Source organism: Mobula birostris, chromosome 8 (genome assembly GCF_030028105.1).
Source record: "Mobula birostris isolate sMobBir1 chromosome 8, sMobBir1.hap1, whole genome shotgun sequence".
NCBI lineage: Eukaryota > Metazoa > Chordata > Chondrichthyes > Myliobatiformes > Myliobatidae > Mobula > Mobula birostris.
Genome location: NC_092377.1, coordinates 82,413,075 through 82,534,970, shown reverse-complemented (window position 1 = coordinate 82,534,970; position 121,896 = coordinate 82,413,075). Strand labels below are relative to the sequence as shown.

The 121,896-nt window shown below is 39.5% G+C and overlaps 1 protein-coding gene and 2 long non-coding RNA genes across 6 annotated transcripts; 2 read left to right on the top strand and 1 right to left on the bottom strand.

The window, feature by feature from the left end:
- Positions 1-6,956: 6,956 nt before the first annotated feature.
- On the top strand, positions 6,957-38,223 carry LOC140201437 (uncharacterized). The gene is made up of 3 exons (XR_011886857.1): positions 6,957-7,220; positions 26,806-26,923; positions 37,350-38,223. It is a non-coding gene; the product is annotated as an uncharacterized lncRNA (long non-coding RNA).
- On the bottom strand, positions 17,067-89,855 carry gpcpd1 (glycerophosphocholine phosphodiesterase 1). Of its 3 annotated transcripts, none has more exons than XM_072265544.1 (22): positions 89,756-89,855; positions 84,993-85,062; positions 79,872-79,982; positions 78,325-78,412; positions 73,000-73,090; positions 71,641-71,725; positions 69,385-69,460; positions 64,329-64,370; positions 55,140-55,263; positions 46,696-46,933; positions 43,196-43,352; positions 42,720-42,849; positions 41,274-41,328; positions 37,328-37,420; positions 33,922-33,999; positions 32,278-32,317; positions 29,878-29,936; positions 29,470-29,535; positions 28,251-28,387; positions 22,381-22,516; positions 22,128-22,288; positions 17,067-18,938 (listed from the first exon to the last, which is right to left on the bottom strand). In XM_072265544.1, exons 4-22 carry the CDS (start codon positions 78,371-78,373, stop codon positions 18,695-18,697), a joined length of 2,061 nt encoding a protein of 686 aa, XP_072121645.1. In that variant the 5' UTR covers positions 78,374-78,412; positions 79,872-79,982; positions 84,993-85,062; positions 89,756-89,855; the 3' UTR covers positions 17,067-18,694. The 3 variants fall into 3 exon arrangements, with proteins under 3 accessions (XP_072121645.1, XP_072121646.1, XP_072121647.1); XM_072265545.1 differs by lacking the exon at positions 89,756-89,855 and adding an exon at positions 88,018-88,089; XM_072265546.1 differs by lacking the exon at positions 79,872-79,982.
- Positions 89,856-107,621: 17,766 nt separating this feature from the next.
- LOC140201438 (uncharacterized) lies at positions 107,622-119,836 on the top strand. Of its 2 annotated transcripts, none has more exons than XR_011886859.1 (3): positions 107,622-107,711; positions 117,594-117,754; positions 119,640-119,836. It is a non-coding gene; the product is annotated as an uncharacterized lncRNA (long non-coding RNA). The 2 variants fall into 2 exon arrangements; XR_011886858.1 differs by having other exon boundaries at positions 107,634-107,711; positions 117,589-117,754.
- The last annotated feature ends 2,060 nt before the right edge of the window (positions 119,837-121,896 follow it).

The following is a 121,896-nucleotide window of genomic DNA, read 5'->3' as shown; positions in this document are numbered from 1 at the left end:
TCTTACTTTGTTTGTTTTCACAGAGCACATCTATGTAAAACTCTTGGAGTTCATTTTCAAGCACTGCATTTATGTGTTTTATTTCCTTTCTACTTCTGCAACAGCGTGAAAAATGATAACTCTTACCGCAGGTGTTGCACATTTTCCGATACGCTGGACACTTTTTTAGATGATGGTTTTTTAGAACGAAGTTTTTTTCTTTCAGATGGATTGTTATGGTAAGGTTGTATAAGGCATTGGTGAGGCCGAATCTGGAGTATTGTGTTCAGTTTTGGTCACCAAATTACAGGAAGGATATTAATAAGGTTGAAAGAGTACAGAGAAGGTTTACAAGGATGTTGCCGGGACTTGAGAAACTGAGTTACAGAGAAAGGTTGAATAGATTAGGACTTTATTCCCTGGAGCGTAGAAGAAGGAGGGGAGATTTGATAGAGGTATATAAAAATATGATGGGTATAGATAGAGTGAATACAAGCAGGCTTTTTCCACTGCGGCTAGGGGAGAAAAAAACCGGAGGACATGGGTTAAGGGTGAGGGGGGAAAAGTTTAAAGGGAACATTGGGGGGGGCTTCTTCACACAGAGAGTGGTGGGAGTGTGGATGAGCTGCCAGATGAAGTGGTAAATGCGGGCTCACTTTTAACACTTAAGAAAAGCTTGGACAGGTACATGGATGAGAGGTGTATGGAGGGATATGGTCTGTGTGCAGGTCAGTGGGACTAGGCAGAAAATTGGTTTGGCACAGCCAAGAAGGGCCAAAAGGTCTGTTTCTGTGCTGTAATGTTCTATGGTTCTATGGTTCTATGACGTCTTGCTCTCTGTCAGTTTCGTTGTCGCTGCATTATCTTTTCTAATATGTTCACGCTTTATAGCGTCTACGCAGCCGTTCTCGATAAAAAGTTCTTTAGCCTGCGACATCATGGCCTCAGGAGCTTTGCAGAGTGCCACAGGTTTTTCCAAATTCAAATCTTGTTCTAACAGTCTTTCTCTCAGACCGTTATCCAGCATGCCGCAAACAATTCTGTCTTTAATGAGAGAGTCTGTAAGCTCTGCAAATTCACATCCTTTACTGTGGTTTCTCAGGTGGTATCTCAACTCCGTAACAAATTGATCAATTGTTTGACCAGGTCTTTGCCGACACTTGAAAAAATTGTACCGTTCATACGTCACATTGCACTTCAGTATACAAAATGCGTCAAATTTGTCCATTATCACTTTTAGATTCAAATTATCTCCATTTTCAAAAGTAAAATGGTTATATACCTCAATTGCATCGTCCCCTATCATGTGGAGTAGAATTTCAGCTTTCATTTTCTCTGTTTCATTATCTGCTCCGATCGCCGATAAATATATTTCAAAATGCTGTTTAAATCTTTTCCAGTTTTCAGCTACGTTTCCAGTCAACTGAAGCGTCGACGGGGGTTGTAAAACTTCCATTTTTAAAGCTGTTAGCAAATAACAAAAAAGTTTGCACTCTTTTTTCGATTATCTTCGCTTCTCTCATGTTAGCAAAATGTATTATTCTTCCAGGCTGACTTCTGACACCATGTTGTGTTCTTTATACGTGCCTTGGGTTACTAAGAACAAACCATATTCTGGAAAAATTAAAACTAGAACTTTTATTTACAACAGCAAACATCAACCACATTTTCACCATACAGTTTCTAGATCATTCTGTCATTTCTGCGCATGCTCCAAACTCTGGCCAATCACGTTCTTACACGTGACACGCGATATCACCACACTCACCATGACCGCATGGGTTTCCAGCAGGTGCTCTGGTTTCCTCCTACATTCCAAAGACTTACATCTATGGACAGACATAAGAGTATAAGATACAGGAGCAGAATTAGGCCATTTGACCCATTGAGTTTGCTCCGCCATTTCATCATAGCTGATCCAATTTTCCTCTCAGCCCTAATCTCCTGTTTTCTCCCCAAACCCTTCATGCCCTGACCAGTGAAGAATCTATCAACCTCTGCCTTATAAAGACTTGGCTTCCACAGCTGCCTGTGGCAAAGAATTCCACAGATTCACTACTCTCTGGTTAAAGAACTTGCTCCTCATCTCGTTCTAAAAGGATGCCCCTCCATTCTGAGGTTGTGTCCTCTGGTCTTAGACTGTCCCACTGTAGGATACATCCTCTCCACATTCATTCTATCAAGGCCTTTCACCATTGTATAGGTTTCAAACAGGTCACCCTCATTCTTCTGAATTCCAGTGAATACAGGCCCAGAGCCATCAAATGCTCTTCATATGACAACCTATTCAATCCAGGAATCATTTTGTGAACCTCCTTGGAACCCCCTCCAGTTTCAGCACATCCTTTCTAAAATGAGGGGCCCAAAACTGCTCACAATACTCCAAGTGAGGCCTCACCAGTGCTGTATAAAGTTTCAACATACATCCTTGTTTTTATATTCTAGTCCTCTGGAGATGAATACTAATATTGCATTTGCCTTCCTCACCACAGACTCAACTTGCAAATTAACCTTTAGGGAATCCTGCACAAGGTCTCCCAAGTCCCTTTACACCTCAATTTTTTTGTATCTTCTCTCCATTTAGAAAATGGTCAACCCTTTTATTTCTTGTACCAAAGTGCATGACTATACTGTATTCCCAATGCTGTATTCCATCTGCCATTTCTTTGCCCATTCTCCTAATCTGTTTAAGTCTTTCTGTAGCCTCTCTACTTCATCAAAACTACTTGACCTTCCATCTATCTTCATATAGCCTGCAAACTTTGCAACAAAGCCATGAAGTCCATTATCCAAATCATTGACATATAACACAAAAAGAATTGGTCCCAAAACAGACCCCTGTTGAACACCGTTAGTCACCGGCAACCAGTCAGGAAAGGTTCCCTTTATTCCTACTCTTTGCCTCCTGCCAATCAGCCACTGCTAGAGTCTTTCCTGTAATACCATGGGCTCATGTGCGGCACCTTGCCAAAGGCATTCTGAAAATCCAAATACACAACAACTACAGATTCTCCTTCATCTATCTTGTTTGTTACTTCTTCAAAGAATTACAACAGATTTGTCAGGCAAGATTTTCCCTTGAGGAAACCATGTTGACTATGGCCTATTTTATCATGTAAGTTAGTGAGCTGTGGGCATGCGATGTTGCTGCCAGAAGTGTGCTATACGTGGGCTGTCCAGCACAGTCCTATCTGATTGGATCTAATGCAAGCAATACAGTTCACTGTACATTTTGATGTACATGAGACAAATAAAACTAATCTTTATCTTTAAGTGCTCTTCAAGTTAGCCAGCATAAAACCTGCCAGCCAAATGGTCTCTTCCTTTACTATGTAACACTATGAAAGTGAACTTATTAAAGTTAACCTTTTTGCCTAAAAGTTCGACAAAATGCCATATAAATTTCTACCAAGGCATGCTTCCAGTAGATGCAATGCTTTATTCCTACATAGCGGCAGTCAGATTAACTTGCGCCATAAGTACACTGTTGAATTGACTCATACTGCAATATCTACATTCACCACAGGAGGGAAACAGACATCATACAATTTCAAGAGCCGTTGGGTTTACGATGTAATGGATGCCAGGGAAGCAATGTAAATATTTTTTGAGAGAAGTTTCCGTTGCTCTTGAGGTCTTGTTATGTGATTGTTTCATGTTCCTGTTTTTCATCAGTGAGGCCTGAGCCATGGTGTCAATGCACTGCTTGACCACTAAGAACATTATTGTTGTCATTATGCATCAAACAGGCTATTGTTTCACATGTTGTTTTTCAGAACGTAAATGCTAACCAGGCAGTATTAATATCTGTTGTCACGGTGGAGATGGCGGAGAATTTTGGCACAACTGAGGCAGAAGTAGGCAATCTGCTATCACATTGGTTCAGTTCAAGCAACTTTGCAGAAGTCATCAGCTCTAGAGTTTTCCTAATTCCAGTGGGTTAGTTCTGCCAGAGGTAAGTACTTAGGCCGTTGTAAACAAGCATCACAGGAATTACAGTACAGACCAATATTCCTTTAATCTGTAATGACCAGCATGCACAAAAATCTTGTGCTGTGCAATTTGTTGCTCAGTGAAAATAACATGTGCGCAATGAATAATTTCTTCAATAAAAACAGTATAAATAAGCCATTTCTAAAATCTGCAGACAAATCATTGCAAACTCCACAATGTCAATGCCGTCCGCATCAGAAACTGAAAAAGAAAATGTGATCGTGTACTTAACAGCCAAGGAGATAGAGGGTGAAAATCTTTTGAGCGCAGTTTAAATTCCCTTGTGAACTAGTAGTAAAAGGTGAGTGCACGTGCATACATGTGCCCCTTGGTGCAGACACAGGCTTTGTAGCCCTTTGAGCCATGACAAGTGTTTATCCTTCATTCATCCTCCTTTATCAAGTCCATCCTGCTCCATCAAGTGAGACCTGATGTAGACTGGGGTACCGGTTCACCGAGCAACCACTGGCCACCCTTTTTAATTCTACTCCCCATTCCCATTATGACAGTTCCATGGCCTCCTCTATTGCCATGATGAGGCAACTCTCAGGTTGCAGGAACAACACCTCGTGTTCCAACCTGACGGCATGAACATTGGTTTCTTTAACTTTTGTTAATTTTTCCACCCTCTCCAATCTCTCCTTTTCCATTCCCCATTCTGACTCCCCTTTTACCCAGTTTCTTATCCTCACCTGCCCAACATCTCCCTCTGGTGCCCCTCCTCCTTCCCTTTCTCCAATGGCCCACTCTCCTCTCCTATCAAATTCCTTTCTCTTCTGCCGTTACCACTTCCACCTATATTCCCCCAGTTTCTCACTTCACTCCTCCTCACCAGACTTCACCTGCCAGCTTGTATGCCTCCCCCTCCCACCTTAATCTAGAGTGTAGCAGCACGCACAAAATGCTGAAGAAACTCAGCAGGCTCAGCAGCATTTATGGAGGGAATAAGCAGTCGACATTTCAGGCTGAATCCCTTTGTCATGACTGGAAAGGAAGGGGATAGAAGCCAGAATGTTTTCTCAGTTAGCCATTAATTATCTCTAATTATTCACTTCACCAGCCAATTCCACATTCCAATCATCATGAAGTAAATATGGTTTTTCTCAATAGCCTGGTGATTCGTGTATAATTCAAGTTGGTGGTTCTGGGCACTACTGCAAGTGAAAACATTTTGGCTTTGCCTACCATATCAAGCATTTTCACAGAGGTTTTCATTGCATCAGCCCTCAGCTCTGTTTTTTCTACCCTGCAGAGAATTCCAGATCCATTTGATCCATTATGTTGGGTGTATCTTTTCAATCTGTTTATGTGTTCATTCAAAGTTCAAAGTAAATTAATTATCAAAGTTCATGTATGTCACCATATACAACCCTAGGATTTATTTTATTGAGGGCAGACTCCATTAGTCAATAATAGAACTCATGAAAGACTGCACCAACATGTGGGCATTCAATCACTGTACAAAATACACAAATTTACAAATACAAAAGGAAAGAAATAATAAGAATAAATATCGAGAATATGAAATGAAGAGTCCTTGAAAGTGACTTTGTAGTACTATGTTTTGTAACTTCAAACCATTAAACTAAGTAGAAGAAAAACAAGCTGCTGAGAAATATGAGTCTAACTTCATTTTTTTACTTTAAGTGAGGCTCACAGGTATCATGAGGTAGCATGATGCCATTTGCAATTCATCTATTATACATATATAATTGATTTATCAATGAACAAGAACATTTAATCAACCTATATATATATATATTAAATACTACTGAAATAGTAAATACACAACACATAGGCTGTGGGAACATTCCAATGAAGGGACAAGTGAAGTTGAGTAAAGTTAACCCCTGTGGTTCAGGATCCCAATGGTTGGTGGGTAGGGGTGATAACGGATCCTGAACTTGGTAGTGTGATACCTGACACTTCTGTACCTTCTTCCTGATGGCAGAGCGAGAAGAAAGCATGCCCTGATGACGGATGCTGCTTTCCTGCAACAGTGTTTTGTGTAGATGTGCTCAATGGTGGGAGGCTCAACCTGCAACGGACTGGGCCGTATCCACCACTCTTTGTAGGGTTTTACGTAGCCCGCAGAATGTTGCTTTGGTTCATCAGTACCATCTTGAAGAAGAAACATCATTGTTGAAAGCATCACAGTATTTTTAAAGTGAGTAATTTTGGGAGTATTAAAAGGTTATGACTTACATACTTCCAAACATGCACAGTAAATATTACCAGCAAGCTTCAAGCCGTTGAAGTTTACCTGCCACACCTTCCTGCTATATTAATTAAAAATTATAATTTTTGTGTGCTTAACCTTCGTCCCAGTGAAGATAACAGTTTATTGACATGATGAGTAATGAAAACAAAAGTCATTAAATGAAATTTCGACCAAAGTTCATCGCTACATGGCTGTTACAGATCTATGATTCTGGTAGGGAACAATAGTTTAATAGTCTAAACTAAAAGTCTACAGTTTTATTACAAGAATAAAATTAACATACATCGACTGTATATTAAAAGTGGAATTATAATGCATAAACAAGATAGATGTATAAATGGAAAGTGTATAACCAGAGCTTTGTAACTTCATTTTAGATTCAAGATTCAAGATTATTTTTAATGTCATTTCCAATACACAAGTGTGAAGGAGGATGAAGTAATTGTTACTCAGGGTTCCAATGCAGCACAAAATAAACAATAAGAAAAGGCACAAAATAATAAAAAAACACAATAAATATAAATACATTAGATAGTGTTGATTATATGCCCATAATGTGACCTTAGGCACACAAGGTGACTGACAGGAAATGATAAAGTAGTGGCGGTTGAGGGTGTGGTGGGTGGAGATGCTGATCGGCTTACTGCATGGGGAAAGGAACTGTTTTTGATACTGGTGCTCCTGGCATGGATTCAACATGGTCTCCTCGCTGATTGGTGTGGGACAGGAACAGGGTGGGTGGGATCCTTGATGATGTTACTGGGGCTAGTGTGGCACCTTTCTGTATCTATATCCTTACGGCGGATAGGCTGGTGTCGGTGATGAATTGGACGCGGTTTTGATTATCTTCTTGTCTGCTGCAGGGCAGTTTCCGTGCCATGCAGTGACGCAGCTTGTTGGGATGCTCTCTATTGTACATCTATTGAATGTTGTGAGTATAGATTTGTATACTCCAGTTCTCCTCAGCCTTCTCAGAAAGTTGGTGAGCTTTCCTGACTGTGGCGGATGTGTTCTGGGACCATGAGAGGTTAGTCATAGTCATAGTCATACTTTATTGATCTCGGGGGAAATTGGTTTTCATTACAGTTGCACCATAAATAATAAATAGTAATAAAACCATAAATAGTTAAATAGTAATATGTAAATTATGCCAGTAAATTATGAAATAAGTCCAGGACCAGCCTGGAAGGCAACAGGCAGGAATGACTTCCTATGACGCTCTGTGTTGCATCTCGGTGGAATGAGTCGCTGGCTGAATATACTCCTGTGCCCTGGTTGTGTGAGATGGGCACGCCCAAGAGTTTGAAACTGCTCACAGTTTCCACTGCTGTGTCGCCAATGTAAAGAGGAGCGTGAGTGGTGTGGGTCCTCCTGAAGTCAACAACCATCTCCTGTGTCTTGTTGACATTAAGGAAGAGGTTATTTGCCTGGCAACAGGCCTCAAGCTCTTCCACTGTAGGCTGTCTCATCACCATTGTTGGTGATGAGCCCCACCACTGTCATGTCATCGGCGAATTTGACAGTGTGATTACTCGGGTGTTTGGCTGGACGGTCACGTGTGAGCAGAGTGTACAGCAATGGGCTCAGTACACAGCCCTGGCAGGCACCCATGTTGAGGGTGATGGAGAAGGAGGAGCGGTCGTGCATCCTGACTGTCTGAGGTCTGAGTCCAACACCCAGTTGCACAGTGGCATACTTAGGCTGAGGAGTAGGGGTTTGCTCACCAAGGTCTTCAGGGAAATAGTATTGAATGCCGAACTGAAATCCAGAAACAGCATTCTCACTTGTGTCCTTGTTTTCCAGGTTTGTCATGGACAGCTGCATGAAAAATACAATGACATATGTAATAGAGTGGTTTTGTTGGTAAACATATTGGTGTGTCAGGAAAGGAGTTTTTGATTAGTGTTATGACCAACTATTCAAAGTACTTCATGGTGATTGGCATCAGTGCTGTGATAACACTCAGGAATAGGGATTTGTACAAAGGCAGACATAGACAGTAATAAAAAATTATTTTCAAGCAGCTCGTGAAACATGGGGAAAAACATTGGTGGCATCAACAAAATCCACAGTGAATCATATTAAAGGAAAGGATTTAAGCAGAAAATTTGAAGGAGCTTCTTAAATGAGAAAAGATGTAGAGGAGCAGGAAATATTTACAGAAGTTGGGATCTGAGCAACGGAACATACGATTGCCAGTGGTGGACTGATTATCAATCCAAGAATTGAAAATGTGTCAGGGAACTGTGGGGTTGGAGGAGATTAAAGAGAGGGAGTGTAGATGCTGTTATGGAGCAATTTGAAAACAACAAATTTGGTTGTGCTTAAACAGGAACCACCAGAGATCAGGGGAGCAGGGACAGTGTGAAGGCTGGAAGCTGGCATGAGTTTTGGATGACCTTAAGTTTACAGAGACTTAAGAAATACAGCATGGGTGTATACTGAACTAGGCCACTGTGGAGGTAAAGTGAATCATAGGTAAGGTTTACAGCAGCATTTGAGCAGAGGAGAGGCAGGAACTTGGCAATATTATGGAGGTGAAAATTGACAGTCTTACTGTTGCCACAGTCACGCATTAGAAACCATTTTACAGTCCTCTATTAATCATTTATTAGGATGTATTATTTATATATAAAGATCATCTTTGCTACCCTTAGATTCTGTGTCTGCCTCATCACTGAAGAACAGAGTTACAGCACAGAACCTCTAAACAAGCCGACAATGAAACCCTTGATTACTAAAAGTAGCAATCCCAAAAGCTTGAAGGATAGTAATCATTGTGGAAAGTGCAATCAAACCAAAACCTGACTGTGGCAGAGACAGAGACCTCCAGATGGATTGCATGGTACTCATAAATATAAAAATATTAACCATTGAGACTGGTATCTCTAATCTCAGTGTCGGTGGAGCAATTACAATAAGGTCATATCACAGTCATGTTTGCCTATTTGGGTCATGATATTGACAGATCTAGCAAAAGTCCAGTAGTTTGCCACCACCATGACAAAACCTTATATAAATTTGTATTCTACATAGTATATAGTTTGAACTGGCTTTGTACAAGCTACAGAAGAAGAAAAAAGTATAGATCTGTGTTTCTCTCATCTGTACTGTTTGAGCATTAGGCTGGATGTAGAAAAATCCTTTTTGTCTTCTTTCTGTCAAAACTGTTAACCTTGGGCTTCAGGCTTTTGATCTTCACACAGGTTCATACACAACAAACACCTATCTAACTGAAAAGGCAGCTTCTTTGAAGAGAAGAAAGGCCTTAGGCCAATTGCCTATGACTAGAATAAGAAAATAAGCAGTTCTAAATTGCAGAGTTGGAGAAGGAGGCGGAGAGAAAACAAAGGAAATACCTGCAATTCGCTGAAAATCAAATTTATGCAGGGTATGCAATGTTGTCAGAGTAACAAGTGATTCTGCAGATACTGGAAATCTCAAGCAAATCATACACAATGTGCCGGAGGAACTGAGCAAGTCAACCAGCATTTGTGGAGAAAAGTAAACAGTCAGCATTTCAGGTCTAGATCCTTCATCCCAGGAGTCCTGAATCTCCCTCTATCATAGTTCAATCCAGATCTGTGCAACTTTTGACATTAAAATAGTCTTATTCCCAACTATTCTCATCTTGATTATTTGCTAATTATCTGAAACCATCCACCCTTTTAGACCACTTCATAGTTCCAATCAATTCTATTCAATCCTCCATGCTTTATTTGTTTAAAGTTAATAATTATAATCTTTCTAGTTTCTCTATACTTCTGGAGTCTCTCAGCACGGTACTATTTCAGTAAACTTCTCCCCACGTCTTGTTAAAATCTTGACATTCTTTTAAAACATAGCGTCCATAAATTGACCAGAAGACCAACTTAACCCTAACAAGTTACTTGGGAAGTTTTTAGTATTGTGTTTTTTGCTTTTATATTCTATGACCTATTCATAAAGCCCATCTCCCAGCCTCCTGAACTTGCTCCACTGTCCCTAAAAGTTTGTGTATGTCCTGGGAGACAAGTCTCTTTGTGCAATTTGTTTCCACATCTGTCTCTCTTTCCTTTTGAGATTCATTGCTTCACACTGCTCTGCATTAAATTTCACCTGTCATGCATCTGCCTAATTCATCAAGATCATTAATAGCCTCGAAACATGCTCTAAATAATTTCAAAACCTGCAGATTATACTGTATAAAAGTTGGAAATGTACTAGAGCAGGGGTTCCGAACCGTTTTTTATGCCATGGACCAATACCATTAAACAAGGAATCTGTAGACCCCAGGTTGGGAATCCCTGAATTAGAGAATAATATCAGACTTCTCTTAGTAATTTACACCACTTTCGTTTACATTCTCATCTTGCTTCACACCTAAGTAAATGTTTTCACTTCCTGGAATACCTTGAGCCCACAACCCATTGAATCTGATTCTAATAAGGCGGGTCAGAGCATAATTGTAGTCATATATCCATGACGAAAGTACTCCAGCGCTTCTGCTTCATTACAAAGAGATTTGGCATGTCACCATAGAGAACATCCTGACTAGTTGCAATACGGCCTGGCATGGAGCCCCCAGTGCCTACATTCTCAAGCAGCTGTACAGTTGCAGACTCAGCCATTATAGGCTCGACCCTCGCCACCATGGAGGATATCTTCACAAGGTGGTGAAGGCAGCACCCATCATTAAAGACCCTCACCATCTGGGACATGCCCACTTCATCAGTGTGGAAATACAGGAGCCTCAAGACCCACACTCAACATTTTAAGAACAGTTCCTTCCCTTCTGCCATCAGGTATCTGACAGGTCCGTGAACATTACCTTGTTATTTGTCTTTTGCATTATCCATTTATTTTTGTAACATTCAAATCTTGCAGTGTATTTCTGTCACAGAAAACAACCTATGTTAGTAATAATAAACCTAATTCTGATTCATTAAATCAGATTATCATTATATTGCAGTTGGCTTACAAAGAATCATAGCAACTGAATTGATGGGTTTAGTGAGTAAATTGGATTTCCTGCCAAGAGCCTAATTCACCAAAATTCCAAATTTATTTTGAGGATTTATTAAATAAATCATGGAGTTATTTCATGTTGGCAGACATAAATTCATTCATTTAAAACAAAAGGCTGAATTAAATTTCTTGGTTCTAACTTTAAGGTAGAAGAATTTATCCAAAGGACATCAAACTCAGTCTAGGGTTCAGTTTTCACTGTGTTATGAAATGGTTCTTGCAATGACATTCACAGTAAGGGTATGGAAACATACCAGCACATGTTTGCAAGTTAGAAGTTATGCAAATGATTGCTGCTGCCCCAGGAGTAAAGGAATCGTTGATCTTGTCAGAGGCCCACTGGGTTTCCTAGAATCCTTTAGCACAACAACTTCTCAGAATACGGAGGATACATTTAACTCCAGCTTGACCAACTATTTAGTGTTTAATTATGTATTTGATGAGCAATGAAATTAGTTGAGCACTGTGATATGGTTCCCGGGCTGTACTACTCTATGAAATTCAAGTATACTAAACAACCTATGTCTGTGCTGTAGACCGTATGTGATTCTAAAAACAGAATCAATTCTGAGATAGTGAAAGGCACTATCATTAAATTGCAAAGGAATTAAGACTGGCTGAAGTACTGAGTAGGTAGTGTATTAGGTTCCCTGCAGAGAAACTAATACCACAGCCAACTTCATGATTTAATCTAATGTGATGGCAAAATGAACAGAAGTTCCATATTCTAACCATTTCTCTGGGCGAATAGGTTACTCCCACAGTCTCAACTGGAAAATGCTGTAGTTTATATTTGCTACACTTACTCCCATGTAGGAAGGTATAAAACAATCTGCAACTATCCGTCAAATCCCTTCATACATTTACAACTAGAATTCATATTAAAGATAGGCAATAGATGTGTTTTTCCATTCACAGAAGACAATTAGAAAATGATTATTAAGTTAGAAGATCCATTCATCAGACTGGAGAAAGACCATAAAACATAAGAGCAGAATTAGGCAATTCAGCCCATGGAGTCTGCTCCACTATTCCATCATGGCTGATTTATTATCCCTCTCAACCCCATTCTCCTGCCTTCTCCCTGTAACCTTTGACTAGTCAAGAATCTGTCAACTTTCCTTTTAAATATACCCAACGATTTGGCCTCCACAGCCAGCTGTGGCAATGAATTCCACAGATTCATCACCCCTTGGCTAAAGAAATTCCTCCTCATTAGTTTTAAATGGTCATCCAATGACACCAAGATTGGGGGTGTAGTGGAGAGTAAGGAAGGCTCTCATGGCTTGCAGAGGGATTTGCATCAGCTGCAAAAATGGCAAATGAAAATGCAGACAATTACGAGGCTTTGCACTTCAGTAGGACCAACCTCGGTAGGTCTTACACAGTGAACGGTAAGGTACTGAGGAGTGTGATAGAACAAAGGGATCTGAGAATACAGGTCCATAGTTTGTTAAAAGTGGCATCATAGGTAGATAGGGTCATAAAGAAAGCTTTTGGCACATTGGTCTTTATAAATCAAAATATTGAGTACAGAATATGGGATGTTAAGTTGAAGTTATGTACAAAGTAATATGTTGGTGAGGCCTAATTTGGAGTATTGTGTGCAGGTTTGGTCACCTACCTACGGGAAAGATGTGAACAAGGTCAAAAGAGTACAGAGAATATTTACAAGGATGTTGCCCGGTCTGGAGGACTTGAGTTATAAGGAAAGATTGAATAGGTTAAGACTGTATTCTTTAGAACATAGAAGATCAAGAGGAGGTTTGACAGAGGTATACAAAATTACAAGGGGTATAGATAGGGTAAATGCAAGCAGGCTTTTCCCTCTGAGGTTGGGTGGGACTACAACCAGAGATCATGGCTTAAGGATGAAAGGTGAGAAGTTTAAGGGGAATATGGGGGGAGGGGGACTTCTTCCCTCAGAAGGTCATGAAAGTGTGAAATGAGCTGCCGGCACAGGTAGTCCTTGTGAGCTCGATTTCAATGCTTGAGAGAAGTTTGGATAGGTACATGGATAGTAGGGATATGGAGGGTTATGGTACCAGTGCAGGCACTTTAAATGATTCGGCATGGACTAGCTGAGTCCAAGGGCCTGTTTCTGCTCTGTACCTCTATGACTATGACTCTATCCTTCTATTCTGAGGCTGTGCCCACTGGTCGTAGACTCCCCCACTACAGGAAACATCCTCTCCAAGTCCACTCTATCTAGGTCTTTCAATATTCAAAAGGCTTCAATAGATCCCCTCTCATTCTTCCAAACTCCGGCAGAGAGCCACCAAACACTCCTGATATGTTAACCCTTCCATTCCTAGAATCAATCTCATGAACCTCTTCTGGGCCCTCTCCACCAACCACAATACTCCAAATGCAGTCTGACCAATGCCTTATTGGTCAGCATTACATCCTTGTTGCTATATTCTAGTCCTCTCAAAATGAATGCTAATATTGCTTTTGCATTGCTTACCACCAACTGAACCTGCAAGTTAACCTTTAGGGAATTCTACACAGACTCCCAAGTCTCTTTGCACCTTTGATTTTTGTATATTGACCCCCTTTTAGAAAATAGCTTCCACCTTTATTCCTTCTACAAAAGTGCATGACCATACACTCCAATTGCCACTTCTTTGCCATTCTCCCAATCTGCTTAAGTCCTTCTGTAGTCTTCCTGTTTCCTCACACTACCACCCCTTCCACCTATCTTCATATTGTTCATAAAGCTGGCCATAAAGCCAGCAATTCCATCATCCAAATCATTCATATATAACATGCAATTAAGTGGTCTCAACACCAGCCCTTGCAGAACACCAAGTCACCAGCTGCAACCAGAAAAGGCTCTTTTGTTTCCAATCTTTGCCTCCTACCAGTCAGCCAATCTTCTGTCCCTGCTAGTGCCTCTCCTCTAATACCATGGGCTGTAATACATGAGCTGTCTCACATGCGGCACCTGGTCAAATCACTTCTGAAAATCCAAGTATACAACATCCACTGACTCCCCTTTGTCTATCCTACTTATTTCCCCAAAGAATTCCAATAAACTTGTCAGATCCAACAGTTCTGAAGTAATAGAAAGAAAGTACTGTTGCACTAATGGCTTTTGTTCCTTTCCTGCTGTATGAGATAATATGACTAGAATCTTAGCAAGTTATAGCTGGTGGAAGGAACACACTCCTTCAGATCAGAGGCCCACTAGTTTTCTAGAAATTCTAATAACTTCTCAGAATATGGGGGAAGAAAAAATACGGATTAGTCAAATTTATTTATTTTCTGAAGAGGTTGAAATCCTGTCCCATTTTTAGCCTACCCTTCAAAATTTATGTTTACAGTTGCTTTGCAGGGCAAGACGAGGAAGTGGTTTAGAAGAGCTGGACAAAGATCATGCAGAAGGAGGCATGTTATGTCTGAAAATAAATGGGCAGGGATGGGTATGGCTGTTGATGGCAGGTTATGCTATTGATTTCTTGAGCACTTGTCAGAAGTACAATTTAAAGAAAGCAAGAGATAAAGATTCTCCATTTTAATTTGTGTTCTAACCCCAAAAGCAACACAGATGGACATGGTAGGGGAGAAATGTATGTTTTCTGTGAACAGCAACTTGCTTATGGCCATCCTAAGCAGGTACAAGCACCCTGCCTTAGTTGACTATTGAAACATTTCCTTAGTATTTATTATTACTTCCTAAATGTGGACCTCAAATATAGAGATTCAACAATAAAACAATCTAGGACAAAGTGGAATAAAATGTACAAAGCAGCATCTATGGGAAAACCTGACATGAGGAATAGGGTCAAATGCAGGCAAATGGAACTAGCTCAGGACAGCATGGATGAGTTGCTGAAAGGCCCGTTTCTGTGCTGTAAACTCTAGACTTTAGGAGGAAAAGACTTACAAAATCCCTTGCACAACACCAATGAAGGTTTTTTTTTTGAAGAAAGCTGTCAGTTGCAATATAGAAAATGTCAATTACATACAGTGAGACCACAGATTTTATTCAAGAACCATTTGGAGTAAAGATGGGAAATGCTGTGAATACTCAGTAGGCCAAGCAGCTTCCACCAACACCCACTGAGCTGAAGACTCAGGGCAAAGATCTGCCCCTATAAAGTATCATATACCTGTGATGTCAACCCTATTACTCGCTTCATTAATGTTGCTTCAGCATTTTGCAGTTTGAAGCACTTGTGGAAACTGGACCATGGTGTTCCAGAACTGTAGTAGACTGCCTGAAGTACTCACAATGCTGTGTGGCATTATGCTCCCATAGGTTCCATCTAGCTTTGATACTTCAGCACGGTTCCAATTGGGGACAGGACCCACCCAGGCCACAGTTCCATTCTCAACCATATTGACTTTGACTCCAAATCGCTAAACTTGTGACCAGACCTTCCAAATGAGACAATGATGTAAGCCTTGTTCTCTCCCCTTCTTCCACAATTTTCCTTTCAGAATCCTCTTCTACTGCAAACCCATGTCACTGAAGTTATATACAGTGAATGGAGTAAATATGATATTCCCTGACCTGGCAAGTTTCCAATTTACCCATTTTCTCTAATTCTGGTGTTTAGTTACAGCTGAAATTTAATCTCTCCAACAAATTTTAAATTCATCCCTAAATCTCACCATCCCACTCTACCCATTATATAAAAAAAATGCTCAAGTACAACTTATTGACCAAGTCTTACTTCACTGGCTTCAAAATCTTTGTTCTACTTGGCATCAAATTTTGTTTGGTAGTGTTGCTGGTTATGTCTTGCAACCTGTATGTACATCATTAAAACAGGCTCTTCATAATCTTTCCAATGAAGATAGCCTTCAGAATTGTTTTGCTCCTGTACCTTTACCCAAGACATTAGTTCCTCTACTTCTGATGCAGCAAAAGTATTCATTTTACATGAAGTTCTGTTTCAGAGACATCTAAATTATCTTGTGATTTGTCATTCTGGTGCACTTCTTCATACTTAAATACATCTATAAGCTTCCATTTACCCAACACCTTAAACTTAAAGCATCAGGCATTTCTTAGAAGCATGAAGAAAATGGGTATAAGTTACAAAATTAAAGAACTGGCACTTAAATCTAATTGAGGTGGTAGGTTTTAAAAGGGATGTAAAATGGAAGAGAATAGTGTAGATATTTTGGAAGGGAACGTTAGCGCCATTAAGATTCACTGCATAATTAGATCCATTAAAATGGCAGCTCTCTTGGTCTCAGAGGCTTCTCTGGGTCACATGACCCTGGTTGATATTGGTAATACAAAATACTGCAAGTCTAGCTGATTGGAAAGATCAACAGTGGGGAAGCTGCATGGCCTGTTATTCCACGGACTCAACTCTCATGCTGTGGCAACACATACTGCAGCATCCCCCCCCCCCCACCGCCAGAGGAAAAGGCACCGGAGGTTGTGTAGGCGAGAACAGAGGCATGGTGGGACCATTATATCCATGCAGGGTTGGGAGCTGGGAGCTGGTGCTCCTGTCATTGCTGTTCTCTAATGTTCATACCCTGATATGCAAGCTGGATTGCCTTTGTCTGCAGATGAACTGCTGTATGCTAATTCTTGCAGAAACGTGGCTCTGGGAGAATATCCCATGTACCAGAAATCTTCAGGCCCTGCCACACAGGGACACGCCAATATTTTCTGACTATGTACAATTGCACCTCAGCCTTAGAGAAACCGTTTAGTTTAGCTGTATGCATGGGTACAGCTGAAAGACAATTGAACCTTAATTTTACTTGATCAGTCTGTGAAGCAAAATAAGAATGTTTCAATTATCAAGATCTCAAAAGTAATTTTCCAAGTAGTGTTAAAATAACTAAGAAAGGAGCAGCTCAGTCCCGAAAGAGTGAAGAGACCACAGACATATTCAGTGTAACAATCTTTTATCACTTTTAAGATCAAGTTAGCAGGTTAGCTATTCACTTATGCAATAAGTGCACATGCAAATTATGAATTTCAGCAATGCTAGCTTGAATTGACTTGCATATTCAGAGTTCATAATTCAGTTTACATTAACATTTCTATTAAACCAATATACAGCTTCTGAAGCAGTAAAGGAGCATTAACTAGCTGGAAACTTGGAGAGATGCAAAACCTGATAGAATCACAATACCAGATCAATTCAAAAATTTTAATAGTACAGTAAGTGTTAAGAGTGAACCATCTTGTTTAATGACCATTCATCAGGGATATAGCTGCCAAGTGTAAAGCATATGAAGAGGCATCCTCACTTGTATATAGACTCAATTATACTTAATATAATGTCAAAAGAAGTTAAAAGTACAAATTAAATTTTGGGATCAAATGAGGTGAACAAGTTGCTCAATCTCTGTTCTCAATTCATTGCCCTAACTCAGATAGCAACACCAAATTATAACTTTTATTTCCAAAAGTGAATTAAAATTCAACACTGCAAATATCAATTTAACACAATAGAAGAGCCTTATAGTAATTTCCCTGAGACCATAACAAGTATCAGACTACATATATACAGTATTGAATCTCAATGAGATATTAAATTCGAATTTAAAATTTTAAATGTGCACAAAAACCCCAATTCCATGTTATTACATTTCTAAATTAAGATGGACATATCCACACTATTTCGCAAAACATGATTTTTAAATAGCAAATTTACTAACTGTACGTCAAGTCAAATCCTTAATCGTGAACAGCAATCGTACACAGCTGCTAAAGTTTATGCAAAAGACTTCAAAATGCTGGGACTAAGAATCAGCTTTACAATTGCCATTTCCTTCACATGAAGCTATAACGACAAGAGTCCCTATAGTACTTCAGTAATACAGTTAGTATACCAAATTACATAACTTTGTTCTTTCATTGCATTCTCGTTTATACGAATGAAATATTGAGACAATACCTAATTTAATTCAGTGAGGTCAGTATTTGTCACTTGAAAGCAAATAAGTTAACATTACAAATTTTGTTACGGGTAATGGAAAGTTGTAATGTAATCTATATTTGTACACTATCTACATGCAAAGAAACATTTGATATCTAGATAGTAATGTATATATTTTGATCAGAATGTCAGAAAAATCAAATGCAATTACCATCCATTTTATAAAAATGTTTATGGCAAGTGTTTATTACATGAGGCAGATATTCTTGCTAAAATTGACTTAAATTATAAATCAGGCCACTCCCTTCTCAATTTGTTGAAAACTGAGTTTTCTTCTTCAAACAAATTGGCATGTGCATATACCCGAATGTGAAATCCTTGCCCAGATAAAAATTAACCAAATACCAACACAACCTTACAATATAAACACTAATGTAATGCAAACCCCCTCATCCATCCGAGTTTAAATGGCACAAAATATATACAAAATAAAAAGCATGAACTCTCCAAAAATACATTCACAGAAAATGTTTCTTTTAAACTAATTGACAATGTGAAAAGGAATGAAATTGTTCATGTTACTCCAAAGGAAGAAACCTAGTAACACTGCAACAGGAGCAAAATCAAGGACTGATCAAAATGAACTACAGCTTTGCCCAGAGTCTGATTCTGTACTGTACATTTCCTGCTCGCCACTTTTTATTTCACTTGAATATGTACTTCCATTGTCATCGTGCCCTGGAATTGATTGGCAAGTGAAGTGGTTGATATCAGGACAAGAACAATCAACAAAGGCTTCCTCTGGTAACTGTTGCTTCAGTTCATCTAATTTTTCAACTTGGAATATATTTGTCTGCCCCAGCATAAAGTCACAGATCCTGTTTAAAATAAAATTTGTAACATCAATTAACAGAAAATACATTAGTGAGGTAGAACTGGATAATTCAGTTAGTTACAAGAATGAACAGCACAAAATAAAAGTCAATCTCAAATGTATATTACTAGATGTCGGCCTGTCTAATGAACTGTACAAGAATCATTCAATCCCTTTCACAAGAGGACAGACTGCTTCAGCCAAATACTTCTACAATACAAGCTTTACAATAATGAAGTTGGTAGTCAATTTACATATACATTAGCTCTAATATGTATATTCCTTCTGATTTTGGGATAATCATTGGCCCCTGCTTTCAAATACCCAAATGATCCTATACATTCATCCAAAAGTAGAATGGGCCCCAATTTGAAAAGACAGATCACTCCATCAGTACTCGCCTTTTTAGGTAATTCAGGTATAGTCTGTCATATTTAAATATACAATTAAAACTTAATTTTCATTTTTAAAATCTATTATCTACCAAAAACATCTACCATTCTTCACAAATTCTACATTACAGCATGTAATATCTAAAATGTAGCAACACCTTTCCTTGGGAGCAAAATTTATTAACTTTGTGCACATAGTGGCTTGCTTTGACAAAAGTTCTGATGGTGTTTTCCTGAATGCTTTGGGGGTGGGGGGGGGGTGAGAGAGAGGAGGAAAGAAACTTGAATGGCTTATTAAGACAATCCACTGCTTAGCAAAGGGAACAAGAGCTAGACAACATAGGTTTAAAGTGAAAGGGGAAGAGATTTAAAAAGAGACCCTAGGGGCAATTTTGTCACACAGAGGGTGGTGTGTATATGGAGTGAGCTGCCAGAGTAATTAGTTGAGGAAGGTACAATAATGTATTTAAGAGACCTTTAAGTATACGGATAGGAAAGGGATATGGGCCATATGTTGATATAGGCAGTGCTGTTTTGGGAATTGCAAATTGCAGAAGATAAAGACAAGCTTTATTTGTCACATGTACTAACTTAGGTGGACACCTTAGTTGACATGGACAAGTGGACCTGAAGAGCTTGCTTCCATCCTGCATAGTTCCATGACTCCAGTGAACAAAGGACTTCGGATGTCAATAGAGATTCACCATCCGATTTGGAACAATCGACAAATGAGGCAAGGATATACAAGTTCTGTTCCAGTTCTTCTTATACATCAAGTTCAAAGCAGTCAAGCGTACAACAAATGGAAAACAACCGTGGCATTAAAAAGTGCAGACAAAGTTACAATTGGCAATAACTTGTAGATGATTACAAATGCAACTGAAGCTGGGAATAAATTTCAGGCTGAGCCATTGCTCAATCCAATAAAAGATATGGCTTGCTCTTTTTCAGAGATGTTCTCACATTTCTGCTTTAATGAAAGCAACAAATACAGGAGTTACAACCTCAAAGAAAGTTAGGAGTCAATAGGAAACCGGATGATGTGAAGAGCATGAACAACACTCAACTCTAGAAGACGTGACATTGATATTATGTCCAGGATTTATTGCACAATGATAATAGCTCAAAGCAGTTATGGACTGTCTTTTGAAAACACCAATTTACATGGCAAAAATACAGGTGTCACAAGGATTTTGGCCCAGCAGCAAATGAGTAATGATCTGCCCAGAACAGGATTCCAAGTTACCAAAAGATATTGTTCTATTGAACAAGCTTGAATTAAGGATTTAAGATGATGTGAAATAATGCTCAGCAAGTTGCTGTACTCTTATTTGGCTCATGATTACATTAAGGTACATTGCCCCAAGTCTTGACGGTGTTAACATTCAGAAATGGCAATAAAACAAACTACCTTGATCTTGGATGGCATCTTTTTGGTGCTGCTGTAACTTTCATATAGGCAAATGAAGAATATTCAAACACACAGACTTCCACTTTGTGGTTGACATAGAGCTTTGAGGATGTATCCAAGTGAATCTCTGACCAATATATGCTTACCTAATCCTATAGCTTTTAGTCAATTCCCACATTGTTGATAATGAAGGTTGCAGGCATGAAAAATATGGATGAATGCTCAGAGAAGTGGGACATTCACTAAAGATGCTCACTGAACAGTGCAAATGGCATTTGCTGATTATCAACCACGAGTTCGATGTTGCCCAAGACTTTACGTGGCAGATAAGGAACTCATTCACACAAATTGTAAACAGAAGGACATGTTTAAAGATGATAAAACATTGAAATAAATTAAATAGATTGGTCCCCAAACACTGGTTTAACCCTGAAGTGCTGCTTTGGGAATTGGAAATTGCAGAAGATAAAGATAAGCTTTAATTGTCACATATACATTGAAATATCAAGAGAGTGAAATGTGTAATTTGTTTCATATCAAATTAGCAAGGACTGCGCTTGGCAGTCCACAAGTGTTGCCATGCTTCCAGTGCCAACATAACTCACTAACCTAACTGTATGCCTTTGAAATGTGGGAGGAAACTGGAGCACCTAGAGGAAATCCAAAACCCATGCTAGCACGGGAGACAAATAAACTCCTTACAGAGAGTGATGAAAGTGAACCTGGGTTACTGGCGCTGTAAAACCAGTAAGCTAACCACTATGCTACTGTGCCGCCCCGTGTCCAATTATCATACCATAACTGGTCTCTAATAATCACTTGCTTGGGCTTCTTGTTGCAGACACCATCAAATGCTCCCATGTTACATATTATCTGCCTTTTAAATTATCTATCAATTCCCCGCATTTTACTTACGACCGAGTTACTTCTTTCAAATACACAACAGAAAATAATTATTCAAAACTCAAACCCGTTAACTGAAGTATACAGATTTGTTGCAGTTTCACAGTGTTAAGAACAAAGAAGGAAATTGGAAGTGAAGTGACCTTGAAGGCATTTATAATTGTACATCTTAGAAAATGCTATCAGTGACAATGCTGTGTATTTCTTTTCCAAATTTTCAGGTTTAAAAAAAGTGTACTCTTCCAATTTTGCCCTTAGTCCAATCCTTAACCTAGTGTAGTGACTGACATCTGCTATCTCACGAGGCACAGCAAACCACTGCATTAAACTGCTACCACTTTAAGTCCATAAAACAGAAAGTACATTTTAAGTCTTAATGAAATCTGCAAAGCTTTCAAAATAAAACTAAAACTGTTACCAGTTACGTACATCAGCTACTCTGCACAGTCTACTCTAGTATGATTAAATTTTGCTGTATTGACCATACCTGTCATAGATAAGGCCATCAATTCCTTTCTGCTTCAGCAACCTCCTATTTTCTGACTCATTGGTATCATCACCCCAGCAAAATATGACTAATTTTTTTGATTTAGCTTGTTGAATATACTCAGGATTTCGCAGCAAGTCCTCTGTGTGCACATTGACTCCCTATTAAAAAAAAGGAAATCAAATTAAAAACAAAGTACTAAAATTAATGCTCACATTAGATTGTGGAAATGTATAGAATTATTAGTACTTACTAGAAGGTTTTCTGACTGTGCAAAACTCATTGCAATTGGTGTAGTTCGGCATCGGAGATCCATAAGCTCTGGATAGGCATCAGTATTGCCTTGGGTCAAGAAAAGTACTGGATACTTGTTTTGCTTCTGCCTGATCCTAGAAAAACAAAGAATTTTCACTATGGAAGAAACATTAAAGTCTCTCCTTTTTGCAATTTCCTGTCAGAAAACATGTTTAAGTATAGGATGTCCTTTTATCTACATACTGTACTTTATTAGAACTCAAATATTTGGGCTCTATTCACATCAGGGGCACAAAATATATTCTTTTATTTTGTAATTTGCTATTGATGGCTGAAGTGGTTTTTACATTCAAGAGATGAAGGCACCACAAACTTCAGTATTCAGCATTTAATTGCCTATCCTTAAATGCCTTTGACAGCAAAGTGAACAACATCACACCTTGGATAGCTTCAAGAAGGTAGCTCACTATCACCTACTCAGAGAATGTTCTGGGATCTTGTGTCTAGCATTAATGATAATTGTTTATGTTTGTTGCACTTGTGTAATAAATCTACAATAATAGACACCAATTTATTCAAACTGCATGAGGAAATGCAATAACAAACTTGCGCTTTGAGTTGATTCAGTTTTCATCATTTGGAGGAAATAAAATTGATCAATGCCGAAAGACATTACTTTCTTGATGCCTAATGACCAGTTTGACAGTACTCAAAGTAATTTAAGAATTAGTACGTAAAACATTAACTGCACACGATAGCTTCAGAAGTATCAAGGCAAACCAAGGAAATGAACAGAGGGACACATAGGCAAATTCTTGAAGTGGACAAAACATTAAATACAGTGCCTTATAAAAGTATTCAGCTCACAACCCTTTATTCACATAAATAAGTACTACAACCAGGGATTTTGATCAATTGAACTGAGAATTTTTATTTCTGAATCACATGCTTCTTTTTTCACAGTTGAGCCCAATAAACAGGGAAAATTGTAAAGCATGAAAAACTAAAAAAAAAAATCAAAAACTGAAATGTGAGCTTAAGAGTATTCATGTCCCTTTGCTCTGTACCTAGTTAAACCACTTCTCACAGCTACTACAGCCAGCATCTTTTTAGATAAGCCTTTGTGCCAAGCTAATAATGTGACGAGGCAAGATTTGCCCTTCCTTGCAAAATTGCTCAAGCTGTGCCAGGTTAGTTGGGGAGCAGTAGTGAACAACAATCTTGAGGTCTTGCCAGATGTTCGATTGGATGACGGTCGGGATTCTGACTGGGTGTCACAAAGAAATCAATTACCTTCATTTGAAGCCACTCCATGCTTGCTCTGGCATTATGCTTTGGATCATTGTAATGTTGAAAGATGAACTTCCTCCCCAATTTAAGCTTTCTGGCTAGCGGGTTTTTATCCAGGATCTCTGTACTTAGCAGCATTTATTTTCCCATCAATTCTGACCAGATTTCCAGTCCATCCCACTGAAAAGCATGTCCATAGCATGATGCTACCTCCACTATACAGTAGGGAAGGCATTACCTGGCTGATGCTTAGCATTAGATTTATGCCACATATACTATGTCATGTTGAGGCCAAAAAGTTCCACTTTAGTCTCATCTGACCACAAGACCACTTTCCACATCTTTACAGTATCTTCTAAATGATGTTTTGCAATATCTTGATGGGCAAGGATGCTTTTATTTTAGCCAGGGCTTCTTCCAAGCCACTATTCCACAAATACCCTTTTTGCGCAAGGCCTTAGAGATTATGGAGCAATGAACTTCAGATTCTGGAGGCCCAATCAGTGTCAGGAGCAGAGCACTTCAAAGGAGTTACTTGTAGTCCGGCGAAGCTTGTATGAAAGGAGCGCCTCGCGGGCGTTTGGACATTCCAGAGGCCCAATCAGCGGTGGCAGCAGAGCACTGTGAATTAAATAAATAAAAGCACAGAAGGGCCATTGGTGGAAGTGGGCCAGCCATGAGAGTAGGAGCATCAGGCTTTGACTCAAGTGGCTTCGACAAGAAGAGGCAGAAGCCAAAGAAACAGGTCAGAAGAGTTAGTTTTCTTTCCTCCCCTTTCGTTATTGCTTATTTGGTCGGTTGCCCATTATACAGTGCAGGCAGGATGGCAGATATGGCAGTGGAATGCTCCTCCTTTAGGATGTGGGAATTCATGGAATCAGATAGTTTCCCTGATGACTACACCTGCAGGAAGTGCAAATAACTCCAGCTCATGAAGGAGCTGGAGCTGAAATTGAATGAACTTAGGATCATCCGGGAGGCAGAGCAATTGATAGGTGGCTTTTCAGCAGGTAGTTACACCCAGAGTGCAGAATTCAGGGAGTAAATGGGTGACACCGAGAGGGGTAAAGGAAGAAAGAAGTCAGTGCAAGGTCCCCTGTGGCCATTCCCCTCAGCAACAGGCTTTGGATACTGCTGAGGGGGATGACCTATCTGGACAAGGCAGCAGCAGTCAGACCAACAGCACAGTAGCTGGCTCTGAGCCTCAGAAGTGTAGGGTGAAGTCAGGCGGAGCAATAGGGGACTCAATAGTTAGAGGGACAGACAGGAGATTCTGCAGTAGCAATAGAGACGCCAGGATAATGTGTTGCCTCCCGGGTGCTAGGGCCCAGCACGTCTCTAGGCAGTATGGACATTAAGAGAATACGTTGGAGCTTCTGAAAGGTATTAAATTAGATAGTTTGCCGGGACTGGATGAGATGTACCCCAGGCTACTGTGGGAAGCGAAGAAGGAGATTGCTGAGCCTCTGGCGATGATCTTTGCATCATCAATAGGGACAGGAGAAGTAGCAGAGGATTGGAAAGTTGGAAACTTTCTTCCCTTGTTCAAGAAAGGGAGTAGAGATAACCCAGGAAATTATAGATAAATGAATCTTACTTCATGGTGGGCAAGTTGTTGAAGATCCTGACAGGCTTGATTTATGAGCATCTAGAGACATAATTTGATTAAGGATAGTCCGCATATCAAGGGCAGGTCATGCCTTACGAGGCTAGTTGAACTCTTTGCGGATGTAACAAAACACATTGTTGAACGTAGAGGCAGTGGATGTAGTGTATATGGATTTCAGTAAGGCACTTGATAAGGTTTCCCATTCAAGGCTCAGTCAGAAAGTATTGAGGCATGGGATCCAAGGAGACTTTGCTTTGTGGATTCAGAATTGGCTTGCCAAAAGAAGGCAGAGGGTGGTAAATGGTTCAAATTCTGCATGGAGGACAGTGACCAATGGTGTTTTGCAGGAATCTGCTCTGGGGCTCCTCTTTGTGATTTTTATAAATGACTTGGATGAGGAAGGTAGAAGGGTAGGTTGGTAAGTTTGCTGATGACACAAAAGTTGGGGGTGTTGTGAATAGTCTGGAGGGTTGATAGAAGTGACAGCGTGACATCGATAGGATGCAGAACTTGGCTGAGAAGTGTCAGATGAAGTTCAACCCAGATAAGCGTGAAGTGGTAGGTCAAATTTGAAGACAGAATATTAATGGTAAGACTCCTGCCAGTGTGGAGGATCAGCAAGATCTTAGGGTCCATGTCCATAGGACACTCAAAGCTGCTGCACAGGCTGACAGAGTTGTTAAGGTGGCGTATAGTGTGTTGGCCTTCATCAACCATGGGATTCAGTTCAAAAGCTGGGAGCTAATGTTACAGCTATACAAGACCTCAGTTAGACCTCACTTGGAGTATTGTGTTCAGCTCTGGTCACCTCACTACAGCAAGGATGTGGATACTATAGAGGGAGTGCGGAGGAGATTTACAAGGATGGTGCCTGGACTGGAGAACCTTTTCTCCTTGGTGCAAAGGAGGATGAGAGGTGACCTGATAGAGGTGTACAAGACAACAGACATTGATCGTGCGGATAGCCAAAGGCTTCCCCCGCCCAGAGCTGAAATGGCTAACATGAGGGAGCATAGTTTTAAGATGCTTGAAAGTTGGTACAAGGGGGATGTCAGAGGCGAGTTTTTCCCAGAGTGACGGACGTGTGTGGAATGCACCACCAGTGACAGTGGTAGAGGTGGATACAATAGCGTTTTTTCAGACTCTTAGATAGATACATGGAGTTTAGAAAAAGAGGGCTATGCAGTAGGGAAATTCTAGGCAGCTTCTAGAGTGTTACTTGGTCAGCACAAAATTGTGGCCGAAGGGCCTGTAACGTGCTGTTTATTTCTATGTTAACTCTAGTTACAGCCACTGATTTCTGCAGCTCAGAGTGACTGTTGGCCTTACAGTAGCCTCTCTTACAAATACCAATCTTTTCCAGCAACTAAGTTCAGCAGGCAGCCTGACCATGGTTTCATGATGGACTGCACTGATCTGAGTTATATTCAGTGTCTTCGAGATAGCCTTATACCTTTTACCTAGATTTCCTCTATTATCATTTCTTTGACTTGTCTTGAATGCTTTTTTTGGTCTTCATTTTAGTTTGGTCTGTTGAAAATCTACCATACTGCTGGACCTTACAGAGAGAGGGGGTATTTATTCTAACGAATTCATTGAAGACAGATGGATGATCTTCCAATTTTCTACATCACCAAAATGGGTGAGTTGGTAAGATAGTATACAGTACAGCACCTCAGGATAGCTTGTGTAGTAATTACAAAGGGAATGGATATATTTGTTCAGCTCACAATTTGGGTTTTTCAATTTTAGTAAATTGTTGGATAGGTTTTGAAATTTTTCCTCTGATTCGACATAATGCATGATGTTTTGAAGATTAACTCAAAAAATCCTACTTCAATATACTTTAAATTGAGAAAATTAGACAGTAAAATGTGAAAATTGTTGTGAGGGCTGAATCTAGTTTCAGTTAAACTATTTTAATTAAAACAGATCAGTCTGACAAATTGTTAAAACAATGTGGACAGAAACTTATCAGCAAGATTAATGCTAATTTACCTAAGTGGTAATGGTACAATGGTTTCCAGAATGAAACATTCAGGCTCTTGGAATTATCACATTTAAACTTCATGTCTTTCCAACATACATACCCTGTATTTCCTACTCAGCAACTCCAACCTCCACACACACCCCCACCACGATCAATGCAGGTATTTTTCCACATTCATACAAATTCTTCCTTTATGGAAGAATAAAGGGAATAATAAGTGAATTTCATTATAGACAACTGAACTGCAGTTTGTGGAAGCTGACTGATTAGCTACATCAGTGTAACATGGGCCTAGTTAAAATAATTTACTAGATCCTCTCTCAGTAACTATACCTTCTTTCACTAGTCAAAATCTCAGAGCAACTTTTATGTGTGTTGCTTGAATTTCCAGCATCTGCAGAATTCCTGTTGTTTGCAACATTATCACACCTGCTTTCCTTTAACAAATAGCAATACCGTATACTCATCCACCTTTCACATGGTAACATTGTCACTAAAAGTGCTAAAGCCAAGCAAAATCAAAATAAAGATACAACAAATAGAAGATAAAACAGAAAGTGCTATTAACTCTCAGGTCAGGCTACATTGCAAGTTAAAGATACATAACAAAGGAATTCTAAAGGAATTTGAGCTTATTCTCTGCTCAAATGCCTAACCTACCATCCCCAAAAGCAGTCTGGAAAACTTTGTTTAGTCCCTTCAGGGCAAACACTTTTTCTTGAGTCCAGAGATGAAGTCCAACATAAACAAATCAATACAGCAGGAAGAAAAATCTTTGTACAATTGCATGGAGTCTCTGGAACAAGATATCTAGATTTTAGGCAACCGCAATAAAGTGTTCCTTTTTGTTAGATATCTTGGATTTAAACTGCAGGTAGCACTACCAAAACATCACGGAGCAAAAATAATACTTACTAAAAATGCAAGAGATGAAGATCTACAGATACTTATTCTTTTCAAGTATTAATTTGAAACTTACATAGAACAGACATCAGCAACAAAGGAAGAAAACACTATTTGACGGTTAGATGCATTTTCCAAGGTACATTTTAGGATGACATCAATAGCTTTATTCATGTCCAAATATGTTGGCAAGTTACCCTCCCAAGTACCATCCTATAAATGGAAGAGAAAAAAAAACACCTTGAGTTTCTGTAGACAGCAGGCACAACAAATAAATTATATATAATAAGCAGTGGACAGAGTGGAATCTCAAATATACTGAGCAATATTTTTCTGCTACATTACAGATGACAGTGATCCAACACCTTCCACTTTTTCTTCTCCTGCAATAGTTGACTCCCACAGCAGTTATGCTTGTGGCCTATCAAGATTGCTTATGAACTCTTTCAAACTCCTTGCACTGTTTGGATATTTATATCAAAAAATCCTTTTGCAGGGTCAACAGCAGAACATTTTAAGCTCAAGATATTTGGCAGAAGACTGCCCTTTAAAAATTCCTACATGTTTATGGTTTACCATTTTCTTTGATAGAAGCAGCTTCAATAATGTAGTACATTTTTATTATCACTATGAAGTATCACTGAATAACCTGCACAACTTATGGATTAAGAACCTTGAGTCAGAGACAACTGTTCTACTAAGCTAAATTTTGCAAATTTACTGTATCAACTGCTTTCCCATTTTATTTGGATATTGAAATATCCCTTCATAATCTGATTCAAACATCCAAGTGCAAGTTCCCTCTCAGTGCTTAATGAAAACTAATGCATCACTTAAAGAAACCCAACACATTACACATCAGGACTACACCTTGACTGTAGTTCTAGAGGTGATATACAAAACCACTTCTATAACTATAGTGCCCCATCACAATGGTTTTAGTCTCATCAATCTGCAAAAGTAGATGGAATTAACAACTGGAATATAATAAGCCTTACAATTTTTGGACTGTACATTATATACTAATAAAACATTGAAAGCAAAAATTTGAGCAATTGTCATCGTGTTTTAGCATTTGCTCCCCTAAAAGTTAACAGTAACATTTAGTAATTTCAATTTACACCAGTAATGATCATCAAGAATACATAAACCTTGTCAAAGATAGTCTTTCATCTAGTTAGTCATGATGTTAATACTATAAACAAGGTTATCTGGTTGCTGCACTGACCATATTCCCAATAAATCCTACCAAAGATACCCAGCCAATGTACAACTATGGAGTGTAAGGCACTTACTTTTTGTTGATAGGGCCATTTAATTTCAATGTTGAACCCAATATTCTCAGGCACACATAATAAAACCTAAGAAGAAATTACACCATTTAATTTATGCGGAAAGCACCTGCTTCGCAAGTAATCCACAAAATTTCAAGTACAAATTTTAACTATATATTAATATCTTTTGTAATATAAGTAATACACAAACAACCACTTCTAATTGATTCAGAACTATTGTGCATAATTAAATTGCCAAAAAAAAACTATGGCAACTGTCACTGATCAAAGACAACAATGAATACTTATTTCTTCCTACTTATGAATATCTGGACACTAAGCAGTCTCACATTCAAGAGGATAGAAATGATATTCAATTACATTGTGAAAATTCTGTACAAGTTAGATTTTGTTCGTTAAATAACACACCTGTTGTAAGGAAGGAAATGGCTGGTTGTCTGAAGCATCATTTTCATCATCCAAATTTTCTAAGGAATTAAAAATTCAGGAAGCTCACATGAATTTTGAAATTAAAAATGATCTTCCTATAAAATCATGTATAAACACAGTAACATTTACACCAAAGGTTAAATTAACTTACCTCAGTTAATGCCTTCAGCTTAATGAATAACTGAAAAAGTAAGCTATTGCTTAGACAATTTTCAAGCAGACTTGCTTTCAAAAGGGACAAAAAGATCTATTCGTGAAATCGATGTTATCCAAGATGTTCCTTGTGTAAAAATCACAATTTAAGGAAAATAGCTTCATATGGAGGACTTTAATCCCTCTTTCCTAGAAGAGGATAGGATTTCTAATCCTGGCTAAAGTCGTCAGAAATGACCAGTTTTCCGGGACATTATTCTATTACCCTGTTTTTGGAGTTTATTATAGACAATGCGATATTTCAAATGGACATACACAAACCAACTGTATTTATATCAGGGGTAGTACAATAAAAAATGGAAAGCAACATTGCTACTTCAGAACATTAATGACAAGTACAAATTGGAAATAGTACTGATTTATGAATAACACATGGAAGTATTATCACCATGACTTAGTTTAAAAAGTTATGTGTGCATTTCACTGTTTTTACTGCATCTCCAAGAGAATTTGCATGTTATTTTCACGAGCAAAATAAAAGCTATTCACTCGAGCATACATTCAAATCATGGCATCTATAGATAATTATTTTAAATGAAAATACAGGAGGGAAAGGAAATTTTAGGTGAAGATTAATTCAAATATTTTCTAAGTAGATAAGACCAAATAATGAAGGAAACAAACCACCACTAGCCTAATTCAAACATTGTCAGTGTGATGGCCATTTACCATCACTTTCGCTGCTAATGAGGTTTTAATTGAGTAACCATATTAAATGAGGCCAGAATTAATGCAAGACTGCCACTAGTAACATCAACCTTCTTAAAAGATACATTATAAATTAGGTTAAGCCAATTTTACCCATCACAATTCTTAAACATATCCTATAGGACAAGGCACCGAAGTTAAAATGCAAAGGGTCGGAACAGCTTTTGTCCCCATTTTATTGCTTTACACGAATGGAATCAATTCTCAAGCAGATAATAGCCTAGCATTTGACTCAGACTCAAATTGTACATTTAAGGCTCCATGTTGAAATTTCATACATATAACACAGTAATTGAATGCTCCATTTCATTCTCTATGCTTCTGAACCCAATCTTATATACATTAAACTAATGAAACATAAAAATTATCAACATAGATTTAAATATAACAAGTTTATAATTGAACTCTTTGCAGCCTTCCTTGCTCAGTTCAATTTAGTTACCAGAAATAAAGATAACTTTCCAAACCAAAAGTCTCTTCTCCCTTTTCAGAAGTGAGCTCAGCTTAAACAACTACTGACGTGAAATAACTTTGCACTGATGTATTAATCTGTTTATAAAGGACTTTTCTGTTTCATCTATTTTAGACACAGCAAATATGGTCCAGCAACTTTTACTATGATTACAGTGAAACAGTTAAGCGCATACTATCAATTCAAAATAAAATAGGTCATTAAATAACTGCATTGTACAGGTTGTACAGGCCCAGCAATTTCCATGATTTGGTACAGATTGCTACTACTTAAGACCTAGAACTAAGATCTGTATTAAACTGTAGCTAATTTACCTACTGGTGGAACATTTTCAATCTTAGCCAACAAAATTTGCAACATAAAGAACCCAGGTTATGGACAGAACAGTGCCTGCTCAGAAGGTGGTGATCTAGGGAAATTCCTGTTGTCCGGTCCCAAAGGTTTTCTCAGACTGGAAAGTTTCAACCTGTACTTACCTTACCTATGATTAAGCCAGATACAAATTAAAGAAAAGGGTTTTGGTAGAACTATTGTACAGAAAGAATTAAAACATGTTTTAAAAACTGTGAAACTCCTTTTTAACAGGCATCTATAGAAGCACATAAGTTGGGTTGTTTCAACAGGTGACCCAGCCATACTCTTCAGAGATTGTCTGCCTAGTGTCAGTTGTCGCATAACCAGGACTTGGTCGGGGGGGTGCACAGGCAGGGGGCAAAGTGGGTGCCAACCTTGTCCAAGGGTGACCTGCAGGCTGGCAGAGGGAAGGAGCGTCTTACACCTCCTGTGGTAGAGAGGCATCGCCACTCAGCCACCCATGGTTCACTGTATAAACACATTTAAAAACCAACTGACTGAATAAACGATTTTCTAGTCTGTCATTTCGGAGACCAATTAGCATGACATTGTGCAAGGATTTCAAATTACAATACTAAAACTATAAAATCAATGTAATGGGGATTGTTGAAAAATTCTGATGCTATATTTACCTTTATCAGCATTCACCTTCAAAGCAGCCACATGAGCCAACTGAAAAATAAAATTGGCAAGTGACTGTACCACTTAATTATGTAAGATAGCAGTAGAACATTAGTTCACTGTTGTGCTTATGCTTCACTTTTCTGTAATACATAACCTTGTTCAGTTAAGAATTAACATGCCTCTTTGCTTACAGGAGTTTAACTACTTGAGTAAAATGGGGATACTGTAGTTCAAAATAAAAGAGCATTCTGAAAACTAATTATTTGATTTAAAACTTAATAACCTGCAATTTTGAGAAATGTCACTAATACAAGTGTAGATAACGTTAAAAAGTATTACTATATAATATCAAAACCCTCAAGTAATTTTAATAGACATTTATTGACTCCTCTTTCCCATATCATGCATTCACAGCTAAAACTTGTGTCTGATCTGCTCACAATTTATCACAGCAGCGTGTACCAAGAGCTTATACACAAACTTGCCAATATTTGGTGTCAAACATGGAAATATCCCTTTTAAATTCGAAGCAAAGTACACTAAACGTACAGGCCATGAGCAGGATTTTAATAGAATACCAAAAGCATAACTGAAACAAACTCTAACCATGGGACACTATAGTGAAAATCACTGAATCAAATTTCTGGGTAAGATACTTAACTTAAAGATATTGGATTATATCAGCAACAATGATCAGTGTTACTTAAAACAAAATGACAAGCACTCATTTCAGCAGAATTGAGAAATATGTGATTGAAGGAATAGTTAAGGAATGTACAACTCAGTGGCCACTTTATTAGGTATACCTGCTTGTTAATGCAAATATCTAATCAGCCAATCATGTAGCAGAAACTCAATACATAAAAGCATGCAGACATGGTCAAGTAATTCATTTGCTGTTCAGACCAAACAACAGAATGGAGAAGAAATGAGATCCAAGTGACTTTGAGCATGGAATGACTGTTGGTGCCAGACAGGATGGTTTGAATGTCTCTACCTAATAAAGTGGCCAGAGCGCAAGTGTAATCCTCAATTAAAGGAGCAAAAACAAACTTAATGCAGTAATAAAGAACAGAAAAATGTGCAATAGTCAAAAAGCAAAACAAAAAAATAAAGATACTGGAAATCTGAAAAAAAAAAGAATGCAAGTAGCTATAAACCTGCCAGGCAACATCTCTGGAGAGACACCACCAACTTGTGACATATCAATTTTCATCAGAAGAGACATTGGCTTGAAGTGACAATTGTGATTCTCTTTTAAGAAATGCTGATCGACTTGTTTCTCCAACATTGTTTCTAGCACAGAAGTCATTAATTGTCTCTGGTTGTGACCGTGCACTGATAAGTAAAGCTAACTGGATTCTTAACCACACCACTGTTTTATTCTTATTGTGCATTAAAGTCAGTGACTAATGAGGAATGAAAACAATTTGAGGATGGCTGTGGGTAGTTTATGGACAATAAAGCCATACAATTTCCCTCTTTTCATTGGCTTGTCGTTCACTCCATCTTAGCACGTCTTGTTTTCTTGGTTAGCTTTGCAATACATGTCAACTTAGGCCAAATTTGACTGGGGGGAAGAAAACAGCTTTCAATGAATTCACTTACACAATTGAGAATATCACTACATTTTCTTAATTATAGTTTCTTACCTTTAATAGTTGTAACTGTTCAAATGTAAGTTCTTTTACAGGAATTTCAAATAATTCTGAAGATTCTTTGTCCAATTTCTAGGAAAAAAAGTTTCATTGCTTAGTATACATTACACAGGTTTCCAAAAGCATTGCAACACAAGGTTATAAAAATACTAATTTTAGGATTTAACTAACTTTTAAAGGATGTGCAAAATATTCAACCATAGTTATCAAGGTTACAATACAAAAAAAATCTGTGCAGTAAATGAAGGAGGTTGTCAAAGGATACAGCAGGACAGTTGGAGGCATGGGTGGAAAAATTGCATAGTTTAACCTAGACAAGTGTTACATGTTGCACTTTGAGGGGTCAAATATAAAAGAAAGTATACAGTCAATGGCATGACCCTTAGGAGTATTGACATACAGAGGAATATTGCAGGTGAGAGTCTATAGGTCTCTGAAAGCGGCAACACAAATCAATAGGGTGGTAAAGGAGGCACCAGTGGTGGTGGAAGCAGATGCAACAGTGACATTTAAGCAGCATTTGGACAGGTATATGCACTTCAAGAGGACCAGAATATAAAAGCAAAAATATAATGCTGAAGCCAAGGAGATGGTCAGATCACATTTGGAGTATTGTGAACAGATTTGGACCCAATATCTAGAGGATATTGTTGGTAACTCCAGGAGATTTGCAAGAATGATTCCAGAAATGAAATGTTTAGTTTATGAGGAGCATTTGATGGCTATGAGTGAGTGAGTACATAGGCCTGTACTCACTGGAGATTAGAAGAACAATGGGGATCTCACTGAAACCCTCCAAATATTGGAAGCTGAATAGAGTGGATATGAAAAATATGTTTCCATTAGTGGGAGATATGAAAGTGGAGGGATATGGATACTGGGCAGGCAGTTGGGATTGGTTTAATTTGTATCACGATTGGCAGAGATATTGTGGGCTTAAGGACTTGTTCCTTCCTGTGCTGTCCAGTTCTGATATAATTAAACAGAAGTTAAGTGCATTTTAAAGCAGATTTTGCTTCCACTCCTCCTAAGAAAATTTTAGAAAAATCAAATCTATTTTATCCTGACTCTACACTGGTGCAAGAAAAGCAACACCTAGTCTGTGGAAAATTGACAGCGATTCTCTAAATGTTAGTACTACTAAACTAAATCAAATAAATGAGCTTTATGATGCAGACATGAAGGAAACCATGCCAATTTCAGCCTAGTATCATATGCTTCCAAGTTCCCCAGAACCTCATTCTTAAGAATCAACCACTGAAGTTAGACTTACCAGTCTATCATTTGCCTCCCTCCCTTAAATTGTGGAGCGACATTTGCTATTTTCTAGTCCTCTGTAACCATGCTGACTGACTTGAAAGACCACTGCTAATCTCTCCACAATCTCTTTCAGAACCCTGGAGTGTAGTCCATCTGGTCTAGGTGACTTATTCAGGCCTTTCAGTTTCCCAAGCGTCTTCTCCTTAGGAAGATCACTCACTTCTGTCTATGACATACTCTAATTTCTAGAATGTTGTTGGTATCTTCCACAGTGAAGACTGATGCAAAATACTTACCCAGTTCACCCGACAGTTCTTTGCCCCCCTTTGGTACTTCTCCAGGGTAATTTTCTAGCAGTCTACTGTCCACTCTTCGCTCTCTTTTGCTCTATCTGAAAAGACTTTGGTATCCTCTTATTCCATCTTCTCCCCTCGTTTTTTTTAAAGTTGCCTTCTGTTGGTTTTTAAAAGCTTCCCCATCCTCTTGTTTCTCACTAATTTTTGCTGTATTGTATACCTTCTCTTTGGCTTTTATGCTGTCTTTGCTTTTTGTTATACTTTTGACTGAAGAAAGCCAGCCTAACAAAGATGACTTCTTTTGTATCAGGTGCCATTAAAGAGAATTTCGGATATCTAGTTGGTGCGTGGCCAAGTGGTTAAGGCGTCGATCTAGTGATCTGACGGTCGCTAGTTCGAGCCTCAGCGGAGGCAGCGTGTTGTGTCCTTGAGCAAGGCACTTAACCATACATTGCTCTGCGATAACACCGGTGCCAAGCTGTATCGGCCCTAGTACCCTTCCCTGGGACAACATCGGTGGCGTGGAGAGGGGAGACTTGCAGCATGGGCAACCGCCAGTCTTCCATACAACCTTGCCCAGGCCTGCGCCCTGGAAACCTTCCAAGGCGCAAATCCATGGTCTCACAAGACTAATGAATGTCTATAAGTAACAGGAATGTCATCAAGCTAGCCAAGTAGTCAATCATATTAAATCTCTTGACCCGTAAATCAGGAACATGTTTTTAGGAGGGGAAAAAAACTATTAGCTACAGCACAGGGACAGGCCTTGTGGGCCACGAAAACTGTTTCAATCACCAACGACTGACTTACACAAAAAACTGGGATTACTATATTCTCCCCACATTCTACCACTCACCTACATGACAAAGACATTTTACAGTGGCAAATAATTTACCAACCTGTATGCCTTGGTGATGTGAGAGGAAATGGGAACACCCAGAGACCCACGCAGTGAGAGAGAATATGCAAACTCCATAGAGCTAACACTCAGGATTAAAATGCAGGTGACAGCTGCAGTCAGACAGTTCTACTTGTTGTACTGCAGTTTTAAAAAAATTTTTACAAAGCACTAAACATTAAGTCTGTAACATACATATGTATGTTTATCATAGCAAAATTATTTTTTAAAATAAATCTTAGAATATGTTATACTATAAAATGAGGAAATTATAATACACAAACACCAATGTGATTTTTTAAATATATAAAGCAGCAACGTTGGCTCAAAACTTGCACAAAGGATTTTCAATGCATTTAACAATGAAGCTAATTAAAAGTAGCTGAAATCCATTTAATGTTCACTTATTCAATTGGACAAAGCTGCAAAGAGAACTATGGAGAAAGTTACTGACAGTAAATTAAGGATTTTCCATGTGAACTGCAAACATGCTCAAATCCAAGTTACTAAATATTAATGGAGAAATGTGAGTAAATGTCACTCACCAGGCCTGCAGCACAAAATACAAAACTTTGATCTTCACACCAATGTATAAGAGCTGATTTCAACAACACTTGTAAAACACTAACATACCCATTTCCCCAAATCAGAAGTTACAACTTCTCATTAGCACTGAACCATGGACAACTTTACACTCTGGATAATATTATTGATATGATAAAATAATTCACTTTAATTTCTTTCAAAATCAAAAGCAAACCAAACTACAACTTCAAATTGCACTGGCAGATTACAAATGAAGTGGCCACTTTACAACCACATTTGATAGATGCCACAGAACTGATGCACATTAATCTTAATGGCTATTAACTACCTTAAATGTCTATTAATGTCTTTGCAATAGGTAAATTGTGTAAAATGGAAAAAGAGCAAGTAATTCACATACCTTTTTCATCGCTATACAACAGGTGAGATCGTGGTAAACAATGGGAATATGGTCCTTTGAAAGATGTACATCAAATTCTACAAAGGCAGCACCCTGAAAGAAATGAATCATTTCCTTATTGTCTGGGGATTGTACTGCAATAGTGAAGTAAACATCTCAATATAAACAAAAAGCCAATTTCATGCTTATTTTGTGTTTCAGTATTGCCTCTGCTTAAAGAGATTGCATTGCTCAAATGGATTTGTACTATGAAAGATGTATGGGTTTATGATAAGAAACATTTATATTTTAAAATATTTGTAACATTTATATTTTAAAATATTTGTAACATGTATTTTTTTCTTCCTGTACCTTGTTGCCTAATATTCCCTCCCATTACTGTAGATTCAGATTTTTGATTACCAACTATATTAATGACTCGATCAAAAAAAAAAATCACCCTGGAAGTGGGAGAAAGTGCCATGCAAGTGCAAACACCACAAGAATGTTTTAAAATTTTCAGTAAATTTCACATGAAATCATAGCTGCAGTTTGCAGACAATCATCTGTTAAAAATACACTGGCTAAATGTTAAGAAATGAAACTTAGACAGATAGTGCAATCTAATCAATGATGGTCTCTTTAACCATTAGGGTAAGCAATCAATTTAATAATTCAGTGGGACAACATCTTCAGCAATTCAGTACTCAACATGGAATATCCTTCTAGGTTTTGTGGCTCAAGTCCCAAAGAGGCCCAAAACCACAACCTTGAAGATTCCAGGCTTAACTCCAACCAGCTGAGGTTGAGAGATGACAGCAGTAGGTCCATAGGTACAAACCAATGACAATGTTGACACTTGATTGAAAATTTTATTCAAAGCAGAAAAATAAAGGACAAAAGCATATTATACCTCAGTAGTGCTCTTTCAGGTGATCACTATTAAGCAAGTTAACACATAACTAGCTCAATGGCATGACAACTATCTGCACTGAGGAACAGCTGTGATATGAGTAACCTAATCCAATTAAATGTTTCAAATAAAAAGTATCTTTCAATCAAAAAACATTAAATCAAGGGCCTGCTTATACACTTCTGGACATTAGAAAGCCCAACTACAATGCTTGAGAAAGTTCCGCACGCCAAGGACAAATAACATTTGGAGGGAAAAAAAACAGAATTATGGCAAAGTCACAAGGCATTGTCAAATACAAAGCAGTAAATGCTGAAGGAGCTCAGCATATCAAGCAGCTGAGCTCTGCCAGCATTGTTTTTTTACTTCAGATTATAGTACCTGCAGTTTCTTATGCTTCTAGATTCGCAAACTAACTGTCGTCTTTTTCTTATATTCTACTAGTTACCGATTCTCATATATACTTAATCATCAAGCACACTTTTGAAGTCTGTCAGAAGATGAAAGGTTATTAAAATCAGTATTTCAAAACATCAGCTGAACTTAGGTTAAAATTCAGTTATTTTGGGCCAAAATAGAAGCATTGCTTGAAGTCAAATAGAATTTTAGGTATGCAATTAGCATGGTTCTGCCAAGACAGTTGCAAAGAGATAGAATCAAATGATAAGCATACATACTTTGTAAAAACAGCCAAATCCAATTTACAATCTTCTTAAATGTTTAGATCTAAGTTACAAGTTTAACAAAAGTGCATGAACTTGCAGTTGACAGTAATGAAGAGATCTTGAAAGCAAGGTACAAAGTTGATTCTGGATGATGTTGGCAAGGCGACTTTTGCTTGTAGTAAAAGCAGGGGAGAAGTACGAGTCCTTGATGTTGGTTTTAAAATGGGAATGGGGAGCACTTGATTAGAACTGAGCTTCAGGCAATATCATAGATCAAGACAAGGAAGATGTTGGCAGAAAATCATGAAAGGCTACAGATGGAGAGCAAAAATATAAATTGCAAGTTATACAAGATCATTTACTAAGTTTCTTCACTGTGATGGAAAAAACTATAAATGATTAGGTACATATATAAGAGATGGGCACAAATCTAGGAACAAATGCACATTAAAGTTGAAGATGGAATGGTAATAACAAAAACAGATTTTGGATCTCCTTTTCCTCCCCACAAAGATGAAAAGGGGAAAGTGGCCAAGTGGAGGAAACTAAAAACTAAAGTAAAATGCAGCTCATACACACTTTTAGCCAGAAATCACTATTTATGCCATTCAGTCTGGCTTCAGCACTACCTTGTAATACATGTACTCCTCTTGCTCACACTGATCCGGTTTCCCAACTCAGGATATATATTTTTAACATCTTAATTAAGATGCTAGGCCCATTTCTCTCTCCTCCCTCCACTTCTGCAATATAGACTGCCTCTCATCTGATGTTCTTCCAGCAATTCTATTATCCCAAGCTGGAGAAAGAGGTGAACTAGATTGGAATGCAATCAAGAAAACAGAGGTTACGTTTCATAGCCAAGCTCAGGAATGATCCGAGGGTTAGTGGGAACAGAAGAGGTTTAGCATTACAGTGGATCTTCAAACATCCGAATTAATGGGTAGAGGGTAAAGCAGTAGAGCTGAACACACGGCTTCTAAAAAGGTGAAAAGAATTCAGTAAGTTTCTTGCCACTTCTCCTCGGGGTTGATGTTGAAGGGGAGCTGAGCGGAGGGTAGCAAAATGCATAATAAAATAATCTCAGGATACCTTTCTACAATAATCCTGGAATTGAATTCTATTTTGACAGAGAAGAACAAAAGTTATCGGGGCTTGATGTTACAAAACCCCAATCTCCATACACTTCTGTATCAACAAGGTTGCATCAAAATTCCAACATTTTCCCTATCTTCATCACCACTGTGCTGCACATCACCTCCAACAAGCATCCCACTGAAATGGAGCACGACACAAATCAAGAAACACTCACTTCCGCCATGGAACCTCAAAAGGTTTTGGCCATCTCAAAATCAGGTGGAAGTGAGACAGGCAGATGATGCTTGTATTAGCACACATTTGGAGATTGAGCTCCAAATCATTGTTGAGTTATTTCCTCAAATGTAATGTCTATTTTCTTGTACAGTTAAAATTCACAAAATGATAGGCTCTTCAAACTGACCCGATAGCACACCACACTCTCAACAATAAAGATCTATCACAAGAACATGGAAAATATGGATAATTTCCTACATCTTTGTTTCTACCTCCAAAAGCAAATTATATTCATTTTTAGTGGACCATCACAGCCTAACACTAAGTAACATCTCTCTGCACAAAATTCTTCCCATCTGACTGCATGCTTCTGAAACATTACTAACAAGAGAATTCCTTGTGAGATTTCTACAGAGTTCTTCAAATCCAAATGACAGCATGAGCAAACTAGCCTTCCAGGGCCACATAGCTAGCATCGAGGTCCTAATCAGTCAGTACAAAAGAGAAGGCCACATCCTTTATGTGTGTAACACCGGCATCCTGAAAATGACAATGGGTACAGTGACAACAGTACAAAGCACTGTGCAGTTTACCATGTTGTAGGTGGCGGTCGTCTTTCATTTGAAGACAGAACTACTGAAAGGCATTCTGAGATGCTCTTTACCGAGAAGCTAGACTATCTTGCATTTGCCCCTCAGCTTTGTGCCAACCCTAGCTGGTTAATCCAATGTGGACCCAAAGATACTAATAAATCTAAGTTTCTTATTTTTATTGTAATATACATGCTTCGAATTCTAATGTTTCCATATATTTTAAGTTTTTATTTTAAATGACGGACCATTAAATTGAAATGCGTTCTTTTTTCTTAATAATGAAAAAAAGTATTTTTTCCATAATGAAACAAAAATCTAAAAACAATACAGCAAATTATAGGCTGGCAATATTGGTTCTGCTCATATGAATCAATTTGTTCATTACATTAATACATTTAAACTCTTGGGATAAACTATGGCGTCATTGTAACCTTTTAAGGCAACATATACTTGGAAACATGCAGAGTTGTTTTATTACTTACGTGACTAGCGGCATTTTTAAAGGAAGCTATTGTGTTTTCTCTGACCTTTGCGAGGCTAAAACACAATTTTGTTTAAGAAAATCAGCTCTATGAAACCACAATATATGTTGTTTCAATATGTATAGCTCCTTACTGTTACAATAGTGGAATAACCAAATATTTAATTCCTAAAAATTTATGAGCCCAAACATTTGTAAACTACATTTTCTGTCATTTAAAAATATTTTTATTTATAACTTTATGGTTAGACAGAGTACAAAGAATATAGCATAGTAAATGCAAATAACATTTATAAATTTCTGTACAAGTGCTTTCGATTTCTTGAACAAGTGCAAGAAAAGTTGTCCAAGCTATTTATAGTGTATTTTTCAGATATCCCAAGGGAAAGAAAAAGAGCAAGCCAGTCTCCTCCCCATATACTGAACAAGCATAGCCTTTCAGGAAAGCAGGATTGCAAGATGGGGAAATGCTTGATAAAAGAGTGCCCTTATTAAAGTAATATCATTTTAATTATGGACATAATGGAAATAAAAATCTTTGCAAACATTACAATGTATACATACAAATAACTTCATTGTAGGATGAAAAGAGGCAGTATAGAAAATGGAAAAGTGATAATACAATGGACAAGGTAAAAAGGTGTACCATATTTATCAAGAATAAATTCACAAATGGAGAAAGGAATAGAGGGGCAAGTTAATGCAGGTTTGTTGAAGCAAGCTGGGAGTGGGGACAGTGAAGGTTCAGGAATATTTATAGGACACCTACATCAAGGCATCTGTGTTGGTGCTGTAAATACTATTACAATGATTTGCCACTGTGCAGCCATTTGGCACCAAATTGTATTTTGAAATTTTTAAAGAAGGGTAATTGACAACGTAAAATTCCAGCATACAAGTTTTAAAATTACGATAAAGGAAAATGTTCAAAAAATTGTAAATGTAGCCAGCATGTAATCAAACCACTATTAAAGCAAAACCATCTTAGATAGAAAAAGTTCTACGATAAATATGCCATGTGAATACAAAGAGAAAAACTGACTAAAGTACACATAGAAGTAACATTGCTAAAGACTATAAATCAACTATTATCCCACTACTGCACATACTATTTTAATAAAAGTAACTGGGAGTTTAAAAGTAGATCTAACCTTAATATACAGTATGCACTGAATGAGGCAAATGATAAATGCATAAACAAAATCTAGAAATTACAATTACATTAATATAATGAATATGCATGAGATCGAGATAAATAAGCTCTAAATGAATCAATATTTACTTACAAAATTAAAGACAGCAAAATCTAACAGGTGGTTTGCTGTTTTGATATTTGGTGCAAATTTACAGTCTGAGCACCTTAATGTTCTGCCATAACCCAGCAGATAGAAAAGACACCTTACTGCCTGGCAAAATAAATAAGAAAGACTTTCAATGTAGAACTTACGTTGCAGATGTTGAATTTCCAGCACCCCTGTGCCCAACATCTAAAGCCATTCTGGGTTTCCAGCACTTGGCCAATGAAGGAGACATGTCACAAACAAAGCCATCTAGAGGCTTAATAACGATGTAGTCAACTAAAGAGAGATAGAAATGATGATTGCATACATGCAAGCATTTTAAGTCTAATTCAGATTCAATATTTGTATGTAGGTAAAAGAAAGCATCACTCTCCCGAAATCATGTGGAAATACATTAAGGCTGTAGAATATCAATATAAATACAACTTTCACTTGAACTTGAATATTTAGGAGAGAAAAAAAGCCCTCATCTATTCTGTACAGGAGAATCCATTCATCATGCAGTACACCATTTCACCCCGAATTTCACAAGGAAGTCTTTGGTATAATGAGCCGATAACAATTTGCACACAAAAGGGGCAGTGATCAATACAATTTTAAAACTTATACATTTTGCTGGTACCTTTTACTTTTCCAATAGTTTGTCTTGAATTTCTGCTCATGATAGGAAGAGTGATAACTCCACTGGACTTGTCCACAATTGTTGAAGAGAGAAGACAGGCTGAGCCTACATGACCAGGAAGTGCATCACCTTGTACCACTGCTACTCCCAACTCTTCCTGTAAAAAGTAAATGGACCAGTGAATGAATTTAAACGATTGTTAAAAGCGCAAGCAGTCCAACTGGCTCAAGGGACAATAAAGTGCTTAGTTATCATTCACTATCTTTTTACAGCAGATCTTAAATAAGTCTTTGTTCTCATTATTTACCACCCAGTCTGTATCTACCTTTGCCAATGACGCAATGGCCAGCGGTGTCACTGTAGCTGCCTCAATGTCTCAGTGAGGGGTTCAATCCTGACCTTGAGTGGCTCATCTGTTTGCAGCTCAGAAGTGAAACAGGTCATTCTAATTTGAAGCCTAACCAAGACAACATTTTAGGTAGCAGAGAAATTTGACTCCTGTCAGCATTTTGGATAACTGGTCACTTGGTTGACTAATTTCACAAGCCCTAATCCTAGACTATTTGAGAACATTTCACTTGAGGTCCTATACCAGGAAAGAGGTTCTAGATTTTAATTTCAACTACACAGAAGTCATAAACAATGGAAAATAAGAGGGGCTTTTCATTCTTCATTATCATTCCTCATTAATTAACTGTCAGTATCTCTAGACTTATTTGAATCCCTGCCCAAAGGTTGCTCTAATTCACTGCATTAATCTCACTGTAATGATATCCAGATACTATAATACTAACTGTTTTGTGGGACACCTTTACCCCTGCTGTATCACTGCTTGACGTGGAAGTGAGCAGTCAAATGGCCTGTCTTCATGGTGTATGAATCCTTGTCGTATCAAAATAGCCTGCTTTATCTTGGGTTGCATGTCAGCAATAAACACACCCATCTTTTGATGGAGAGAAAATATTATTGGAGCAGCTGAAAGTGACCGTCAATATACTGGGAGTAAAATTAATCACAACCATCTTCTCTTACATAACTTAAACCATTCTCTAGCTTTCCCCAAGAGTCTTTAAAAAAAACAATTTAAATAGAGCTTTGATATTAAAAGCAGTTACTCCTACATTATCTTTAGAATCTAACACAGTGCATTGCTTTTAGCAACAAATTAAGTTCTAATTTAAAAAAGGCAGTATTAAGTATTTTTTCCTTCAGACTGAATTTTAATTGGATATTAAAAAATTGGCAGCAAACAAGAAAACTTCTCCAGGCATCGAAACAATAGAAATACTGTAACAAGCTGTATTAGATATAATGAACAAAAAAAATCAAACTGCAAAATAAATTCCAACATTCTTACATCAGAAAGAGATGAGGCTTAGCCCATTATTATGTGGGGCAGAAGCTGAAGAAACATTAGTCTGATAAGATGCTTGTACACTCAGACTCAGTCACCTCTCTGGGTTCAACCCCGGGTGTATTGACTTTTTAACAATTGTCTTTCACAATCTCAAGACACAGCTGGATATTAAAAACTTCAAGTACTGTTGATGGGGTAGACCTACAGAGGAGCTACAGAAAGGGTTTGGAATTGGTGCGCAAAGATGATATGCAATCTAATGTCAAGTGATCTTGTACATTTTACTTGTAATTTCAAAACCCTGTTGAACAGTGGTAATATAGAATACTGCAAGTCTCGTTCACTGGTGAGACCAAAGGCAGGTGAGCTGTGTGGCTCTGATTATAGCACAGACTAGCCTCATGCTGTGCAGAATCAATGCTGGGTTGGAAGCTGGTCCCTCCTATTGGTGCAGCCCTCCAATGTTCACTTGGTGGAAGACAAGCTGGAGATTGCAGATTGCTGTGGGCTTGTTCTTGCCAACAGCAGCCATGCACCATAACTCTGTAGGACATGACACTCAGGGACTTCGGTTATATTGTATTTTTTTTGTGTAACCATGTGTTTACTGCTATCTTATAGGTGTGATATGTGCCTTGTGCTGTATATGACTTGACACTGTGTTTTGCACCTTGATTCCAGAGGACTGATGTTTCATCTGGCTGTATTCATGCATGGTTGAAGAACAATTAAACTTGAACTTGATTAGTCAATTTCTATCCATTACTAGACAATGGGGTGACCCGTTGGGGCACCCTTTGAGAGAAGGGTAGTGAAGTCTGATGTGACCAGAATGAACATTAAATTTTCCTGAATGCTACTGGTATCGCTTTGCTTTGGGAACTGAAGTCGAAAACCTCTGTTTATTAAAGAAGAACGACGTGCAGCAAAGCAAATATAGCTGTTCCTCATTTAACGAAGGACACTTTTGATGGCATAATTTCTGGTTTATCTGCCACCCTTGTGCCTCTCACTGTCATTCTGGGGACGTGCAGTCCTTTCGTCCCCCGTCTCTTCATCTCTTCTGCTGTTTGTTCTTTGTCTCTGATCCTGGAGACGTGCATTTCTCAGCTCCTTTGTCTCTTCCTCTCTCCTCCTTCTGTGCCTGTTTTTGTCATTCTGGAGTCATGCAGCCCTTTCATCCCCCCTCTCTTCATCCCTTTTGCTGTTTGTTGTTTGTCTCTAATCCTGGAGACATGCATGCCTCTCCTCTGTCTCTTCTTCTCTCATCTTCTTTTGTCCTGACTCTTGGATCTTGGGAGTCATGTGGCCCTAGCCTCATCAGATTCTTGTTCTCTCCCTCTCCTTGCTGCTTTCAGACGACGTTTGGTGTCATCTCTTGACTATAATGTCCCCTTTTCCTTTCCACGCGGCATAATTAGGCTATTTTTTTTTTTACCCTAATGCTGGATAGAAGATACGAAGCACTAACATCAAAGGATGCTGATTATTCTTGATGATGTGGTTGGCGCTCTCCTAAATGAACATGATATAGTCACCACTGTCCTCTGACTGCAGCAAAGGGTTTTATGGGTGCCTCGAAGTATGTCATTACAGTAAGATTTAATTATCTCTTATTGATAGCTGGCAGTTAGATCTGTCCCAATCCTGCAGATGCTGATGGTGATTAGCAGAATGTGACCCCTTGAAATAGAGCAGCCCTGCCCTTTTGCTCCGGTAGGTGTCGCCGCTGAGGCTGGCCGTGTGCATGCGTCGGGCTGTTGCGTCCCAATTTCTATGATAGCCGATTGGCTCTCGGGTGAAAGTGAGCCTGTTGATTTTGGCGAATGAGCAATTTTATATGATTATATAACCCTGAACTTTGCCTGCATTCTGTAAGTTAGCGCATTTTATTTCGATTTAGCCAAAAAAAGTGCCGCTGTAATGCACCGTTTGCACTAATTGGAGGTCACAAACAGACAGAGCATGAGAGTTTTAGTAGAATATAGATACGGTTTCTAAAATGTCTTTCCACATAAAATAATATATTCCAAATTAGAGATGTTACAATGAAACCTTTGCTTCCACCCCAAGCACTACAAATCAAGCCAATAATCAGAAATTTAAAAAAATTATATTTAAAAAGGGAAAAAAAAAATCAAACCTCAAAGAAGTCAAAAATCAGCTCCAGGTTATCTGGCTCCATAGTTTGAATGCTATATTCAGTCCACTGGCCAGGTTCCAAAGCATATCCACATTCTGGCTGTGAGTGACGAGACTTGTATCCATTGTTACTGATTAAAGTAATTTCTAAAATAGGAGCAATTTTTTCAGCCAAGGGAGTCACCAGCTTGTCATCATCTTCATCCTCTTCTTCAAATCCCTCTAATGTCAACTTTACCCTTAGTACAAAATAGGCATTGTTAAAAAATGTCATGAGTCTTCAGTAAACAAACTTCATTTAGGAAACTCATCTTACATTTGATTTAAAGGATCCTTTAAAAAAGAAAAATTGACCTCCATATACCAGTATCCAATGTCAATAAATCAGGCAATTTAAGTAATCGGTTAGCATTTTAAAATTTCATAAATCATTACCTTTTCTACAGAAGGGAAAAGAGATTATGAGAGAAAACTGGCAGGGAACATAAAAACTGACTGTAAAAGCTTTTATAGATATGTGAAAAGAAAAAGATTGGTTAAGACAAATGTAGGTTCCTTACAGACAGAAACAGGTGAATTGATTATGGGGAACAAGGACATGGCAGACCAATTGAATAACTACTTTGGTTCTGTCTTCAATAAGGAGGACATAAATAATCTTCCGGAAATAGTAGGGTTCAGAGGGTCTAGTAAGATGGAGGAACTGAGGGAAATACATGTTAGTAGGGAAGTGGTGTTAGGTAAATTGATGGGATTAAAGGCAGATAAATCCCCAGGGCCAGATGGTCTGCATCCCAGAGTGCTTAAGGAAGTAGCTCAAGAAATAGTGGATGCATTAGTGATAATTTTTCAAAACTCTTTAGATTCTGGACTAGTTCCTGAGGATTGGAGGGTGGCTAATGCAACCCTACCTTTTTTAAAAAGGAGGGAGAGAGAAACCGGGGAATTATAGACCGATTAGCCTAACATCGGTGGTGGGGAAACTGCTAGAGTCAGTTATCAAGGATGTGATAACAGCACATTTGGAAAGCGGTGAAATCGGACAAAGTCAGCATGGATTTGTGAAAGGAAAATCATGTCTGACGAATCTCACAGAATTTTTTGAGGATGTAACTAGTGGAGTGGATAGGGGAGAACCAGTGGATGTGGTATATTTGGATTTCCAAAAGGCTTTTGACAAGGTCCCACACAGGAGATTAGTGTGCAAACTTAAAGCACACGGTATTGGGGGTAAGGTATTGATGTGGATAGAGAATTGGTCGGCAGACAGGAAGCAAAGAGTGGGAATAAACGGGACCTTTTCAGAATGGCAGGCAGTGACTAGTGGGGTACCGCAAGGCTCAATGCTGGGATCCCAGTTGTTTACAATATATATTGATGACTAAGACGAGGGAATTAAATGCAGCATCTCCAAGTTTGCAGATGACATGAAGCTGGGCGGCAGTGTTAGCTGTCAGGAGGATGCAGGGTGACTTGGATAGGTTAGGTAAGTAGGCAAATTCATGGCAGATGCAATTTAATGTGGATAAATGTGAGGTTATCCACTTTGGTGGCAAAAACAGGAAAACAGATTATTATCTGAATGGTGGCCGATTAGGAAAAGGGGAGGTGCAACGAGACCTGGGTGTCATTATACCCCAGTCATTGAAAGTGGGCATGCAGGTACAGCAGGCGGTAAAAAAGGCGAATGGTATGCTGGCATTCATAGCAAGAGGAATCGAGTACAGGAGCAGGGAAGTACTACTGCAGTTGTACAAGGCCTTGGTGAGACCACACCTGGAGTAGTGTGCGCAGTTCTGGTCCCCTAATCTGAGGAAAGACATCCTTGCCATAGAGGGAGTACAAAGAAGGTTCACCAGATTGATTCCTGGGATGGCAGGACTTTCATATGATGAAAGACTGGATCAACTAGGCTTATACTCATTGGAACTTAGAAGATTGAGGGGGGATCTTATTGAAACGTATAAAATCCTAAAGGGATTGGACAGGCTAGATGCAGGAAGATTGTTCCCGATGTTGGGGAAGTCCAGAACGAGGGATCACAGTTTGAGGATAAAGGGGAAGCCTTTTAGGACCGAGATTAGGAAAAACTTCTTCACACAGAGAGTGGTGAATCTGTGGAATTCTCTGCCACAGAAACAGTTGAGGCCAGTTCATTGGCTATATTAAAGAGGGGGTTAGATATGGCCCTTGTGGCTAAAGGGATCAGGGGGTATGGAGAAGGCAGGTACAGGGTTCTGAGTTGGATGATTAGCCATGATCATACTGAATGGCAGTGCAGGCTCGAAAGGCCGCATGGCCTACTCTTGCACCTATTTTCTATGTTTCTAACTTCCAACAGTGTCCTTATCAGCAGGTTGACTCAATTACATAAAATAATTGTTTGGGGAATAATAATGAAAAATGCTTCAGTAATAATTCAACTGCCTAATATTAACTCTTGTACAATGCTAGGCAACCACTGGGGAAAAAAAAGGAACCTGGTTTTGGAATACATCTCTGCTTGAAAATGGTTTTGGTAAATTAATACATTAGAATATAGAACAGTACAGGTTCTTCAGCCCATGTTAATATGCTGACCCTTTAATCTACTCCAGGATCAACCCAACTCTTCCTTCCCACGTAACCCTTCATTTTTATTTCATCCATCTGCTTAAGAGTCTCAAATGTCCCTAATCTGCCTCCACCAACATCCCTGGCAACATATTGTGCCCATCTATTAGTGCAAAAATCCTGGCTCTGCAATCCCCTTATTCTTTACTCCTAACAACTTAAAAAGTTATAACCCCTTGAATTGGCATTTCTGCCCTGGGGGAAAAGTTTCTGTCAACTCTATCTATGCCTTGAATTATCCTGTACACCCCTCATCATCCTCTTCTCCAAAGAGAAAAGCCCTAGCACACTGAACCTATCCTCATAAGACATGCTTTCTCATCCAGGCATCATCCCGGTAAACCTCCTCTGCACCCTCTCTAAAGCTTCCACTTGTTCCTTTAAGGAGGCGGCTAGAATTGAACACAATACTCCAAGTGTGGTCTAACTAGAATTTAAATATTTTGTACCAGGGAGGTACTAATCATTATTAGAGAAGTTGAAGTCATCCATGACTACAAACCTGTTATTTTTGGCCCTTTCCAAAATTTGCCTCCCAATCTGTTCCTCGGTGTCTGTTGCTATCGGAGGTTGGTGGGGGAGGGGGGTTAACAGAATAGCCCCAATAGAGTGAATGCTTCCTTCCTGTTTCTGACTTCCACCCACACAGTAAACAGTCCCTCTAAGATAACCCGCCCACCCCAATTTTTGAAGCTGGGATACTGAATCTGATTAGCAATGCCACTAACCCACCTCTTATCTTCCTCCATGTTCCTTTTGGAAAAATCTAAACCCTGAAATGGCCACAACGTCGTAATTCCATGCACTGACCCATCCATCCTGTTCCTGCTGACTGATACTTTACCCTATCACAGTCTCATTATAATCTGCACATACTTGCATAACAACTGCTCCACCCTTATCCCTATCATTAGTTTCCACCCTCCTGCCAACCCAATTTAAACCCTCCCCCACAACACCAGCAAACCAGCCTGCAAGGATATTGGTCCCCCTCAAGTTCAGGTGCAACCCACGCATTTTGTACAGGTCATACCTTCTGTACAAAAGATCTACAAATTGGAAACCAATTCTTCAGCCATACATTTATTTGCCCATCATTGCTTGAATCTGTTTAAAAATATTTAAATACTTTGTGGGTTAACTTGCACTATTTTTAGTTGAGTAATTGTTAATGAGTTTTTGAATGCCTGCCAAGCAATGAGAAATGTGCGTGTCATCTAGCTAAATTGACATTACCCAGTTTCTTAAGATAGCATTATTCCAGCAGTTCCGTGCGCGGGGGGGGGGGGCCTTCTTGCCCTTTGTCAACTCAACTCTCCTAACATCTATGCTCCAGTGCAGGATCTAGATATGGAGGTTAGACTGGCTTGGGATTGTAAGCTGATACACAACAATGGCAACACTTACAATATTGAACAGTGGAATACTGACTTTTTCCCTACATGTTCTAGCTCAAAACCTTTACGCTCATTTTTTTCCAGCAGATGATTAAGAGAATTTCAAATGGCCAGTCATTTTTCTTGAACTCCTTTATCAAACCATCAATTAATTCTGTTATCCTACAATTTGTTGTTCTCACTTAGGAAACTGTACCACACAAGTACAGTTGTCCCTCGGTATCCGTGGGGGATTGGTTCTAAGACCCCCCCCCCGCCCTCGAATACCAAAATCAGCGGATGCTTGCCCCTTACATAAAATGGAGTAGTATTTGCATATAACCTACGCAGATCCTCCCGTATACTTTAAATCATCTGTAGATTACTTATAATACCTAATACAATGTAAATGCTATGTAAATAGTTGTTATACTGTATTGTTTCGGGAATAATGACAAGAAAAAAAAGTTTGTACATGTTCAGTACAGATGCAACCACCGTAGCTCTTCTGGGAACGCTGATGCTGCCTCGGCATCAGCTGATGCTGATTCTCCCCTAATCTTTAAGTTCTGAGGCTGTAGCACCTTACATAGCTAGCCAGCCATCCCCTACTAGCCTTAAACTCCTTCCTCTCGCTCACAACACAAGTAGTGAACGAACGAGACGCGAGGCGAACAATGCTCAAACAACGATTGCTGGAGAGAGACTGAGGACCTGTCGGGAGGCTACAGCAGAGTATGCCTACACATCACTTCATTCGCGTGCATTTAGTGTAGTGCTCGGCATGCAGCAAATTCAAGTTTTGCTTTTTGGAACTTTCTGGAATCTTTTTTTTGAATACTTTCGACCTGCGGCTGGTTGAATCCACCGATGTGGAACACGCCAATACAGAGGGCCGACTGTACAGGAAAATTCCAATAATCCACTACCTGACTAGATGGAAACCTCACAAGTACAACTGGCTCACCAGGTGATGATCACTGAGCACTTTAAACTCACTCGAACTCCCATGTTATCTTTATACTGACTGACCCTGTTTACCAAGCACTCTTTATCAGATTAGGAAGTTTACAACACTGAAAGATCCAAAAAACAATTGTAATTGTGTTGATGTATTAATAGGAATAACTTGCAATAGTCTAGAAAGTCCACCAGTTCAACAAAGTCAAAAATGTGCTGGATATTGGAGTATAACAGTACTCATCTTCATGCTATTTCTATTCTGAAAACTTGTTAACATGAACAACCAAGTACAAAGATATTCTTTTGAAACAAACTCACATGCTCGAATTATACACAAATTATCTATGCAGCATTTTGTAATTTAACCTTCCATTTCTATTTGATGTGCATTAGAAAATTTGAAGAAGCAGGACCATTTCCTTATAAAATCCACTTCTCTTCATGAAGAAAGCTCATCCAAAATTATCCAGTCAGTGACATTTCACCAAACCCACCCAAATACATTGTGCAAACCACTTGCTACAAAGTACGCCGAGGGGGACTTCCAGTCCTAAAAATTGGCATAGTAGAAAGCAATGTTTAAAAAATTATTTCAAATAGTGTTTTACCCTTTAAATAACAAATGTGTTTTATGTTCAACAAATTCATTAACAGGAACATAAAAGTTGAAATGCACTCAGGCAATTAATTGTGCTAGCTTGATAGTCACAGCTTAATATTTTCACTGATTATAAAAAAATAAACTTCATAAATTAAATATTAATGCTACAGAAGGTCAATAAGCGAAAGCTTTAGAGATCAAAGCCCAGTCACCAACTTAATCCAAGTATGCTACATGTATCTTCCGTCAAGTGACAAATTACACAAAGATGTTTTCATAACATTTTTTGTTCACAAATTCGAATGAAAAGTTTTCTATCACCTTCTGGTACCATGCTTGGAAGAGTTAAATCAGATAGACTTAAATCACCCCATCATTCAAACCTGCTCCATAAATCAAGACAGATGATTCGTACTATCATTCTTGTTAGTCCCATAATCTTCAACAGGTTGACACCTATACCTCTATTCCCCTAAAAAAAATAAGCTGAAAATTTGGAAATCCAATTCAGTCTGGTCTAAAAGTGTTGAAGTCTCATCAGAATTTCATTCAATTTAGTTGACACTACCCATTTTCCAATAATCACAGGCAAACAACATAATTTTACCTTAATCAGGTATGTCAAACTGAATGGTACTCCAATTTTCATCTGTTAAAACGTTTCTTATGTTGACACTTCAATGAGTTTTATTTATGGTTGAGCAGGCAAACTATATTGTGATTTGTTTGTTCTGCCATTATCCAAGTGTTGTTGATTCAAGATGAAAATGCATTTAATGCATTTCACGTCAACCAATGAAAACTCCTAAAGTATAAACATTCACTTTCATATGACAACTTGCACTTATGTTGCTTCCGATACATCCTATTATAGGATTGTCACAAATTGTAGAAAAGCAAATATAGCTTCCATGATCAAAAAAACTGTAACAAGGAGGCCAGTCAGTTAAATCTCAAACAAGCTTTAAAACATTCAGATATGACAGGATTAATAGGTACCTGGACGGAAATAAGGAACTGAGGAAATCCACAACAGATTTGATAAGGGTGAATGATGTTCAATTCTATAGATTTTATTTAAAAAGATGAGGAACTGGATATAGTCAATGAGGGTAATACCAGTCTAGACAAAATAGATAGCAGCAGGCTGTCCTCATTGATGGAAAGTGTAATATAAAAAGTACATTAAGAGTAACACAAGATCTGATCTTGGTAGGCGTCAATGAAATCTGAAGGAATGTGCCGGTTAGAAGTTAGTTAATAATAAACTGTCTTATGGAAGTAGATCTGTCTTATGGAGTAGATACTACCATCTCCATAGAACTAGACCAACAACCCTCCTTCAGACAATGCCATACAAATCAACACACCATTTTATTGGATTGAGATCAAACACGGAGTGGGCCCTTCAAGCCGTACTGCCCAGTAACCCCCGATTTAATCCGAGCCTAATCATGGGACAATTCACAAAGAACAATTAACCTACCAGCATGTTTCTGGACTGTGGGAGGACATCCACATAGTCACTGAGAGAATGAATAAGCAATGGTGGGAACTGAACCTGGATTGTTTGTATTGTAAGGGACTACGCTATCACGCCACCCCAGAATAGCGGTCTTTCAAATAGTACTGACATCAACTTTGAAATAGCTCATTGGATAAAACCACAAGACACAGGAGCAGAATTAGGCCATTTGGCCCATCAAGTCTACTTTGCCATTCAATCATGGCTGATTTATTATCCCTCTCCATTCCATTCTCCTGCCTTCTCCCTGTAACCTTTGAATCCTTTAGTAATCAAGAACCTTCAATTTCCACTTTAAATACACCCAATGTCTTGGCTTCCACAACATAAATTCCACAAATTCACCATGCTCTGGCTAAAGAAATTTCACCTCAGCTCTGTTCTAAAAAGGATACTCTTTTATTCTTGGGCTGTGCCAGCTGGTCCTAGACTCCCTCACTATAGAAAACATCCTCTCCATGTCTGCCCTACCTTGGTCTTTCAATATTCATTACATTTTAATTAGATCTCCCCCCACCCCCATTCTGAGTACAGGCCAGAACCATCAAATGCACCTCATACACCAACTGTTTCATTCCCAGGATCATTCTCAAGAACTTCTATTGGACTCTCTCCAACGACAGCACATCCTTTCTTAGAACAAGGACCCAATACTCCAAGTGTGGTATGATTAATGCCTTATAAAGCCTCAACATTACATCTTTGTTTTTATATTCTAATCCTCTCAAAATGAATGCTAACATTGCATTTACCTTACTACCGAATCAACCTGCAAGTCAACTTTTAGGGAATCCTGCACGAGGACTCTGAAGCTCCTTTGCACCACTGATTTCTGAATTTGCTCCCCATTTAGAAAATAGTCTAGCACTTTTATTCCTTCTTCCAAAGTGCATAACCACAAATACAGAAGTGACTTGTCTGCAATAATAACAGGCACAGGGAAGTAACCATCAGTGGCAAGAATCTCCCTGAAAATGAAGGTGGTTTAATCCAACACTCAATCCTGACATTACATCTTTGCTGCTCTCCATGTGGTCAAAAGAAGGTTAGAAAAGCAAAGACATTAGGGGAAGTGCTTTCTTTTATAAAATATTTTTATCTTGTGAACCATTTTTAGATGATGTTACACAGTGACACAGAATCCACCAATTTCCATAAAGGGATATGAATTTATCCAATTGCGATGTGAAGGCAGGAACATTAACTATTTTTTTCCACTCTGGGCTCAACCAGTGGAACATTAATTTCATTGAGTACAGTAAAATTGGCTGCATAACATACAAGCTGTTAACAACTGTTTTCAGAAACAATCAAGTGCAGATTTAACAGTCTCATTTAAAAACATCAGTTAAATAGAAATGGTTTACCTAAACCTTGATTTTTTGAACTTCTTCTTGGATATAGAAACTGGAGGTTTTTCAGAATAGTGCAACCTCAAGCGAATTTCACTTTGACATGTCAGCCACCCAGATTCCAATTTTTCAATGCCACCTGAAATAAATCAAGTCACCATGTGTTTCTTTAAATAAAATTCTCAAACATTAAAAAATACTAACACTGCAAAATAAGCCACAACTGAGACTATCCATGCTTGTGGAATTTTAGTTAACATTTTGGTTGAGGCACGTAGTTAATAAGGCATGCGTCACCAGTGTGATTATTGAACAAATACTGTATGGGTAATTGTGCACTTCTGCATTCGAAATGCAGAATGGATTCAAGATAGATTGTGCATTCAAGATGGGACTAGTGAAATGGGAAGACAAAGGAATCAAACAAAATACACTTCCATTTCAAAGGGGTTTGTGTTCAGTCCAAAGTGGATGATTATATTTATGACCAAAATAACAATTGAAATTACCCATACTAGCTTAGGACAGTGAGGAAACTATTACACGGACATTATGCATTCGAACTTGTTAGGGAGAACATGAAATACATGAATCAATGTGGCCTATAATAGAAAGCAACATTTAACTCTCAGAAAGTGAGAGAAGGTAGTGGAGGGAAATGGGGGAGTTGGTGTCAAAAAATAAGTTCCTAATACCAATGGGGTCAGGGGACCATGAAACACATTTAGAATGTGCTTCAAAGGCTGTTAAGCAAGCTAAGTGCTTTTAGTAAAAAGAATCAAGATAATTTATTATATGTCAGAGGAAACTATCAAAAAGATCAATGTCATAAATTTCTCACATTTCTGCCTGAACATTTAAAATTAAATTTGAACTTTCGATTTATACTGTACATTTACAAAGTAAAAATGCAGCTTAACATTCTTCTAATGTTTTACTAGTGTTATCTGTCAGTGAGGAAAATGTTTGGACCAAAATATCATTCTCTGTAGAAGACAAGGACTTCATCCTGTCTGTGTCATGAACAGCTGAGGGCACTGAAGGCAAATTCCACAATACAAGATATAAAAATACACTGAATGACATGTGAAAATACCCCCACAGATCAGTAAGTTGTAAGCATACAGATATTCTGTAATCTAGTTTCAAAGTTATTAACTATTCTGTCAGTGACTGTACACAGCATTATACAAGATTCCAGCTTTAAAGCAAATTCCTCTATGCTATTACTTCTGGAGGCCCTGTCCTGGGCCTAGCACATGTACAATTAGGAAGAAAGCACAGAACTGCCTCTACTTCCTTAGGAATTTGTGAAGATTTGGCATGATATCTCAAACTTTAACAAACTTCAAAAGATGTGTAGTGGAGAGTATATTGACTGGCCTGGAATGGAAACACCAATGCCCTTGAACAGAATGTCCTACAAAAAGTAGTGGATATGTCCCAATCCGTCACAGGCAAAGCCCTCCCCTCCATTAAGCACATCTACACGAAGCACTTTTTCAGGAATGCAGCATCCATCACCAGACAGCTCCACCACCCAGGTCATACTCTCTTTTTGCTGCTGCCATCAGGAAGAAGGTACAAGAGGCTCAAGATTTACACCAGCAGCCTCAGTAATAGTTAATACCCCTCAATCATCATGCTCTTGAACTGAAGGGGCTAACTTCACATGCCCCATCTTTGAAGTGTTCCCACAACCTATGCACCAACTTTCACAAGGACTCTTCATCTCACATTCTCAGTATTTTCTTTTCTCTCTTTTTGCATTTGCACAATTTGTCGTCTTTTGCACAGTGGTTGAACACCCAAATTGGTGTGGTCTTTCATTGATTCTGTTACTGCTATTATACTATTTTGGACTTATTGAGTATGCCCACTTTATATGGTGACAGATATATACTTTGATACTAAATTTACTTTGAACTTGGCCAGAATCAGTGAAGATGACACCAGAAATGTAGAAGTTACTCAAACATAGCTAAGACAAATAGATGAGGAGAAATAAAAACTCCAACTTTAAAGACTCCATGAGGGCTGTTATTAACATGTGCACCCAGGCTTGCTTTATTGCTTCCAAGCCTTATACACACATTCAGAAACAAGAATAGCGCAACGGCAATTCTTTTTTGAAGAAATGATTCAGGAAACATTGGAAATATTATACGTTACAGAAATTACATCCAGTATATATATTAAACAGTTTAAATAATAGAAAAATACAGTCAGTAACCACTGGATGCTTATGATCCTAATCTGAGATTTGAAGATTTGTTAGTTACATTTCCAGTTTGTATATTATGCTAAAAAAAATAATCTGTCAGTAGTTTCTGGTGCCTTGATATACACAGTTATATGTGGAAAATTCAGTAACAAAAAATAGCTGGAAAGCAACAAATAAAGAGTAAATGAAGTTTTGAAAACTGGGATATTAATCTGAACATTCTAATCGGACAAAAACCTCAAGACTTAAAAATCCTCAATGTTTAAAGTAATTTATCAACACTTCATCCCTCCCTCCTTAATTTTCGATAGTTCTGAAGTCTCTAATAAGATACAATTCAAATATTACATGTAATATTAGATTTCTTGCTTTCAGGTTTCTTGATTTCTCCAATATGTCTGAGGATTTTTTTTGAAACTGACTCCATGAAGCTTCTCACTACCTGTTACCCTGATTATAATGACTGCATGTCATTATGTTAGCAGACGGTAGAATTAAAAGCATAAAAGCTCATTCTGCTCAATGAAGAGCAACAGCATTACATATTAAAATCATTCAATCAATGTGCAGTGCCTATAAAAGGTATTCACCCCCCCTACCACCCTTGGAGGTTTTCATATTTTATTGTTTTACAACATTGAATCATAGTGGATTTAATTTGAGACTGATCAACAGAAAATGACTCTTGTGTTAAAGTGAAAACAGATCTCTACAAAGTGACCTAAGTTAATTACAAATATAAAACACAAAATAGTTAATTGCATAAGTATTCACCCCCTTCAAGTCAGTATTTAGAAGATGCACCTTTGGCAACAATTACAGCTTTGAGCAGGTGGACAGGTCCCTATCAGCTTTGCACATCCGGACACTGCAATTTTCCCCATTCTTCTTTACAAACCTGCTCAAGCTCTGTCAGATTGCATGGGTATTGTGAATGAACAGCCCTTTTCAAGTTCAGCCACAAATTCTCAATTGGATTGAGGTCTGGAATCACTCCAGGACATTAACTTCGTTGTTAAACCATTCTTGTATAGCTTACATAGAACACAGAATAGTACAGCACAGTACAGGCCCTTCTGCCCACATTATTCTGCCGACCCTCAAACCCTGCCTCCCATATAACTCCCACCTTAAATTCCTCCATATACCTGTCTAGTAGTCTCTTAAATTTCACTAGTGTACCTGCCTCCACCACTGATTCAGGCAGTGCATTCCATACACCAACCACTCTGAGTAAAAAACCTTCCTCTAATATCTCCCTTGAACTTCCCACCCCTTACCTTAAAGCCATGTTCTCTTGTTTTGAGCAGTGGTGCCCCGGGGAAGAGGCGCTGGCTGTCCACTCTATCTATTCCTCTTAATATCTTGTATACCTCTACATGTCTCCTCTCATCCTCCTTCTCTCCAGAGAGTAAAGCCCTAGCTCCCTTAATCTCTGATCATAATGCATGCTCTCTAAACCAGGCAGCATCCTGGTAAATCTTGTCTGTACCCTTTCCGATGCTTCCATATCCTTCCTCTAGTGAGGCAACTAGAATTGGACACAGTACTCCAAGTGCGGCCGAGCCAGAGTTTTATAGAGCTGCATCATTACCTCGCAACTCTTAAACTCTATCCCTCGACTTATGAAAGCTAACATCCCATAAGCTTTCTTAACTACCCTATCTACCTGTGAGGCAACTTTCAGGAGTCTGTGGACATGTACCCCCAGATCCCTCTGCTCCTCCACACTACCAAGTATCCTACCACTTACTTTGTACTCTGCCTTGGAGATTGTCCTTCCAAAGTGTACCACCTCACACTTCTCTGGGTTGAACTCCATCTGCCACTTCTCAGCCCACTTCTGCATCCCATCAATCTTCGACAATCCTCCACACATTCCACAACACCACCAACCTTTGTGTCATCTGCAAACTTGCCAACCCACCCTTCTAACCCCACATCCAGGTCGTTAATAAAAATCACAAAAAGTAGAGGTCCCAGAACAGATCTTTGTGGGACACTACTAGTCACAACCTGCCAATCTAAATGTACTCCTTCCGCCATGATCCTTTGCTTTCTGCAGGCAAGCCAATTCTGAATCCACCTGGCCAAACTTCCCTGGATCCCATGCCTTCTAACTTTCTGAATAAGCCTACTGTGTGGAACCTTGTCAAATGCCTTACTAAAGTCCATATAGATCACATCCACTGCACTACCCTCATCTATATGCCTGGTCAGCTCCTCAAAGAACTCTATCAGGCTTGTTAGATACGACCTGCCCTTCACAAAGCCATGCTGACTGTTTTACTGATCAGACCATGTTTCTCTAAACGCCCATAGATCCTATTTCTAAGAATCTTTTCCAACAGCTTTCCCACCACAGGCTTAAGGCTCACTGGTCTATAATTACCTGGACTATCCCTACTACCTTTTTTGAACAAGGGGACAACATTCCCCTCCCTCCGATCCTCCAGTATCATTCCCATGGACAACGAGGACAAAAAGATCCTAGCCAGAGGCTCAGCAATCTCTTCCTTCGCCTCATGGAGCAGCATAGGGTATATTTTGTCAGGCCCCAGGGACTAATGTACATTTGTATTTTAACAACTCCAATACCTCCTCTTTCTTAATATCAACATGCTCCAGAACATCAACCTCACTTATATTGTCCTCACCGTCATCATGTTCCCTCTCATTGGTGAATACCGAAGAGAAGTATTCATTGAGGACCTTGCTCACTTCCACAGCCTCCAGGCACATCTTCCCACCTTTATCTCTAATTGGTCCTACCTTCACTCCTGTCATCCTTTTGTTCTTCACATAATTGAAAAATGCCTTGGGGTTTTCCTTTACCCTACTCGCCAAGCCTTCTCATGCCCCGTTCTTGCTCTCCTCAGCCCCATCTTAAGCTTTCTTGCTACCCTATATTCCTCAATAGACTCATCTGATCCTTGCTTCCTAACCCTCATGTATGCTGCCTTCTTCCACCTGACCAGATTTTCCACCTCACTTGTCACCCATGGTTCCTTCACCCTACCATTCTTTATCTTCTACACCGGGACAAATTTATCCCCAACATCCTGCAAGAGATCCCTAAACATTGACCACATGTCCATGGTACATTTTCCTGCAAAAACATCATCCCAATTCACACCCGCAAGTTCTAGTCTTATAGCCTCATAATTTGCCCTTCCCCAATTCAAAATTTTCCTGTCCTCTCTGATTCTATCCTTTTCCATGATAATGTTAAAGGCCAGGGAGCGGTGGTCACTGTCCCCCAGATGCTCAACCACTGAGAGATCTGTGACCTAACCCGGTTCATTACCTAATACTAGATCCAGTATGGCATTCCCCCGAGTCGGCCTGTCAACATACTGTGACAGGAATCCGTCCTGGACACACTGAACAAACTCTGCCCCATCTAAACCATTGGAACTAACCAGGTGCCAATCAATATTAGGGAAGTTGAAGTCATCCATGATAACAAGCCTGTTCTTTTTGCACCTTTCCAAAATCTGCCTCCCAATCTGCTCCTCGGTATCTCTGTTGCTACCAGAGGGCTATAGGATACTCCCAATAGAGTAACTGCTCCCTTCCTGTTCCTAACTTCCACCCATACTGACTCGGAGGATCCTGCAACATTACCCACCCTTTCTGTAGCTGTAATAGTATCCCTGACCAGTAATGCCACCCCTCCTCCCCTCCCCCCCCCCATCCCTTTTAAAGCACAGAAATCCAGGAATATTGAGAATCCATTCCTGCCCTGGTGCCAGCCAAGTCTCTGTAATGGCCACTACATCATAATTCCATGTATGTATCCAAGCTCTCAGTTCATCACCTTTGTTCCTGATGCTTCTTGTATTGAAGTACATGCACTTTAGCCCTTCTACCTTACTACCTTTACACCCTTTATTCTGCTTCTCTTTTCTCAAAGCCTCTTTATATGTTAGAACTGGCTTTACTCCATGCACTTCTTCCACTACTCTATCGCTCTGAGTCCCATCCCCCTTGCAAATTAGTTTAAACCCTCCCGAACCATGCTAGCAAACCTATCTGCAAGGATATTGCTCCCCCTCGAGTTCAGGTGCAACCCAACCAATCTGTACAGGCCCCACCTTCCCCAGAAGAGATCCTAATGATCCAAAAATCTAAAACCCTGCCCCGTGCACCAACTCCTCAGCCACGCATTCAACTGCCATCTCCTCCAGCTTTGGTTTTATGTTTCTCCCAAGTTGCAGTTCTCTTCCAGACTCCATCAGGTTCTCCTCCAGGACTTCCTTGCATTTTACAGCATTCATTTTACTCCCTACCTTCACAAGCCTTCCAAGGCCTGCTGCTGTGAAGCATCCCCACAGCATGATGCAGCCACCACTATGCTTCACAGTAGGGATAGTTTATTTTTGATGATGTGTGGTGTTTGGCTTACACCAAACATTGCATTTAGTCTGATGGATGTCATGCTCAAATTTGGATTCATCAGAGAATAGAACCTACTTCCAGCTGACTTCAGAGTCTCCCATATGCCTTCTGGCAAACTGTAGCCAAGATTTCTTTTAATTTTTTTTCAATAGCTTTCTCTTTGCCACTCTCCCATAAAGCTGCAACTGGAGAAGCACCTGGGCAACAGTTGCTGTATGTACAGTCTCTGCCATCTTAGCCACTGAAGCTTGCAACTCCTCCAGAGTTGTCATAGGGATCTTTGTGACCTCCCTCACTAGTCCCCTTCTTGCAAGCTCAGTTTTTGAGGACAGCCTGCTCCAGGCAAATTTATAGCTGTGCGATATTCTTTCCAGTTCTTGATGATTGACTTAACTGTACTCCAAGCGACAGTTAGTAACGTGAGATTTTCTTGTATCCATGTCCTAACTTATGCTTTTCAATAACCTTTCTGTGGAGTTGCTTGGAGTGCTCTTTTGACTTTACGGTGTAGTTTTTGCTAGGATACTGACTCAACAGCAGTTGGACCTTCCAGATACAGGTGTATTTTTACTACAATCGTAGAACAACAAGATAAAGGAGCAGAATTAGGCCATTCAGCCCATCCAGTCTGCACCACCAATCCATCATGGCTGACCCCAGATTCCACTCAACCCCAAACAACTGTCTTCTCACCATATTCTCTGATGCCCAGACCGATCAGGAAACGATCAATTTCCACCTTAAATATATCCATGGACTTGGCCTGCACAGACTTACTACTCTCTGGCTAAAAAAAATTCCTCCTTACCTATGTTCTAAAGGGTCACCCCTGAGTTTTGAGGCTGTGCCCCCCATTTCTCGATACCCCCACCGTAGGAAGCATCCCATCAACATCCACCCTACATAGTCCTTCCAACATTTGATAAGTTTCAATGAGAACCCCCCCCCCACCACATTCTTCTAAATTCCAGTAAGTACAGGCCAAACGCTCATGTGTTAACCACTTCATTCCCAGAATAATCCTGTGAACCTCCTCTGGACTCTCTCCAATGACAACACATCTGTTCGGAGATACGGAACCCAAAACTGTTGATAGTACTCCAAGTGCAGCCTGACTAGTGTCTCATAAAGGCTCAGCATTATCTCCTTGCTTTTATATTCTATTCCCCTTGAAATAAATGCCAACATTGCATGCGACTTCTTCACCAGACTCATCCTGTAAATTAACCTGGGAGTAATGTGGTAAATTGGATCAGCAAATTTGTTGATGATACAAAGATTGGAGGTGCAGTAGACAGTGAGGAAGGTTTTCAGAGCCTGCAGGAGGACTTGGACCAGCTGGAAAAATGGGCGGAAAAATGGGCTGGAAAATGGCAGATGGAGTTTAATACAGACAAGTGTGAGGTATTGCATGTTGGAAGGACAAACCAAGGTAGAACATACATGGTTAATGGTAAGGCACTGAGGATTGCAGTAGAACAGAGGGATCTGGGAATACAGATACAAAACTCCCTAAAAGTGGCGTCACAAGTAGATAGGGTCGTAAAGAAAGCTTTTGGTACATTGGCCTTTATTAATCAAAGTATTGAGTATAAGAGCTGGAATGTTACGATGAGGTTGTATAAGGCATTGGTGAGGCCGAATCTGGAGTATTGTGTTCAGTTTTGGTCACCAAATTACAGGAAGGATATAAATAAGGTTGAAAGAGTGCAGAGAAGGTTTACAAGGATGTTGCCAGGACTTGAGAAACTCAGTTACAGAGAAAGGTTGAATAGGTTAGAACTTTATTCCCTGGAACGTTGAAGAATGAGGGGAGACTTGATAGAGGCATATAAAATTATGATGGGTATAGATAGAGTGAATGCAAGCAGGCTTTTTCCACTGAGGCAAGGGGAGAAAAAAAACCAGAGGACTTGAGTTAAGGGTGAGGGGGGAAAAGTTTAAAGGGAACATTAGGGGGGGCTTCTTCACACAGAATGGTGGGAGTATGGAATGAGCTGCCAGATGAGGTGGTAAATGCGGGTTCTTTTTTAACATTTAAGAATAAATTGGACAGATACATGGATGGGAGGTATATGGAGGGATATAGTCCGTGTGCAGGTCAGTGGGACTAGGCAGAAAATGGTTCGGCACAGCCAAGAAGGGCCAAAAGGCCTGTTTCTGTGCTGTAGTTTCTATGGTTTCTACGGTAATCAATTGAAACACCTGACTGCACACAGGTCTCCATTTACAAATCCTTCATTTAATTATGTGACTTCTAAAACCAATTGGCTGCACTAGTGATGATTTGGCGTGTGCTATTAAAAGGGAAGGGCGGGGTAAAATACTAATGCAATCAATTATTTTGTGTTTTATATTCGGAGTTGATCTATACCACTTTTAACATAAAAAATATTTTGCTGTTGATCAGTGTCAAAAAAGCCAAATTAAATCCACTGTGATTCAGTGTTGTAAAACAACAAAACATGAAAACTTCTTGGGGGGGGGGGGGGGGAGATAACACTTTTTTTAATAGGCACTGTATACTTATTTTTAAACATCTTAAAAATACTGAATATAAAATGAATTCTTACACTTACCATGTATCCCAAAATATCCATCATCCAAAATGCATTCCTCTTCTAGAAAAAGAAAAAGTAAGCATTGGGAGAAGTCAATAATTGTTGCAGAAGGCATAAGTTCCAGTTCAAAACTGAACAATTTCAACTTCCTAGTTGCAATACTGGGGGGGCAACTAATTTAAACAGTTTTCCCAGACTAGAATACACTTGCCACTTTTTAAAAAAATACATAATACCGAAACATTTTAACCATATACTTATCACCAAAAAGCAAGTCATTCAAATACCTTTCCCCCGAATAGCATACTGAGCACTGAAGGTCACATCCAGGTCTTGAAAACGCTAACAAAATTAGTAAAAATTGAAAACTAAACATTTTTAGTAACTTTATTATCCAGAACCCAAACAGCCATGGTGAAAGTTTGAGACAATGACTTCAGCATCAATTAGTGATGTTTCAGAAAGGCAAGGATTGTAGAGCAACAGCAATTAACAATAACCATAAATTGAAACACAAGTTCCGACAGTATAAGAAGAATCTAGGACAAATAAGAGCACACACAAAGCACTGAGAACAGACCCGCCCTATTGATATGAAATTATATTTATTACAAGAATGGCAATACAAAGCAGAAATTTCTCAAACTAGTTAAAAATGAGTGGGCAAATCTCACCATGATGGGGAATATGAATTAATGCACAAATCAGGCAATACAGAATTTATGAAATTCTGAGCAGTTATAAATGAAAAGAATTTCACATAACTAACCAGGAAGTCAATAGCCAATTAGATGGAATGAACCCTGTCAAACCACTGAGTATACTCTCATTACTGCTTAGTTATATTATGTTCATGTGGCTTATAAGAAAATTTCACATTGCTTTAAGAATTAACACTGACCCCGGATCAAGAATGGAAGTCATTCCCAGCCAACAAGCCCAAAGCACACATTTGGCTCACTTATAATTCTATATAGCGTGCAATCTATTTGAGATTGCTTGCAAGCCTATTAAGCCAACAGGCTGGTCCTGGACTTATTTCATAATTTCCTGGCATGATTTACATATTACTATTTAACTATTTATGGTTCTATTACTATTATTTATGAAGCAACTATAACGAAAACCAATTTCCCCCAGGATTAATAAAGTATGACTATGACTAACTATTTACAATACTCTGCAGGATGCAAGTATTTGTTCTCCCTTTGAAATAAATATAAGTGCATAAAATGCACTTCTTTACCAAAATACTCTGATGCTAACAATCTCTGATGTCCATTCAAATGCTTATTAATATTGGTTAAGATGGCCAACAATTGAAACTGCAACTGTTAAATCACTCACTGTTAAATGGCAATGATTTATACAGAATCGTGTATTAGGGTTAGTCGGATTTAGGCTATCTGAACACTACTTTGCACATAAATTATTGTGCAAAGGTAGCATTTTTAAATAACACACTAGGGCAAAGTCTAAAACAAACTCAAATATATGAGGGGTGATTGATAAGTCTGTGGCCTAAGGTAGGCGGAGTCAATTTTAGAAAACCTAGCACATTTATTTTTCAATATAGTCCCCCTCCTACATTTACACACTTAGCCCAGTGGTCGTGGAGCATACAGATCCCTTCTTTGTAGAAGTCGGTGTCTTGGACCTCTAAAAAGTGGTCCACAGCAGGGGTGATTGATAAGTTCGTGGCCTAAGGCAGAAGGAGATGAGTTATTAACGTCAAACTTTCTGTATAATCACTCAATATGCATTAATGAGAGCTGTACAACACATCTCCTTCTGCCCTAGGCCACAAACTTATCAATCACTCCTGCTGTGGACCACTTTCTGGAGGTCCAAGATACCAACTTCTACAAAGAAGGGATCTGTATGCTCCACGACCGCTGGACTAAGTGTGTAAATGTAGGAGGGGGCTATGTTGAAAAATAAATGTGCTAGGTTCTCTAAAATTGACTCCTTCTATCTTAGGCCACGAACTTATCAATTATCCCTCGTACCATTGCGATGATAAAGCACACTTTAAACCAACTTAACCACAGGAAGCTCATGTTTCAATTCCTAGCACACTGCTTGGTAAGAGGCAAATATTGCACAAAGCAACAACAATTTCAGAGACTTTCTTAGGCATCAGAACTTGCCGCTATAGGAAGCAGCCAAGGTATGCAGGAAATTGTTATAAAGGCAAGCTAGATAAAAACCAAGAGGGAGAAAGGAATGGAAATATAGTTTAGAGGCCTGCTTAAAATGACTGTGAAGAGATTCGTGCAACACAAAACACAAACTTGAAGGAAACAAAACACACACAAAACAAAACAAAGTGCTGGAACCCTCAGCAAGTACAACAACACTAGGCGAGTAAAAAAGCAGAGATGCCATTTCAGATCAAGGACTCCTCTTAGATCTGCTGGTCTGTTAATGTGTGACGGAACATGATGGCCCAGTACTGGACTGAAAGGTATGTAAAGGTTGGTACTTTGCCAGACCGCATGTTTTTGTTTTGCGTTTTGAGGTGGTCAAGACCTGGATCCAAGACCTTCAGTGTTTTCACATTGTATCAGCAATATTTATAAATTTCCTTATGGGTTTATAGCAAAGACATGAACAGTTAGGAAACTTCAATATACAAATCAAAATTGTGATCTTTTAAGCTTTTTCAAGAAACAAATGCCTTATACAAACAAGTGTTAACAGTTCTCTACCTCTACGTTCCAAGTACTATTCTTATGGAAATGTTTCTACAGTAGAAGTTGTAGACTAAAAGTGACATTGAAGTACATCAACTATCTTCACAGATGCCTAATATATGATTTACTATATCCTCCGACATTTACTTTAACAAAAAAAAATCCGCATCTTTTTCAAAGAAAAGTATCTACAACTTTGAATTCTCCACTGACACAATTGTCCCTGGCTCACCTTAACTGTGGTCCAGTTGAAATCAAGCAATTAATAGATGTAGAACAAAAAAGATTGTGCTCAATTCTGTTTCTTCATTAGCACCAGCAACCTGGAATTCTAGACTTATGAACATTACAACAATGGGAAAGCTAGCATTCAAGGGGAAAGTCTCATCTTAAACTGTGTTTCAGCAATGACAATAGTATGTCACTTGAGTTGCAAATATTTAAATCAAAGGGCAAGTACTGAGCCACAAGAAAGCTGACAAAAAACATAAAATGTAGTCAGCTGGACTCACAAATTGAGTGGTCTCTGGCAAGGCTCAAAGATAGTTACCTTCATTAAAACAATTAAGGAAATCTAGAAAATAGGAACAACGGCAACAAATTCATGAAGCACCCAGAGATGGTATTGTCTGAAAAACAGCAGTAACATCTTAGGGGAACTGTGCATAATGTCAACGTGTCTTCATAAGATCTTTTCTTTAGCATTTGCTGTTCTGTTGTCTGTACAGATGGTCCATTTTGGGGTTAGACATCCTGCTAATTGTTGTACTCACCTGTGACATGCAATCTAATTCTTCTCAACCTTACAGCTCTTAGGTGTTTTAATTGCTTCCTTTGTCTGTATTTAAAAATCCAAACCTTAATAAAAACTTTATTATGAATTAAGTGCAAAATGGCACACTGAATCAGCAATATGCTGTTTTGTAGAATGCCTGCCAAAGTTATGCATGATGCATTTCTCAGCTTCCACACAACTTAACAAATCTATTCACTCAGCTGTGGGAAGATCAGGTGCTTCCTACAAGGTCATCCAACTGGATTTGGAGGTACAAGGGGAGGGGGAGGAAGGTTGGTTGAGGTGTGATCTTCTAATCACAGTGCACATCATAAGGTGTCAAGAGGGAGAAGCAGAAAATCCAAAGTACAAAATCAATGGAAATTAAATAACTGCGCCAGATTTTTTTGGGGAAAAAAATCAACATGAAATGAATTTTGCGAGGCTAATTGACAATAATTAACAATCAAAATCAGGTGCAAAAGGTGTTATTTGTCAAAATAAAAGTACTGAGTGGGTAAATTGGCAAAAGTAGAATTACGTATAATGCCAAATATAATTGCCATAAATACAGGATTAGTGCAAGTGGCACTGTTGTATTTAATTCAAGACACTGACATCGAGCAGCACCAATTTAAAACTAAAAAAAAGCCTTGAACTGTGATCAAAATTATAACATTGTTTAGAAGCACAAATTGCTGTGTAATATGTGTACTTTATATATATTTTCTTGTCAATAGTTAATAAGGTCTTCAGTTTTGACATTCTAATGGCACAGCACCAGAATGTCCCATCAGAGTAGTTCAATCCAATATTATAGAGTGGCACCATGACACAGCTTTTTAAATGCTTCAATGCAATTAGAAGCAGAGCTGCACCTCCAATTTCTCATATGGCCAGTTCCAGATTACAAATCAAACAATAGTAAACAGAATTTGGAAGATTTTCTTTAAGTTTTTAGTAGGAGGGGAAGAAAGAAAAAAAATAAAAAGTTTTTAAAAAGGTAGCGATTATACTGTCATGAAAAAGTTAAAATATATCAAGACAGACAGCATACATCTGGAGAAGGCTGCAGCTCAACCTCACTATCAAGCATGACGGTAAGAACAATGCAAAGAAAACTACGCAGAGGGAAGGTAGTGGGATACTGAAATCTTAAAATTCTGATTAATATAATGGGTTCTTTCACAAGAACTTTATTTTATACTCTGAAGTACCATACACAATGCAGAATTGACAAAGTATCTTTTGGCACAAAACAAATTTCTGCCTCTTACTTCGAGACAATTTGTTTGCAATACACGCTCAGATTGTCCTGGATGTGGATTTCAAGGGGAGTCACACAGGAGCATGAAAATGTAGGTTTGATGGGTAAAGGAGTAGGGTACTGGTCGCAGGTTCGTTTGAAGTGCTGTGGATCACATATTCTGTTCAACATGACAGATACACTTGCACAGTATTTAAAATATGGGACAAAGGCTTGCATTAAAAATATACTTTAAATTTGAAGAATTAAATTACATTTGTCCAATGCTTAATTTATCACAAGTACTCCTGCTATTGCCAATCCGGCAGATAACAGAAACTCACTGTAGTGACATACCCGACGGAATAAATGATCGTGGATGAGGATGAGTCTCCCACTTGTTGACTAGCACTTGCCGAAGATCAGCAGGGTTCTGAGTCAAGTGATAAAAAGATTAAAGCCCTTTATAATAATACAAAAGGACTAGAAGAAAATTCAAGTTTGGAGGTCAAGAGATACAAGTTTTTAAACCACGTCTGGTAGAATATTTACATTTTTTTTTCCATTCTGCACTATTCATGCAATGACGATTGCCCAAGTTAATAGATATTGAGATTAAAAAATAATCTAAAAACTGGAATGACCATAATACAAGCTATTAGAAAATTAACAAATGCAGATATGAATTAGTTATTCTAGACTTTCAATCTTAACATTTCTGCCACAGGTCCTCTAAGTTCTCCAGAGGGGAGAAACGTTGACAATGTTTTTGCCAGGTTATAGACACAAGCCTCCAACAGAGTGGCTGAAAGAACAGCAATACTGGTGCATGCACAGGAACAGACCATCAGGTCTACAGGAGTTGCTTAGTACAGCTATTGATGGAGAAAATTTTTTTCCCTTAAATCATGCATGTACATTAAACAGTACAAAATGCAGCTATTAGTTGTTGTAATTTGAAGAGTGGTATTTTAATAGAAGAAATGCCTCAAAGTACTGATAAAATACAAAAAAAAATTGCTAAAGACCCAAGACTATGAAGTCTTCAAATTACAAATAAAGAAACAAGGGCATATATGGATTAGAAAACTGTCCTGTCACTTCAGTGACATCAGTCTGAAACCAGACTTACAAAACCCATCCCCCCTCTCTTTTATAAATAGCTATATTAACAGAAGCTCAGGCTGTTGATAAGCATTTTCTTGGGTGCAAAAGCCCACAGTAAACAAACCCCACTTCTGAACTTACTTGCAACATACTTTGTAAGTAGATGCAAAAATGCATTATTGGGCAAGAAGGAGCAGTGCACTAAAGGTGATTGTATTGCACTGATCCTGGTTGTAGTCAATGCCAATGCTAGGTACTGACAATAATGATTAGTAATCACTCACCTGGAGAGCAAAAGAAAAGCAAAATAAGATAAAATCAAAAGTCTTAACATTCCGTGTGCCCTTCCTGAAGAACTGTTTCAAGTTTGCATTAGTAATGGAAACCGATCAGGCTGACTGCACAAAAAAACCATTAAAGACCTTTCTCTTTACAACAATAGTCCGACACCTTTCATTCAACTTAAAATGATTCCACCATTGCCAATATCAAGAAAAATGTAATCACCAGTGCCTTCACTTTGCATTCCTCAAATAACTTTCCAATTACAACCCAGGTTTGGAAGGACACAACCCTTCAAGTGACAGAAAAACTCCATGTTTAAATTTTAATTTTTTTTTGTGGATTTTTATATTTTGATTACCACACAACAGCTTTTTTTTTATTGTAGTGAATTGTGAAAGTCAATTTAAAAAAGCGTGGTCAGTTATAATTACTAAAATTGCTTATTTAATAAGTGAGCAGAAACAAAAATTGTAACAATTTTATCCAAATGGATTCATATGATAAGTAGTATGTAAAATAGCCAATCTACTGCAGAAAAGGACGAATAGGATGATGCTACACATTATTCACCAAAATGATTTGATAATAATCCTGCACTGAAAACCTCAATACAAAAGGTTGAGAAGCAACAGTGGACAAGAGCATACTGTACATTTGCCATAGAAAATCTGTGACAGAGTGAATTGCCAGTGGAACAAGACAGTAGAGTAGAATCAAAAACTTCAACCACCAAATCATTGCCCGACACAAGATTCACACAAAAGCACCAAGGTATAATCAAATAGCAAATAACACACAAAAAGGATCTAGTGCTTTCCTGTGGTATATGATGAATAAACACTTCTTGGGCTTCCTGTACCTGTACCCAGCTGGAAGGCCGAGAAGAGTTTATTCGAGATAACAAGCACTAATCAAATATCAGAAATTTTAGTAGGATACATTTACGTTAAAAAAAAATCAGTTTAAAAAAAAATCTATACCATTTTTCTCCTTTTCCTCTGAAAAATTATGGTTAGACTAGGACTGAAAAATATCAATGAGTCATTCAGCTACAGAAAGCCTTAACTATTTTACAGCAGTAGGGACAGAGAGCAAAATTCAAATACATGATTTAAGCCAGTTATTATAACTGCTTATGCAATAAAAAGCGGCTGAGTAATTAAATACGCAATGATTTGAAAACTGCATTCCAGTTTGGATTGCTTGGAAAATGGATCTTACCTTCAGTTCAGTGGCATAACATTTGAAATAGCGATACTGGAAAAGAGTGGCTCTTGGAAGTTCAACCGCTGCAGTCCATGTAATGCTGGGGTGGGGTGATGGGAAACAAAGTATTATGCTATAACTTTTATTTTCAAATAACAAGTTCAGAAATCAAATGGCTAGCCTAAAAAAAAAAATCACATGAATGATTGGCCTGAAGAACACCTTGAAACCCCCATTTTAGACCAGAACAACAACTGCAAATGCATTGAAAAATTGTTGATAGGGAAAATAGAACTGAAAGAAACTTTAAAATTGATTCCAAATGTAGCAAGTCTCAGCAAACAAAATTCTGTCATGACAACTGATCCTAGAATTATACCTAAAATAGGCATCTGTTAGTCTCATGAGACCATGGATTTGCATCTTGGAAGGTTTCCAGGGCACAGGCCTGGGCAAGGTTGTATGGAAGACTGGCAGTTGCCCATGCTGCAAGTCTCCCCTCTCCACGCCACCGATGATGTCCAAGGGAAGGGCATTAGGACCCATACAACTTGGCACCGGTGTCATCGCAGAGCAATGTGTGGTTAAGTGTCTTGCTCAAGGACACAACACGCTGCCTCAGCCAAGGCTTGAACTAGCGACCTTCAGATCACTAGACGAACACCTTAACCACTTGGCCATGCGCCAACACAAAAATGAAAAATGAATATTTAAAAAATACAAATACAAGGAGGAAATTCTGCTCCTTGCAGTTCCTAGTTTTTCACATTATAAAAAAACTAGACACGAAACAAAAACTTGGTGTCAGAATGAACAGCAAAGGAGGACGATGGTCTTTTAAGAGAAGTTCTATTGAAATTATAACTGTGCTGTCACTTAGGAGATGAGGGACAACAAAGTCACTTCATCAATAATTAAGATCAAGTTCCACATACAACTATACTCCCAAAGTCAACCACAAAGTACAATAATCAAGCAAAATAACCACATCAATAGCAGGTATAAAACATTCAGCAAAAAACAATGACTTAATTTTTTTTGCAGACATTTCACGGAGGGCAATTTTCAGACTCATCTGGGAGTATTCATTCTGATCCTCCCTGATAACCAAATGTAGGGATCGTTAGCGAAGTACATTAGCCACATCTTATTTAGTAATAATCTACTTTGGTCATCAAGAAACTGTGCCTTAGCAGACTGATTAAGAAAATATTTTTAAAATGCAACTGACAGGCAGCCAATGATAATGTTCAGAAAAAAATTATAAATAAGTGAAGGTATAAAATAAATAAAATATTTATTGAATTAGAACTAATGGGAAACTGAATGGCCTTGTACAAATCTGAGCATTTCATCCAATAACATTATACTTACTCATCATTTGCATCGGGTTCGAGAAACACAGCTTTCTGAAAAGACCAACTGCCAAGTGCAGTTGAATTCCCACATACTGCCAACAATTCTCCTACAATACCAAAAGAAAATTAACTTTAAGGCATGCACATGAAAAATCACCAGAACAAGAGTTATAAAATTTCAAATTTTGTCCAAGACCTCGGATTATTGTGCCAACACATTATCTGAATAATCATTTTAACTACACTTAATTGACATACAGTAACCTTCGCTATAGTACCCTAAAGCTGATCTACATTGAAAGCACATGATGCATAAATAAGCATTTATATAGAATGTCATGTTAAAAACCATCTTTTCATGTCCCTGTAAAGTTTTGCACTTAAAAGTCCTGTATTGTTAGAATACACAAGTGCAGCTCACCATATCAGCACCTACCATGATGCCAATTTAACAATTTTATCTACCATCAGTCCTTTGATGTTCCAGAAAAAACAATCCTGATCTGTTCAATGTCTATTAGCTAATACACACCAATCCAGGCAACATCATGGTGAACCTTTTCAGCATCTTCTCCAAAGCAATCACTTCTTTCCTGTAATATGGTATCCAGAAAAGTACATATTCTAAATGTAGCCAAACCAAAATTTTATATAGGCGTAAAGAAGCTGTTGACATTTACAGTCAATGTTCCTACCAAGGTATGTATGCCTTCTTTATCACATTATTCACTCGTTTTGCCACTTTCAAGAATCTATGCAGTCTTGGCTAAAGACACTTATGTACAAACCCCATTTCCAGAAAAGTTGGGATATTTTCCAAAATGCATTAAAAACAAAAATCTGTGATATGTTAATTCACGTGAACCTTTATTTAACTGACAAAAGTACAAAGAAAAGATTTTCAATAGTTTTACTGACCAACTTAGTTGTATTTTGTAAACGTACACAAATTTAGAATTTGATGGCTGCAACACATTCAACATAAGTTGGGACAGAGGCATGTTTACCATTGTGTTACATCACCTTTTCTTTTAATAACACTTTTTAATCATTTTGGAACTGAGGATACTAATTGTAATAGATTTGCAATTGGAAATTTTGTCCATTCTTGCTTGATATAAGACTTCAGCTGCTCAACAGCCCGTGGTCTCCATTGTCTGATTCTCCTCTTCATGATGCGCCATATATTTTCAACAGGAGATAGATCTGGACTGGCAGCAGGCCAGTCAAGCACACGCACTCTGTGTCTACAAAGCCACGCTGTTGTAGCCCGTGTAGAATGTGGTCTGGCATTGTCCTGCTGAAATAACCATGGACGTCCTGGGAAGAGACATCGCCTTGATGGCAACATATGTCTCTCTAAAATCCTAATATATGCCTCAGAGTCAATGGTACCTTCACATACATGCAACTCACCCATGCTGTGGGCACTGATGCACCCCCATACCATCATATATGCTGGCTTTTGCACCTTTCGCTGATAACAATCTGGCTGGTTGTTTTCATCTTTGGCACGGAGAACTCGACACCCGTTTTTTCCGAAAACTAGCTGAAATGTGGACTCATCTGACCACAGCACACGGTTCCAGTCTTTCAGTCCATCTGAGATGAGCTCATGCCCAGAGAACTCGCCGGCGTTTCTGCATAGAGTTGATGTATGGTTTCCTCCTTGCGTAATACAGTTTGAAGTTGCATTTCTGGATGCAGCAACGAACTGTGTTGAGTGACAATGGTTTTCCGAAGTACTCCCGAGCCCAGGTGACTATAATTGTCACAGTGGCATAACGGTTTCTTAGGCAGTGCCGCCTGAGGGCTCGAAGATCACGCGCATTCAATGGTGGTTTCCGACCTTGCCCTTTACGCGCTGAGATGTCTCTGAATTCTCTGAATCCTTTCACAATATTATGTACTGTAGATGTTGAAAGACCTAAATTCTCTGCAATCTTGCATTGAGAAATGTTCCTTTTGAACTGACTAACAATTCTCTCACGAATTTTGGCACGAAGGGGTGAGCCACGACCCATCCTTGCTTGCAAAGACTGAGCCTTTGATGGACGCTACTTTTACACCCAGTCATGATACCTCACCTGCTACCAATTAGCCTGCTTAATGTGGAGTCTTCCAAACCAGTGTTACTTGAATATTCTGTGCACTTTTCAATCATATTTTAACTCTGTCCCAACTTATTGTTGAGTGTGTTGCAGCCATCAAATTCTAAATTTGTGTATATTTACAAAATACAATTAAGTTAGTCAGTAAAACTATTGAAAATCTTTTCTTTGTAATTTTGTCAGTTAAATAAAGGTTCACGTGAATTAACATATCACAGATTTTTGTTTTTATTGCATTTTGGAAAATATCCCAACTTTTCTGGAAATGGGGTTTGTACATCAAATCTCAGAATGGTCACACCACTTTCCTCTCACATTTGACCATCCAAAATACTTCATCCTTTTACAGATTAAACTTCAGTTGTAATTTCTCTAAGCGATGTTTTCAACTAACTTATATCACTGCTATATCTTTTGGCAACCTCCCTTGTTATACAAAAATGCACTAACTTTTTTTTTCATCCAAAGATTTACACACATACTCAGTGGCCACTTTATTAGGTATAGCAGGTTGTTAATAGAAATATCTAATCAGCCATCAACTGGTAACATCACAATGCATAAAAGCATGTTCAAGAGTTTAAGTTGCTGCTCAGACCAAACAAATAAATGGGGAAGAAATGTGATCTAAGTGACGTTGATAATGGAATGATTGTTGGTGCCAGAATGGATGGGTTGAGCATCTCAGAAGCTGATGATCTCCTAGAATTTTCATACAGTCTCTAGAGCAAGGGTTTCCAACTTTTTATGCCATGGACCAATACTATTAAGGGGTCAGGTTGGGAATCTCTGTTCTCAAGTTAGCAGAATGGCACAATAAACAAAAAAAAAAATCCAGTGAGCAGCAGGTATCTGGATGGAAAACCCTCGTCAATGAGAGAAGTGAGAAGAGAGTGACCAGATAGATTCAATCTGACAGGAAGGCGACAGTAACTCAAATAAACACGCTTTATCAGCGATACGCAGAACAACATCTCTGAACACACAACACAAGAAACTTTGAAGTGGAAGAGATACAATAGCAGAATACTGTGAGTAAACACTTACTGGCCATTTTGTGCATACAGGAGGTACCTAATAAAGTGGTACTTGTGTATATTACATAATTGTCATAATACATAACAGGATAGCATAGTGACTACACATTTCTTATTCATTGACTCTACTCACATGGTCTCACTGGACAAATGTTACAAGATGTCCTTTATGTGCAGCAGTGACATCATCTCTAATCAGTAACAAAATCCACCCCACCTCATGTACACCTCTCCCTATCTCTACTTCAATACAGGTAGGGGTCCCAAAAGAGATTATTCAAATTTAACAAACAGCTGATACTCTGCTTTACTGAACCCATTTTAGAATGACAGTTCAGTACATTCTGGAAAATACTTGGAACAGACTCATTACTTTAAAGGATTTAACTTATTACATTCAACTTAAACTTTATATAAATAAAAAGATAGAAACTGTCATCTGACGCAATGGTGTACTGAAGTAATATTTTCCAAAAGATCATGTTCATAGTACTTGAGATCAAGTCTTTTGGATGAGCAGTACTTTTCTGTGCAACTCAATCAACATGTGCAAGAATCTAAACGCAAACAGGAATTCTGCAGATGCTGGAAATTCAAGCAACACACATCAAAGTTGCTCACTCTTCCTTCAGTTAGTCCTGACGAAGGGTCTCGGCCTGAAACGTCGACTGCACCTCTTCCTACAGATGCTGCCTGGCCTGCTGCGTTCACCAGCAACTTTGATGTGTGTTGCATGTGCAAGAATCCTTTGTTTGGTCACCTATCACAACCTTCTTTCACAGCTCCACATTCTACTTACACATCGACCCTTTCAAATAAAAAGATTTTACCCAAAGAGCCCAAATGGTTTCAAGCAAAGTCAGCCTTTCAGTTGCACATGCCCAATACTTTTGACTAATCACAAGTAGCGATGAGTCAGCATACTGGAGTGAGATAGGACACCTGGTTGAGTGGTGCTGCAACAACAACCTCACACAATGTCAGTACAACTAAAGGGCTGATTGTTGACTTCAGGGAAATGGAATGAGTGTGAACATGAGTTGTCTACACAGGGGGAAAAATAATGATGGAAAGAGTAAGCAGTTTTAAATGCCTCATGTTAACATACAGGACGACCAGTTTTCCCTTAGGAGATTAAGGAAATTTAATTTGTCACCAAACACACTAACAAACTTTTGCATATGTATGATGTGACTGACTGCATCAATGTGTGGCAATGCAAGAAGCTGAAGACAGCAGTGGACTTACCCAATACATCACACCACTATTTGTAGGATCTACCAGAGGCCTGCCTCAAAGCAATAACATTGATCAGACACAACCATCATCCCAGTCATGCCTTCCTCTCACAACTACCATTGTGCAGGAGGTATAGAAGCCCAAAGTTCCACAACACAAGGTTCAGAACATCCATTTTTGTTCAACCAATCAATTCCTATGCACCATTATTCCTAGATCCCTCTGTTCTACTGCATTCTTCAATGCCCTACCATTTACCATGTATGTCCTATTTTGATTAGTCCTATCAAAATGTAGCATCTCACATTTATCAGCATTAAACTCCATCTGCCATCTTTCAGCCCAATTTACTAGAACTTATTTACTAGAACTGACAAAGGACCTCGGCTCAAAACAGAGACCGTTTATTCCCCTCCACAGATGCTGCTAGATGTCTGATTTCCTCCATTTTGTCCATGTTGCTCAAGATTACCAGCTCTGCCAAATCATCTGTGTTTCTCAACATCCGAACTATTGGCTCTAAATGAATTATAACAATGCTAATATAGTCACCTACTTTATGCAATTATCAGTCAAGTATGATAGTTCACATCATAATTCAACATATTTTCAAAATATAAAAGGTTAAATATTTAAATCATATACTTAAGAGAATTATTTTAGTAATTCAAACATACAAGTATTAAACACCAAAATAGGTAAATGTAAAAATTCAAATTTCACATTAACAAGCACAGTGATAACAAATATAATTTGTGTCTACTAGGGAAAAAATTAATACAAGAAAGAAGTTAAAATGATGTTATCAGTCGCACAGACCAGGTCAAATGTGTAAATTTAAATACTGTGTGAAAAATTGTTGAATATAGCATTTTCCCCTTTAGTGTGAAATCTGCATTTTTGCTTGTAAGTCACATGGTTTTTTAAAATTTCTCCCAAGTCACCATACATTACCTGGAAGTGTAGTCCCCTTGAGTTTGAAAGTGACCCTTGAAGTGCCCATCCTTGTTGATGTTGAAACACTATCAACTGCTGATGTCACCTAGTGTTTTAAAGAAAGTTAAAAGAACTGCATGTTATATCGGTTACAGGTTAAAAGAATTTGTTACCAATCTATCCCTCAAGTGGCATATGCTAAAGATAAAGTCCTATTATTAATCAGATTCTAAGATGCTCAATGTATCCACATTCCTTGTGCCATATTGGGAATCTAGGGTTGAGATCAACCCATCAGATCTAGACTTCAATCTCAGCTGCACTGGTGCAGTAGGTGACAAAAATCTCCCAATTAGAGCTACTTTCAAATATCAAATAACATTAAGCAGCAAAACTAGGTTCAAAGGTAATTAAAAACCTATCTGAACCATTGGCCCATGGTCAACCAATGTAAATAATTATCCTATCATCTTTGAGACAAGCTAACATTACGGCAGAAAGTAACTTTAGACTATTTGTGCAGCAGCCAATTAGATAGCCAATTATCCTAAAACAAATGTAATACCCTGGTTTAAGACAATGCTTTAACTTATTAATAACAGTCATGCTATTTGCATTTGAGAAAATCTGCAGAAAATACCAATGTGGTCCTTTAATTACATTATACAATCCAGTATTTCTTTTTTTTTTGCTGTTTAAAATAATGATTCAGTTGATCAAGTTAGGCTTGTAATAGCCAATACGATGTTGTAACTCTTTGTCCAATAAGATGCCCCTGAACATTTTAGAGCGATTGGGAGTAGCCATTTTCTGGAGAGTGTGCAGGAGTTCTGGAGAAAGGAGATAGGAGGGAAAATAGAAATGGATGACAAACATAGCCAAATAACATGAACTAATTTGGAAACACAGATACTGCTGTTGGAAAACCCTCATGTAGAGTTTGGTCTCAGAGAGTGTGCAGATAATTTTTAATTAGCTAGTTATCACACGACCTTGAAGAAAGGTCAATACTTCAAACTGGATTGATTCTGCAACAATATGGTCATCCTACAGGCTAATTAATGTGTGTAATGAGTCCTTTTCTTTATTTTGTTTGTATAGTTTGAAACAATTTGTCAATACAATTTCAATTTAGGTTTATACTGGTGTGAGTTAAACTCTGCTTCCTAGCATACAGTAAACCTGCGTGGGAGGGTCAGTGTTCATGTAAGTGACAACCTCATTGTCCCTTAAAGGAACATCCAAACTTTTATGTGTTGCATTTACCCATGTTTATTTATTGGAAATGACCTTTTTATCATTATTCCCATTCTTGTTGAGATATTTTGCTGTTAGCTCATATTTACAGCAATAGCTAACTCATTAAGGGTGAGGGGGTCATACAAAAAAAATCTTTGCAAAGTTCCAATTTTTAAAGAATATCTTATAAAATGGCACATTTACTCCCAGGTAAACATTCTAAATAAAATTTCCATACCAGTTCTACTGTAATGTTTGTCACTTAGAAAAGAAAAATGTATTTTCTTAAACCCAGAGTCATGGCTCAAACCTTTGCAGATACTTACGCACGATCCAAGCTTTTTGCCTATTACTGCTGAGAAAATAAAACTTCAAAACTGCCACGCAACCACAGTCTGTCTGAAATTACGAGTCAAAATGCTGTAAAATACCACCACCTGTACAAAAGACAATGTATTGTAATACCATTGCCAAAACTAGTTGGCAAATATAAAAGTTTAAATTACTTGGATAGTATAAAGTAAACGGTGATATTACTTCTGCCTTTATTGTACACTGTGCCACCGCAGAACACTGCATAATTTACATTTTGTTAACAGTAATCCGATACCTGTTTCTGTAGAAGTTTAATTAAATTTCAGGTGGGACATCTTGTTTTATCTATTGCAATCCTCCACTGCAATAATTACTACTTGTTTTCACTCAAACATTAATGTTGGCTTACATGATTAAACTGCAAATATTGGAGGCATTCAAGCTGCAATCAAAAGCAGAGAATTTACTTTTTGCTAAGTTGTGAGCACATTATCAGACTGATACATAGTGAAAACATTATGAATTGCTTATAAAATACGAAACAAGTTGACCATTAATTATTTTAGCCAGGCAGGTGCAAGTAGCCAAACTCAGCAGGCCATGCAGTATTTACGGAAAAGAGTAAACAGTCAAAGATTTAGATCGAGGCCCTTCATCAGGACTGAAAAGGAAGGGGAGAAGTACTTCTCCAGTCCTGATGAAGGGTCTCAGCATGAAATGTCCGCTGTTTACTCTTTTCCATTGATGTGGCCTGGCCTGCTGAGTTCCTCGTGCATTTTGTGTGTTACTTTGGATTTCCAGCATCTGCAGATTTTTTTCGTGTTTGTGAAACATTCACCTCAGACTGGAAAACTGAAAACACACAATCACATAGGGTAATCAAGTAGGAAATGACAATATGCCTCACTGGAAAAGGATCCAGTGCTTTCCCAAATAAACTCTTCTTGGTCTTCCAGGCAGGTACAGGAAGATGGTAGAGTTTGTCATCAAAACACCGGTTAAAATCGATACCTGTTCCCCGCTGGAAGCCCAAGAATAGTTTATTCGTCATGGCTCATTCAGTTTGTAGTAGTTCTCTGAAACAGCAATGGACCCCTCTCCCCGCTGCAAGTTGTTTTTCCCTCTCAGCCCCCTTTTGAACTTTACAATTGAATCTGCCTCCACAGCTATCCCTGTACATTAACCTCTCTCCCCCAGACTTCAGTTTCATTGGCAAGAGAGTTAGGGAGATGCACTGTTGCTTTTTCTATTCACTTCAGCACCAGAATGAGTACTATGTGCATTCCAGAACACAACCACATGTCACACAAACTTTCCTTTGGTCACTTTTAATCCTTTTGCCAATTGATTTTATTCTATCTCCTTTCTGCCAATGTGAAGATTCATCAACTTTGTCTAAATGCACATGATTTCACAAAATCTATCAGATCCCTTTGTAATGTCCTCTGTTAAAAGCAAAACAATCCTAGCCTCTTTAGTCTATTCACATAAAGTTGTTCAACCTGAAAAGTTTATTAAATCTCTTTAGTGACTTTTCCAAAATGTGGTAACCCAGACTTATGCTGGTGAATAACAAACCTGATTCTGATATTATGTGCAGATCAGAATCAGGTTTGTTATTCACCAGCATGTGTCGTGAAATTTGTTAATTTCTATTGCACATTTAAAAACTTCCTTATACTTCAAGAAACTAAATCTAGAAGTCTGGGAGACATTTCAAATTACTTTCTCAAACTATTCTGTCACTAATAAACCATGCACTAAACCAGATTCTTCTGCGCTTGCATGCCTTTAAAAGATTCCCTCCTGGGTTTATGATTGTCTCTTCACATTCTCCCCACACTTGAGACATCAGTATTATATTTAATCTGCTACCTACCAACTTCTCAATATCTCGTTGACTATACTACCCTCTTCAGTACATCACACCTCTACATTATTGTCTGCAAATCTAGAAAACAGTGTCCTCCCTATCGAAGTTCAAATCAACAATATTAAGCACTGGATCCAGTGGAGAAATTCATTACACACTTTTTTTGCATTTGCCACAGCTTTCTCTACAGATCTCAGATATTGCCGGGGGGAGGAAGGGAGGGGATGACGCATCAGTGGCCACACTGTGGCTTAGCAGGGAATGGTAAAGTCAGGCAGTGGGGTAGTTATAGGGGACCCGATAGTTAGGTGCATATTGGCACCAATGACATAGTCAGAAAAAGGGAAGAGATCCTACACAGTGAGTAAATAGTTTGGAAAGAGGTTGAAGAGAAGGATCTCCAAGATAGTAATCTCTGAATTATTCCCTGTACCATAGGCTAGTGCAGGTAAGATTTGGGTGATGGCATGAACAAATGAGTGGTGAGGGGATGGTGGAAAGGACAGGGTTTCAAGTTCTTGGATCAATGGAACCTTTTCTGGGAAATGGGTGACCCTACAAGAGGGACAGGCTGTAACTGAACTGAAGGGGAATCAATATCCTGGTGGGGAGATTGCTAATGCTACTCAGGAGAGTTTAAACAAATTTTGCAAGGGGCTAGGAACCAGAGCCCCAGGTCTGTAAGAGAAGGATTGGACCAGAAGGTAGATGTCAAGGAAACTATTGAGGAGCAAAATTGAAATAAGAGGGATAATGTGTTGGATAGTTTGAAGTGTGTATATTTTACTGCTAGGAGTATTATGGAGGGGCCAGACACGGAGTCCATTTGGGTAGAAGTCAGGAATAGGAAGGGTGCAATCATACTGATGGGATGGTATGACAGAACCCGCACCCCCCCAAATATCCATCGGGACATTGATGAACAGACGTATAATCAGATTAAGGAAATGTGTAGAAATGATAGGGTTATTTTCATGATGGATTTCAACTTCCCCAATATAAACTGCCACCTTTATAGTCCAAGGTCCTTTGATAAGACAGAATTTGTAAAGTGTATCCATGATTAAATCAATGATTACGGTGTAATGAGAGGATTGGGCCATATAGGTCCTGATGTTGGGCAATGAGCCTGGCCAGATGGCAAAGGACAAGATTGCTGGGCCCTTGACCAGTATTTTCGTGTCCTCTCTAGCCACAGGATTGCTGAGTGATTAATGTTGTACCTCTATTTAAGACAGGAACAAGGGAAAATCCTGGAAATTATAGACCAGCAAGTCTCAGCGCCATTTGTAGGAAAATTGCTGGAGAAAATTCTTAGGGATAGGTTATATATGAGCCAGCATGGCTGGTCATGCCTTACCATCTTGATTAAGTTTTTTGACAAGGTGACGAGAAAGATTGATGAGAGTGGGGCAGTGGATGATGTCTACATGGATTTTAGTAAGGTGTTTGATGAAGTCCCTCATGGGGTGCTAATCCAAAAGATTAAGATGCATGGGGGTCTATGGCAAATTGGCCGTTTGGATTCAGAACCGAATTGCACATAGAAGACAGGCAGTAGTGGTTGAAGGGACTTATTTTAACTGAAGGTCTGTAATTTAGCGCAGGGATCCGTGCTGGGACCTCTACTGTCTGTGATGTATATAAAAGACCTAGATGAAAATATAGATGGGGGGGTTACTAAGTTTGCCAATGATACCAAGATTGGTAGAGTTGTGGATAGTATAGAAGACCAGCAAAGAATACAGTACAATACAAATCAGTTGCAGATGTGGGCAGAGAAATATTGGTTGGAGTTTAAGCCAGACAAATGTGAGGTGTTGCACCCTGGTTGGGCAAATGTAAGGAGATATTACACTGTTAAGGGAAAAATCCTTAACAGTGTTGCTGAGCAGAGAGATCTTAGGATCCAAGTTCATAGCTCCTTGAAAGTAGCTACACAGGTCGATAAGGTGGTTAAACAGGCCTATGGAATGCATGTTTTTAACCAATTTCCCCCGGGATCAATAAAGTATGACTATGACTATTTTTATCAGTTGAGGCATTGAGTTCAAAAATTTATAAAGTTGCAACTCTGGTTAGGTCACATCTAGAGTATTGCATACAGTTCTGGAAGGATGTTGAAGTTTTGGAGAGGGCGCAGAATAGGTTTACTAATTTGCTGCCGGGTTTACAATGCATATGGTATCACAAGAGACTGGATTAATTTGGGTTGTTTTCTCTGGAGCGCCAGTGGCTGAGAGGAGATCTGATAAAAGTCTACAAGATTTTGAGAGGCATAGACTGACTGGACAAAGAGTACCTGTTTCATATGGTTGAAATGTCTAATACCAGATGGGATGCATTGAAGGATACAGGGGGTAGGTTCAAGGGGGACGTGAGGGGCAAGTTTTTTTTAAGCTCATGGAATGTGCAGCCTGGTATGGTAGTGGAAGCAAATATATTAGAGGCATTTAAGAGATGTTTGGATAGGCAGATGGATATAAGATGGAGGGATACAGACATGGTGTAGGTAGGAGGGATTAGTGTTTGGATGTTTCTTATTTGCTTTTTAGCTGCTACAGCACAACATTGTGGGCTGAAAGGTGAATTCCGGTGTTGTACTGTTCCATATTCTCTGTACGTTAACCCATTACTACAAAGAAGTTACCCAAAACTTTGCTTTTTAACAAAAATCCATCAATTGATATGGTCAATATTTTTTTATATTTATTAGTAATCCTTAAAAATTCACAATGAAACTAAATGAACAAATGTAATTTTAATTTTGTAAGTCTTTAAAGTTAAAAAGCACACTGTAAATACAATGGACAAAATCTCACCATATCAATTCCATTTTAAAGGAACTGAGTTAAAGCTTTGCATGCAAGATAAATTTAAAGAATACAAAGGAAATTCTTCTTCTAATTACTATTCACTGGGTAATTGTTTAATGCTGGATGGAAAAGTAGGTATTTACTTGGTAAATCTTACATACTATTTATACAACTAAGCCCCAGATTATGAGGCATTAGAAATTAATATATTAAATACAAGTTTGTAAACAAATCCAACACTGTTTTGACAAGACAGTGGATGAAATTCAGGATCAAATCAGCAGCACAGTATCTTGAGCATCTTGTGCCTTTGGATACTTTAATAACCTAAATCAAATAATTAAAATGCAACTATCATGAATAGGCATATACAATAACACCCAGATGAACACCAGTCTCTGTGCATCTAATCAAAACATTTTACAAATGTACTGTATACATACCAAGTCAAGTTGGTTTCTGCAATGTCATGCCGGCTTGCTGTCACCACCAAAAGTATTTAAATCTTCAGTCCTGCTTACACACAAAAATAGCTTACATTTTAAACTTAAAAGTTTTCTTTAACAGAATATTTCAAGCTAGAAGCATTAAACTCTTAAATCCTGTCCTTACATAATTCAATATCAAAAATTAGGATACAATTCCAAGCTTAGAAAAACTTCCAAGAAATAACAATATGCACAGCAGTTAATTATTTGCAAAATAGAAATTGACTATCAGTACTCTCATTATCTCATAAACTGAAAATATCCAGGAAGTGCACCCTCCCCCCACCTTCTTTATAGGCTCCTTCCCACCCTCCCCCCACCTTCCTTATAGGGCCTCTGCCCCTTCCCTCTTCAATCCAGACAAAGGGTTCTGGTCCGAAACATTGACTGATTGTTTCCACAGATGCTGCCCGACCTGCTGAGTTCATCCAGTGTGTTGTGAGTGTTGCTTTGACCCCAGCATCTGCAGAGTATTTTGTATTTAGGTTGGTTGTTAGTCAATGTAGATAGGTCACATATTGAAAAATATAGCAGCATCCATTAAATTGCATTCAGAAGATGATCAAAACAGTAGGAGAACGAGAAAGTGAGATTAGAATCTTGAGTAAGGGAATCCAAACATTTTGAGGGAGAGAAACTAATGCTGGCTGCATTCTGTCTCTACTGGGCAAGAGTGAATAAGGCACAGATATTCCTACTGCATTCAACAAAACATGTCAAAGAATTATGTGATTAAAAATGCCAAACAACAGTGTTAAAGACTTTAAATGGGAAAAGCGTTGTTACCAAACCTTTTAAGAATAATAAATCTATTGCTTCACTTCTTTGTACTGTATATAGATTATACTGATCACTCTTCATGGGACAATGGCTTATTCAATAACTACAATTATACAAGTTGCATTTAAAAATCTCAGTGTTCTATTTACCTTCAGCTCTGGGCAGAAAACCACACACTGACGTTCCAATATCTCTGTTTTCTACAAGATTTACCTTGTTCTAACCTTACCAATCTGATTTCCAGAGCATTTTTAATAATGACTTCCCATTCACCCTGCATTTAAATACCCAGCTCCATACATCCTTTCTGCTGCCACTGCACAAACATCAAAACTCAATGAACCATAACTTCCTCCAGGTGATCAGTGGAAAGATCACAACTATATTTGGCCTACATCATTAAATTTTCAATCTTTACTTCCCATTTCACCTCACCCACAGCAAATGTGCCTGGACAAATCTGTATGTAACTAACTTGCATCATCCATGTTCTCTGCAACACAAAAATCTCTCCCACCCCTAACTCAGCGCATTTGTTGCTGAAATACTCAAGCACGCATCTATCACTTGGAAACTTGACTGTCTGACAAATATTCATCTGCCAACTTCTCTGAAAAGCTCCAGGACGTAGCAAATTACAAGGTGCTGCCCATTTCTGATCCCACACGAAGCAGTTGGTTCACCACCCAACAGAGGGCATACAATACAGCAAAAATTAGGGGGAAGTCAGAGGATTGAGAAAACCAACAGAAGGCAAAAGAAAAAGTGCAGGGAGTTGTGGGTGGGGGGGGGTGGGAATGATGAAATATGAAGCTAAGCAAGCCAATAATATCAAAAGTGATACCAAAAGCTTTTTTCAGACATACAAGTAACAAAAGAGAGGCCAGAGTAGATAATGGACTGCTGGAAAATGACACTGCAGAGATAGTAACGGGGGACAACGAAATGTTGGACGAACTGAATAAGTATTTTGTACCAGTTTTCACTGTGGAACACTCTAGTAGTATACCAGAAGTCTGAGTTCAAGGGGCAGAAGTAAGTGCAGTTGCTATTACTAGGGAGATGGTGCTTCAGAAATTGAAAGTAGGTAGATAAGTCACCTGGACAGGATGGTCTACACCCAAAGGTTCTAAAAGAGGTAGCTGAAGAGATTGCAAAATCATTAGTAATGATTAATAATGATTTTGGCATGATTCCAGAGGAATGGAAAATTACAAATAACACTCCTCAGGAAGGGAGAGAGGCATCAAACAAGGAAATTATAGGCCAGTCAGCCTAACCTCAGTGGTTGTGAAGATGTTGGGAGTTGATTGTTAAGGGGAAGTTGAAGGCCCATGACAAAAAAAGGTCAAAGTCAGCATGACTTAAGGGAAAATCTTGCCTGACAATCTGTTGGAATGTTTTGAAGAAAAAACAAGCAGGATAAACAAAGGATGGATGTTGTGTACTTGGATTTTCTGAAAGCCTTTGTGCCTCACCCAGACTGGAAAGGCAGGGGGCAGAAGTGAAATCAAGGCAGGGAAAGGAGAATAGGTAAGACCAGGTGTGGGGCTGGGTGGGTGAAGGGAGATGAAGTAAATAGCTGGGAAGGGTAAGGTGGAAGACGTAAACAGGTGAAGAGGGAATCTAATGGAAGAGGACAGTGGACCATGGAAGAAAGGGTAGGACTTCATTTTCAGTCCTAATGAAGGGTCTTGGTCCAAAACATTGACTGCTTTATTACCTCTGCAGTAAATATAACCTGACCGACTGAGTTCCTCGCAATCACCCACTTTGCTTTCATTTAATTTCACATCCAGTGCTCAAACTAGTTATTCTCCTTTGAATTCCACACAGAAAATTTCCTATCCTATGGAAGCACACGAAGTTATGGAGGAACTCATAACAGTCGACACTTCGGTCAGAAAGCCGTCATCAGAACCGGAAATGGAGGGAGAAGAAGCCAAAAGAAGGTGGTGGTGGTTGGGGGGTGGGAAGGAGGGAGAAGGGGGATGAAGTAAGAAGCAGAAAGGAATTAGGTGGAAGCGGTAAAGAAAGAATCTAATAGGAGAGGACAGTGCTCCATGGAAGGAAGGGAACCTGAGAGAGATGATGGGCAGGTGAGCACTGAAGGAGAGAGGGGAATCAGATAAGGGAATGGAAATAGAAGGGGAGGGGGATAGAAATTACCGGAATTTAGAAAAATCGACGTTCAGCCTACCTCGATTACCCTACGGTAAGCGGCTCATTTCCCATCTTTTTAAAATCCAATACGCGAATGCGCTTCTCTAAAACGCGGATGCAACGTGGCAGCCGGCAATAAATTCCTTTAAGCAACACACACAAAATGCTGGTGGAACGCAGCAGGCCAGACAGCATCCATAGCAAGAAGCACAGTCGACGTTTCGGGCCGAGACCCTTCGTCAGGAATTCCTTTCAACTGCATACCAAATCATGGGGATGCAGAGGCGTGAGCGACCGAATTGGGGGAAGGGAAGAGAAAGGAAAAGGGTGCCGAACCGGATGGTGGGATAGCGGCAGGCGTGTTGAGAGAACAAAGGCTGGGACAGCGTTTGTGCGGTTTTTTCCCCCGCAGGAAGCGACCGGGTCGAATTTTGGGGGAGGGGTGGTCTTCAGAAGACCGGTGGGAGGGGTGGGGGGAGCTAAGTAAGGACCGCGAAGCCAGGACGTTACCGGGTGGAGGTTGAATGAAGGAAGTAAAGAGAAGCTGGAACGATGTAGGTTGGGTTTGGGGAAGAGTGCAGCGGGAGAAGCCGGGACGGGGTTGGGGGTAGAGTGGAGGCAGAAGCCGGGACGGGGTTGGGGGTAGAGTGGAGGCAGAAGCCGGGACGGGGTTGGGGGTAGGGTGGAGGCAGAAGCCGGGACGGGGTTGGGGGTAGGGTGGAGGCAGAAGCCGGGACGGGGTTGGGGGTAGGGTGGAGGCAGAAGCCGGGACGGGGTTGGGGGTAGGGTGGAGGCAGAAGCCGGGACGGGGTTGGGGGTAGGGTGGAGGCAGAAGCCGGGACGGGGTTGGGGGTAGGGTGGAGGCAGAAGCCGGGACGGGGTTGGGGGTAGGGTGGAGGCAGAAGCCGGGACGGGGTTGGGGGTAGGGTGGAGGCAGAAGCCGGGACGGGGTTGGGGGTAGGGTGGAGGCAGAAGCCGGGACGGGGTTGGGGGTAGGGTGGAGGCAGAAGCCGGGACGGGGTTGGGGGTAGGGTGGAGGCAGAAGCCGGGACGGGGTTGGGGGTAGGGTGGAGGCAGAAGCCGGGACGGGGTTGGGGGTAGGGTGGAGGCAGAAGCCGGGACGGGGTTGGGGGTAGGGTGGAGGCAGAAGCCGGGACGGGGTTGGGGGTAGGGTGGAGGCAGAAGCCGGGACGGGGTTGGGGGTAGGGTGGAGGCAGAAGCCGGGACGGGGTTGGGGGTAGGGTGGAGGCAGAAGCCGGGACGGGGTTGGGGGTAGGGTGGAGGCAGAAGCCGGGACGGGGTTGGGGGTAGGGTGGAGGCAGAAGCCGGGACGGGGTTGGGGGTAGGGTGGAGGCAGAAGCCGGGACGGGGTTGGGGGTAGGGTGGAGGCAGAAGCCGGGACGGGGTTGGGGGTAGGGTGGAGGCAGAAGCCGGGACGGGGTTGGGGGTAGGGTGGAGGCAGAAGCCGGGACGGGGTTGGGGGTAGGGTGGAGGCAGAAGCCGGAAGAGAGCTAGCGGGGGGGAGTAAGCGTGGCGGGGAAGAAGCTGGTTCTGTGTTGATGGGAGGAGAAGAAGAAAAGCCGGGACCGTGCCGGTTGGGTCAAGAGAAAAGCCGAACGGGTCCGGGCAACGAAAACAACTCCTCCGACGGACACCCGTCACCGTTGAGTAGACGGCAAGAAAACGCGAACCTCGGTTATGAACCGATTTTTTTTAAAAAAAAGGGAAACTTTACCCTCCCCCTCTTAACTTGGGCTGGCTAATCTGCCACATACCTGAGAGAAGACATCAATCCGAACTGTCTGTCCGACGACGACTGACACCAGCGACTGCAAGAAAACCAACGGCGTCTGCCTGCTTCCCCCACAGTTACAGCATCAGTGCAAATCCCGCCCACCTGCCCTTCCCATTCGTCCACTGCTACTCTCTGATTGGTGGATCCCTCCTGTCGATCGCTGTCGACACCCCCCGCCCCCAAACCATCGTGTCACCATTGCAACCTGACGGACTGGAGGTAATATTTTTGCCATTTGCAACCCCGACTTGCTTTTTGGAATCTTAGTTTTCGTCTTCTATTTTTAAAAAATGTACATTTTTAATAGTCAAAGGTCGTGAACCCTGCGAGTCCGCACTCAACGTTTTACTTCCTTTTACGTCTACCATTGGAAGAAACTCTTTCAATTTGGCCATAGCTTATGATGCTTCAACCTACAGCTGTCTAGCCTCCAGTTTCTTTTGAATCTATTTCTGCCCGACTTCCTGCTAAGCAAGCTCCAAATATAATGCCCCACTCTCAATTAAAGTGTCTAATTTCCCCTGCATGACTCATTTTCATGCAAGTACAAAGGTTTAAATGCAAAATTTATATTTCCTCATTCACTTCCGATTTCACAAAAGGTGGTGTGTTCTCTTCTGCCTAGACACTGAAGAGGTGACTCGCCTTCTTTACTGCAAACTATATTCTTAAACCCCACTCCACTGTCATCTTGCTCGAACAGCAAGCAAGAATTTGAACAGTTTTGTCACTTCTGCTCCGTAGATCAAGGGGACAAACTTACTTTCAGATAACCTGCTCCAACAATGCATAATTTTCCTTATTTCCCTAATTTCATTCAGAGGGTAGTGAACGTTTAAAATTCTGGCATCCAGATGAGAGGTTGCGAAGACTCAGTCATTCAACTGAGGCCAATAGAATCAGAATCAGGTTTAATATCACCAGCATAAACGGCAGCAGAACAATGCACTGCATGATAAATAGAGAAATAAATAAATTACAGGAATTATATATAATACATATTAAATAATTAAATTACAAATAGTGCAAAAACAGAAATAGTAAAAAAGTGATGTAGTGAACATGGGTTCAATGTCCATTTAGAAATCAGATGGCAGAGGAGGAGAAGCTATTCCCGAATCACTGACCGTGTACCTTCAGGCTTCTGTACCTCCTTCCTGACGCTAACAATGAGAAGGGGGCATGACCTGAGTGATGGGGGTCCTTAATAATGGACGCCGCCTTTCTGAGTGGCACTAGTGGGTTTTGCAACAAAATTCACCAGTGCCAAAGGAAGTGAAAACAATATCCGATATGTACAGTAAATGGTTAAACTACATAACCTTTATTGGAATGAATGTGATTCCACAAGAACTTGTACTTAAGCTGTTTTATGGGAGAAGTTAAGACAAAGAACATGGATAATTCTTTTTTGCTTGGTTTGGCACTGGTGAAGTTTGCCGCAAATCTGATGTATGTCTTGTGGACTTGAACTGAGAGGACTATTACATAAGAATATATGAAATAAAAGGAATAGGCCAACTAATTTCCTCCCCCAAATATAACTTTCTTGACCTACCCCATATCCTTGATACCTCTAATACGAAAGATCATTTGACTGCAGTTGAATGCAGCTTGACCAAGCCTGCAGTCTGAGTGTGAGAATTTCAAACATTCACCAGTCTCTGAATGGGAGATGCAGGGCAGGAAGAGATACCCGGCCAGACAGTTTGGCATATCCCCTCCACTGCCAGAGGAGAAGAAAGACAAAAGAAGAAAAGAAAAATAAAGAGTAGTCATAGCTGAGCCAAAATCATTGATGGATACAAATTAGAAACCAAGATACCTGAAATTGTAGAGTTAGATATTATGTTGAGAATGCTGCAATGTTGCAGACAGAAGATGTGTTGCTGTTCCTCAGGTTTGCATTGGTCCTCATTGTAACAGAGCAGGACGTCACAAATCAATAGGTCAGAGTGGGAGCAGCATAGAGAAACAAAGTGGCAGGCAAAGAGAAGCTCATCGTCACCCTGTGGATTGAATGCAGGTGACCTACAGGAAGAGGTAGAGAGCTTTGGGTATGGAACTTCACAGTTTGTGGCTTTGGCAGCTGATGGGACCTCAGTTAAAGTTAAAGATACTCAGAGGCCAGATTGAAGTGCAGTTATCTGAGGGTTGTCAGGATAATGGGAATGACAAAACCTTTAAAGAAAGTAGAATGGAACAATAGGAATGTAAAATGGAGGCATGGCTGAGCTACGAGTCAATGTAGATCTGTGAGCACCCAGACAATGACCGAGTGGCGTTATGTTATTTCAATTACAGCATGTTCAAATCAGATTTGGACAATTTAAAGTTTTCAGAGAAGTTTAAACTGCCGAGTCCCGTCAGTACATGTGGACCATAGCCCTCCTTTCCCCTCCCATCCACGTACCTATCCAAACTTCTCTTAAACATTGAAATGAAAATCACATCCACCACTTGTTCTGGCAGCTCGTTCCACACTTTCACCACCCTCTGAGTGAAGAAGTTCCCTCTCATGTTTCTCTTTCAACTTTAACCGATGGCCTCTAGTTGTAGTCTCACCCAACCTCAGTGGAAAAAGACTGCTTGCATTGACCCTATCTATACCCCTCATAATACCGCTATCAAATTCCCCTCAATCTTCCATGTTCTGGAGAATAAAGTTCTAACCTATTCAATCTTTCCCTACAACTCAGGTCCTCCAGTCCCGGCAACAAACTTATAATTTTTTCTGTACTCTTTCAATCTTATTTACATCTTTTCTGTAGGTAGGTGAACAAAACTGGACACAATACTCCAAATTAGGCCTCACCATTGTCTTGTACAAAGTCCAATATGCGAAAAGCTTTTTTTTAACCACACTATCTACAACACTCTCAATACAGGAGCCCCTCAGGGTTGAGTACTAAGTCCCGTCCTTTACTGCCTGTATACCCATGACTGTATTGCCACCCACAGCTCCAATCTGCTAATTAAATTTGCTGATTGGCCTAATTGGCCTAATCTCAAACAATAACGAGCTGGCCTACAGGGAAGAAGTCATCTCTCTGACACATTTGTGTCAAGATAACAACCTCTCCCTCAATGATGCAAAAAGAAAGGAGCTGGTTGTGAATTACAGGAGGAATGGAGACGGGCTAACCCCTATTGACATCAATAGATCTGCCGTTGAGAGGGGAAACAGCTTCAAGTTCCTCGGCATCCACATCACGGAGGACCTCACGTGGTCTGTGCACACCAGCTGTGTGGTGAAAAAGGCACAACAGCACCTCTTTCACCTCAGACGGTTGAGGAAATTTGGTACGGGCCCCCAAATCCTAAGAACTTTCTACAGGGGCACAATTGAAAGCATCCTGACTGGCTGTATCAATGCCTGGTATGAGAACTGTACGTCCCTTAATCTGCAGAGAGCGGTGCAGACAGCCCAGGGTATCTGTAGTTGTGAACTTCCCATGATTCAGGACATTTACAAGGACAGGTGTGTAAAAAGGGCTCATAGGATCATTGGGGACCCAAGTTATCCCAATCACAATCTATTCCAGCTGCTGCCATCTGGGAAGCGGTACCACAGCATAAAAGCCAGGACCAACAGGCTCCGGGACACCTTCTTCCACCAGGCCATTTGATTGATGAATTCACGCTGTTTTGAGTGTATTCTATATTACATTGACTGTTCTATTTGTTATAAATTATTATAAATTACTATGTTTGTTAATTGCACATTTAGGTGGAGACGTAATGTAAAGATTTTTACTCCTCATGTATGTGAAAGAAGTAAGAAATAAAGTCAATTCAATACCTGTGATGCCACGTTCAATGAATTATGGACCTGCATTCCAGATCTCTTTGTTCAACCATATTCGTCAGTGCTTGACCGCTCACGGTGTAAGACCTACCCTGGTTGGTCCTCCCAAAATGCAACACTTCACACTTGTCTGCTTTAAATTTCATCTGCCATTTTTTACCCCATTTTTTTTTTTCAACAGGTCTAGGTCCTGCTGCAAACTTTGATAGTCTTCCTCCTTGTCCACTGCACCCCCCTTCCTACCCTGGTGTCATCTGCAAATTTGCTGATCCAATTAACCACGTTATCATCTGGATCATTAATATAGATGACAAGTAAGAACGGATTCTGGCTGGCTGATGGCGTAGTGGCATCCGCACTGGGCTCCAAGGTGAGTGGTCCTGGGTTTGAATCCTGCTGGCTGTTTGCACGCTTTCCATCTGTGCTGGGTTGAAAATCAAGCTAGCAACTCAGCCTCATAAAAAACAGACAAAATACTAAGGAAGTGGCAAGATTGCTGCCCCAGGTGCCACAGGGTGCTGAAAGGAACAGCAAGAACAGACTCAACACCAATCCCTGCAGCACTACACGAGTCATAGGCCTCCAGTCAGTGAGGCAACCATCTACTACCTCTCCCTGGCTTCCCCCGCAAAGCCATTGCCCCATCCAATTTACTACATCATTTTGAAAGCCAAGTGGCTGAACCTTCTTGACCAACCTCCCATGCGGGACCTTGTCAAGTGCTTTGCTGAAGTCCTCGTAGGCAACATCCACTGCCTTCCCTTCATCAACTTTTCTGGTAACTTCCTTGAAAAACACTATAAGATTGGGTAGGCATGATCTACCACACAGAAAACTGCTGACTATCTCTCATCAGTCCCTGTCTATCCAAATACTCAAATATCTGATCCCTTGGAATTCCTTCCAATTCATTGATAATACTATTCATTTTTAGAGGTGTAGTCTTTCAAGTAAGATATTAGGCTGAGGCTTTGTTTTCACTTCCAAATAGATAAAAATCTGTTGTATGATTGTATGGTACTATTTCGAGTAGGGGTTCCCAAACTTTTTTACGCCGTGGATAATTGCTACTAACCAAGGGTTCCGTGGGCCCCAAGTTGAGAACCCATGATTTAGAGTAATGCAGTTCTGACTAAGCTACATCAGGGTTTCTCTGTGGAGAAAGTTAGGAGCACCATGTTTCTGGGAGTGCACATAACAGACAATCTCACCTGGTCCCTCAACACAATCTCTTTTGTCAAGAAAACTCCACTTTCTGAAGAGATTGAAGTGAGTGAGGCTCACCCCCATTTCAACCAATACTTACAGGAGTACTGTTGAGAATGTCCTGACTAGCTGCGTCACCGTCTGGTATGGGAATTGAAAGGCATCAGACTGCATGTCCCTATAAAGGGTTGCAAGGACTGCTGAGAGGATCATCAGGGTCTCTTTTCCACCCATCAGAGATATTTTTCAGAAGCGCATTGTACGTAGGGCCTTTAGCATTGTCAATGATCCCTCTCATCTGTCCACCAATCTCTTTGAACCCCTACCATCAAACAGGAGGTACTGTAGTACTAGGACAAGAACTGTTAGGATGAGAAACAGCTTCTCCCATCAGGCCATAAGATTACTGAACTCAGTCATCACCTAGGTCTCATCACGTATGAAGCACCAGTAGTAATACTGTTTACTTTTTAACCTGTATCATATATGCAGCTTATTATTTGTTGATTTATTTGTGGTAATATTTCTTTATGTGTTATGTGTATGGGTTATATATAATGTGTTTTACACTTTGGTCCGGGGGAACGCTGTATCATTTGGCAGTATGCATGTGTATGGTTGAATGATACTAAACTTGAACTTGAACTATTTGTCAGACTCTGCTGGGTGCAGACATTTCCAGGTAATTGTGCCTCATGTCAGTAGGAGGGAAGCTATTTGAGATGACACTCAGGGATAGTGTCTATAAGTGCTTGGAAACGGACAGTCAGCATGGTTTCTGTGGGGCAGGTCATGCCTTTCAAACTTAATCTAATTCTTTTTGAGGAGATGGCAAAGGAGCTTGATGAGGTTAAGGCAGTGAATGTTATCTACATGGACTTAATTAAGGCATTTGATAAGGTCCCTCATGGTAGGTTGATTCAGAAGATAAAGATACATGGGATCCTGGGTCAAATGCATACTTAGATTTGTAACAGGCTGGCATATTGAGGACAGAGGGTAGAGATCGAAAATGCTTATTCTGGCTGGAAGTCCACGACACTTGATGTTCCGCCAGGATTTGAGCTGGGACCTCTGTTGTTTATGATATATTATCAATAATTTGGAAGAATATGTAGATTGCTGGATTCGCAAGTTTGTGATGACTAATTGGGAGAGGTATGAATGGTATAAAGGGCTATCAAAGAACATGTTGGGATATACATTCAGTGGCTAATTTATTGGGTGCAGGAGTGTACCTAATAAAGTGGTCACAGCAGAGGAACCTGGTGTAGTCTTTTGCTGCTATAGCCCAAAAAAAGGTCAAGGTCAGATGCGTTGTGCATTCAGAGATGCTCTAATTCACACCACTTTAATATGTGGTCAGTTGTGTTACTGTTGCCTTCCTGTCAGCTTGAACCAGATTGGCCACTCTCCTCCAACCTCTCTCATTAATAAGGTATTTTTGCTCACAGAGTAACTGCTCATTGTATGTTTTTTTTGTGTTTTGCACTGTTCTCTGTGAATTCTTGAGACTTGTGTGTGAAAGTCCCATGTGATCAGTAATTTCTGAGGTACTCAAACCACCCTGTCTGGATCCAACAATCATTCCACAGTCCAAGTCATTTTGATCACATATCTTCCCCATTCTGATGTTTGGCCTTAACAACAACTGAATCTCTTGACCATGACTGCGTGCTTTTATGCATGGCGTTGCTTCCACATGATTGGCTGATTTAATATTTGCTTTAATGAGCAGCTGTGCCTAATAAAGAGGCCACTTGAGTGCAGTTACAAGTATTGGCACATGGAGTTACTGCGGGTGTTCCATTTTGTAAGGTCAAATGAAAGGAGAAAGGATACATTTAGTGGTAGACCTCCCAATAACATTGATGTACAGAGGGATCTTGGGGTCTGTGTGTGTAGTTCACTGAAAGTGGCTGTGCAAGTGGATAAGGTGGTAAAGAATATGCAAGGCGTGTTTGCCTTCATTAGTAGGGGCGTTGAGTAGAAGAGTAAGGAAGTCATGTTGTAGCTGTACAGTATAAAACTTTAGTCTAAGTACACTTGGAGTTTCTGCATGCAGTTTTGGTCACTCCATTATAGGAATCATGTAGAGTCTGTGGAGAGGGTGCTGAGGAGGTTTATCAGGATGCTGCCTGGATTAAAGAGTATTAGTTTGAAGAAGAGGTTGGACATACTTGGATTATTCCCCCTAGTGCATCGAAGGCTGATGAGAGAACTGATAGTATTTTTAAAATTATAAGATAGTAGTCAAAATCATTTCCCCAGGGTAGAAATGTTAAACACCTGCTTTTAAAGTTACAGAGGAGAAGTTTAATGGCAACATGAGGTGTATTTTTTTTTTGTGCAGAGAGTTTGGGTGCTTGGAATAGGTTTCTGGGGGTAGTAGTGAAGTAGGCAGTCTGGTGGAGTTTTTCAGACAGACACATCAATATGAAAGGAATGGAAGGATATGGGTGATTCACAGTAGGAAATCAATTTATTATAAATTGGCATCAAGATTAACACCACATCATGGGCAGGTGGTATACTGTTTCATGCTTTACATCCCATATAACAATAATAACCATACCATAAACATGCTTAATTTAAAAATAAATTGCTTTGTTCCAGTCATATAACTCTAGCAATACACCTGGCAACTTTTATCTAAGAATATATTAGAGTTTTAAATACACTCAGTGGACACTTTAATGCAAACATCTAATCAGCCAATCATGTGGCAGCAACAGTGCTTAAAAGCATGCTCAAGATTTTCAGCTGCTGTTCAGACCAAACATCTGAATGGGGAAGAAATGTTATCTAAGTGACTTTGGTTGTGGAATGATTGTTGGTGCCATACGGGTTGGTTTGAGTGTCACAGAAGCTGCTGATCTTCTGGGATTTTCATGCACAACAGCCTTTAAAATTTATAGAGAATTGTGCAAAGAACAAAATACATTCAGTTGGCAGCAGTTCTGTAGCAAAAACGCCTTGTTAATGAGAAACAACACACTTCAAAGTTGCTGGTGAACGCAGCAGGCCAGGCAGCATCTCTGGGAAGAGGTACAGTCGACGTTTCAGGCCGAGACCTAAACGCCCTAAACGTCCTAAACGTTTTCCTAAACGTCGACTGTACCTTTTCCTAGAGATGCTGCCTGGCCTGCTGCATTCACCAGCAACATTTATGTGTGTTTCTTGAATTTCCAGCATCTGCAGAATTCCTGTTGTTTTTGTTAATGAGAGAGGTCAGGGGAGAATGGCCAGACTGGTTCGAGATCACAGGTGACAGAAATTCAAATAACTACGCATTACAACAGTGATGTTGTAATGATGTTTTGTGCATCTCTGAATGCACAAAACATTGAACCTTGAAGTGGATGGACTACAGCTGCAGAAGACTACAAACCTAATAAATGTGAGCACTGAATATACATAGACACTTTAACTGGCTACAGAAAGTAAATGGTGAAAATAGAAGTTGACTGAAACATCTCAGAAATGAATTAGTGGACAGTCCCTAACCAGTCACCCATTTCATTAGTTTAGCAGCAATAAATTGGGTCAGGGACAATTCCCATTCTGTCTGTGATCACTGATTTTAAGGTAAGAACCAAGACATGATAAAACTGAGAGACTGTGGATGAAATGTATTAGATATGCTTTTCTAAAACTCAGCAAGTAGATTAACTAAATTAAACAGTTTAGTCCTCTTACGCATTTGCATAAGGTTAGCAAAGGTTAGTGTTTGTCATGTGGCAGTGATGTTATGTAAGTCAGCAATATCAATAAGTTCTTTAATTAGCTTGTGTAAAGCTTGGCCAAAGCTGTAAGTATTTTGCTGAATATGGGAATTCTGTTTGCTGATGTAAATTATCAATTAAAAGGACATTAGAAATAGTAGCAGAAGAAAGCAATTTGCCTCCAATGTCTGCCACATTACTTGATTGCCTTGATATATAAAAATGTATTTGTCATCTTGAATTTAATTTGACTTTAAATCTTCACAGCCCTCTTGGCTGGAGAATTTCAAAGGTTCACTATTCTATGTGTGAAGAAATTTTGAAATCTTTACTTCAAAAGACTGGGTCTCTGACACTGAGTCATGATACTAATGCTCTAATTAGGGGAAGTATCATTTCTGAATCTATCCTGTTAAATCCTGTAACAATTATGTACATTTCTGTGAGATTGCCTCATTTTTCTAAAATCAAGAGAATATAGACCCATTTTGTTTGACTGCTCCTTGTACTGTGCAACCAAATCACCATTGCAAGAACTTTTGCCACACCCTATATCCTTCCTTATTATGGAATCAGACCTGTGCATAATGTTCCATGTATGATCTCACCGGGGCAAGTTCATGTACTTAAATTATACTGCAATGAATATATACATACTCATTTACTTCCAAATTGCATGGTGTAGTTGCATGTTAATTCATGTAATTGACACATTGGTCTCTCAAAAACACCAGCAATTTTCAACTTTCCATCAATTAAGATCAATATCTTTCCAAACGAGAAAATCTGCAGATGCTGGAAATCCAAGCAACACACACAAAATGCTAGCAGAACCCAGCAGGCCAGGCAGTATCTATGGAAAAAAGTACAGTCAACGTTTCAAGCCGAGACCCTTTGGCAGGACGGGAGAAAAAAGCTGAGGAGTAGATTTAAAAGATTGGGGGGAGGGGAGAGTGAAACACAAAGTAAAACTGGGAGGGGGATGGATGAAATGAAGAGCTGGGAAGTTGATTGGTGAAAGAGACACAGGGCTGGAGAAGGGGAAGTCTGATAGAAGAGGACAGAAGGCCATGGAAGAAAGAAAAGGAGGGGGGAGGAGCACCAGAGGGAGGCAATAGGCACACATAGAGATAAGGTGAGAGAGAGAAAAGAGGGATGGGGATTTGTGAGGGTGCGGGCATTACCATAAGTTCAAGAAATCGATGTTCATGCCGTGAGGTTGGAGGCTACCCAGAAGAAATTGGAGGTGTTGTTCCTCCAACCTAAGTGTGACCTCATCACAACAGTGGAGGAGGCCATGGACGGACATATCAGAATGGGAATGGGAAGTGGAATTAAAATGGGTGGCCACTGGTGGCAGGTGTAGCTCTTGTTCTGCTTGCAAGGGTAAGTGCCAGGACAGAGATCAATGGGGGAGGGGGGGGTTGAATGGACAAGGGAATTGCATAGGGAGCGATCCCTGTGGAAAGCAGAAAATTGGGGAGGGAAGGATGTGCCTGGTGGTGGGATCCTGTTGGAGATGGCGGAAGTTGCAGAGAATTATGATCTGGATGTGGAGGCTGGTTGGGTGGGTAGGTGTGGACAAAAGGAACAGTATCCCTGGTAGAGTGGTGGGAGAATGGGTTAAGAGCAGACGTTTGTGAAATGGAAGAGATGTGGTTGAGGGCAACATTGATGGTGGAAGAAGGGAAGCCCCTTTCTTTGAAGGAGGATATCTCCTTTGTTCTGGAATGAAAGATCAGTGAGTCTTACTTCAGTGGTGGGCAAGTTGTGGAGAAGATCCTGAGAGGCAGGATTTATGAGCATTTGGAGAAACATAATCTGATTAAGGATAGTCCGCATGTCAAGGGCAGGTTACGCCTTACGAGACTAGTTGAATTCTTTGAGGATGTAACAAAACACATTGATGAAGGTAGAGTAGTGGATGTAGTGTATATAGATTTCAGTAGGGCATTTGATAAGGTTCCCCATGCCAGGCTCATTCAGAAAGTAAGGAGGCATGGGATCCAAGGAGATCTTGCTTTGTGGATCCAGAATGGGCTTGCCCACAGAAGGGAAAGGGTGGTTGTAGATGGTTCGTATTCTGTATGGAGGTCAGTGACCAGTGTTGTTCCACAGGGATCTGTTCTGGAACCTCTCCGCTTTGTGATTTTTATAAATGACCTAGATGAAGAAGTAGAAGAGTGGGATAGTAAGTTTGCTGATGACACAAAAGTTGGGGGTGTTATGGATCATCTGAAAGGTTGTCAGAGGTTACAGCGGGACATCAATAGGATGCAGAACTGGGCTGAGAAGTGGCAAATGGATCAACTCAGATAAGTGTGAAGTGGTTCATTTTGGTAGGTCCAGTTTGAAGACAAAATATAATATAAACGGTAAGACTCTTGGCAGTGTGGAGGATCTGAGAGATCTTGGAGTCCGTGTCGATAGAACACTCAAAGCTGCTGCACAGGTTGACAGTGTTGTTAAGAAAGTGTATGGTGTGTTGGCCTTCATCAGCTGTGGGACTGAATTCAAGAACCGTGAGGTAATGAGTTCAAGACCTTAGTCAAGCTCCACTTGGAGTACTGTGATCATTTCTGGTCACCTCACTACAGGAAGGATGTGGATACTATAGAGAGAGTGCAGAGGAGACGTACAAAGATGTTGCCTGGATTGGAGGGCGTAACTTATGAGAATAGGTTGAGTGTACTTGGCCTTTTCTCCTTGGAGTGACAGAGGATGAGAGGTGACTAAGATGATGGAGGTGTATAAGATGATGAGGGGCATTGATTATGTGGATAGCCAGAGGCCTTTTTCTGGGGCTAAAATGGCTCACACGAAGGGTCATAGTTGTAATGTGCTTGGAAATAGGTACCAAGAGCATGTCAGGGGTAAGTTATTAACACAGAGAGTGGTGGGTGTGTGGAATGCACTGCCAGTGGCGGTGATGAAAGCAGATACAATAGGGTCTTTTAAGAGCCTCTTAGATAAGTACATGGAGCTTAGAAAAATAGAGGGCTATGCGCTAGGGAAATTCTAGGCAGTCTCTAGAGTAGGTTACATGGTCGACACAACATTGTGGACTGAAGGGCCTGTAATGTGCTGTAAACTTCTATGTTGTATGTTCTATGAAAAGCCTCACCCTGAGAGCAGATGCAGCGGAGACAGCGGAGGCGATGGCATTTTTACAAGTAACAGGGTGGGAGGAGGTATAGTCCAGGTAGCTGTCAAAGTGCAAGTGGGTTCTCTGCATCCTTTTCATTGTCACATATCTTAGTGTCATCAGCAAACCTGAATATATTGTACTTGATCTCCTCATCCAAATATTGATGTAAATTCTGTGCAGTGATCTCTAGTGTGCAGATCAAAACTTTTCGCGGTATATTTTAATGTGAGACTGTTGCAGAGGAAAGAATAGTGAGGACTAATAACTAGTAAATAGGAATGTGGATTGTGCTAATTTGGTATTTGGTACCAGAGACATAACAGAGAGATAAGACAGGTACCTAGAAGTAGAGATATGGAGCGCAGCAATAATGTCACTCAAGTTTCAGGAACTTCACTCATTATGTTATAGTGTGCACCCATTGTTGTTATAGGAAATTTGGATTAAGTAGAGGCATGTTTTGCAACAGTGACAAAAACCAAATTTCAAGAACTTTACTAATTATAGTATCCACTGGATTCACTGTTAGACCTGTAGATGATTATTTTATTCAGTAATTAAGACCTAGTCTGTTACTTAATTCTTACTGTAGCCACCATTCTGTTATCAAAGTGTAGTTTTACTGGTAGACTTGCCATCTGAGAATGTAAAGACTGATGTATGAGACCAGTTCTTGGGAATTTATTACCATTCAGCTGTTTTTATTTCTCCAATGCAAATGTTTTACTGATACAAATGTCTTTGAACTCATCCTTCACTCTAGACTAATAGGTCTAGGAAAGTTTCTGTTTCTTTTTTGCACGATGTTACTTACATAATACTTGCTTAACTTTTGTCATTCCCTTTCCCCAGTTTAATTTCTCTTCTCTCAGTTGATAGGGACTGAAAATAGAGCTAATATTCCCATTATTGTTGCTTTGCAGTCTACTTTTATGCTTCTTGTCAGACAGCTTTCATGTTCTCCTTCCTCTTTCCAAAACAATGCCTTGGCATCTTTTACTGAATTCTGAAATTATTGCAGTCTTTGGGTTTCCTCCTCTCATTTTCACTATTATAAGCCTTTTCCTTTGATATAATAATACCTCTAAATTCTCTTCATAACCATTTATCCTATTGTTTTTTAATGCCGTAAAGGGATACAATGAAGTGTGTATATGTATTAATACTTAAAACATCAGCCATTGCTTGATGACTGTCATATGTTTTTGGCATATGTTTTATTTTTAATTCTCTGGAAGGCGCAGAAGTAGAATTTGAAGCAGCGTCTGTGTTGAGAGAAACAGGGTTAACATTCCAGTTTGATGATCATTCATTGGAACACAAAGGGAAGTCAAAAGTTAAACATATTTTAAGTTCCGGGGTGAGGTGGGTGGAGAAAACACAGGGAACGTTGTTGACAAGTTAGCTATCAGAAGATCTCGTTCAGTAAGGATACTGAGCAGCAGTGTTGTCTGCAATTTTTTAAAACTTTATTGAGAAAGGGGGTAATTATGTGTACCTTGTTTTAATAAGTTTAAGAATTTTAAATTTAACTACTAGCTAGAAAATATGTTGGCAATTTCATCGCCCTGTACAAATAGGTTACATTTATATTATAAAAGTAAGTGCTTTGAGATTTACTGCAGTTAGTTTTCATAAGCAAGTACTAGTATAATCATTGGAATTATTTCAAAACCTTTTCCAGTGGAGAAGACTCAGATAAATAAGTAAACAGAAAGAAGGTGGTGTAAAGCCCGATGTGTGTGTCACATCTGCCAAAAAGAAAGCTTAACTGTTCGTCTTAAATTCTCCCTTACAAATGCTTGATCATTAACTTGTCTCCTTTGTACCCAAACACTGACTAAAATATTTTTTTTTCTCCAGTACTTTTATTTTTATTTCTTATGTGCAACATTGCAGTTTATGATTGGTATTTATTTCTATTATTTTCTCACTCAATAAGCTATGTCAAGGAATCCAGATCCTGTACAGCATACCAGGACACAGGATTAACTCTATTTCTTTCATTTTCTCGCTGGAGGGTAAATTTGACAATTGTGTCATTGACCTGTTTTTATCCTACTGAGATTTTGTATTTGTAAAGAAATAATTATTGGTTCTAAAGAATGATGCTGGCTTTTTAGTCATAGGCCATTTTTTGAATGTTATAGCTTTACAAGTGGTTATTCAAATGTGACTTTAGCAACAATCAAAACAACATTCCAGTATATGTTTGTGTCCATAGCTTAGATCTTTTTTTGTAAAATAAGTACTCATGGCCCCATTTGAAGAAAACGAGTGGTAGAGTGTAGATTTTGACTTTGAGGACACTGGAAGTACAAGTTGAAGTAATGTGGGCTGTAACTTCCTCAGGAGGCTGAAGAACTTTGGCATGTCCCTGTTGACTCTGACCAATTTTTATAATTTTTATATTTTTGTGCTTTATATTTTATATTTTTATATTTTGATACACCATAGACAGCATCCTATCTGGATACATTAGTATGGCAACTGCTCTGCCCAGGACTGCAAAAAACTACAGGGAGGTGTGGGCACAGCTCAGCACATCACAAATACAAGCTTCCCCTCCAATGACTTTCACTGCCTCAGTAAAGCAACCAACATAATCAAAGACCCCTCCCATCCTGGACATTCACTCTTTTCTCCCCTCCTATAGGATCAAAGGTAAAAAAAAAAAAGCCTGAAAGCACATACCAGCAGGCTCAAAGACAACTTCTGTCTCATTGTTATAAGACAACTGCATAGACCCCTTGTATGATAAGACAGGTTCTTTACCTCAAGTCTATCTTGTCATGGCCTTGCACTTTATTGCTTACCTGCACTGCACTTTCTCTGTAACTGTAACACTATATTCTTTATCTTATTATTTTTCCTTTGTACAGTACTTCCTTGATGTACTGGCATGATGAAATGATCTGAATGGATATTATACAAAACACAGTTTTCGTTCTTCCTCAGTACATATGACAACAATTAACTAATTTGCAATGATTCACAATCCTCCATTCACATTGTACAAAAGCACAATACCTACCCAGGAAGGTCTCCTCGTGTGCTAGCCAATATTTAGCTCAACACCGTCTCCACTTAAATAGATTAAGTGGCACTTATCTTGTGTGTTATGTCTTTGACCATCCTGGGAGCTCAATGGGGTGATATTAGTTTTGATCAAAGGTTTATGGCAGGACCTTAATGTCTGGGTGTTGTACTCAGCTGATATGCTTACAAAAGAGAAGGTAAGTTCCACCAGTAGTCAATAGAGTTGCAAAAAAGATGTTTTCAAGCTTTCCATTGACCTTACAGATAAATAATTTTTATTTATTGACAATACACAAGTTTTAGTCTTGGTGATAAACTAGCAAAGAAAACTACTGCTAGATCAATAAAAGTTATACAGAGCAGGATACACAGGGAGATTGCTGGTGTGGGGTTTGGGGAAGCAAGTAGTTAAGCAAGTTTTATTTCCTCCAGACACCACTTTGCTGCTCATTTCAATTTCTAGTCAAATCCCGTGCATAGATTTTGCTGACAAAGTTATTTTTAATAGTGCTCATTTAGTAGGTGATGCTGAAGGAAGAAGTTAGGGGATTGTTCGCATATTTTTATGATTTTACTTCTTTCTGAAACAAAGTCAAAGTTAATAGATGCCATAAATCTGAAGTAAAACCAGAAAATACTGGAAAACATTGCTAGACAACAAGTGGGGAAATAGAAGAACCCCATTACACCTACTGCTGAAAATGAAAACACATTGAATAGAATACATCTCCAGTCTCTTCATTGTAAATCCTATCAACTCCAAAAGCTTGCAATGGATATTATTGTTGTCAGAAGATAAACAATGAGAGACCTGTGTGAAAGATATCATTGATATCTTAATGCATCAGAATCTTTGCAGGGGAAAGATAGTACTGATCCAAGATTCGCAACAGAAAGAATTTTGAGTTGTTCAATGAAAAGATTAGAGCAATATTGTCACTCACTGCATCAAGCATTTTATTGTTGGATACAGTTTTTAACTGGAATTATAGCTTTTGAATTTTCTTTCACCCAGATTTTTATGTCTCATCAAATAATAATGGGAGTTGTATAAAGCAATTAATGAAGCACAAATGAGCCTTTGGCTGTCAGGTGTGTACCTGTGTGGTGTAGAAGCACTCTAAAATACACTGATAGGTATAGGTGAGGCAGAGCGAATTCAGAGGTTGAGGGAAATAAGGAAAGAGGGCATGGATCTGATAGGCTGTTGGTCTTCTGTGTCATTCTAAGTTTTAGACAGACCTGTGTGATAAGGTAAAACTTTTAATGCACATTATCAGAAAGGAAAATGCCACAGTAACAAGTCACCAAATAAAGCAGGAACTTTTAATTTATACCCAAGTAAAAAAAACTGATCAGATTTGACGTATGAGGTGCACATCTTTGGTGTTGTAGCTGTGACAGGGTCCTGAATTACCCTGTGAACTGTGCTTTTTGAAAAGAGAGAGAGAGAGGTGTCCAACACAGACACCTTGTTATTAAGAGAGAGAGAGGCAAAGATTGCTTGGAGCTGGTGTTATGGTTTCTCCGCAGCATGTTTACACTTCTGCAAGGACACTGTCAGCTTCTAAGTTCTTACAGAGAGAGAAGGGAGGAGCTACTTGATGGATAGCTGGTGTTCAGCACAACAGTATTTAAACCAGTGTAATTGCTTGTTCCACAGAAGGACACGCAGACGCACAGGGGTGTGGTGAAGTTAACACTATCTTGTTCAGGTACCCATGAGTGTGGGGCTGTGGATCGATTACGAGGTATCGATCTGTGATTATTAGTGCATGAAAGAGTGACCCTGTGGAGTCTACTAGTGTGTCTAACCCTCGCCTGGATTGGTAAACTATCACTTGAAGACGGTGCTCTTAAGTTGGTCAAGTTTGGCTAACTTGGAAGTTTCGGAGGACAATGGGAAGATCGACGGCATCAGCTCACCTGAAGAACCAAACACCTCTCTCTCTCCATCACTACTCAACTCAATACCACGAACTGAACTGAACTTTACTCATCATCGTAAGACTGTATCTATTTACCCCTAGACTTGAAGAAGCTTGGTTTCTATATTTCCACACTTGTATATATAATCATTACTAACCTGTTTGATATATCTGAATTTTATATTACTGTATTGTGTAGTTTCTAATAAACGAGTATTAGTTAATAGCAATACCAGACTCCAAAGTGTTTTCCATTTCTGCTGGTTCTTTAACCCGTCACGGGGCACATGACATAGTTGTTTTAGAAGATAAAGCAGCCAGCTAGAAAACCATTGGAGTACCTGAGGCATGGTGAAGTCTTTACCACTTGTTTGGCCCTGAGGTGACATCATGTTTGCACCATGACTGTGGTGTGTTTTGTGATTAATAAAACAGAAAATGATGTAAACACTCAGAAGATCTGGCAGCATCTGCGAAAATAGAAACAATTAACTTTTCCTAATAGACTGCCTAACATGAAGACATAGCATTTCTTTGTAAATATAGCAGCTCTTCTTTGTTAAATTAATACACAATGCAGTTGAAATTTAGTTGGATTTGATCCTGTTCAAAAGATGCTTTATCAGTTTCAGAATACAATATCAGTATATAAATCATGGATTTAGAAAAGCAGAAGTTTTATAACATAGACCATATGTTCTCTAGTATTTGACATTTCTACCCATGCTAAACAGAAATTATGTCTGTCTCGTCACTGCTGGATAGAAATCTGTGCATGTGTGCAGTATGTGTGCATATGTATGTGTGTGCATGTGCATATGTTTGTTTTCAACAGCAAATTATCACAGACCTAGAAATAGATCTTGCAGTTTACTGTATATACCATGTATTTAGTTCCTGAAGTAATTGCTCATTTCTCTCCCACAGCATCATGTCTGTAAATGAATTTTTACCACGTGACCTGTCAGAATGCAATAGTGTACTGGATTTACCAGCTACATTCAGCTTACCGGTTGGAGATGGATGTACTTCAGAGTCAACTGTTAGCACTTTATTCTCAGCAGAACATACAATAAATACAGGTATGCAACAGGAATTTTAATAAATATCTTCATCAGTATTGCATATTTGTACAAAAGGCACAAATAAGTATGATCCTCTAGTTTAGGGGTGTGTGTGTATGCGCGCACGAATATAGTTGTTTGTCACTGCAAAGTTACATAGATCTAGAAGTTGATCTTTTTAGGGTGATTTCATACTTCTGGCTGTTACAAGAAAGCCTGAGGCTCCAGAAAGTCCTAATGAAAGCTAAAAGTTTTGTTTGCTTTGAAAAACGAAAACTCAACAGTGTCAGAATTAAACATGACAATGTCTACCCTTGGTTTCATTTCTGGCTTGGATGTCATGACATTATTGCATCTGACAGACACAAACCACAAACTAACAAGAAAAATTATGATGAGGAAGTCTCTACAGCCCCTCTTAACTCATCTATCCAGAAATATCCAAAGCACTCCCACTGCGACATCTCATTGTACATACAGTATGTGGTTCCAGGACTTTTTGCCTCTGTTTGTTTACCCAGAGAGCTCTTTCATGTTCAAGTTACCAATTGTGTGAAGACTTAAATTGATGTCGGAATTTGTTGTCCCTATTTATTTAAACAGGAGATTTTTCCATATTCAAATCACTTGATTGCTCATGGTTATTCCTAGCTTGTACCTGTGGTGTTATGTTTGTTTGCTAATTTTCAATGTTTAATTTTTCACAATTTAGTACCTCTGAGTTCTGTGGCTTTTCTTCTTCTTCCTGGCCAGGGGAGAATTAGTTTCAGAATTTCCTCATGGCTAAGGATTTCAGCAGGGAGGCCATCTGCTTTTCATTTATCCCAAGGCCTTTTCAGCATCATGTTCCACCTAGGATAATGATGAGACTGAATTTGATAGTCTGTTTTGGGCTAGGGTTAGGGTTAGGTGGAATGGTGTCAAGAACAGATCCATGAAGCAGAAGGCCTCAGATGCGGAGTTTTTCTAAGTGTTCCCTCTGGTAGACATTGATTATGTTGTTGTCCTTGATAAGATGTCTTCTCTCCTTTGCTTACTTTGAGGTGGGGCCCTTGAGTTGTATTTGTTCATGATAATACTGAATGATCCATGCATGTTATTGTTATCAGGAAGTTGCTAGTGCTCCTTTGCTTTTTCCGCCTATTGTTTGCTCGTTAGGCCACATGCTTCTGTTGGACTGTGTACTTCAGATGTCAGTCGAACTGTTTCTCTTCCTTGGTGGAGTTTCTAAAGAACTCCTTGATAATTTTCGTCAAGCAGTTTTCAAAGACTGTAGTGGTGCTCCAGAGGCTGTGGTTTGTTTCATTATTGGTATCATTCTTTCTCAAAGATGCCACCTGAGATTTGGGAAGCATCCTCTAGAGCCTCCTCATGGTTCATTATGTTTGTGGGTTGCAGAGGGTGTCAAAGGTAGTAGATTTAAGTAGCAGACTGTGAGAAGAGAATGGCAATAGTATGTGGGATGAGAAGAGGAATAGATGTATGAGAGCAGTTAAAGAGTGAGAAAGAGGTGTTATTGAGTGTGGTGAAGAAGAAAACCACAGTATGGAGTTGATCATCATTCATCTTTTGGATCTGGACAACTGGCAAGGCCAGTAAATATCTTCAAATTGTACTGCACTAAATTAAGAATATTGCTGGATCATTTTAGTGGTGATTTCAGAGGACGATCAAAAGTGAACCACGTTGGTGTATGCAATTTGCCAGACCATGAAAAAGGTTGTGAGATTTGTTCCTCTGAAGAATATTTAAGAAACAGATGGGTTTTCTAATGATCTGGTTGTTTTGAGGGTTGTGGAGATTTGGTAGAACCTAAGTTTGATACTTTGGCTCAACAGTACAGCATTAAGCTTTGAAAAGCCTTTCCTTCAGCCACAGTACCATGAATAGATACAACTGGAATGGCCATTCATATAATTGCAATGATTTCCATTCGTCTGTCATCTTTACCACATTAGAGAGCCATTCATGGAGGTTACTGCTATAAGAAATGCAAATACCAGAGACAGATTTGGAAAGAAAGAATAAGAATTGTGAAACTAAGACAAACAAGAGAAAATCTGCAGATGCTAGAAATCAGAACAACACACACAAAATGCTGGAGGAACTCAGCAGGTCAGGCAGCATCTAGGAAAAGAGTACAGTTGACATTTCGGGCCAAAACCTTCAGCAGGATGAAAGGTTTCAGCCCGAAATGTCGACTGTATTCTTTTCCTAGATGCTGCCTGGCCTGCTGAGTTCCTCCAGCATCTGTTTGTGTTGCTGTGAAACTAAGGTGCTGTTTATTTGAAGGCCAGTATCAACTTGGGGTGAAAGCTGAATGGAGGCAGTAGAATTTTGGATGACTCCAAGCTTACAGAGATTGGGTAAGCAAGGTCATCCTTGAAACTGCAAAGGTGTGGATGAAGGTTTCTAAAGCAAGTGAACTGAGGAAAGGGGCTGAATCAGGTCACATTAGTGGGGTGAAAGTAGGCAGTCTTAATGTTAGCATACTGCATTGTGTATATTCAGTCTGAATGTCAATTTAGATCAAACATAAGAGCCAGGAATAAAAGGGGCAATGATTGACAAAATATAGCACAGGGATCTTCAGACCCTTTTGAAACACAGCAACTAGATACACACATATGTAGCCCCCCCGGCCCCACCCCGCCCAATTAACAAACAATACACCAGATACGATTAAATGATTTACAGTTTATAGATATTACTGGAACTATGTAATTAAGAGAGAATAAAATATAAAAGGAAAATAAAAGGCGCCACACTTATCAAAGTCCAATCTCTTTGTGCACAAAACAGTTGGAGCTCAAGGACCTTCTTCTTCACCCTGCGACCCCTTGTACCACCTCGACCAGCCACCTGGGACCACCAACAGTGGTCGACCAGACGCTCCACACGAGTCCGTCTCCGTCTCCTCGCCGAACGCCCTCCTCGGAGTCCAACCCTGTTAGCAGACCTCACAGCACATCGTCCATCCTCTATCTTGCTCTCCGGCCTTCTCCCCAAAACCCTGCGCATACAGTATCTTCAAATACACCAAACCCATAACAACTATCCCAATTGGTTAATAGCACTCTCTTATCACAGTCTGAACCAAAACAAGCTGCTAGCGCAAACTTTCTCAGCATTTAACACAACAAAGCCGCATTCCCCAGATTAACATAACAAAGACGCCATTTTAATTAGCCTCCGCAGTAACATAAAAGTCGAAACCCCCTTACACATATAATTAAAAGGAGTAGAGGACTGATTAACTAGGGTATGGCCTGGAATTGATCGATGTTGTCCTCGAGTGAGATTGCATAACTAATAAAATTTAAAAAAGATTAAATAACATTTATTTTCACTGGAACATAAAAGGCGAAGGAGTGGCTTTTTTGAAGTTTATAAAATTGTGTGGGGTTTTAGATAGGATAAATAGTAAGTATCTTTTACCTGGGACAGAGAAGTCTAGAATGAGTGGGCATAGATTTGAGGTGAAAGGGATAAAATTTTGAAGGCAATTTAAGAGTGATGAATACCTGGAAAGAGCTGCCAGAAATATGGTGAAGGCAGATAGAGTTACATTATTTAAAGGTAAATATTGACAGATACTTGGATAGGAAAAGCCTAGACGGATATGGGCCTAATGCAGGTAAATAGTATTAGCATAGAAAGGTACACTGCATTGAAATGTATTTGCTCCATAACTATTTTCACATTTTATTGTCTCATTTTCTAAATTTAAAATATATTTAAGTAGGATTTTTGTGCTAATATACAAAACATTGTGCATCATGTCAAATCCTATCAACAATTTACTAAAAATTAAAATCCAAAATTTTGAGGCTGAAAAGGCATTTATCCCCTTTGTGATTACTACCCTAACTCTCCTCAGGTGCAATATACAGTATTACCTTATCAACTCATCTAGATTGTTGATGCAGAAAACTGGAGGATCACCTGTTTTCAATGAACTCATAAGAATAAATAGCTGCTCTCTCTGTAAGATCCCACAGGATGGTAGATATTCACCAGACCAAACCATAATGAAGACAAAAGCTCATGCAAGACAAGGAAATGATAATAGAGAAGCTCAAATCTGGGGAAGGGTACAAGACCATCTCAAAGGCACTGAACATACTGTACCTCGGAGCTCAGTGCAGTCCACCGTGAAAAAGTAGAAAAAATATGAAACTACAGCCTCACTGCCTAGGTTAGGTCGTCCTTCTAAACTTCGTCACCAGAGAAGAATGGCATATGTAAGCGAAGCTACTGTGACAGAAACAGTCATGCTGAGTGAGCTGCAGAAGTCAGTGTCTGCAACTGAAGATGAAGTTCTTGGCTCCACAATCAAGGCCTTGCACAAGTAGGGTATTGGTAGAAGAATGTCAAGGAAGAAGTCCTGACTAAAAATAAGCATATCCTTGCCTGTAAAGACTTAGCAAGGTATCACCTAGAGGATACTGTGAAAATCTGGAACAAGTTCTTGTGGTTGGATGAGATTAAAGTGGAACTTTATGACCTCAACACTAAGTAGTACGTGTCGCATAAATCTAATACTGCGTATTCAGGTAACACCATTCCTACTGTAAAGTAAGATGGAGGTAGCATAATGCTGAGGGGATGCTTTTCAACAGAAGGGACTGAAAATCTCGTCATGATTGATGGGAAGATGACTATTGCTAAATACAGAAAGATCCTCTATTGAAAACCTGCTAGCCTCTGCCAGGAAGTTTAAACTGGGGAGGAAGTTCCTCTTTCAGCAGGAAATGACCCGAAGCACACTGTCAGAGCAACCATGGAGTGGCTTCAATTGAACAAAATTGATGTCCTTGAGTGGTATAGTCAGAGTCCTGCCCTTAACCCAGTTGAGCATCTCTGGCAAGGCCTTAGTATTGCTGTCCATCACCTCTCCCCAACTAACCTGGCTTAGCTTGAGCAATTTTGCAAGGAGCAATGGGCAAATCCAAAAAGACTACTGGCTGTACTAACTGCGAGAGATGGTTTAAATGAGTACTGAGCAAAGGGAAATGAATACTTTTGAACTGCTGACATTACAGTTTTAGATTTTTTTTGGTTTTTCATGCTTTACAATTTTTGATATTTTTGTGCTCTGCTGTGAAAAAAGGAACTTGTGATTTACAAATATTAAATTGATCAAAATCCCAGGTTGTAATAGAGTACTCTCTTATGTGAACAAAGGGTTGGGGGAGCTGAAGATTTTTACAAGGCACTGTATCACGATAAACATGGACAGGGTGGGCTGACAGGACCCACGTCTGTGCTCTACGGTTTTATGGACCTCACAAAGTAGCTGAGCCTTTTGGATTGAGAACTTTTAATTTTCATGTGAATTAACAGCAGCTATGTTTACTGCATAATTATGAAAGCTATTTACTTCCAGCTGATGTTTGTTTGCCTATTCATAGGAGCAATTTCATGCAGGAGGAGGAGGAAATGACCAAGTATTGAAATAAGTAATCAGTTTCCTTAAAGTGCTGGTCCTTCAAATCCGCACCACACAAACACACACATATGCAGACATTTGATATTCAATTTCTGACAGAATGGAGCAGTTAAAAATCAGTTGACAAAACCCTGCGTGTTAACCTAATGAAGTACTATCTAAAGAAGAATATGCATTGGTTTGCCTAGATCTTACTATTCTTGAATTTGGGAATGGTTATCAGTATAATTTAAGTAAGTAATTGAGTACAGCAGGATAGCTGGTCTGTTGGTTATGATGAAGTTACTATTGAAGCTAGTTAAGAAGAACTGCCAATTCCAATCTGAATGTTCCTATATTAATAGATCTCCAGTGCATGTATTGTATTTTGAAAACAAGTTCCTCGGGTGTGAGGGGAAGGGTGTGATTGTTTGGCATATTATAGCTGCGAGTTTCAGTGTTTATATCCCTCAGTGGTTTCCGGATTCAATGTTAAAATGTACAGTGATGAAAGAGGAAGTACAGAAAATAATTTTCAGTTAAAACGCTCTTTCAGAAATGGTGCAGACAAGTAAACCTTGGTAGTCCGTGAGCCAGGATCCCAAATTTGGGCCACTCATACCATCTGGGGGGAATAATTCTTATAGTGATTTTTGGCGAGGTGTATGCCTCTAGTGCTAGAAAATATGTGATAGCATTGCAGCGGTGGTAGCTTTTTGTGAGGGGGACTGGGAGTTGCACCTCCATGCTATAAGAACCATGATCCCATGGTGCTTTGCCTATGATATGATGAAAGGCGGGAGGAGAAGATGGCGACGCACCTGCGTGTGCACAGCCCTCTGGTGAAAAATGATATCGTATCTGTCAAATAGGGGCCGTGGACAATTCTGATTTGATGGAGAATGGACGTGAAAGCACAGAGGAACATCTGGAGAAATTTCTGAAACGCCCGTTCGCTGCTGTCGTTACTGTGTGGTCGGGAATCTTTCGGAGGGTAGGCCTCAAAATCCCCGGCCTTGCCTGATTTTGGCGACCGAGAAGGAGGTCGAATCGTTCGGACAGAGATGGCGCTCAGTACTTGGTGTCAGAGAGCTGATCAGAGCTCGAAGTTTTCGGATGACTCAGAGTCGGATTGTGGTCGGCATGGCAGGGAGAGTTTTTCTTCCTTCTCCCGTCTGCGTGAGATGTGGGACAGTTGAGAAACTTTGAACTTTACTGTGCTCATGGACTTCTTCATCAAGTTATGGTATTGTACACTGTTGTAACTATATGTTATACTTACGTGGTTTTGTCAATTTTTTCAGTCTTGGTCTGTCCTGTGTTTTGTGATATCACACCGGAGGAAATAATGTATCACTTCTTAATGCATGCATTACTAAATGACAATAAAAGAGGACTACGTGTCTTTATAATCTAATTATGCCAGGTACCTGTCCCCTTACTTTGCTCAGATGATGAACCTCCCAGAGAAGAATCCTTCTGTGTATGAGGCCTTCAAGACAGGCCAACTCTCAGTGCAGCTGTCAAGTAACAACCCCTTTGGGCAGATCCCTGTGGACCAGGCTACTGAAGCCACAGTGAACAAAGATACACAGACTCCTGGAGGCACATCACGTTTCAGCCTGAATGCTGGAGCTATCAAGCATTACTACGTAGCAGCTGAGCACCGCAGTGCATTCTTGGGACAGTTAAGGGATATGGTGCAAGGCAACAAATCAGAGCTTTGTCATGCGGAGCTACAGCGGCCAAGAATCCAGAAAGATGAGGAAGCAGTTTCAGCTGTGGTTAGCCTCATACATGGATGGGTCAACCCATTTGCAGAGAAGTGGGACCTCATTAGCATCCCTACAGCAAAGGCAGCCCCCAAGGACATTGCCTCCGACCTGATGAAGGCATATGATATTGGTGAGCATGCTATGCAACCTTCAAGGATGAGAGACTAGTGCAAGACCCAGCACAAAGAAATTCCATGACCCAATGAAAATCAACAAGCTGAAAACATTCACTGATATGTGTAAGAAGACAGAAGTGAAATTAAATGGGAGGGCGATCATCTTGAAAGCAGACAGGTCTTTGCTTGGACGCATCATAGTGATGGCACAAGGGCACAGTCTACGTATGAAGGATATCCTTTCTCATTCCGTTGGACCATTGCCCTGGGCCCTGTCCACACCAGAAGGATTGCTGAGAAAGACAAATAAAGCTACCTTAGCCACAACCTTGCAGAAAAATGTAGCAGTAGAAGAGCAACTCCCAGGAAATTCTGCTACTGTGGTTGATGGAATGAAAGGTGATCAAGTTACTTTCAGAGATGTTGCCACAATAATTCTGGGCATGGCTCTGAGGGAAGGCAGTCAGAGTAGCAGAGTGTATGTTGTGTTCAACACATACAAGGAGAACTCTATTAAGGATAGTGAAAGATCTCTATAGGGTGAAGAGACTGGCCATGAGTTGCAAGGTATCACAGGCACACAGATGGTGAGGCAGTGGAGGAGCTTCCTGACCAAAGTCAGTAACAGAAATGGTCTCATTAGCTTCATAGTGCATGAATGGAGGAAGGCCGAGTACAGAGCAAAGCTACAGGAGAAGATTCTGTATGCAACTGTGAATGACAAATGTTACAGAATCACACCTCAAGACAGTGAGGAGGTGTCAGCTCTTCAGTGTCAACAAGGAGAACCAGATAGCTGCCTACTTCTTCATACTCCCCATGCCACAAGAGAGGGATACCAACCTGTAGTGATCTGCTCAGAAGACACTGATGTCTTTATCATGTCTTTAGCATTTTGTGACAAAATTGAGGCCCCATTGTTCCAGAAATGTGGCACTAGAACCCGTACAAGGCTTGTAGACATCAGGAAGGTTGCTGCCACTGTTGGCACAGAGGTTTGTAGGGCTGTCATCGGGTTGCACGCATATACAGGATGTGACACTGTAAGCGCTTTTTCAGGCAAAGGGAAGACAAGTGCCCTAAAACTTCTGACCAGCAACAGGGAAACTTGGGACACATTCTTAAATTTGGGTCAGGAATGGAACCTCTCCCCAGAACTGATGGACAAACTGGAGGCTTTTGCATGTCTCCTTTATGCCCCAAAAGCATCAACCACCAAGGTCAATGAGCTCAGGTATCACCTTTACTTTGCCAGAAAAGGGTGAAATCGAAAGTAATCAACTCCCACCGTGCAAGGACTGCTTAACAAAACATGCACAGTGAGCCAACTACCAGGCTGGTATATGGAGAAGATGTTTGGAGAAGGACCCACAAGTGCCAAGCCTCGTTGGCAGAGGATGGAAGATAGAGAGAGAGGAGGAAGCTGAACAGTTGGTGGTGCACTGGATGGAAGGCCAGCCAGCACCCGATGCCGTCCTGGATCTACTGGCCTGTAACTGTCCGAAAAAATGTTCACTCCAAAGATGTATGTGTGTTGCAAATGGCCTCAGGTGTACTGACATGTGTAGACTGGCAGATTGTGAGAACCAGGTATCCACCCCAGAGAGTGTGGAAAGTTCAGATGAAGATATGGAAGACATGGAAGACTTGGAAAATTATTATGATTATTATTCATAGGTTATAAAAGTATGGAAAACAAAGTATGGAAAGCAGTCTTTGATTAAATATATTCATTTTACAACCAAATGGGGCCTAGGTTATGGACGTGTGGAACCCCACATTTGAATTATTGTACTGTAATTCTATATGCTATGACAAAAGCTTAAGATTGTTTTGATTTGATTCAACAATATGGAAAATATAATGACATTGATGAAACTCCAGAAATCTCTCCAAATGAGGTTTTTTACCTTTTTTTGCGGGGGGAGGGTAACATTTTCTGCTGTACTAATGTTAATATGGAATATATAAAAAGTTATTACTTATTTGAAGTAATAAAGCTACCACTGGTGCAATGCTATCACATATTTTCTAGAGATGTATACCTTGCCAAAAATCACTGAGCATTATTCCCCTCGGATGGTACCGACCAACCCTGCTGGCTCACGGGACTATGGGCCCCGGCTTTTAGCTCCATTCATGCTGATTATTTCTGAGTTTAGTTAAGCATGGAAAAAGCTTTGATGTTTGCTTTTATTCCTTGAATTTTGTTCCTAAGTTTCCCTTTCATACCAGGTTTCTGCACCTCAGTTGATGACTAATCCCAATGAAGTCATTTCACAAGCCTATGTAGTGAATGCTTTCAGGTTATTTCAACGTTGGGCTTCTCATGTCTTTACAAGTCATATTGCTGCACAAGAAAGTTACAGAATCATTCAATAACAATCAGGCATTAAAACATAAGTAATGGAAGGTTTAATAGGTTATTTGTTCCCTCAAGTTTTCTTTATCAGGCTTCTACCTCAACACCATTTTCCTGCCCTATTCCCACATCCCTTGAATCATTTAAAACCACAAAATCTACTGATGTCTGTTTTGAATGCAATCAGTGACTGAGTTTCGCTCCATTCTAGAGCAGAGGTCCACCAAAGATCCACCCAACTCTAAATATAGAAGCTTCTCCTCCTCTTGGTCCCACCTGTTATTTCTGAGAGTGCGACCTTTTGTTCAAGAATCCTCACCCAGTGGAAAATGGTATCAACCCTGTCAAGCATTACGGATTTTGTATGTTTCATTCAGGTACCTCTTTTTTTTTTTTTTTGTTCACTGAAGTCTAAAAGGATAGAGGTGTAGCCTACCCAATCTCTCATATGACAGACCTATTTTCCCAGGAACCAATCTGATAAATTTTGAATCTTAAATCTTGCACTCCTTCCAGGCAACTAAAATTACAGATAGTCCTTGAACTATGATCTCACCAATCATAGTAAGACATCCATAGATGTGTGCTCAAACCCTCTTAAAATGATGGCCAAAATAGCATTTGTCTTTCTAATTGCCTGGTAGTTTTTCGTGTTAAACAGAGAGATACCTGATTTATTGTAACACCTCATGTTCTGGTAAAGTAATTCACCATGCTCTCAGTTAAAACTATCAAGAAAGCTACTTAGTGTTTACATTCAACAATAATTTACAGTGCAACAAATTAAACTTGTAGGTAAAGCTCTGCAAGGTAACTTTAAGTTATTGTTACTAGTTTTTTTTGGCGTGTGCGTCTGCGTCCGTGCGTGTGCGATGTTGGAAGGACGATGTCTTTTTCATGCCCTTACAAGGTGCGGAGTGAGAGAGAGAGACTGTGTGGCACGCCACTCCTCACACAGATATTTTGCAGTATTTTTCCCTTTATTTTACGAGGTCGAGTTGCGATTTCGACACTCAACCCGGCACGGATGGAAGGCATACTCGGGAGCGGACCCAGCTGGGTTCAAACCTGGGAACCTCCGTTCCAGAGTCCGGCGCTGATGTCATTGTGCCACCAGCCGGCCCTACCTTAAGTTATTGTTAAGTTAAAATGCTTATTGTTTATCCAGTGGATTAATTTTAATATATACAGTTGGGTTGCATTTTATGCATTCAGGCAATGGTAAAATTCACTTCCAGACTCGCCTCTTTACACTCTGTTACAAGAATCATCCCTTGTAATAATGATCAGTGAAGAACGGAGCATCTGTTTTCACTGATAAGTAACTTTTATTGTCTCAACTAAAAAGCACATAGGTTCACTAACTACCTATATGCACCCCACTAGAATTCCTGACCCTGCATGAACAGTGGGGAAGATACATCTCAGGGTTGTATACTACACACACATTTTGAAAGCAAATGTATTTTGAATCTTTGCCAACATAATAAATATTTCCCATGATCCTATGGTCGTGGCAGATTAAAGGATTAACCCTTTATTTACTGCTTTTACAAACCACTTGAATTGATATGTGTTCACATATCTTTGGTCCTATTTTGGACTAAAAAGTTACTTGATAGGACTCGACTCTGTCATCTGTAGTGCATTGGCCCAAGTCATTTGCATGCAGAGGCTGAACAAATGAGTAAGAATATGAAGCTCTGTCAGATTACATTGATAAAGCTTGTTCCTTGTTTAATAATGTTCAACTTTCACTCAAGCTGAAAATCACACCTGCTACTAAGCTGTGTTTTAAATGCATTAATTTAGGGATCATCAACCTGCATTGATGCAGGGTCTTTGGTGAAGTAAAATGTGTCAAGGTACTTCACAAGAGCTTTTAAACAAAATTTCACAATACCCCGCATATTCAGATAAATGACAAAAAGCTTAATCAAAGTGGTATGTTTGAAACATCAACAGAGTAGAGTGAGAGTTTCTGTGTTTAGAGACAAGGCAGTAGGAAACACTTCTGCTACAAGTGCATGAACACAGTTATGATCTAGAAGCCAGAACTGGAGAGTGTTGATATTTCAGAGGGATTTAGGAATTGAGGAGGTTTTAAATACGGTATTGGATAGAACAAAACTATGGAGTGATCTTTAAATAATGTTGAGAATTTTAAAACTTGTGGCAAAACTAGATTGGAGCTAATAATTTCAGTCAGCAAGAATGATGAAAAATGTTGTTAAGTACATTTTCCTTGTTTTGTTCTTTCAGTGGAAAATCACTATGGTTCCAGAACAAAACTAAGGATGATCACATTCTATTAGCAACATGCCTAAGATGAGAAAAGATATTTAGTTTAACCAAATGTATGTATTTTGCTGGGCTGTTATCTTCCTATTCCTTCATTAAAAAAACACTTACATATACATTAAAAAATGCTATTTATATCTTTAAATCACTTCTCTCTTTCTGCTGAGTATAATGTAAATTTCTTATATGTTTTTATATTAAATGCCCATTTTTTTTTCCTGCCAGACTGCTTCAGTTTGATTATTTTAAGTTCTGTTAAAGATCAAGTAATCATAGAAACATAGAAAACCTACAGCACAATACAGACCCTTCGGCCCACAATGCTGTGCTGAACATGTACTTACTCTAGAATTTACCTAGGGTTACCTATCCATAGCCCTCTATTTTTCTAAGCTCCAGTGGGAATCATTCCCTCGAGACTGCTCTATCATTCACTGAGATTATAGCTGACTTTTCATCTTGCTGACATTTTTCTCCGCTAACTATATATCCCTTCAATTTTTTTATCAATAGCTCAGCAACTGAACCTATACTGCCTTCCTGGATGCAGAATTACAAATATTCTCTACCATCTGGGTGAAGAAATTTCTCTTCACCTCTGTCCTCAATGGCTGAGTGGTACTACTTTGAGATGGTAATTTTTGGTCTTGGACATCCTTGTAAGGGTCCCTGCATCAATCCTGTTGAGTCCTGTAAGAATTTTATATATTTCAGTGAGATAATTTCTCACCTATCCAAACTCTCTTCGTATGATAAACCTATCAACCAAGGACTCAAACTGGTAAACTTTGCTACATTCTGTCTGTTTCAGCTATATCTTTTACTTTATCTAGATGACATTATTGTTATGGTCTTATCAGGGCCCTCTATAATTGGAGCAAGATATCACCACTCTTATTCAAATCCTCTTGCAGTAGAGGCCAGTGTATTACTTGTCTTTCTAATTGTTTGCTGTACTTGCATTTTACTTTGTCACTCATCTACATAGGGCATCAGGATCCCTCCAAGCACCAACCCCTTTTAATCTCTTACTATCTAAATTTTACTTTAGAGCTTTTATATTTTTCTTCCAAACATAATTAGTTTTAGAGGCATTAAAAACTATGGCTTATGTTAAGATGTTGCTATCTAAGGAAAGCTCACAAGCAAGCCCATGTTGCATTTTTTAAATTAGGCAAATATTTTTATAAACACGAGAAATTCTTCAAATGCTGGAAAGAGTAACAAAGTACTGGAGGAACTCAGCAGATCAGGCAGCAACTCTGGAGAGGAATAAACAGCCAACATTTCTGGGATGAGACCCTTCATCAAGACTAGAAAGGAAGGGGGGACAAAGCCAAAATAAGGAAGTGGGGAGGGGGAAGGAATTCAAGTTAGAAGGTAATAGGTGAAAGCTGATCGGAGAGGAGAGTGGACCATGGGAAGGGAACCAAAGGGAGGTGATAGGCAGATGAGGAGAAGAGAAGGGGTAGAGGGGAGCCAGAATTGGGAATGGAGAAAGAGAAAAGTGGTAGGGAGGAGAAATTATTGGAAGTTAGAAAAATTGATGTTCATGCCATGAGATTGGAGGCATGAACATCATTCTTTACCCCAAAAAAGTACTACTATATATTTAACAAATTTAAAATTAATTGGTGCCTATTTATTGCTCACCTAATCTGTACTAACAGCCTTCACTCTTTCTCAAAATACAAAGCCATTTAATTTAAAGAACATAAACAAGCTATCATATTTTCTCCATGTTCTTGTCCAATATAAGGAGAACAAGGAAGAATCTAATGCAGATTCATAGGACACATCAAAGCAGTTACACTATAGCATTCTGAGCAGCAACCATTTGTCATACAACTGTTCATCTCTGACTTCATAACACTGTTGTCTATAGTCTTTGTAATAAAGGCTTAATGTCTCATAAACAGTGGCATTCTGCAAGGGTAAGGGTCAAACCAATTTTCAAGTGCCTTTTTCGTCAATCAGTCATACATTTGGCAGTTTTCCCGGGATTGACTGTCCTTAGAATTGTCACAGTGTTTGGCGGGATTAAGTGACACTAATCACAAGAGGGAGTTAAATTGGAAAGCCAGTCCAAAAGATAAGTACCCACAATCAGGTGATTTTCACAAGCAGAGAAGAGAGGAGTTGAATGGGAGGTCATGTTTTTACAAGGGACATCTAACTGTTTCTAAATCTGAAAATTCTTACTACTGCTTTACAAAGC

Coding starts and splice junctions, on each gene's coding strand:
- gpcpd1 (XM_072265544.1), bottom strand. CDS start 78,373: ATGGGCACTTCAAGGGTCACTTTCAAACTCAAGGGGACTACACTTCCA. Junction 69,461..71,640: donor GTTATGCCACTGAACTGAAG/GTAAGATCCATT, acceptor CACTTGACTCAG/AACCCTGCTGATCTTCGGCA. Junction 29,937..32,277: donor GAAGGTGAATGCTGATAAAG/GTAAATATAGCA, acceptor TTAATTCCTTAG/AAAATTTGGATGATGAAAAT.